Source organism: Rana temporaria, chromosome 13, assembly GCF_905171775.1.
Source record: "Rana temporaria chromosome 13, aRanTem1.1, whole genome shotgun sequence".
NCBI classification, from domain to species: Eukaryota; Metazoa; Chordata; class Amphibia; order Anura; family Ranidae; genus Rana; species Rana temporaria.
Genome location: NC_053501.1, coordinates 29212723 through 29356901, shown reverse-complemented (window position 1 = coordinate 29356901; position 144179 = coordinate 29212723). Strand labels below are relative to the sequence as shown.

At 45.3% G+C, this 144179-nt stretch overlaps 2 protein-coding genes across 2 annotated transcripts in view; both read right to left on the bottom strand.

The window, feature by feature from the left end:
- Nucleotides 1-41988, bottom strand: part of ADSS1 (adenylosuccinate synthase 1) — a 55095-nt gene extending 13107 nt beyond the window's left edge. Inside the window, exons 1-7 of the mRNA XM_040333508.1 lie at nucleotides 41723-41988; nucleotides 14009-14111; nucleotides 11353-11415; nucleotides 10374-10424; nucleotides 9210-9276; nucleotides 6054-6161; nucleotides 4993-5074 (exon numbers count right to left, since the gene is read on the bottom strand). Of these exons, the coding sequence (XP_040189442.1) occupies nucleotides 4993-5074; nucleotides 6054-6161; nucleotides 9210-9276; nucleotides 10374-10424; nucleotides 11353-11415; nucleotides 14009-14111; nucleotides 41723-41896 (648 nt within the window). The 5' untranslated portion in view covers nucleotides 41897-41988. The remainder of the gene's footprint in view (nucleotides 1-4992; nucleotides 5075-6053; nucleotides 6162-9209; nucleotides 9277-10373; nucleotides 10425-11352; nucleotides 11416-14008; nucleotides 14112-41722) is intronic.
- Nucleotides 41989-61124: 19136 nt separating this feature from the next.
- LOC120921112 lies at nucleotides 61125-133286 on the bottom strand. The gene is made up of 11 exons (XM_040333775.1): nucleotides 132836-133286; nucleotides 103938-104466; nucleotides 95959-96055; nucleotides 93211-93312; nucleotides 91543-91643; nucleotides 86834-86938; nucleotides 75161-75278; nucleotides 73941-74042; nucleotides 67510-67641; nucleotides 64634-64758; nucleotides 61125-61675 (listed from the first exon to the last, which is right to left on the bottom strand). The coding sequence occupies exons 2-11, from the start codon at nucleotides 104342-104344 to the stop codon at nucleotides 61486-61488; spliced, it is 1479 nt and encodes a 492-aa protein (XP_040189709.1). The 5' UTR covers nucleotides 104345-104466; nucleotides 132836-133286; the 3' UTR covers nucleotides 61125-61485.
- Between the last annotated feature and the right edge of the window lie 10893 nt (nucleotides 133287-144179).

Below are 144179 nucleotides of genomic sequence, written 5' to 3'. Positions count from 1 at the left end.
CCTTAGATTCCTGCTCGTTTTCTCTAGGGGAATCGGCCATTTGTTTTAAAATATGAGCAGTACTTACCCGTTTACGAGATGCATCCTCTCCGTCGCTTCCGGGTATGGGCTGCGGGAATGGGCGTTCCTTCTTGATTGACAGTCTTCCGACGGTCGCATCCATCGCGTCACGATTTTCCGAAAGAAGCCGAACGTCGGTGCGCAGGCGCAGTATAGAGCCGCACCGACGTTCGGCTTCGAGTGACGCGATGGATGCGACCGTCGGAAGCCTCTCGGAAGACTGTCAATCAAGAAGGAACGCCCGCTCCCGAAGACCCATACCCGGAAGCGAATGCATCTCGAAAACGGTAAGTACTGCTCATATTTTAAAACAAATAGCCGATTCCCCTAGACCAAACGAGCAGGAATCTAAGGGGGAAAAAAAAAAAAAATTGAATAAATGGGTGAACTCCCGCTTTAAGTAGCAGGCTTGTGTCAGGTATTCAGACACAAATATTTTATTACATTTTCAGCCGTTTTAAAGGCAACAATTAAAAAGTAGAACAAAATCTCACGTGCAAAGATCAGTACAAAAATTGTATCAATATTATACAAACATTAAAAAAAATAAGCACATTAAACAAGAAAAAAAATAAAATAAAAAAAGTTATGACACCACAGAGCCAATTGTCCACCAGATATAAATCTGACCTAGAAATGTTAGGTGGAGTGAAAAGTACAAAAGGCAATCATACTGATAAAAATGGAGGATGTTCCAAATAAGAAAAAGAAAGCATTGCCTGTATTGGCAGAAAAGGCGAGATTGCCTTCCTTCCATGGATCCCACATTTTGTCACATTTCATGGCGGTGTTATGGAGGTTACAGGCGAGCCCATCGTTAACCATAAGCCAATTAAAACGTTGACGTATTCAAGTGGTACCATTATCCTGGCTGCTAAAGTAATATACAAAATCAACCATCTACAGTTCTGGACATCAGGGGGCAATTTCTGGGGGCCCACAGTTACCCCCATCTTGCGTGAAGCCACTGCTTCTCTCCAGACTGTTTTCTCCGCCAGGAGCAGCCGGAGAGTCGATCGGATCTTCTTTTGGACAATTGGGCAACAGGTCTCACGACCAGCTTCCCGATTGGCTGTGAGGAGAAACAGCGCTGCAATAGCAAATATTCATTCGCCTTGCCACACAACTGGGTAGGCTCGGCGCGCAGTTCTCTGCGTCCCAAGCCCTCCCTTTTTTGAAGCCTATTAGCCCGTCCGGCTCTAATCAAGTGCTACAAACAGGGCCGATCCGCCCTATAGGCTCACTATGCAAGCCGCTTAGGGCCCCGCATAGCTGCAGAGGGGCCCCCAAATTACTAGAGGCCCTGCCTGGTGAGAAGTCATTTTCGGCCCCTCACCCTGCTTCTCAACTCGCTGGCTGCATGGGAGAAGAGGTAAGAAGTCAGCACCCCCCGCTTCTCACTGTAATGTATGATGTCATTTCCAACAGCAGAACACCCCCTCCCCCCGCTTCTCAACTTTAATGTGACATGTCACTGTCGGCAGCGTCGCCCCCCCCCCCCCCCGCTTCTTTTGCTTAGGGCCCCAGGATCGGCACTGGCTACAAATAAAACTATTGGAATCAATGCGTGCGGCACCCTGCATGTAGATTAGGGGGCCCCGACGCATGGATATGGGGGGGGGCGGAATCCGTTTGCCCTTAAAGGACAGGTTGCCACTGAACGAACGAGGCCAAAGATTCAGATCCAAAAATCTGGTGACAGCAGTCTGCAGGACAAAGTAAAGAGTACTTTGTGGTACATGGTCCCAAGTTGGCCACACAGGTGAGGATTTGTCAGGATTTTATTTCAGTCTGTGTCCGCAATTCACTCTGTCCTGCAGACTGCTGTCACCAGGAAAGAGAACAGCCAAAGTTTTTGGAGTGGTCACCAAAACAGGGATAGAAGGGAAATCTTCCAATGGGGACACTTGCTGGAGTGAAAACAAAGTGGGGATTCCCTCACTTTGGAGACGGTCACTAAATCACATGTGAATTACACAGGAATACGGTGCCGTTGCTGTGCAAGTCACATGCGGGTTATAGTGCAATAGTGTAAACTGGGGATAAAATTTGAATGGTTTCAAAAGGAAACAAAAAAATAATTTAGTTGAACGTTTAGTCATTTTAGCCTAGATTAACTTTAGTAGCAAATACATGTAATAGAGGGTTCAATTTCTTGCCTAGCCAGTATGGCGACAATCTTTGTAGAGGTGAAGGAACATTGAGCAGTACGGATTAGTATACACGACCACTGAAAACAAAGTAAGCCAGATGACAGATCTAATGGAATGCAGTTAAACCTGACCTCCAGGCAAACGGCAAAAAAAATGTGGGAAATATCTTAACGGCCAAAAGGCTTTGTATTTGTATTTAGCCCATCATGTAATTTTCTATAACCAGGTCATTCATTCTTTGTAGACTACCCCCTGCAGCCAAGCTGTACAGCCTGGTAGAGGAGCCAACCCCAATCTATAACTAGACATTCGAGGGCAAGGCAAAAAGGCCTCAAGCACACAGGCCACCCGTGTTTAACAATGCAGCCGATTGGCTTACAGAGCTAGTCCAACATATCCATAATTCTTTCAATTATGGGTACATGACTCAATATCCACTTTAACCACTTAAAGACCTTAGGTGTTTTTCAGATTGGGTGTTTGCAAGACTAAAACAGTTTTTTCTGCTAGAAAATTACTTAAAACCCCCAAACATTATATATATATTATTTTCTAACACCCTAGAGAATAAAATAGTGGTCATTGCAATACTTTGTCACACCGTATTTGCGCAGCGGTCTTACAAGTGCACTTTTTTTGGATTAAAAAAATAAGACAACGGGAGGCCCTTTAAAAAATTTATTTTGTTTTATTTATTTTATTACTTTTTACACTGAAAGAAAAAAACTGATCACTTTTATTCCTATTATAAGGAATGTAAACATCCCTTGTAATAGAAAAAAGCATGACAGGTCCTCTTAAATATGAGATCTGGGGTCAAAAAGACCTCAGATGTCATATTTAGACTAAAATGCAAGAGAAAAAAAAAAATTGAAACTGTCATTTTTTCAAATGACAAAAAAAAAAAAAAATGTTTCTTTAAGACGCTGGGCGGGACTGACGTTTTGACGTCACTTCCGCCCAGCAGAGCTACGGGGACAGGTGAAGGACATTTTTCCTTCACTCGCAACCCCAGTCAACAGCCGAACAGTCCCGATCGCCTCCGCCGCTACCGACAGCAACGGTAAGTGGCGGAGGGCGCGGGAGAGCAGCGGGCCCCTCTCCCGCCACCGATAACGGCGATCTCGCTAGCAAATGCGCCGCGAAGACCGCCGTTATCGTGTACAGGACCGTTGGCACTAAAGATGGATACCCCGGTTGTGGCAGCAGCTGCTGCGGTTACCGAGATATCCATCTTTAAAATGCAGACGTATATGTACATGAGCGGGTCTGGAAGTGGTTAAATCAGTTTTTTTAAATTTGGACAGAACGGTGAAGCGTTACAACTTCAGCTGCGTTCCAGCTGGGGAAGGTTCACCTTCACTATTGGTCAATGATTGGAGTTGTCACCAAAACAGGAATAAAGCGAAAACCTTCCAATCCGGTAATCTGTGCAGACGACAACTTTCTGAGGGGGATTTAAAGCAGAACTAAACTCTTCAACAACCAATTTTTAATCCTTATGCTGCCAGCATTAATAGAACATATTTTCTTTACTCATTTCTTCAGTTGCTTCCTGGCCTAAGCCAAATACGGTCATACATGCCAGGAGTCTTTATGGGCCTTTTGCTTCCCCTTTCATTTGGAGGAGAGGAGAGCATTTTTGAACCAAGCATCTCCCTATCTGCATGACTGAGCCAAAAGCAGATGGATTCCAGGAAGTAAATGCTACCCTTAAAGGATGACCATAGCGAGAAAAGAATGGCTGAATATGCTTTGAACATTAAAAATTAAGCGTTGATCAGGAGATGGATTGGGGACTGTGGAAGAAGGCGAGGATCAGAGGAGACAAGATCACACGGCCTTCATACACAAAGCGGAGGATTAACCCCTTATGTTCCACAGTGAAGATAACCTATCAAGGAATGCTTAGAAATCACTACTTTGTTGAGAACAGATTATCGCTACATCCAAGTGACGAGCAACTTGTCCCCCAGAGGAAGACCACAACCCACTAGGTCGAAAGGTGTTGGGGCTTCTAGCATATGCATCATTGTAATATGTAGTCATTTGTTCACAATGCAAAAAGATTTTTGGAGTTATTGTGATCCAGATAAAATGAGGGTGGGAGATATTTCATAGTCATGTGATCATTGGCATAGTAAAAATCTCCAGAGCAGGACTGAAAAAGCTATATATGCCGATTACAATTCATCCGGTCCCTGCTGAAAATAAGTTTTCTGCTATGTGGGCGACGGAGGTGGAAAGCAGCAAGGCCGCATTCACACCTGGGCGTTTCGAATCGCAGACGCAATTCAGCCGCCAACTTCAAAAACGCCCTATTAAAATTACAAGTCATACAATGCGCATTTCTGATGTCATTCATTTTTTAATACCAACCAAAAATGTAGTGAGGCTCTGCCACGACAAATCGGAGCAAAGCGCATGGCATGAAGCTGGTCATCCAGAAGGACGCAGGTTTGCAGCTCGATTTATTGTAGCAAAACGGCACTGCGTTTAGGTGCCATTAAAAAGAATGGCATCTGAAATGCGCATGGAGTGACTTGTAATTTTAACAGAGCGTTTTTGAAATGAAACCTAATAAAAAAAATAAAAAAGGAAAAAAACTTCACAAGCAGTTTAAAAATATGTGACTAAAGACGAATGAATGACGACTATTGTATATGTGCCGCAATATCTTGTTTTCTACTCACTAACAGGATAGCATAATCTTTTTACTCATTTGTTACAATTAGGATGCGCTGTTCACAACTCATATTCCACTTTCCTATGATATTACCTTGAGCTTTTTCAGCTGGTCTTCTACATCTATCTCTAGATTTGAAAACATTGATTGATGTTGCTGAGCCAGGATCTTAAACCTGAAAAAAACAAAAAACAAAAGATAAAATAAAAATAAAATCATTAATAAACCTGCCCTTACCCAGAGCAATGGGCTAAACAGCAGATCTGTAAGCCCAAACAGATTCAGAATGCCCCCATCTATTCCTCAAGGCTTCTCAGATACAGTTAAAAGGTTAACCATTTAAGAAAATGAAACATAACACATATGAGGTGATTTACCGTATTTATCGGTGTATAACGCGCACTTTTTTCCCCCCCTTAAAAACAGGGGAAAATCGAGGGTGCGCGTTATACGCCGATCCCCTGTCTGAGCGCCGCCGCCGACATACAGAGTGCAGTACACTCGGGTACATTCAGCCACGCTCGCGGTCACGCCCTGCGAGAGGGGCCGAGCCTAGCCGAGTGTACGGCGCTAGGTATATGTTGGCGGCGGCGCTCGGAGACAGTGCAGGTGAAGCGGGGAGGACACCACGAAGGCCGAAAAAAGGACGCCGACCGGACAAGGCCGCCGATGGACGCTGGGCAAGTCACCGAAGAGGGACATTTAAACTGCAAGCGATTTTTTTTGTCCCCCAGGAAATTTCCCTCCTAGAACTGGGTGCGCGCTATACGCAGATGCATGCGCGGGAGTGACATTGCAGCTCTTGCCAATCACAGCGCCGGAGCCGCGATACCTGCGAGTAAGTCCGGGATGACATGTTGGCGGCCGGAGGGGGAGATGTGGACTGCAGCGGGGGCTTTCTTTTAGAGACAAGAACTACATTTGGTATACACACACACACACACACACACACACACACACACACACACACACACACACACACACACACACACACACACACACACACACACACACACACACACACACAATCTATTCAGCCTATTTTTTTTGGTTAATATTCACAAGCATATTTGTAAAACAATGAAACAAACAAAGATTAAAGTTCCAGCAGAAAATGACCACCTACATACACAGTAAAATGTCAAATAACCAACCTAGATGAAAACTCGTCAAAGTTTGAAAGGAGGTCACACACACGAAGACCAGTACGTGCCGCTTTGGAGGAGTATGTTGGTCCAATTCCCTTCTTCGTAGTGCCAATGCTGAGAATAGAAACAAAAAGACAATAAGAACACTATAATACAGTAACAAAGCCACATTTACAGGGAAACTGAATTATTCTTAAAGGGGTGGTTCACCCTAAAAACTACTTTTTTTATTACACTGGCCCCCTACATTACAATACGATTAAGGCTTATTTTTTTGATGCTGTACATACCTTTGTACAGCATATTGACCCGTTGCGAGTCCCGCGGGAGTGGGCGTTCCTCACATGTCTGAGATTGACATTTTGACCGAAAACAAGCTCCCCCCCGTCGCGTAAGCCGTGTCACGGTTGGCGAAAGGAGCCGAACAGCGAGTCGGCGCTATACTGCGCATGGCCGTTCGGCTCCTTTCGCCAATCGTGACACGGCTTACGCGACGGGGGGGAAGCTCGTTTTTGGTCAAAATGTCAATCACAGACATGTGAGGAACGCCCACTCCCATGGGACTCGCAACGGGTGAATATGCTGTACAAAGGTATGTACAGCATCAAAAAAAAAAATAGGTCTCAAAGCAGACTTTTTGCTTTTAACATGTAGTTGACACCGATTCTTACTACATTGGGCTCAAGGTGCAACACCCATTGTCAAAAAGGATTGCAATGGGTCCAGTCTAGACTGCTTTGGCACATTGAATGTATCCATGAAAAAAAATTAAAAGTTTTTAATTTTCTGCTTTGATCTTTCCCTATTGCTCAGCCTCAAGCTCTCTTTCTTGAATCCTGTTAGGATTAATCTAGATATGACAACTCCTAAGGCTGGGGGCTCTTTAAGCATGTTACTTATTTGAGGTTATGTTGGTTAAGATCCATTAGACCCATTCCTTAGTTACTGACCCACAAAGTTGGCAATACATGCCATCTTTTTGTTTATGCATCGTTTCTATGTCCTGTAAAGATTTGTGAAACATTGTTGCATAGGAGATTGGTATTGTGGGCATTTTTTTTTTTCCAAAAGAACACATGCTCAATAAATAGGAGATATAGAGATGGAGAGAGATAGATATAGATATCTATATATTATCTAAACACATATCTAACAAACACTAAACAAAGATTAAAGTGCAAGAGCCCTTTCACACTGGGGCAGTGGTGGTAAAGCACCGCTAATTTTAGCAGCACTTTTCAGCCGCTAGCGGGGCACTTTTAACCCCCAGGAAGGGGTTAAAAGCACCCGTGTTGCGGCACTGCCCATTCATTTCAATGGGCAGGGTGTTTTGGGAGCACTCTATACACTGCCATAAAGATGTTGCTTGCAGTACTTTGCCATCCTGCAAGTACCCCAGTGTGAAAGCACTCAGACTTTCACACAGGGGAGGCTCGAGAGGTGCATTTCAGGTGCCATTTTTAGTAACAAAACAGCCCCAGTGTGAAAGGAGTCTTGCTAAACCCAGCAATATGAAAAGAGTAACACCCCCCCCCCCCCCCACTGGAATGCCTACAGCTTATAAATCGTTTTACATTAAAATACTGCCACTTTATACTTTTCGGCTGATCTGTATACCATGGTCACACATTAAACTGCAGGGTTTGCCTTGCCTGAGTGCAGAGTGTTCAGGTAGGAGGAGATTTCCCACTACAGCCTGTGTCCCAATGCAGTTATGGGAGGCAGATCATCCAATCAAAACATGACATCGCACCCACTGTGTTAATTTTTTTAGTTACTGGGCATGGAAGAAGAGCTGTCATTTAGGATCTGCAGACACACCCACATGTGTGATGTCAGTACCATGTGACCTGCAAAGCTCAACTCAACATGAAATATTCACTCCAGCAATAGAGATCAAACTGAGCGTGTGCGCATGTGCATGTGCGTGTGCGTGTGTGTGTCCCACCGATTGTCCTAAAGTAGTTATACCAAGGATGACAAACCAATGTGTTGCCAAAGCCAGGCCATCATTCCATCAGGACTAAAAAGACAATTTAAATCAAAAAAATATTTATAAAACTTGGATACAAAAAGCTCAAACGCAACATATGGTTAAAAAGTACAGGTACAAATTGAAATAAAAAAAAGTGATCAGATAAGAAACAACCTTAAAGCGGAGCTCCACCCTCCACTCCCGCGAATCGGAACCCCCCCCCCCCCCCGTTGTGTTCAGGGAAACACTCGGCTCCCAGAGCACAGCGGGAGCCAGTCAGCACAGCGCATTGCGACTCGCGCATGCGTCCTAGGGAACCGGGCAGTGAAGCCAGAGCGCTTCACTTCCTGGTTCCCTCACCAAGGATGGCGGAGGGGACAGGTAAGTGTGCCGATATTAAAAGTCAGCAGCTGCAGTATTTGTAGCTGCTGGCTTTTAATATTTTTTTTTCAGCGGACATCCACTTTAAACCAGCTGAACTCTGGATTGAAGCAAAGCAATAAAGAGCTGGAGAAAGGATTGTGCCTAGTGGCTTGGTGAACTTTGTCATCGAGGGAAAGGTTGTTGTCACACCATAAAAATCTTTCAGGTTATCGCAAAATCTTATGTTCACCAAATAGCAGACTCGCCTCCCCATTATTCCGTGACAAAAGAAAATTATATAACAGCTTTTAGTGCACAACTGCCTTGTGTTCTGCACTATAGATATTCAACAACAAACTCCCTCTTTATGTTAACCAAAATCTGGAAACACATAGTGTATCCATTGTACAAAAAAGTGGCACCAACCCAACCTATAACTGGCATTTGCAGCGAGGTACACATTCACCAGCCAGTACACTTTTGCAAATAAAAGCGCAATTCGCAGTGGCCACACCAAGGGACCTCTGTATATACTGAGGTCCTAATTCTATCATTTCCAGAACCTCCATACTAGGAGCACATAATGGAAAGATTATGGGCAGGTATGCCTGGAGGGAGCGAACACCTAAAAAGGCACAGGGAGTCACGTGACCAAAAGCACAAGTGAAGGCATCCAGTGTGTCCCTGCACCCATTTCCCAGCCAGCAAAACAACTAAATTGACCCCAACAGTTGACACTAAAAACAGGTTTTTGTTTAGCAATGTAGCTATGGAGGTTCACTATTGTCTGAGAAAATTCACTAAGAAAGGTTTGCAATAATTACTTTTTGCCATCTTGTGCTTGTCGCTGGACTTCTTGGAGACCGTCAACTGCCTGGTGAAAGTCACACACTGTATGGAGGCGATAAAGGAAGACATCAAGTAAGAGTTCACAATAACACACACACAATAACACACACACAATAACACACACACAATAACACACACACAATAACACACACACAATAACACACACACAATAACACACACACAATAACACACACACAATAACACACACACAATAACACACACACAATAACACACACACAATAACACACACACAATAACACACACACAATAACACACACACAATAACACACACACAATAACACACACACAATAACACACACACAATAACACACACACAATAACACACACACACACCTTTAGGGAAAGTTAAAATGACACAAAACTTTTAGAACCAAATGTTATATTACTCCTGCAGGGCAAAGGGACACCGACTCCCAATGACACTCCTAAACACCCGGTAAGTTATACTCCTCCATCCGTGCTTTGCCACTTCCTCTGTGCACAAGCCCACCCTAGGTTAGGTTCTGCGCCAGAGCTTACCTGGTGGATTAGGTCACCTGACAGTTCTTGGACCTGGCAATTGCCCACTTAGACCGAGCACTGTGGCATGCACCGCCACATCCAGAAGCCTTGCTCTGTAAGAGCAATGGAAGGAGAGCTTCAACGGAGCACAGATGGACAAGTACAGCTTGTTTCAGTGGGGGGGGGGGGGTAGTAGTCCCTAAGGCTGGGTTCACACATGTGCGGTGCAAATTGACAGCTCCGATTTCCCTGCAACGATACCTCTATTGTAGCTGCAGATCAGCTGAACTGGGGGGGGGGGGGGGGGGGGGGGGGGGATGCGTTCCCATTGAAGATTACATGTGTGCAATTCGCACCGCCTAGAAAAGGCACACAATTTTTGTGCAATGCGGAGTACGGATGCAATCACACATATGTGAACCAGACCCATTGAAAATAACATATTTCAATTCGCCTATGTGTGAACCCAGACTTAATAGGCAAAGTGATAATGCTTATTTTATTAAAAAACCTACTATAAAAAAAATAAAATAAAACTCCATCACCTCAATGTATTTTTGCTACAAACACAAATGTTTTAAGGATTGTACTTATTTTTATTATATCTATCTACGTACCTATATGCGCTCGATCAGATATGATTAGCCTCTTCTCCCAATCTTTCAACCCTGTTGAAAATAAAATATACAAGTATTACTTCTGAAACATGCAAAAAGGCCTTTCCGAAGTCTCCTGTAATAGATGAAAGTTGCTCCCGGGCAATTTTTACCAACATTTCTCTTATATGAGAAAGTCTTCCACAGTCATTCCCAATAAATTTACCAGCAGAATCAAATTTTTTTTTCTGCATTGTCACGTTACATAAATCCAGTAAGCCAGGGATCGACAAATCCCGGGCGCCAGGTCGCCATGGCGACTAGAAATAGGGTCCTGGCGACTTGGCTTGGAAGGTGGTTCCATCTGGTGGTGGCTGTTGGTATTACAAGTTAAGCATTACAAGTTAAACAGCAATTCTAATGTTATTTTTCACTATTTTCACTGCCATCTTCTTCCCTCTAATTAGAACCCCCAAACATTATAAATATTTTTTATCCTAACACCCTAGAGAATAAAATGGCGATCATTGCAATACTCTGTCACGCCGTATTTGCGCAGCGGTCCTACAAGCGCACTTTTTGGGGAAAAAATTACACTTTTTTTTATTAAAAATAAGACAACAGTAAAGTTATCCCCATTTTTTTTTTATATTATGAAAGATAATGTTACGCCGAGTAAATTCATACCCAACATGTCACGCTTCAAAATTGCGTTTGAACACCGTTTACATATGCGGGAGCTGATCACGCATGTGTTCACTTCTGCGCGCAAGCTCGTCTGGACGGGGTGCGTTTTCTGGCTCCTAACTTTTTAAGCTGGCTCCTAGATTCCAAGCAAATTTGTCAACCCCTGCAGTAAGCAGAGTACACTGAAAACCCAAAAAGTGAGGAGTCCTGCCCTGCTGAACTACAGAACATGACCCCTCCCCTTTATGTTATGAAGTATAGGGGGAGGATCTAGCTCAACCTAACCACCAGTTATGCATCACATATTACCCACCTTTCTTTTCATTCTTTTCTGCCTCCTCAAACAGGCCTGGTAGATGTATCACTACACCATTACCTGGAAAATAAAAATATGAGTGCTGAATAACAGAAAAACATTTAAATCACCACATGCACTTGAAAAAGCTCATATAATAGAATTAAAGTCTGTCATGCTCCATTAGCATTATGTCCTTTTCTCAAATAAACACTTCAGAAGGAAAACCAAAAATAGCCTTGAAATGCATTAACTTGGGGTAAGTCCATTCATTAATCCCCACAAGGGTTACAGATCACCAAGCTGATGAAAGGGCTCGCAATCTACAGCAGAAAATTAACGGTATTATTGTGCCGCCAGGGAAAAAAATGCTGTGGCTACATTTGTCATGGTAAACAAGAATATATATGGATGGGTCGGGTTGTTTGTATATAGATTTCATCTGGCAGTAGGTAAAGTTTGTGCCATTTGCCATAAAACCCCATTAAGTAAAATGTCCCAAAGGCTCAGGTAGAGGATAATAAAACCTGATGAAGTGCGGCTGTCACGGCTCGCTCTTGTGTACACAGCAATTGTATAAAGCTTAGTTAAACCAATTTATTAATATTGCCTTTTTATAGCCTTCTGTTATTCAGTTCCTTCTCGCTTTTATCGCACGCTTATATTTTATAGACCAACTAGAAGCTTTTCTTAAATGTTTGACAGAGCGTAAAAGCCCGTCACTGATTGGAACAATGGAATGTGAGCATCGTGCCCTGCAGGCAGTAGTTGGTTGTGCTTTGTCGGGAACTTTGAAGCTAGGGAAAAAGAAATAAAAAATTCCACTAGTCAAAAAAAAAAAAAGATGTGGCTCCCAAACAAAATTGAGGTCCTTTTTTCCCCCCACAAATAGAGCTTTCTTTTGGTGGTATTTGATCACCTCTGCGGTTTTTATTTTTTGCGCTATAAACAAAAATAGAGCAACAATTTTGAAAAAAAAAAAAATGCAATATTTTTTACTTTTTGCTATAATAAATATCCCCCATAAACATATATATATAAAAAAAAAAAAGTTGGCAGCAATTATTAAAGGTGGTTCTAAAAGGCAGAGTGTTTCTATACCTTAATGCAGGGGTGTCAAACTGGCGGCCCTCCAGCTGTTCCGAAACTACAAGTCCCATCATGCCTCTGCCTGTGAGAGTCATGCTTGTAACTGTTAGCCTTGCAATGCCTCATGGGACTTGTAGTTTTGCAACAGCTGGAGGGCCGCCAGTTTGACACCCCTGCCTTAATGCATTAAGAAAAAAAAAAAAAAAAAAGTGCAGCTTCTCCAAATACTTGCCTGAGCCTAATCCAGCACTATGCATGTGAGCAGCAGCTCTTCTAGGTCTGTCTATTCATTGGCTCACACAGCAGCAGAAACCAAGGGCTCCAGCTGCTGTTAATCAAAGCCAGTGAGCCAATAAGAAGAGCTGGAGGGGGGGGGGGGGGGGGGTGTCGAGCCACGTACGGTGTTGTGAATTGACAACGTTCATTTACAGGAGTGCGTCAGCTTCAGTGCCCTCAGGGCAAAAGGCTTGCTGTTGGGGCAGGACGGCCAGTGGGGGACCAAAAAAAAAAAGGAGGAGCAGGGCCGCTCTGTGCAAATAACACTGCACAGAGCAAGCATGTATAACATAAAAAAAATATAAAAAAATAGGGTTGTCCCGATACCACTTTTTTAGGACCGAGTACAAGTACCGATAATTTTTCTCATGTACTCGCCGATACTGAATACGATACTTTTTTTTTTAAATGTGTCCCCAAATGCAGCCATGTCCCCCCACATCTATCCAGCCATGTCCCCCCACATATATTGCAGCCATGTCCCCCCACATATATTGCAGCCATGTCCCCCCACATCTATCGCAGCCATGTCCCCCCACATATATTGCAGCCATGTCCCCCCACATATATTGCAGCCATGTCCCCCCACATATATTGCAGCCATGTCCCCCCATACCTAGTAGATGATGATCCCGCTGCCGCGTTAATCTGCGTGCGGGGAACATTACAGGCAACTTTCGTTTGAATAGCTGTCCATTCCTTGCCGCGCCGTGTATTGACACTCCTCCTTGCTCGGGATTGGACGGATCTGCCCAATCCCGAGCAAGGGGGAGTGTCTATACACGGCTGCCTGTAATGTTCCCAGCACGCAGATTAACGCGGCAGCTTTGCGGTATGCGGCGGCAGGGGCAAGTATTCTATTCAGGCATCGGGGGCATTTGCGGGAGTACAAGTGCTCCCGCAAATACTCGGTATTGGTCCCGATACCGATACTGGTATCGGGACAACCCTAATAAAAAACCTTTAGAATTGCATTCATTTTGTTTAATTTAAGGGCTGGCTGTCCCTCATCGATCGATGGGAACTAGTACCACCTAAAACAGCGGATCTGCACACGTGTTAGAAAGTGCATGCATTCAGATGTCTAGCTTTTTCATTCTAACTAGTGCAAGTTTTTCTGAAAGCATCTAGTTGGTACAGGCAGCCTCAACACTTTTCCATTTTCCCAGCAAGTCCACAAACCTCCACTAGGAAGGGTTGGGGCCCCGGGGGAATGTAGCATGCGTTGTTAGGCAAGACAGAACTGAATGTTCAGACAGGCTGAAGCCGAGTCATATGTGAGAACATGGTAGTGTTGTCTGACACTTACCAATGAAAGAGGTAGCTTTGCTATTAATAATGCCACTTGGAAAGAGATGGAAATCATATTCTTTGCCGTCTACCACCACAGTGTGTCCTGCATTGTTTCCTCCCTGAAAGACAAATAAAATGATCGGTTATCAAGAAACACGCTTGAAAAGGTAGATTTTCAGCAAGTAATTACAAAACCACATTGCAACTTGCATGGTTTTCAATGGACACATTCATACCGGTGCGCAAACATGCGCTGCATTCACATCCATAACATAAAATCTAAAGATCTGTATATGTTCTCGGACACAGATCAATACACATTTGCCAGCACACCGTGGATCTTAAATTGCAGTCCAAAGGTTTTATAGCAGAGAGATCACAAAACAAGTAATGCAATGTTTCAGCGCCGCGCAGGACCCCTTTGTCGGGGGGGATTGGGGGCCTGATGAAGGGTCTTTTGTGATCTGATCTCTCTGCAATAAAACCTTTGGACTGCAATTGAAGATCCATGGTGTGCTGGCAAATGTGTATTGATCTGTGATAAATCCAGTGTCCAGCTGGTAAATCGCTACAGCACCCGCTACTAATGAGCCTGTGATCCAGGAGTGGAGGACGACCATCTACATGCGCACGCGCGCACACACACACACACACACACACACACTTTAATGGCACCCCAGTCTTAGTACGTAGGGTTCAATATGAAGTTGGCCCACCCTTTGCAGCTATAAAGCTTCTGGGAAGACTGTCCACAAGGTTTAGGAGTGTGTCTATTGGAATGTTTGACCATTCTTCCAGAAGTGCATTTGTGAGGTCAGACACTGAAGTTGGACAAGAAGGCCCAAACAGGCCAGGGAAGTTTCTCCCCCCAAACTCTCTCACCCATACTATATTGCCAAAAGTATTGAGCCACCTTTCCCAATAGGGAGGGGATTATGGTGTGGGGTGGTTTTCCAGGGGTTGTGCTCAGCCCCTTAATTCCACTGAAGGAAAAGCTTAAGGTAGGGTTTGACAAATTTGCTTGGAATCTAGGAGCCAGCTAAAAAAGTTAGGGGCCCAAAAACGCGCCCAGTCCTGCCGAGCTCGCGCGCAGAAGCCAACGCATACATGAGTAGCGTCCGCATAGGTAAACAGTATTCAAACCACACACACACACACACACACACACAAACACACGTGAGGTATCGCCACGATTGGTAGAGCGAGAGCAATAATTCTAGCCCTAGACCTCTTCCAACTCAAAACATGCAACCTGTAGAATTTTTTAAACATCGCCTATGAAGATTTTAAAGGCTAAAAGTTTGTCGCCATTCCACGAGCGGACGCAATTTTGAAGAGTGACATGTTGGGTATCAATTTACTTGGCGTAACATTTATAAATATAATATAAAACAATAAAAATTGGGCTAACTTTGCTGTAGTCTTTGTTTTAATTTAAAAAAAAAAAAGTGTATTTTCCCCCCAAAAAAAAGTGCGCTTGTAAGACCGCTGCACAAATACGGTGTGACAGAAAGTATTGCAACGACCGCCATTTTATTCTCTAGGGTGTTAGAATAACAGCTGCGAGCGTCCATGATTTAAAAGCCGCGCCTTCTTCTCAGACTGTCCTGTGATAGGCGCAACACAAATTTTCACAGCAGCGCCTCTGTTCTGTTTTCCTCATATCACGGATGCCTTCTCATCCTCGGACGAGAGGACATCCGTGATATGCGGAACACTGAACAGAGGCCCTGCTGGGAAAATTTGTGTTCCGCCTATCACAGGACAGTCTGAGGAGAAGGCTCGGCTTTTAAATCATGGACGCTCGCAGCAGACGGAGACTGTCATCGGCCTGGAAATCAGAATCTGCAAAACGTGAGTGATGGCACAGTGGGGGCAAGTGATGGCACAGTGAGATTTGAAAAAAGCCTGTTTGTCAGCGGTTCTGGCTACCCCTCAGCTTCCAGAGAGACTAGTAGGAAGGGGGTAGTCTTATATGGCGAGTATATCCCAAAACCAACATTTTTCCTGGAAAATTAGGGGGTCGTCTTATATGCCGGCAAATACGGTATATGTTTGGGGGTTCTAATTAGAGGGAAGGAGTTGGCAGTGAAAAAACATTAGAACTGCTGTTTTTTGCTACTTGTAATGTAACCTGTAATGTAACCTGTAATGCCAACAGCCACCACAAGATGGCCACTCCTAGATTCCTTCTGCAGGCCTCAGCTTCCTTCTGTGAAGGCCGCAAAGCCATGGCCTCAATTACCGTCCGGCGCCGGCCGCGGCTTTGCAGCCTTCTGCTGGCCTCAGCTTCCCCAGGCGCCAGGTCAATTTGTCGCAATTGCGACCTGGCACCCAGATTATGAAACGGCTCATAGAAAATAAAAAAAAGTGGGTGCTGAAACGATCACCAGCTGGGCACTGGAACCATCAAACATATTCGCCAGCACACCATGGATCGTAGATAACGTCCAAAAATTTAATGGCAAAGAAGCATCACAGAAAGTGCGATTCAATGTTATTCACTGCCACCTCATCAGTGCCCACCAGCGGAGCGCTCCTGGCTCCGCTCTCTCGCCTGGCCAAAGACAGCGCCATTCGTCCCCCGACGTGCTGCGCGGGATTCCCCCCCCCCCAGCACGCCCCTGCCTCAGATCCCTCACATATTGGCTTTTTTTTACATAATAAAATCGGCCAATTTCTTTAAAAAGGCGATATACATCAGTCGACCTCCAATACAAACAACTGGCCCATCAGCTGTCAAAATACCCGAACAGCAGCTGCATCTGATTGGATGCAGCCACTTTTTGGCTAACAATTTTTTATTTTCATCTAGCTTCTTCCATTTCTCAATTAAGGTATGGTGGGCAGGAGGCAGCCATCAAGTTTGAAGGACTTTACATATGCCCTTGTTTTTAATCGCCAACTACGAAAAGTCTTAGCTTCGCAGTGTATCCTCACAGACAGGTTTACTGGATCATTCTAGTCTAGGTAGTAGATCATTCTTTGAGAAACTTGTCAGCAACCCAATATTGGCCGACGCTTCCTCTTAGCAACACTTGTGTATTGCTAATATGTTTATACCAACCTGATCCTCCACAACACATCCTACTATATTTATATTACTATGATTTTCCTCCCCAAAAGGTTAAGATAGGAAGACCGGGCAACGCCGGGTATTCAGCTAGTCCTACTATATAGTTGCTTTCCACCTTCAGTTTGTCTTTTTACAGTTAAGAGGCCAACTGGTTGCTGCATTTCACCAAGAATTTGTTTTTAATTCTAAAAACAAGGGTGACGCTCCCTGTCAATGCACACCAAAAGGTAAAAAACTAAAGCATTTACAGAAATCATGAACAGTAGCAATACAGTAAAGATTGTAAAGCTACAGTTATAGAAAATGGAGTCACTTCAACGTGAGTTTTTACATGTGGAGAAACATGAACCCGATATGAAATTCTATACATTTCCCTGTTGACTTGCAGGTAGTGCCTTGAGGGAATATCTAGCGTGCCATCGGTTGTAGCCAGGTTATGTTGGCATTGTATAGAAATTCATTAGGTGTGGAAAATGGTTGCAATTAGGGTTGTCCTGATACCGATACCAGTATCGATACCGATACTGAGAATTTGCGGGAGTACTTGTACTCCCGCAAATGCCCCCGATGCCAGATGCGATACTACCCCCCCCCCCCCCTGCATACCGAAACGCCGCCACCTAGTTAATCAGAGTGCGGGGAACATTACAGCTTTCATTTGAATAGCTGTCTGTTCCCCGCCGCGCATAGACACTCCTCCTTGCTCGGGATTGGACGGGTGATCTGTCTATCAAAGTGCAGATCACCCGTCCAATCCCGAGCAAGGGGGAGTGTCTATACGCGGCGGGGAACACACAGCTATTCAAATGAAAGCTGTAATGTTCCCCGCACGCTGATTAACTAGGCGTCGGCCATATCTAGGTATGGGGGGGACATGGCTGCATCTGTGGAGGGACATTTAAAAAAGTATTGGTATTGGCGAGTACTTGAAAAAAAAAGTATCGGTACTTGTACTCGGTCCTAAAAAAAAGTGGCATCAGGACAACCCTAGTTGTAATGTAAGGTCATTTGGGAATAAGTTTGGACAATGGTTGGAGGGAAAAAAGCTATACATTAGTATCATGCCTGGCTTCTGAGTTGGGAGGTTGGCGTGTGTGCGTGTGTGTGCGAAGTGGGTAACAAAAGTACCTGAGGGGGGTGTGGAAGGAAAGGAGGAAGGAGATAGAGGGGGTGGGGCAGGTAGGGGGGCAGGTAGGGGAGATGCCATCTCCAACTTCCCTCCCCAGTTTTAAAGTTGGGTGTGGGGGCTCTGGTTGGGCATCAGGTGTGTCGTAGAGGGTGGTGGTCTTGACAAGGGACAGGGACGTCAGGAAGAGGCTTGGGGTACGGCGGGCGTGGGTTGCAGTGTGTTGTAAGCAAAAAAAAAACACTTAGCTTGACCCTGGTTATCCATTTATGTGGGCAAATTGTGTACGTTTAAGAATGCAGACATCGTCTGGCAGTGCGCCCAGCATGCCCTTTTTTTTTTAAAGAATTTTGTTGGGGCGTCCTGTGCAATGATGATACGTTTCTCCATTTCAGCTACTCTGCCTATTCTAGCAAACCATTCTTTGAGTGTGGGAATCTGTGTTGAACTCCAGTGCAAGGGGAAGCACTGCTTAGCTGCGTTGACCATGTGCATTGCCAGAGATTTGTGGGAGGAGTTATGTGGTAATGGCGAGCGGTGGAGTAGGAATTGGGCTGGGGAAAATTCTAACTTGTAGGAGGTAACCTGGTTTTTGATGCGGCATACCTCTTTCCAAAAAGTTTGTAGGGGGGTGAAAGCCCACCAGATGTGAAGTAGAATGTCCTCGTCATGAAGGCATCTCCAACAAATGTCTGGTGTAGAGGGGTAATCCCCCTACACCACTCCTTTGAAGCGGGGGGTTAACAGTAATGACTAGGTCTCACAGCAAGCAATAGTTTTGGACATCCCTGTCCTTCGGCATGGTACAAAGAGTGCAAGATCGGCAACAGTTTCATGATGCCCAAACTGTTGCTTGGGCCTGCACTATGAGTGTTGGCACAGTTGCTTGTACTTTCCACGTTTGACAATGCAAGAGCACAACTGGGAGATAGTCAACAGCCCCTAAAAGAGCTTGATAGACTTCATAAAGCACTCACCAGGTTGCTCTACCATGTAAAACCTTGGAAATTATTAGGGTTGTCCCGATACCGATACTAGTATCGGTACCGATACCAAGCATTTGCCCGAGTACTTGTACTCAGGAAAATGCTCCCGATGCTCCACCCGATACTTGTACAGTCAGCGGTGATCAGAGCGTGGGGAAGTTACAAGCACCGATCACCGCTGTATAGATTTAAAAGTAATTTCTCCGCTTCTCTCCCCCCCCCCCCCCCCCGGCTTTCAGCTGCTTTAAAATCAGCGTTGATCGGTGCTTGTAACTTTCCCACACACGATCACCGATGACTGTCCCGTGTCCTCTTCCAGCCCCCCTCCGTGTTGCTGCAGTCTCCCTCCCTCCGTGCTGCCATCTCCATCCATGTGTCCCCCTCCATGTTTCCGACTACCCTCCGTGTCCCCCCGTGCTCCTCCTCCACCCACTGGAACGGTCAGGATAGAGAGCGGGAGGTAGGAGCCGATAAATCCGACTCCTTACTGTTCCGAATGTACAGAGTCAGTGATCACCGACTGTCCATTCACATAACTGAAACATCGTGAACTGTGTTTACAATGTTTCAGGTTTATGAATGAAGAGAAGCCACTGTCTTCTCTCCATTCATTTTCAGCGCAGCTGAGGCTGCTGAAAAAGGGACTGGGGAACATGTGTCTCTAGCTAGCCCCTTTCTCTGTCTCAAAGGGGAGATACCAGAGGTCTGTTAAGACCCCTGATATCTTACCAAAGCCCCCCCCAACAGGTCTGATAAAAAATAAAAATTGTAGAAAATAATTAATTAAAAAGAAAAAAAAAAAAAAAAAAACACACTGACACGGTCCACCCCCCCCCCCCCCCCCCCCCTATAAAAAAAAAAAAAAAAAATTGTAAAAAACAAAACTACTGACACGTGCCACTGTCACCGGAGTAAAAAAAAAAAAAGTATGCATTATTGTATGTTTTATGAATGTATATGTGAACTTTATCATTTAAAAAAATGTTTTTGTAAAGTCTGTAAAAGTTTATGTGAAAAAAAAAAAAAAGGGATCGGTATCGGCGAGTACTTGAAAAAAGTATCGGTACTTGTGCTCGGTCTTAAAAAAGAAGTGGTATCGGGACAACCCTAGAAATTATAGTAACATGTTAAAGCTTATACAAGGTTATATTGATTGGGTTTAGACCTACTTTATATAAATGTGTACACACCAAAATCAACCTCAATACTGATAAAGATCAGAACTGGTTACATGGTACGCAACGCTTGGCCAAGTGTTCTCTAGATGGCAGATAAGCGAATGTTGACTACAAACCCCGTGCTTGGAATTAATACGCAGCGGAGACTCGGGCATTATTTGAATAGCTGGTAATGATTTGAAAAGGAGTTCTTAATGAATACACACCATTACCCAGAATGCCAAGCAGTGTAGGAGCCTCCATTCGGGTTCTTGTAACATAAAACCCGACCTTCTACTGGATTTCTAAGGTGCAGCCTGAACAGGAACACGGGCCCTAGCAGTCTGAGCTTTAAATAAACTGTCACACCGAACGTCACATTAGCGGTCTAATTGGTAGGAAGAAAAGGACTGCTGTCTTCTAGCAAAATAAAAATGTATTTCTAATTAACCACTTCATTACTGGGCACTTAAACCCCCTTCCTGTCCAGACCAATTTTCAGCGCCGACACATTTTGAATGACAATTGCGCGGCCATACAACACTGTACCCAAATTATATTTTTATAATTTTTTCTCCACAAAGAGCTTTCTTGTGGTGGTATTTGATCACCTCTGCGGTTTTTATTTTTTACGCTATATACAAAAAAAAACAGAAAATTTTGAAAACAAACAATTTTTTACTTTGTTATAATATCCCAATTAAAAAAAAAAATTCCCTCAGTTTAGGCCGATACATATTCTTCTTCTGCATTTTTTTTTTACAAAAAAATATCGCAATAAGCGTAGATTGATTGGTTTGCGCAAAAGTTATAGCACCTACAAAATATGGGAACGATTTATGGATTTTTTTTTTTTTTTTTTTACTAGTAATGGCGGCGATCTGCAGTTTTTTTTTTGTCAGGCCTGACATATTGCGGCGGACATATCGGACACTTTTGACACTATTTTGGGACCATTCACATTTACACAGCGAACAGTGCTAAAAAACGCATCGATTACTGTATAAATGTGACTGGCAGTGAAGGGGTTAACTCTAGGGGGCGAGGAAGGGGGTTAAATGTGTAAACTAGGAGTTATTCTAACTGTGGGGGGAGGGGACTGACTGGGGGAGGTGACGGATGCTGTGTCCCTATGTACAAGGGACACAGAATCGGTCTCCTTACACACAGAGCTCCACGTCCCTGCTGTAACCGCCGATCGCGGGAGCCTGGCGGACATCGTGCGCCAGGCACGTGCATCGGCTTTTTAGCGATGTGCCGGGCACAGTGTTTCCCCGCTGCGCGCGGGGAATGCAAATAGCAGGACGTCTTTCGTCTATAGCACGGGTCTCAAGTGGGTGAAGAGGCAGCCCCCAATGAAAGCAATAGAAGAAAGACAGCTCCTGCAGCCAATTGCATGTGCTCACATGTAAATCTCACAGATGATTGGCCTGGGACACAAGACAATTCACATGCAGGCCTGATCGATTGCAGGTAATCGCTCCATGAGCCTAAAGCTGGTCAAACATGGATCGAAACTGACAATCCATGTATGAGCAGGCTGACTGTACCCAAGCCGATCGATCAACTTGGGTACAACCAGCCTGTTGGGATTTTTTTTTACAGGCGATTACTACCGGCCGGTATAGCCACTAGCAAGACGACAATTTCTTCCCGTCTCAGGCTGGATTCACACCTATGCAGTTTGAGTGCTTTTTGCAGAGTTGCACTACAGTCCATTTACAATGGTTTCCTATGGAACACGTTTTGTAGTGCAAATCTACAAAAAGAACAAATGCAAAAAGGTGCAAATCCAGCCTTATGCAGTTCATAGATTATTGGATTTTCTGTCCCTTCACTATGGGTAGAAGGAAAGAAAATTGCTCTTTGGAAAACAAATTATTTATGCATTTTCTCTGCAGGAGTCACCCCCCCCCCCCTTATCAACACTGACTGTTATTGAGGGGGGGGGGGGGGATTCCTCCCACAGCGTTCTTGCTTTCTGCCAGTAGGGTCGGCTCCCCACCAGCAGAACACAATAGTACTGTGGAAGGCCTGCCCCCATCACTACTGACTGGGAAACAAGCGAATTTTCTTTTCTTCCTGGGTCGCAGTCTCTGCTCCAATTCATCCTAAAGGTGTTCTAGCCGGTTGAGGTCAGGACTCTGTGCAGGCCACTCAAGTTCCTGCACCCCAAACTTACTCAGCCATGTATTTATGGACCTTGCTTTGTGCACTGGTGAGCAGTCATGTTGGAACAGGAAGGGGCCATCCTCAAACTGGGAGCATGAAGTTGGGAGCATGAAGTTGGGAGCATGAAGTTGGGAGCATGAAGTTGGGAGCATGAAGTTGGGAGCATGAAGTTGGGAGCATGAAGTTGGGAGCATGAAGTTGGGAGCATGAAGTTGTCCAAAATATCTTGGCATGCTGATGCCTTAGGCCCCATACACACGATAGAATCCATCCGCTGAAAAATCCCAGCAAATGGGTTTCAGCGGATAGATCCTATGGTGTGTACACTCCAGCGGATCTGTTTCCGCGGATATATCTCCCCTGGGATGGATTCCAGCAGATCGAATATTCGCTGACATGCAGAACAAATCCATCTGCTGGAATCCATCCCAACGGATGGATCCGCTGGTCTGTATAGACTCACCAGATCCATCCGTCCAAAGGGATCCCCCGCATGCGTCGTAATGATTCGACGCATGCGTGGAATTCCTTATATGACAGCGTTGCGCACGTTGCCGCGTCATAATCGCGGCGACACGTCATCGCCAGAGGATTTTGGCACGGATTTCAATGCGATGGTGAGTACACTCTATCGCAGAGAAATCCGCTGAAATCCTCGAGAGGATTTATCCGCGGAAACGGTCCGCTGGACCGTATTCGCGGATAAATCCTCTCGTGTGTATGGGGCCTTAGAGTTCTCTTCACTGAAACTAAAGGGCCAAGCCCTAAAAAAAAAAAAAACAACCCAACACCAAATGATTTGGACCAGTGCACAAAGCAAGGTCCATAAGGAAATTATGAGAGTTTGGGGTGGAGGAACTTGACTGGCCTGCACAGAGTCCTGACCTCAACCTGATCGAACACAGATGGGATGAATTAGAGCAGAGACTGCTAGCGAGTTCTTCTCATGCAACATCAGTGCCTATCACAAATGCGCTTCTGGAAGAATGGTCAAACATTCCCATAGACACTCCTAAACCTTGTAGACCAGGGATCCTCAAACTATGGCCCTCCAGCTGTTGTAGAACTACACATCCCATGAGGCATTGTAACACACTGACATTCACAGACATGACTAGGCATGATGGGAATTGTAGTTCCTGAACAACTGGAGGGCCGTAGTTTGAAGACCCATGTTGTAGACAGTCTTCCCAGAAGAGGTGAAGGTGTTATAGCTGCAAAGGGTGGGCCAAATCAATATTGAACCCTACGGACTAAGACTGGGGTGTCATTCAAGTTCATGGGCGTGTAAAGGCAGGTGTCCCAATACTTTGAGATGGAGATATACACACAATGAATTTATAAAATATTTGCACAGCAGTTCATCGATGAGAAAATGTAAATTTGCCCCGTGTGAACAGGGAAGCTGCTATAACTTTTGCACAAACCAATCAATATACGCTTATTGCGTTTTTTTTTTTACCAAAAATATGTAGAAGAAGAATACGCATCGGCCTAAACTGAGAAAAAAATAAAAAAAATAATGGATATTATAGCAAAGTAAAAACATATTGCGTTTTATAATTTCATTTGGGTACAGTGTTGCATGACCGCGCAATTGTCAAAGTGCGACAACGCTGAAAGCTGAAAAATGGCCTGGGCAGGAAGGGGGTGGAATAAATAAACGCCTGAAACAAATTTAGAGACAGTTTAAAGGGAAGATGGAGTCATGTCCTATTTTTTCCTAGTGAGCCCGATTAGAGAGAGAGGTACGTGGGTGTAAAGCGGGCACAAGTCCATTTACACCTGCCTGCTCTTCAGGAACGAATGGTCCTTCAGATCACGTTTGCCTGAAAAACTTGATCGGAACACCTAAAGTTGGCTAAGGCACTTACTCTTGATTTAGGCCCGTTACATACTTCCTGAAGCCTGGCCAAAAAAAAAAAAAAATCCCAGAGATGGCATCCTCCCACCCTGCTAAGAAACCCCCAGCCTACTTTAGTCAGAGCTGCCCAGTTTGTTTTACAGGTCTACATGTGCCCACTTACCTGCATAGGCAATTTTTTTTTGGTAAAGGTGAACTTAACCCTTTAAACCAAACGTTCATTTTGGCAAAACGGCTCTGAAAAGCCCATGAAGTCTAGTCCTAACTACTCTTGGATACATGAACCCATGTACAGGATGTCCCAAACTAGACACCGAGGTTCACCTGTGACACGTCACCAGCAAGGTGGAGCCATGTACAGGTATAGCCACTTTATTGTACTCCATATAAGAATCTATAAATGATTCTTGGTGGGGGTTGAAGGAAACGAGATGGAGATCAGCCTAGAGCCGCTGTGAGATACTAACATCTGACAGGCCTTGTGGTACGCACATTCCTCAAGTTCTCAGCACTTTACAGCAGCCTCCCCTCTTGAGTCAGGAATCTGATGACTTTACACCATCCTCACCCATCCAACCTCCTGTCAACAACCTGCTACAGAAGACATGGAATGGGCTCCCTCAAACCTACATTTAAAAAATAAAATAAAAAGTAGATTTTTTGCCTTTACTTGACCGGAAAGAAGCATGTTTAAACCTCCTGTCAGGTTTTTATCTTGGGATAAGGGAGGGTTTACCCTTCTGTTTTGAGGAATAGAGTGAAAATCCTCCAACAGGGACACCTCTTCCTATAACACAGTCTATGATGGATATTTTAACCCTTCCTGCCAACGTGCGGCACCACTGAACTGGGCTTTTGTGCCATGGGGCCCCATACAGTACAGACCAAAAGTTTGGACACCTTCTCATTCAAAGAGTTTTCTTTATTTTCATGACTATGAAAATTGTACATTCACACTGAAGGCATCAAAACTATGAATTAACACATGTGGAATTATACATAACAAAAAAGTGTGAAACAACTGAAAATATATTTCATATTCTAGGTTCTTCCACCTTTTGCAGCAGACACATCTCTAGAACTGTTAAGAGGAGACTGTGTGAATCAGGCCTTCATGGTAGAATATCTGCTAGGAAACCACTGCTAAAGAAAGGCAACAAACAGAAGAGACTTGTTTGGGCTAAAGAACACAAGGAATGGACATTAGACCAGTGGAAATCTGTGCTTTGGTCTGATGAGTCCAAACTTGAGATCTTTGGTTCCAACCCCCGTGTCTTTGTGCGACGCAGAAAAGGTGAACGGATGGACTCTACATGCCTGGTTCCCACCGTGAAGCATGGAGGAGGAGGTGTGATGGTGTGGGGGTGCTTTGCTGGTGACACTGTTGGGGATTTAATCAAAATTGAAGGCATACTGAACCAGCATGGCTACCACAGCATCTTGCAGCAGCATGCTATTCCATCCGGTTTGCGTTTAGTTGGACCATCATTTATTTTTCAACAGAACAATGACCTCAAACACACCTCCAGGCTGTGAAAGGGCTATTTGACCACCCTAGCTACCACAGTGATCAGTCACTAAAGCCGCCCATGTGTGTTTTTCTCTGTAAACAGAGGAAAGATACAAGGCATCTCTTTCCTTGCAAAGAGGGGGGTGGGAATTTTACATACAAGGTTCGATCTAGGTCAGTGTCTGGGTCAAAAGGCAAGGTCACTATACTTCGGGCAGGAATTATTTTTTTAATATTAGTATCAGTGGGGTTTACTACAAGTGCACTTGCTTTAGATCTGAGGGGGGGGTGCATGTCCCCCTCAGCCACACCCTGTGAACTTTGACCACTGGGAACCCGCCTTCTGACATTTGACCTGTTCCAATTCCTGAGTCCTAGCCTTATTCTGGGAAACCCAGGATTAAGCAGAAGTTCCATTTTTGTACAGAACTCTGCTTTAAGTACCATTACCATCTCCGTTTACTAAAAGGCAACGCCTTGTCTCCTTCCTTTGTCTTAGCCCTGATTCACATTGGCGCAGCTTTAAAGCGGGAGTTCACCCATTTGTAAAAAAAAAAAAAATTCTCCCCTTAGCTTCCCGCTCGTTCGGTCTAGGGGAATCGGCTATTTGTATTAAAATATGAGCAGTACTTACCCGTTTTCGAGCTGCATCTTCTTCCGTCGCTTCCGGGTATGGGTCTTCGGGAGCGGGCGTTCCTTCTTGATTGACAGTCTTCCGAGAGGCTTCCGACGGTCGCATCCATCGCGTCACTCGTAGCCAAAAGAAGCCGAACGTCAGTGCGGCTCTATACGGCGCCTGCGCACCGACGTTCGGCTTCTTTCGGAAAATCGTGACGCGATGGATGCGACCGTCGGAAGCCTCTCGGAAGCCTGTCAATCAAGAAGGAACGCCCATTCCCGGAAGCGGCGGAGAGGATGCGTCTCGTAAACGGTAAGTACTGCTCATATTTTAAAATAAATAGCCGATTCCCCTAGTAAAAACGAGCAGGAATCTAAGGGGAAAAAGTGCCCTCTAAGGGTGAACCCCCGCTTTAAAGTCGCACAACTTTAGCGTGACCCCAAAGTCGCAGATCAATGCTATTTGCGGCTTCAATTTCATTGCGGCTTCGTTTACCAGAAGTCTACATAAATTGAAATAAAATTGGCAAAAAGTAGTGCAGGAATTTTCAATGGCGCTGCAATTTGAATGGTTCCATTGCTGACAACGGGGTGCGACACGTAATGCGATTTGGACCTGACAAATTGCAGCGATGTGAAATCCGATACCCTGCCACACAATTCATAACATTATGTAAAAGGCCGTCACTCACTACAGGTCGGCTACAAGTAGTAAATAAGAATTTATGCAATAAGTCATATTTAAAATCGGTCAGACAAAAAAAAAAAAAAAAAAAGAAAAAGATTTTCCTGGAACAAGTCCAGTCTATTTATAACTCATCTTCCTGTTCTAAAAATAGAACACGCGGTACATAAACACAAACCTTCCGACCTTAACCCCCCCCCCCCCAAACCTGACCTGGTATCAGCTTCTTGCAGTCCATGTACAGCAGGGCTGGCGTGCGAGTACAAAAAGCCAAACATGTGCTGACAACAAGCATGCTGATAGGAGAATGCAGAGTGACAGATGAGCTCATTGCGCGGCCTCTCCCCAACTGTGCAGTAACTGGCGGAGGGCAGGTCCAGGATGACCTGGGCTCAGAGGAAGCAAGTTACATGGTGCTGCCCAGACGGAGAACATGTAGGGCAGGGGTTGACAAATTTGCTTGGAATCTAGGAGCCAGCTAAAAAAGTTAGGAGCCAGAAAACGCGCCCCGTCCCGACGAGCTTGCGCGCAGAAGCGAACACATACGTGAGCAGCGCCCGCATATGTAAATGGTGTTCAAACCACACATGTGAGGTATCGCCGCGATTGGTAGAGCGAGAGCAATAATTCTAGCCCTAAACCTCCTCTGTAACTCAAAACATGCAACCTGTAGAGTTTTTTAAACGTTGCCTATGGAGATTTTAAAGGGTAAAAGTTTGACGCCATTCCACGAGCGCACGTAATTTTGAAGCGTGACATGTTGGGTATCAATTTACTCGGCGTAACATTATCTTTCATAATGTTAAAAAAAATGGGGATAACTTTACTGTTGTCTTATTTTTTAATTAAAAAAAGTGTAATTTTTTCCCAAAAAAAGTGCGCTTGCAAGACCGCTGCGCAAATACGGCGTGACAGAAAGTATTGCAACGATCGCCATTTTATTCTCTAGGGTGTTGGGATAAAAAATATATATAATGTTTGGGGGTTCTAATTAGAGGGAAGAAGATGGCAGTGAAAAATTACATTAGAATTGCTGTTTAACTTGTAATGCTTGACTTGCAATACCAACGGCCACCACCAGATGGCGCCAGCTTACACATCTGGTGGTAATAACTTGTAATACCAACGGCTCACCACCAGATGGAGCCAATTCCCAAAAAAAAAAAAAAAAAAAAAAAAAAAAAATTTTTTTTTTTTTTCCCCCCCTTCCAAGCCAAGTCGCCAGGACCCTATTTCTAGTCGCCATGGCGACCTGGCGCCCGGGATTTGTCGAGCCCTGATGTAGGGGCATAAAAAGTACTGTGTGGAGCGCTCTGGACTGAGAGCGAACATTGCAATTAAAGCTTCTTTACCTTTTAAAGTGCTAATCATTTGTATTATGTTACAACTTCAACAAAGACTGAGCTTCCATTGCAATACTGGCTACCAGCTTAATGTGAACGGTCCAACCTGTCACATCTATGCTGCAGAATAATCAGAGCCAAGGCCTCTGACACCCTCCTGCCGTCTTCATGTTCTGCCATTGGTCCACCCAATGTCCGGTGTGATATATTACATACAAAGGACGCAGAGCCTGCAATGACACGAGACGGATCTGCCACCTGTTTGTTCCGCATCGGGGAGATATAAGGAGCCTCGGCCACTCGCTCTTCTTTAATTACAACATCCTGAGGAGTCAGCTCGCTGTATTTTTAGACCACATGGACCTTTCAAGTGGAGTTTAGAAGAGCGTTCTGTGTGCGGGATGAACCTCTCTCAAACACGGGAGGAACTAAAAGACGGGACGCTTTCAGTGCTGGTCACTCAGGGAAAGTCAATGTCAAGGTGACCTTAAAACACAGTAATAAAGAACCAAAAATGTTATATTTTGCACGGATACCACTTTAAGACCGAGTACAAGTACCGATAATTTTTGCAGCATTTCCCCGATACCGATTTCATACTTTTTTTTTAAATGTCATGTGACAGTAGCACTGATGAGGTGTGTACGGTGTCGGTAGTTTATTTTTTTTTACAATTCAAATTTTTTATATTGTTTACAATTTATATACTTTTTTTTTTAAAGTGCTTAATTTTTTTTTGGGAGGGGGGGGCTACGACACGGTCAGTGGTTTTATTTTTTATTATTTTTACAAATTAAAGCGGGGCTTCACCTGAAAAAAATAAATTAAGTCAGCAGCTACAAATACAGCAGCTGCTGACTTTTAAAAAAACTAACACTTACCTGTCCAAGTCGCCCAGTAGCTCGGCTTCCCCCGCCGTCATCCTCTGTAAGGGAATCGGGAAGTGAAGTGCTGCGGCTTCACTGCCTGGTTCCCTACCGTGCATGCGCGAGTTGCGCTCTGCAGTTCCCAATGGTTCCTGTTGTGTTCTGGGAGCTGAGTGTTTCCCAGAACACAACGGGGGGGTTGGGGGGGGGGGGGGGGTGACGCGGAGGGGCCGGACTTCCGCGGGAGTCTATACCCGGAAGTGGTGCAAATACCCGTTTTATACAGGCATTTGCACACCCCTCCCCCCTGAAAGGTGTCAAATGTGACACCGGAGGTGGGGGCTCCGAAAAGAGGAGGTTCACTTTTGGGTGAACCTCTGCTTTAAATATCAAATTTTCCTTCCCCCCATCATCCCTGTTGGGGGGGGGGGGGAATGTGAGATGTCAGGGGTCTAAATAAGGGTTGTCCCGATACCGATACTAGTATTGGTACCGATACCGAGCATTACCCAAAGTACTTGTACTTGGGTAAATGCTCCGATGCTTCACCCAATACCTGGGCAGTCAGGGTGATCAGTGTGGTGGGGGAGTTACAAGCACCGATCACCCTGTATAGATTTAAAAGTCTGACAGCTGGTTCTTTCTCAGCCCCCCACGGCTTTCAGCGGTGATCGGTGCTTCTCTCCCACACACGATCAACACCAACTGCCCCCTATCCTCCTCCAGTCCCCATCTATTCTCCCCCTCCGTCCCTCTCGATCTGTCAGGTTGGAAAGCGGAGGTAGGAGGCAGTAAACCCAGGTCCTTTGTTTTCTGAATGGACAGAGTCAGTGATCACTGACTGTCCATTCACATAACTGAAACATTGTAACCTCCTGTGATTACGATGTCTCAGTTAAAGAATGAAGAGGAGCCGCTGTCTTCTCTCCATTCATTTACAGTGCCACAGAGGCAGCTGAGAAAGGGACTGGGGAATATGTGTCCCTAGTCCCTTTCCCTGTCTCAAAAGGGAAGATGCAAGACCCCTGATAAAAAAAAAAAAAAAAACCCACACCACCACTGACACTGTCCCCACATCCCCAGTCCCTTTCTCTGCCGCCTCATCTGCACTAAAGATGAATGGAGAGGAGACAGAGGATCCTCTCCATTCATAAACTGAAGCATCGTAAATTGTTTACTCTGCTCAGTTATGATTGGCCAGAGGCAGTGATCACTGACTGCATTCAGAATAGGAAGGAGCCGGTAAAAATCCTCCCCTTCCTCCGCTCTTCATCCAGACAGAGAAGGAAACAGGACAGGGGAGCAGAGGACAGTCAGGGATGATCATTGGGGGCTGTTACAAGTACTGATCTCCCTGTGTAGATTTCAATAATGCAATTTTAATACTGCAAATGACACCCCCAGATTGGTTTGCAGATCGTAAGTGCAAACCGTGAAATGGTGCAAGAATCGCAGTGCAGACCAAAAAAATAAAAAGTCCTGTACCATTCTGGTGCAAATGGTATTTAGGCCAGTTTGTATGGCTGAAATCGCATGACAGACATTGCAAGTGATCTGCACAGCAATGTGGTGCGAATCACATGCGATGTCTGTTATCACAGTAGTGTTAACTGGGACTAAACAAGCCAATTGGCGAGAAATCTGAGTGAGGAACCGCAGGCAGTATAGCATTTGAAGGACTCAAAACACACAAGGTTTCCCACATGCTTTGGAAAGTTCTAGCTCCCCACCTACACTGTGCTCCACATTCACATCAAGGCTGATGAAGGAATACAATCCCATCTGAACAATGGAGCAGTATTATCAATGTCCCTTTAAAAAGGTGCGAGATGTGCGGCTTTTTCAGGCGCTTGCACAGGAAACGTTTCATAGACGTACACATCCTGCGGGTTCTCCTGGAAAAAACAAGTCTACAGAGCTTCATAGAAATGAACGCACAACGCCGAGATGTTTCCACTGACGAGCCCTTCCAAGATCTGCCAACCTGTCTAGACACATAAGAAAGACGTCTAAGGAAATCCCGGCTCAGAACAGACCTTATTTATCAAAAGAGGAAAACACCATCTGAGGTCTATGGCAATGGAATTCCCTGTCTGGCACTCAATGATTAATAGATGTAAACCCAAATCAATGAAATCCCATTTTAAAACCAACTCCAGGGGAGAAGAGAAAAAAAAAAAAAAAAAAAAAACACCCCACGCACACCTCAATTTCAGACCATATTGCCGTGTAAAAATAAATGACACCCCCTCCATTTTCTGAATGGAGGTGTGCAATAAGCGAGGTTATAGGATGTTCAGTACTTCAATTCACCCCCTACAATACTGCAAACGTCTAATGTTTGGCAAGCAGTCTTGTAGTTCTGCCAATAGTACACTGATCACAGCAGATTGCTCCTTGTACAACTCCATTCAGAAAACCCCTTGTATTCTTTTCATTGAATGCCAACGCTGTATCCTGGCCTAGGCCAACAAGGCCCAGGGCAGCACGGAAAGAGTCCACGCCGGCTTGCGCTACACTGTTAGTGTAACGCAAGCTGCTTCTAATTTTTGACTGTCCTATCAGCCTGGAACACAAACCTTCCTCAATGTGCTATATGTTTTCTGCTGCACCATTGGCATGGTTATATCTTCTTAGTCCTCTCCACAAAATTATCAGAAATTTGTGCTTAAAGCGGGGGTTCACCCTTAGAGGGCACTTTTCCCCCTTAGATTCCTGCTCGTTATTACTAGGGGAATCGGCTATTTAAAAATAGGTGCAGTACTTACCCGTTTACGAGACGCATCCTCTCCGTCGCTTCCGGGTATGGGCTTCGGGAATGGGCGTTCCTTCTTGATTGACAGGTTTCCGAGAGGCTTCCGACGGTCGCATCCATCGCGTCACGATTTTCCGAAAGAAGCCGAACGTCGGTGCGCAGGCGCAGTATAGAGCCGCACCGACGTTCGGCTTCTTTCGGCTACGAGTGACGCGATGGATGCGACCGTCGGAAGCCTCTCGGAAGACTGTCAATCAAGAAGGAACGCCCGCTCCCGAAGACCATACCCGGAAGCGACGGAAGAAGATGCAGCTCGAAAACGGGTAAGTACTGCACCTATTTTAATACAAATAGCCGATTCCCCTAGACCGAACGAGCAGGAATCTAGGGGAAGAAAAAAAAATTTTTTAGAAATGGGTGAACTCCCGCTTTAAAGTAGAACTATGGGCAACATTTTTCATTTTGGATAGAGTAAGGGAGGGTTATAGCCCCTGTCGGTTTATTTTTTTACCATCCCTGTCCCATTGCAAAGATTTCCCTTCACTTCCTGTCCCATAGCCAAGCAGGAACCGAGAGGAAATCTATGCAAATTAAGGGAATCCATTGCCCCCCCACCAGGCTCTAAGAACTAGTGTCATTACTCAAATTTCAGAAAGGGGTGTGGCCTAGACAGGAAGGGGTAGGTCATATTTAAATTAGGGGGTGCACAAGTTTAGTAAGGCCTAGGGCAGCCCAAAATCTAAATACACGACTGCTGAGTGCAAGGCTTTCAGTAATTGGAGGAACAGAAGGAGATGAATATCATGATCACAAAAAGCACTGAAGTCAGTGAAAAGAATACAATGTAATGAGAGTAATTTTCAACCTTTCTAAACCTGCAGCTTTCACTAAAATGCCTGAAGACCCAACCAACGAAGACCCAACCAACGAAGACCCAACCAACGAAGACCCAACCAACGAAGACCCAACCAACGAAGACCCAACCAACGAAGACCCAACCAACGAAGACCCAACCAACGAAGACCCAACCAACGAAGACCCAACCAACGAAGACCCAACCAACGAAGACCCAACCAACGAAGACCCAACCAACGAAGACCCAACCAACGAAGACCCAACCAACGAAGACCCAACCAACGAAGACCCAACCAACGAAGACCCAACCAACGAAGACCCAACCAACGAAGACCCAACCAACGAAGACCCAACCAACGAAGACCCAACCAACGAAGACCCAACCAACGAAGACCCTACCAACGAAGACCCTACCAACGAAGACCCTACCAACGAAGACCCTACCAACGAAGACCCTACCAACGAAGACCCTACCAACGAAGACCCTACCAACGAAGACCCTACCAACGAAGACCCTACCAACGAAGACCCATCCAATGAAGACCCATATTTAGGTAATTTCTATTATAAAAAGGTGACAACGTCCTGTCCGTGTCTTCCACTTCTGCGTTATTACCATGTATCAGACTTCCAATGAGAAGCAAGTATTTTAAATGCACGTCTGCTGCTGTCACCATCAGGAAACCCATCCTGAGAAACGGCACGCAGCCATTACTGGGAGTTCAAGTAGACAAGAAGCAGCTGCAAAGAGGCTGAAGGAAAACAGAAGTACAGAGATGCAAAAAAAAAAAAAAGGGAAAAAGTATAAATAAGAGAAACAAAATATTTTGGTTGCCAAGGACGAGTCACTCCTCAATAGAGAGGATATATATGTCTAGGCATATGCATACATTACATTTATAGGGAATTTCCTTGCCTTTTGCTTCATAACAAAGGCTGCAGCAGTTGCCAAGAACACCAAAAACAAACCAAACCGAAATGTAAACAATCACAGCAAACCGCAACGATTACAAACCATTTTAGACCCGACGATCATTTATTCTATTGAGACTGAAATAGTCATCTGAACAATGATGGATGATTGGCTTCCAAGGTATAAATAATCTGCAGGCTTCATGTAGATATTTTTATTTTAGAAAACAGTCATCTTCAGTGTTACACTTTTAGATTACTCAATTTTCAGACAATTTTTTTTTTGTTAAAAATATACTGAGGATTCTACCGATGCCAGGCACTGACATTTTCAGGACGCCATGTACAGCATTCTCACCAGCCATGATTTGACAGGTACCCAGCTCCCACTTCATGTTCTAGTCTCCCCGCCACCTAGGCGACTCTTCTCCCCCTACCTCCCCGCAATCTTCTGCGACACATCACAGGTCCCAGAAGATTGCCTGACTAATCGCAGAGCGACTCGCGCAGGTCAAGCCGCAAGCTGTCACACCTGGGCGCTCACACTGACAATGCCGCCACGGAGAGGAGCGAGGCTTTGGGCGGCCACATTGCTGGACTATGGGACAGGCGAGTGCATTTGTTAAAAGTCAGCAGCTACACTTTTTGTAGCGGCCGACCTTTAACCACTTCAATACTGAGCAATTTCACCCCTTCTAGGACAGTTTCCAGCACTGTCGCACTTTGACAATTGCGGGGTCATGCAACACTGTACCCAAACAAATTTTATCATTTTGTTCTCACAAATAAAGCTCTGTTAACCACTTGCTCACCGCCTACAGGCAAAATACGGCGGCAAAGTGGTTGCTTAACTCTGTGAGGACGTCCATGGACATCCTCCCAGAATCGCGCTCCCCTTGGGGCGCACACTGGAGTGTCCGCCGGGTCCAGAGGACCCGGCGCATCACGGATCGCGGTAAATTGCCGCTGATAGCGGCCGTTTACCATGTGATCGCTCCGTCCAATGACGGAGCGATCACATGTAAACAAACCGGCGTCATTTGATGACGCCGGTTCCTACCTCCTCTCTGTACCGATCGGTACAGTGTGAGAGGGGGGAGCGCGGGTGTCAGCAGCGCTGTGGATGGATCTGTGACTATTGCAGTCACAGATCCATCCCTGCAACCCCCGCGCCAATACTCTGCAATACCCCAAAAAAAAATAAAAAAACACACATGCGTTTTAACCACTTCCTGCCCGCCGGCCGTCATATGACGTCCTCGACTTTGTGCAGGGATATCTGAATGATGCCTGCAGCTACAGGCATCATTCAGATATCCTCTTTTTAAGTCGGCGATTCCCTACACCATAGGAACAATCATGTCGGCTGTTCCGCCTCTTGATTGTTCTTACGGGAGGCGAAAGGGGATGTCCCCCCTCCCTTCTTCCTCCGGTGCTTCTCCCATCTCACCGCTACGATCGAAGCCAGGATCGTTTTTGTTTTTTTTCCAGGCTTCCCAGCCTAGAGGTGAGATGTGGGGTGTTATTGACCCCACATCTCACTGTAAAGAGGACCTGTCATGCTATATTCCTATTACAAGGGATGTTTACATTCCTTGTAATAGGAATAAAAGTGATCAAAACATTTTTTGGGGGGGAAAAACATGTCAAACTAAATAAAGTAAAAGGAAATAAAAAAAAAAAAAAAAAATTAAAGCGCCCCTGTTCCCGTGTGCTCGTATACAGAAGCGACCGCACTCGTAAGTCCCGCCCACATATGAAAACGGTGTTCAAACCACACATGTGAGATATCGCTGCGAACGTTAGAGCAAGAGCAATACTTTTGGCCCTCCTGCTGCATTTATCTGAAAAAAATGCTCCACCCCAACATTGTACTAGGAAGGATTATCCCCCCCCTCCCCCCCAAGTGCATTACTTTGAATTCACCACGGACCTTTCTACAAGCAATGACAAATCATGTTAGACATCCAGGGATATCAACCCCCCAACACACATTGCAGCCACCGCTGAGAATCCCGGACATAAACAACAGAACCTGCCGCAGTATCAGAGTGGCAGGTGAGAAATACGACCAACCGCGCCATTGTGGAGACGGGAAACATGAGTCTTAGAGATTTATGGATCAATCTCATGAATTAAATCAATTTTATAGCATGATGAATGCAGAGCTAGGCAGAGGAGAACATTGCTGATGGACACGATAATAACCAAGACCAACGGAGGAACAGCGCTCAGCAACCAAAATGAGTATAAAGCTGGAAACATTAACATACTATACAAAATGAACTAATATAAGGATCTTATATTGTGGGTGTGTGTGACAGGGTATTTGTCATTTAGAAGCCAGCTCCATTGACTTCAACTAGAGAAAACCTCAGACTCCGGAAACATTCTATGATCAGGACTGACATTTGTTTTTTGTAGGGTTGTCCCGATACCACTTTTTTAGGACTGAGTACAAGTACCGATACTTTTTTTCAAGTACTCGCCGATACCGAATACCGATTCTTTTTTTTAAATGTGTCCCCAAATGCAGCCATGTCCCCCCCCCCATATATACAGCCATGTCCCCCTTACCTACATGCTGCCGCATCCCCGCTGCTGCCGCCGCTTGGTTAATACGGGCGGCGAACATTACAGCTTTCATTTGAATAGCTGTAGTATTTCACGCCGCGCTGCGTATAGACACTTCCCCTTGCTCGGGATTGGACAGTTCACCCGAGCAAGGGGGAGTGTCTATACGCGGCACGGCGGGAAACACTACAGCTATTCAAATGAAAGCTGTAATGTTCCTCGCCGTATTAATTAAGTGGCGGCGGCAGCGGGGATGCGGCGTAGTGTTGGCGGGGGACGGGGGGGGGGGGGGGGGGAAGTATTCTATTTAGGTATCGGGGGCATTTGCGGGAGTACAAGTGCTCCTGCAAATACTCAGAATCGGCCCAGATACCGATACTAGTATCGGTATCGGGACAACCCTAGTTTTTAGGACTTGATGCATTCAGCTGCTCTTTGTTCCAAGCCGTTTAAGGAGGCGGACGAGGTGAAGGACACCAAACACCCGTTATCATGAAGAGCCCTAGAAGAGCTTCAGTCCAAAAAAAAATTACCTGAATTCCCCCTCCGCAATAGTTTTCTGCCACTAGAGGTCTTCAGTATTCTGGGTTGAATGGCAGCCAGCTATATCAACCCACTTCCTCTGAGCCCAGGCTGTCATGGCTCCTCCCCCACCCTGTGACTGGACAGGGAAAGGAGAAGCAGCACACTGATGGGCTCACCTCTGCTCTCACCTACTGTCAGCACATGAACCCATTAGGTTTTTGTGCCGCTTCATTCCCATCTCCTAAAGGGGGCTCTGATGGCGTCCCTGACATAAGGGGGGGCAAAATGGAGGGCTCCGATGATGACCCTGATGAATACGCTGTTGTAAAGCAGGAACTCTAAGTGGCGGAAAAAAAACGGATCCAGTTAATACACATTAACCCCTTAACGCCCGCCGCACGACTATTTACATCCGCAGAATGGCACGGACAGGCAGAAGGACGTATATATACGTCCTTGCCTTCTAGCGGGTGGGGGGTCCGATCGGGACCCCCCCCCCGCTACATGCGGCGGTCGGGTTCCCTCGGGGAGCGATCCGGGACGACGGCGCGGCTATTCGTTTATAGCCGCTCCGTCGCGATCGCTCCCCGAGGCTGAAGCACGGGGAGAGCCGTATGTAAACACGGCTTCCCCGTGCTTCACTGTGGCGGCGTATCGATCGAGTGATCCTTTTATTAGGGAGACTCGATCGATGATGTCAGAACTACAGCCACACCCCCCTACAGTTGTAAACACATACTAGATGAACACTAACTCCTACAGTGCCCCTGTGGTTAACTCCCAAACTGCAACTGTCATTTTCACAACAATGCAATTTAAATGCATTTTTTGCTGTGAAAATGCCAATGGTCCCGAAAATGTGTCAAAATTGTCCGAATTGTCCGCCATAATGTCGCAGTCATGAAAAAAAAAAAAAAAAAGCTGATCGCCGCCAATAGTAGTATAAAAAAAAAATAATTAAATAAAAATGCAATAAAACTATCCCCTATTTTGTAAACGCTATAAATTTTGCGCAAACCAATCGATAAACGCTTATTGCGATTTTCTTTTACCAAAAATAGGAAGAAGAATACGAATCGGCCTAAACTGAGGAAACATTTTTTTATATATGTTTTTGGGGGATATTTATTATAGCAAAAAATAGAGCAACAATTTTGAAAAAATGCAATATTTTTGTTTATAGCGCAAAAAATAAAAACCGCAGAGGTGATTAAATACCACCAAAAGAAAGCTCTATTTGTGGGGAAAAAAGGACGCCAATTTTGTTTGGGAGCCACGTCGCACGACCGCGCAATTGTCTGTTAAAGCGACGCAGTGCCGAATCGCAAAACCTGGCCTGGGCATTTAGCTGCAAAATGGTCCGGGGCTTAAGTGGTTAATTATTCATGGATTTATAAAACAGATTTTTCCTCAGCACCTGAATATTTGTGGCCCTTATACTGAGAAGTTTGGGGACAGCAAACACTTTGACTCCTGTGATCCCCTCCTATGGATCACATGATGGCAACGCACAATAACAATACACACATTCCAGGTGCAGCAAGACACGACTTGTTCTCGTCTTAGACGTCATTTTCTTCCTAAAGTAGTCACAGCCCGAGTAAAGAAGCCTGCCCCTGCCGGCGGATGCAGAGTGGGACCCTCGCTCTCTGTGTGGAAGCAGTGGTCTCTCTGCAGAGGTCTGAGACCTCTTGCGGAGTCATAGCTGGATTCAGGTAGGCGGGCACAACCTTGCGGCGGCGTATCGTATTTACGCTACCGTAAGTTAGCAAGGCAAGTACTGTATTCACAAAGTACTTGCCTGCTAAGTTACGGCGGCGTAGCGTAAATGCGGCGGGCGTAAGCGCGCCTAATTCAAATTAGGCCGAGGGGGTGTGTTTTATGTTAATATGGGTTGACCTGACGTGATTGACGTTTTTTTTAGGAAGGGCGCATGCGCCGTCCGTGTACATATCCCAGTGTGCATTGCGGCAAAGTACGCCGCAAGGACCTATTGGTTTCAACGTGGACGTAAATTACGTCCAGCCCTATTCACGAACGACTTACGCAAAATGTTCAAATTTCGACGCGGGAACGACGGCCATACTTAACATTACTAGTCCAGCTTTTTGATGGAATAACTATACGCCTGAAAATGCCTTACGTAAACGGCGTATCTTTACTGCGTCGGCCGGGCGCACTTTTGTGAATCGGCATATCTAGCGATTTACATATTCTACGCCGACCGCAAAGGAAGCGCCACCTAGCGGCCAGCCTAAAAATTACACTTTAAGATACGACGCTCGTATCTTAGCCTAATTTAAGCATATCTGGTTACCAGAATACGCTTAAATTTGCTTCTGCGCAATCAGCAAAGGTGATGTTTCCCGATTGGAGAGCTCCGACTCAGCAGGTGGTGTGTTGGACCTCTACAGAGAGACCACTGCTTCAAAAACAGAGCAAGGGTCCCACTTTGCATCCGCTGGCGGGAAACACGAACCTGCCTCAGATCTGAAAGGCGTTGTGCTTTCCCTCACAAACATCGCAATTTAGAGAAAGGGGGAGGGGGAATAACTGAAGTAAAATAAAGTCATAAAAGCCGTGGTGTGAGGAGAAGAGCCATACAGCCGTACATTGTCTCCGCAGAGGTCCCCTTCAACATAAAGCAGTCCTAAGAGGAATCTGCCATCGCCCAGCACTGACTGTCCTTCTGGAAATGCCGGTTCCCCGGCCGTCACACTGACCCTTCACCTACAACACTGGAAGTCACCAACAGGACCAGCGAGAGGATGAGGACTGGTGACTCCCCCGATCTGCACACTTCTTCCTGGTGCCGGAACAGAAGCCACAGAACACCTCCCCGGGATAGGTCCAGCACTTAATATAGATGGAGATATTCTACACATTGCACAGTATAGGAGCCAACAATGTGAGGTAACCCATAGCAAAACCCATAGCAACCCGACACCACATCAGAGATGAATTCTGATTGGATGAGAGGAGTCCAGCATTACACACCCAACACTGCTTTACTAAGCCAGACTGATAGAGAGGGGCCCCGCTATATACAGCTCAGGGGCCCCCTCTATACACCTCACACACGGGCAATATTCAAACCATACAGGGAGGAAAAAAACACCCAAGGGTCCCTATACATACACACATTATATAGAGAACCAGAACCCACTATATACAGCACACACGGTATATATATATATATATATATATATATATATATCCCAGGGCGTCCCCCTATATACAGAACCCACACTGAGGGCCCCCCCTTTATACAGAACCAGCACTGAGGGGCCCCCCTATATACAGAACCCACACTGAGGGGGGCCCCCCCTTTATACAGAACCCACACTGAGGGGGCCCCCCCCCCTTTATACAGAACCCACACTGAGGGGCCCCCCCTTTATACAGAACCCACACTGAGGGGCCCCCCCTTTATACAGAACCCACACTGAGGGGCCCCCCCTTATATACAGAACCCACACTGAGGGGGCCCCCCCTTATATACAGAACCCACACTGAGGGCCCCCCCTTTATACAGAACCCACACTGAGGGCCCCCCCCTATACACAGAACCCACACTGAGGGCCCCCCCATTATACAGAACCCACACTGAGGGGCCCCCCCCCTTTATACAGAACCCACACTGAGGGCCCCCCCTATACACAGAACCCACACTGAGGGGCCCCCCCCTTTATACAGAACCCACACTGAAGGGGCCCCCCCCTTTATACAGAACCCACACTGAGGGCCCCCCCCTATACACAGAACCCACACTGAGGGCCCCCCCTTTATACACAGAACCCACACTGAGGGCCCCCCCCTATATACAGAACCCACACTGAGGGCCCCCCCTTTATACAGAACCCACACTGAAGGGGCCCCCCCTTTATACAGAACCCACACTGAGGGCCCCCCCCTTTATACAGAACCCACACTGAGGGCCCCCCCCTTTATACAAAACCCACACTGAGGGGCCCCCCCCTTTATACAAAACCCACACTGAGGGCCCCCCCCCCTTTATACAGAACCCACACTGAGGGCCCCCCCCTATACACAGAACCCACACTGAAGGGGCCCCCCCCTTTATACAGAACCCACACTGAAGGGGCCCCCCCTTTATACAGAACCCACACTGAGGGCCCCCTCCCCTTTATACAGAACCCACACTGAGGGCCCCCCCTATACACAGAACCCACACTGAGGGCCCCCCCCCCTTTATACAGAACCCACACTGAAGGGGCCCCCCCTTTATACAGAACCCACACTGAGGGCCCCCCCTATATACAGAACCCGCACTGAAGGGGCCCCCCCTTTATACAGAACCCACACTGAGGGCCCCCCCTATATACAGAACCCACACTGAAGGGGCCCCCCTTTATACAGAACCCACACTGAAGGGGCCCCCCTTTATACAGAGGACCCGTACTGAGGGGCCCCTATGAAGTGTACACAGTGCCGGGTGAGGGGTGTCTCAGCATAGAGGTGGGATGATGGGGGTGACAGGCGGGATGACAGGAGATGACATTGAGGACCTCCCGGGGTGATCGGTGTACGGAGGAGTCTCACTCCGCCTCCTGCAGAGAACACGTGTTTCCCGGTGATGGAGATGGCGGGGATCACACACACCGTCCCGATGAATGGTCCACCCCGGGGATCAGTAGAGGACACCCCGGAGATCAGTAGAGGACACCCCGGGGTAACGGACGTACCTGACACCTGCACACCACATCGGCGTCCGTGGCCAGCAGATCCACCACCTTTCCTTTGCCCTCGTCCCCCCATTGTGCCCCGAGGACCACGATGACCTTATTGCCCACATCGTTCCGGGGTCTCTTCTGTGTGCCGGGGGGGCTGCAGTCGTTGGCGGCCGGTGTGCCGGACATGACCCAAGTTCTCGCTCGCTGACAGGCAGATCAGGGGCCCACAAAGGCGGGAGAAGTGAAGGAAATGAGCCAGGCACTGGAGGGGCGGAGTCACCGCTACGAGGAGGGAGGGGGCTTTGTCATAGGCGAGGGAGGAGAGGCGGAGCCAACGCCGGGAGGGAGGAGAGAAGCTGCCGTAAGGGAAAAGGATGGTGGGAGGAGTTAGAACAGGCCCTGCTCTGCCCATTCAGCAGAGAGGAGGAGCCAACGGAATGTAGCGAGCGCTTTAACATACGGTAGAGAGGGAAGGGGCGGAGTCATATGAGGAGCCGAAGACAGCAGTGGGAGGACTCAGCCCGGAAACCACTTTGGCCTGAGGGGGCGGGGTTATAATTATAGGCGCATAGGGAGATAGCAGTGGGGAGGGGTCATCCTTAAAGCCCATAGAGAGAAAGGGCGGAGATATTCTAATGACTAAGTAGTGGGAGGAGTTAGAACGTATGACAGAGCTGTCATTGAAGAGACAGCTAACGGAAGGGCATTGCGATAGCGTAAGGGGGAGGTCGGCCGACGACGACTCTGCCGTAGAGGGCGTGGTCAACGCTATGAGGGAGGATGAAGGGGCGTGGTTACTAGAGCAGGTACACATCAAAAATACACAAGAGAGCGCCGTCTATACACATCAAAAATATACCATAGTACAGGGGTGGCCAACCAGCGGCCCGGGGGCCACATGTGGCCCACAGAGCCCTCTGATATGGCCCACGATAGTTTATTACTTAAATCACAGTGGTGTAGATTCAGGTAGGGGCGCGCATAGTTACGGCGGGCGCAGTGTATCGTATTTAGGATACGCCAACGCAACTTACAGGAGCAAGTGCAGTATTCACAAAGCACTTGCTCTGTAAGTTGCGGCGGCGTAGTGTAAATGGGGCCGGCGTAGCGTAATTCAAATGTGGAAGGGGGGGCGTGTTTTATGTAAATCTACGATGACCTGATGTGAGTGACGTTTTGTACGGACGGCGCATGTACATATCCCAGTGTGCATTGCTCCCAAGTACGGCGCAACAACGTATTGGTTTCAACGTGAACGTAAATTACGTCCAGCCCTATTCGGGAACGACTTACGCAAACGACGTAAAAAATTCAAAAATCGAAGCGGGAACGACGTCCATACTTAACATTGCGTGCGCCTCATAGAAGCAGGAACAACGTTACGCCGAAAAAGCCTTACGCAAACGACGTAAAAAACTACCGCCGGGCGCACGTACGTTTGTAATTCGGCGTAACTAGGTAATTTGCATACTCTACGCCGAAAACAACGGAAGCGCCCCTAGCGGCCAACGTAAGAATGCACAGAATTATACGCCGCCGCATTCAAGTTACGTTGGCGGAAGAAGCCTATTTTTTCGACGTATCTGCCTTGGAGAATCGGCGTAAATATACGCCAGCGCAGATTTGAAATTACGGCGGCGTATCTGGAGATACGCCGCCGTAAATGCTACGTAAATCTACCCCAGTGTATATATGGGCATATCTGTTCTGCAGTCAGTCCAGTGGCGGCTGGTGCTCAAAATTTTTGGGGGGGCGCAAACGAAAAAAAATAAAATTGCAGCCTCACTGTGCCCATCACATGCAGCCACTGTGCCATCAAACGCAGCCACTGTACCATGCCACCAAATGCAGCCACTGTGCCATCAATTGTCACCACTGTGCTATGCCATCAAACAGCAACTGTGCCATCAATTGTCACCACTGTGCCATGCCATCAAACGCAGCCACTGTGCCATCAATTGTCACCACTGTGCCATGCCATCGAACGCAACCACTGTGCCATCAATTGTCACCACTGTGCCATGCCATCAAACGCAGCCACTGTGCCATCAATTGTCACCACTGTGCAATGCAACACAGCAACTGTGCCATCAATTGTCACCACTGTGCCCCATGATGCCACTGTGCCCATTGTCACCACTGTGCCCCATGATGCCACTGTGCCCATTGTCACCACTGTGCCCCATGATGCCACTGTGCCCATTGTCACTCACCACTGTGCCCCATGATGCCACTGTGCCCATTGTCACCTCTGTGCCCTTTGTCACCACTGTGCCCCATGATGTCACTGTGCCCCTTTCCCTGTAAAAAGCACTTACCTGAGGATTCCATGTGCTCCCTCGATGTCTTCTGCCGCTGTGGTGAAGCTTCAGCCAATCAGGTTCCTGATAACCAGAATCCGGGAACCTGATTGGCTGAAACGGCCGTTTGTCTTATACAATGAGCGCAGATTGCCTGCGCTCAGAGTATAGACAGCTGAGAGCCGGAGAAAAGCCTATTAGAGCCGCTGGCTTTTATAGGCAGTTCCCCTCAGCCAACCAGCTGCCGCTATTCGGGTAACCGGCGTCCCGCATCCGGTTATCTGAATAGACCAGGCAGCTGGCAACCAACCAATAACATACATTCGTGCATTTATGCACGAATGTGTGTTATTTGCGAGAGGGGGTGGCGCTGCAGCGCCCTCTATAGACGGCCGCCAGAACTGCGGCTAAAATGTCAAAATGACATTTTAGCCGAATAAAAGTTCTTAAAGGGCCCTTTTTTTTTTTTTATTTTTTTTTTTGTGACTGTGGGAGGGGGGGCGGCGCCCGTGCGTCCCTATGGATGGGCCGCCACTGGGTTACTGGGCTGCTTTCAAACTGATCCGCAGGTGCAGAGCAGCGCATTGCGGGCGGTTTTAACCGTCAGCGGTAAAAATAGCGGAGTTTTACCACCGACGCTATGGGCGGCTCAGTGTGAAAGGGGTCATCTTACACACTTGCTTATGTGACAGAACATTGAGTTAAATGTGAAAAGGTGTTCTGTCACATAAGCAAGCCTGTAAGGTCAGCAGGTTTGCTGCTGCTTTTAAAACTGAACATCTAAACAGTCAGTCAGATTTACATATACTGGGCCGGATTCAGAAACGAGATACGAAGGCGTATCTCCTGATACGCCGTCGTATCTCTGAGTCCGGCCGTCGTATCTATGGCAGGGAAGAGGTTAACACTAGAGGGCGATCAAGGGGTTCACTGTGTTTCCTGAGTGTGTTCTGTGTGGAGGATGGGCTCACTGGGAAAACACAGAGATCGCTGTTCCTGATCACTAGGAACAGAAGATCTCCATATTGACCTGTCAAAACAGGGATCCGCCTTGTTTACATAGTCCCTGTAACGCGATCGTGGGTGACCGGCGAACATGAAGTCCTTGGGACCCACGCGTGCACGCGTGCACTCCCCCAGCGTGTAGTGGGCGCACGCCCACACCATCACATGCACATGCGCAGACAGGTGAGTAGGTTTGTGCGGCCGAGTTGCCTTTCCACACTATATATGCGGAAGGCTGTTGGCAAGTGGTTAAGGAGGAGCGGGTCCATTCCAGGCATACCTGCCCTAAATCTATTGTTCAGCCCGTTGTCTGCTGAAAACCGGTAACAGGAGGGCAAAATGAACTGCACTCCTGTGATCCATTCCCCTCAGTTAAGGCCGATATGTATTTTTCTACCTATTTTCGGTAAAAAACAAAAATCCCAATAAGCGTTTATAGAGATCTCTGCATGGAACCCCGGGGATCTCCACATGGAACACCGAGATCTTTATATCGAACCCTGGGATTTCTGCAAGGAGCTCCGCATTGAACACAGAGATCTCTGCATGGAACCCCGGGGATCTCCACATGGAACACCAGGGATCTTCATATCAAAACCTGGGATTTCTGCAAGGAGCTCCGCATTGAACACAGAGATCTCCGCATTGGAACACCGGATCTTCATATCGAACCCTGGGATCTCTGCAAGGAGCTCTGTATGGAACCCCAAGGTCTCTGCAAGGAACCCTGGGATTTCCTCATGGAACTCAGATATCTCTGCATGGAACCTCTGAGTTTTTCATATCGAACTCCAGGATCTCTGCAAGGATCTCCGCATGGAACCCCCAAGATCTCTGCAAGGAATGCTGGGATTTCCGCATGGCGTCCCAAGATCTCTGCAAGGAACGCTGGGATTTCTGTATGGAACCCCGAGATCTCTGCAAGGAACGCTGGGATCTCCGCATGGAACCCTGAGATCTCTGCAAGGAACGCTGGGATTTCCGTAAGGAACCCAGAGATCTCTGCAAGAAACTCAGGGATCTCTGCTAGGAACCTCAAGATCTCTGCAAGGAACTCTGGGATCTCCGCATTGAACCCCAAGATCTCCACATGGAACTCCACATAGAACCCCAAGATCTCTGTAAGCAACTCTGGGATCTCTGCATGGAACCCCAAAATCTCTGCAAGGAACTATGGGATCTCCACATGGAACTCCAAGATCTCCACATGGAATTCTGGGATCTCCGCATGGAACCCCAAGATCTTTGCAAGGAACTTTGGGATTTCCGTATGGAACCCCGAGATCTCTGCAAGGAACTTTGGGATTTCCACATGGAATCCCGAGATCTCTGCAAGGAACTCTGGGATCGTCTAGTGGAACCCCGATATCTCTGCAAGAAACTCTGGGATCTCTGTATGGAACCCCAAGATCGCTGCATGGAACCCCAAGATCTCCGCATGGAACTCTGTGATCTCCGCATGGAACTCTGGGATCTCTGCATGGAACCCCAAGATTTCTGCAAGAAACTCTGGGATCTTTGCATGGAACCCCAAGATCTTTGCAAGGAACTCTGGGATCTCCACATGGAACACCAAGATCTCTGCATGGAACTCTGGGATCTCTGCATGGAACCCCGAGATCTCTGCATGGAACCCTGAGATCTCTGCAAGGAACTCTGGGATCTCTGTATGGAACCCCAAGATCTCTGCACGGAACCTTAAGATCTCTGCAAGGAACTCTGGGATCTCTGCATGGAACCCCAAGATCTTTGCAAGGAACTCTGGGATCTCCACATGGAACCCCGAGATTTCTGCATGGAACCCCGAGATCTCTGCAAGGAACTCTGGGATTTCCGTATGGAACCCCAAGATCTCTGCAAGGAACTCTGGGATCTCTGCATTGGAACCCCAAGATGTCTGCATGGAATTCAGGGATCTCTGCATGGAACTCTGGGATCTTCACATGGAACCCCAAGATCTTTGCAAGGAACTCTGGGATCTCCACATGGAACCCCAAGATCTCTGCATGAAACCCCAAGATCTCTGCATGGAGCCCCGAGATCTCTGCAAGGAACTCTGGGATCTCCACATGGAACCCCAAAATCTCTGCAAGGAACTCTGGGATCTCCACATGGAACCCCAAGATCTCCACATAAAATTCTGAGATCTCCGCATGGAATAGGCACTAATTAGGCGCAGAATGGGCGCTCAATAGGTGTGGAATGGGCACTAATTAGACGCAGACCAGGCACTTAGTAGACACACAATGGGCGCTAAGTTGGTGCAGAATGGGTGCTCAAAATTTGTAGATCAGGCGCGGAATAGTCGCGCAATATGCGTAGATCGGGCATGGAATGGAAGCTCAATATGTGCAGATTGGGCATGAAATGGGCACTCAGTATGCGTAGATCAGGCATTGAATGGGAGCTTAATAGGTGTAGATCAGGCTCGGATTTGGCGCTAATTAGGTGCAGAATGGGTGCACAATATGCATAGATCAGGTGTGGAATGAGCGCTCAAAAGGTGTAGATCAGGCACAGGATGGGCTTCAATTAGGCACAGACCGGGAGGTCAATAGATTGGGCGTGGAATGGGTGCTCAATAGGCGAAGGTCAAGTGCAGAATGTGCGCTAATTAGGCACTAATCAGGCACTACATGGGTGCCTCATAAGAGACAGAATAGTCCTGGAGGGGTGTGCATGTGCTGATTGCTATATTTCTGATCTCCGGATTCCAGGGCTGTCATCCTGATCCTGTGTTCATGAAAGGTGAAACGGAACGGGATGACAGACCTTCAGGCTTTTGTCTAAACTATCACTCATCTGAAAAGCGAGCTGTGTTCAGGTCGCTTTTTTATAGGCAGGTAGTGAGGAGGTGATGTGTTGCCTCCCCACCTTCTGTTTTAACCCCATAATTGCTGCACTAATGCACTGCATGCATGGTATTGGTTGCGGGGCGTTTGTGGCCCTTTCCTATTCACTTTAATGGGTCCTGATCAGCGCACTTGCTACCCACAGAATGTGACATGAGAGAGAAGTGTGAACAACTCCATTTGCTACCTTTATGGCTAGGTTCACATCTATGCAGGTTGCGGTTGATGCATTTTTCCTGCGTGTTTTTGACATCATGTCCGCCCGACACTTCAGGTGTGGGCACACTCCCACAGCGTGCAGCAGGAGCAAGAGGATGTGAAAACTGTTGGACACTTAGACCCCATTCACACCTAGGCGTTTTTACGCCTGTAGCGCTACGCCTCTGCCGCCAGAGGGCTGGAAATACATGTCCCTCTATGGAGATGGTTCACATCTCCACGCCGAACGCCGGACGCCTGTCGCCTGCGGCGTGAAAAAAGGTCCCGGACCTTTTTTTCAGGCGTCTTCGAGCGTTCGGCTAGGAGATGGCAATCATCTCCATAGAGGGGGTCATCTTGGGGCACATCTAGGCGGACAATACCCGCGTTTTGTCGCCGCAAATCGCGGTACAAAACGCCGCTATTTTTACCGCGATTTGCGGCGACAAAACGCCGCGATTTCGTCCGTCTAGATGTGAATGCAGCCTTAGGCCCGGATTCACAAAGCACTTACGCCGACGTATCTACAGATACGCCACGTAAGTGTAAATATGCGCCGTCGTATCTATGCGCCGGACTCTGAAAACAAGATACGCCTGAAAATAGGCTTCATCCGACCAACGTAACTTTCCTATGCCGGCGTATCGTGGGCGCATATTTACGCTGGACGTAGGTGGCGCTCCCATTGATTTCCTATTCACATATGCTAATGAGGGAGATACGTCGATTCACGAACGTACTTGCGCCCGGTTAGGTCTGGTTAAGAAGGGGGTTTAAGCGCCCAGTGGTCAAGAGGTTAATGGCTGTGTGTTGAATTATTTTGAGGGGACAGCAAATTTACACTGTTATACAAGCTGTACTCTCACTACTTTACATTGTAGCAAAGTGTCATTTCTTCAGTGTTGTCAAATGAAAAGATAGAATAAAATATTTGAAAAAATGTGAGGGGTGTACTCACTTGAGATACTGGGCTAGATTCATGTACCTGCGCTTCTTCTTACGGCGGTGCAGCGTATCGTATTTACGCTACGCCGCCGTAACCTACAGGAGCAAGTGCAGTATTCACAAAGCACTTGCTCTGTAAGTTGCGGCGGCGTAGCGTAAATGGGGCCGGCGTAAGCCCGCGTAATTCAAATGTGGAAGGGGGGGCGTGTTTTATGCTAATGTGTGATGACTTGACGTGTTTTACGAACGGCGCATGCGCCGTCCGTGTACATAACCCAGTGTGCATTGCTCCCAAGTACGCCGCAACGACGTACTGGTTTCGACGTGAACGTAAGTTACTTCCAGCCCTATTCGCGAACGACTTACGCAAACGACATAAAAATTGTAAATTTCGAAGCGGGAACGACGTCCATACTTAACATTGGCTGCGCCTCCTAATAGCAGGAGCAACCTTACGCCGAAAAAGCCTAACGTAAACGATGTAAATAAATTGCGCCGTCCGCACGTACGTTTGTGAATCGGCGTATCTAGGTAATTTGCATATTCTACGCAGAAAACAACAGAAGCGCCCCTAGCGGCCAACTTAATATTGCACACAATTCTACGCCGCCGCATTCAAGTTACGTCGGAGGAAGCCTATTTTTTTAGCGTATCTGCCTTTGAGAATCGGCGTAACGATACGCCGGCGCAGATTTGAAATTACGGCGGCTTATCTGGACATACGCCGCCGTAAAAGCTACCTGAATCTACCCCACTGTATATAGGTTAGGAGGGAGTGGTGGCCTGGGCATCCCTAAGGCCCCATACACACGATAGAATCCATCCGCTGAAAAATCCCAGCAAATGGGTTTCAGCGGATAGATCCTATGGTGTGTACACTCCAGCGGATCTGTTTCCGCGGATATTTCTCCCCTGGGATGGATTCCAGCAGATCGAATATTTGCTGACATGCCAAACAAATCTATCTGCTGGAATCCATCCCAACGGATGGATCCGCTGGTCTGTATAGACTCACCGGATCCATCCGTCCGAAAGGGATCCCCCGCATGCGTCGTAATGATTTGACGCATGCGTGGAATTCCTTATATGACAGCGTCGCGCACGTCGCCGCGCCATAATCGCGGCGACGGCGCGACACGTCATCGCCAGAGGATTTCGGCGCGGATTTCAATGCGATGGTGAGTACACTCCATCGCATAGAAATCCGCAGAAATCCTCGAGAGGATTTATCCGTGGAAACGGTCCGCTGGACCGTATCCGCGGATAAATCCTCCCGTGTGTATGGGGCCTAAGGAATGGCGTCCTCTGTAGTGAGATCACTCTGTTGCTGGCCGGTAATGCTGCTGTATCGGTAACAAAGGGAGCGACATCTCCCTGCAGAGGAAGTCATTCCGATTTTGCTGAATTGTCAGCAGCAGAGTCATCCATATAACAGCCAAACTGTAGGAAAACAAATATTACCCAATAGTGTAAATATTGACATCACAAACACAGTCTTGTTTAGCAAACATCATAGTAAAGTGTTGTGGGTGACAAAATGCAGATTTCTTAAAAGCATATTTATATTCCTCAGGAAGACATCCCTTGAGGCGAAACGTAAGTAGGGCGGAGCGTAGTGGTGATGTCAGAGGAAGCTGAGTCTTTTTGTTTGTGAGTCCTTCCATTTCCTACAGTAATAAATGGTGTCCATAACACTTACACTACATAGATTTGTTTAACCACTTAAGCCCCGGACCATTTTGCAGCTAAATGTCCAGGCCAGGTTTTGCAATTCGGCACTGCGTCGCTTTAACAGACAATTGCGCGGTCGTGCGACGTGGCACCCAAACAAAATGGCGTCCTTTTTTCCCCACAAATAGAGCTTTCTTTTGGTGGTATTTGATCACCTCTGCGGTTTTTATTTTTTGCGCTATAAACAAAAATAGAGCGACAATTTTGAAATAAATGCAATATTTTTTACTTTTTGCTATAATAAATATCCCCAAAAACATATCTAATTGTTTTTTTTCCTCAATTTAGGCCGATACCTATTCTTCTACCTATTTTTGGTAAAAAAAATCGCAATAATCGTTTATTGGTTGGTTTGCGCAAAATAGGGGATAGTTTAATTGCATTTTTATTAATTTTATTTTTGTTACTACTAATGGCGGCAATCAACATTTTTTTCCGTGACTGCGACATTATGGCGGACACTTCGGACAAGTTTGACACATTTTTGGGACCATTGTCATTTTCACAGCAAAAAATGTATTTAAATTGCATTGTTTATTGTGAAAATGACAGTTGCAGTTTGGGAGTTAACCACAGGGGGCGCTGTAGGAGTTAGGGTTCACCTAGTGTGTGTTTACAACTGTAGGGGGGTGTGGCTGTAGGACTGACGTCATCGATTGAGTCTCCCTATAAAAGGGATCACTCGATCGATGCAGTCGCCACAGTGAAGCACGGGGAAGCTGTGTTTACATACAGCTCTCCCCGTTCTTCAGCTCCGGGGAGCGATCGCGAGGGGGCGGCTAGAAACGAATAGCCGCGCCCTCGTCCCGGATTGCTCCCCGCGGGTTACCGACCTCCGCATGTACCGGGGGGGTCCCGATTGGACCCCTGACCCGCGGAAAGACAGGGACGTACATGTACGCCCATATGCCTGTACGTGCCATTCTGTGGACGTATATGTACATGCGGCGGGCGTTAACCGGTTAATGTTTCCTCCTGAATATTATTGAGCGTTGGAGACCAATATTGATAGTCTGATACATGCAAGATTTGTGCTTAAAGGGGTTGTAAACCACGGTTGGCAAGAAAAAAAAAACCCTGTAATATAATGGCATAATGCATACTAGCACATTATGAAATACTTACCTTAGAACGAAGCCCTCCCACGACCCTGGTTTTTCTTCTGGGTTTACGCATTTCGGCTGTGTGATTGACCGGAGCCACGATGACGTCACTCCCGCGCATGCGTGTGGGGGCCCTCGGTTCCAGCACGAAGCTCTGAATTTGAGGCAAGGTATGCTGGACCTTCAGAGCACATGGGCCAATGATGTCACTAGCTACATCCAGGGTGAATATCTCGTAAACTGATATTATGTATGTAGCTCTGCCCCCTCAGGGGTTGTTTGGTAATGCCTGTTCTCCTGTGCAGTCATGACCCTATAAACACTCCACCACCTCTGACACTCTAGGTTCAGACATGTTGTGTATACCTTTAAAGAGGTTGTAAACCCTCATATTTTTTCACCTTAATGCATCATATGCATTAAGGTGAAAAAACATCTTAAGCCCTGTACACACGATTGGTTTGTCCAATGAAAACAGACCGATGAACTGTTTTTATCGGACAAACTGATCATGTGTGGGCCCCATCGGTTTGTTTTCCATCGGTGAAAAAAAATAGAACATGTTTTAAATTTTTCCTATGGATAAAAAAACGATAGAAAAAAACGATCGTCTGTGTGGAAATCCATCGGTCAAAAATCCACGCATGCTCAAAATCAAGTTGACGCATGCTCGGAAGCATTGAACTTAATTTTTCTCAGCACGTCGTAGTGTGTTATACGTCACCGCGTTTTGGCACGGTCGGATTTTTGACTGATGGTGTGTAGGCAAGAGTAATGAAAGTCAGCTTCATCGGATATCCGACGAAAAAATCCATCGGATTAGATTCCATCAGATATCCGATTGTGTGTACGAGGCTTGACTGTTACCGGCCCCCCAGCCCCCCCCTAACCCCTTGATTGCCCCTAGATGTTAACCCCTTCCCAGCCAGTGTCAGTGTACAGTATTATCACTGTATTGGTGTCACTAGCGACATCAGTGTCAGATTGCAGGCCACCCTATTCTAGTCACACTATAAGGCGCTGAACACCACCATTACAGCATAGCATCTGTAGCTGCGTAAATTCCAGCATACATAGTTTGTAGACGCTATAACCTTTGCACAAACCACATTTTATACATTTATTGGGATTTTTTTTTTTTACTAAAGACATGTAGCAAAATACATTTGGCCTAAATTAGATTTTCTTTGGATATGTTTTATAACAGAAAGTAGAAAATATTGAGATTTTCTTTTCAAAATGTTCTATCTTTTTACAATTATGTAATAAAGAATCTAAAAACATATTAGTGATAAAAAAAACACTAAAAGAAAGCACACTGTCTGTGTCCTCTGCACAGTGTGCACCTAAAGCTTCGTAAAGCTGGCGTTCTCATATTAATTCCCACAGGCAGAGATCTGCTCATATTAATACCACATGCAGGGGATCATTCTGCAAGTACTTTACTTGCGAGTCTGTGTCCTCTGCACAGTGTGCACATAAAGCTACGTCAATAGATTTGCTGGTGTTCTCATATTAATTCCTACAGGCAGGGATCTATATACCGCCTGTATACTGCTGTTCAAAGTCAATAGGGCCAAAGGGGCTGGTAATGACCTGGGGAGGGGGGGGGACCCATGCTATTTTTCTCAATGATTTTCATCCATATTGCAGGGACCAGACATTACATTAAAGCCGCAAGCAGTTTTAAATGACTTTTTTCTTATAGTAATGTAATTTTGTGCAGGGACAGTTCTAAACACGGGAAACACGTGCACTTCACAGGCATACTATAGACACCCAGCAGGTACGATATTTAAAGGAATTTTTCCATTTTTTTTTTTCACTTTAAGCATCATTAAAATCACTGCTCCTGAAAAAACGTTAGTTTTTAAAACTTTTTTTGCATTGATACATGTTCCCTGGGGCAAGACCCGGATCCACAAACCCGTTTTAGGACAATAACTTGCATATTAGCCTTTAAAATTAGCACTTTTGAATTCGAACATTCGCGTCCCATAGACTTCAATGGGGTTCTAAAGTTCGCGCAAACGTTCGGTCCGTTCGAAGGTTCTGGTGCGAACCGAACGGGGAGGGGGGAGTTTGTTCGGCTCATCCCTACTGCACATAGACATGCAATTATGATGATTTTGCTCTTTGAAATGGATAAGTACATTTATACACAATTTTGCTACGTTATGTAAATAAAGTTTTTTTTTAAACTAAAATATGATCTGATCTGGTGACTTTGATATATACAGTTTTAGGTAGAAAGGTTTCTTATTTAGAAGAAAATACCCAAAGTCTTTACACCAGACTCTCCTTATCAGTATGGGTCACTGGGTGATTTTTGTATTGTCAGCTTCTTTATTCTCAGATTCAGTGAACGTTCTTATTTTTGCTTCTTTCTCTTCCTCATTCTGGGAAGAATGTAAAACACGTGCTGTACACCACAGACAGTGCAGAGAACTTGTGCTACACTTGGCTACCACTATTGAATATCAAATGTGACCGTAAAAAGTTTAGGCTGGTACTTTGCCCATTCCGGCCCTTCTGCTGCTTCACCACCTTATTGGGGGAACATATGACTCCTCCGAGCAGCCAATCACCAGGTCTGAGCACTTTCATTTTGGGGTGGGTCGTTAAAGTGTATCTAAACACAACAATTTAAATGTAATATATTGCAGCTTTCACTTCCTTGGATTTGCTGGCTGCATTATTTTTCTTTTTTTTTCAGGCTTGTTTTCCTTTATCTTCACCTGGTTATCCTACCAATAACACACTTCCTGTCCTTAGGGGGCTACATTGACTCCTCCACTGTATCTATGGAGGGGGCCATGGTTGTCACCCAGATTGCCTTCCTGATTTGGAGTACAAATGTATCTTCCTCTATTTATCACCATTACATGGGGGGAGCGAAACAAGTTGTTTACAGAAGACTGATAGGAATGTTTGTCCTTTCTGTTTATTGCACAGGAAGTGACAAGGACATTGCATCTCTAGCAAGATCAGTAAGTATTTTATCTGTAATTGCTGAAAATGTACTTAGCCTTAAAATATATACATAAAAGCCTTATATTAAAAAAAAAAAAAACCTTTACAATCACTTTGATCTTGGCCTGATCTTGGCCTGATCTTTGCAAGAGCTGTTGGCTCTCGCTGCAGTCAATCACAGCCAGTGAGCCAATGAGAAGAGAGGGGGTGGGGCCAAGCTTTGGCTTTGTGTGTGAATGGACACACAGAGCAGCGGCATGGGAGGGAGCCTGCTTAGGTGTCCCCATTATAAGCTGCTTGCTCTGGGGGCACTCGGCAGGAGGGAGGGGACAGGAGCACTAGCGGGGGGATTCAAAAAGAGGAGAATCAGGGCTGCTCTGTGCAATTACACTGTACAGAACAAGGAAAGTATAAAAATAAAAAAAAATTTAATTGCCTTTAATATTACTTTAAACAACACAGTTCTTTGCCCATGAAGAGCAAGTGAATGTCCCCCTCCCATGCAGCATATGCTTACCTTCTGCTTGCATCCATGCTACTGTTCAGCACCTTGGAGAATATAAATACTGTAGAACCTCTAGGTATGATGGAGCATGTGACTCACTTCGGAGGGCCCCAGATGGCAACCCCTTTTTTTTTTTTTTTTGTAAAAAAAAATATATATTGTTTTTCTATATATATATTTTTTTTTAAAGGGCCAATTTTTTTTTTTTTTAGAGGTCCGGAGGTCCCCAGGGCCCCGGATGACAGCCCCCCTTTTTTTTATAAAAAAAAATCTTTTTTTTATATTTTTTTATTATTTTTATTATTATTTTTTTTTTTTTTTTTTTTTTTTTTTTTTTATTTTTATAAATATATATATATATATATATTTATTATTATTATTATTAAAGGGCCCAGAGGTCCCGGATGGCAACCCCCCTTTTTTTTATATTATTGTATTTATTTATTTTTTCTTTTTCTTATATATATATATATATATTTTTTATTTTTTATTTTATTAAAGGGCTCAGAGGTCCCCAGGGCCCCAGATGGCAACCCCCCTTTTAAAAAAAATATATATTTTATATATATTTTTTTTATTTCTTTTTTTCTTTTTATTAAAGGCCCCCCCCGCTTCTCAATTTCAGGCGGCAGCACCCCCCCCCCCCCCCCCAGCTTCTCTGCACCAGGGGGCCCATGCCTGAAGCTGTGTAAGGGGCCCTTAATTCCTGATGGAGGCCCTGCCAGTTCCCATCAGCCCTAAAACATTGTTCAATGTATTTCTTATGTGCGTTTGTGATGCATTCTGGTGTGTTTCTTGCCCTCTTTTTTTCTTTATCTCAATTGAGGACTGTTGTGCATTCCGGTGCATTTTTGATGCATTTTGCCAGTTTCCAGATGCGTTCCATACAGAGAAAAATGTAACATGTTCTACTTTTGTTGATTGCACTGCACTGGTGTGAACTAGGACCATTGGAATTCATGTTAAACACTTTTCATGCATTAATGATGCAGAATTAGGTACTACAGGGAACTGCTCCAAGCCTCGCTCTGAATTGCCTCTAAGCCTCAGTGCAGTACCCAATACCACTACTCCACATTCATATTAAATTCTAAATGAATATTAATTTTAAATAAATAAATGCATTGGCAGACTGGAAACCAAACAGACCAATATTTAGATATATAAAAGTAAAAACAAAAATGAACAAGCAAATCCCGGGCTACCCATGGCATATCACAAGACAAAGATAAGACAAGACAACTGATTCATATTAGTGACAACAAGGACATTTCCAGAACTCCAAGGACCAATCCTGATAAGAAACCAAGAGAGAGAAAAAAGGAAACCAAGAGAGTCTATGTATTATTCTGTCTGTACACTGGGGGGAGCTGTTGTTATCCTTTTGTTAGAGGATTGCATGAAATTAAAAGTATTTAAAGTGATCTTCTCTCTAAAATAATTATATATAGACCAACCTCCTATTCACACCTGAGCTCAGAGCTACAAAACCCTCAACATTAAAGGGTAACCCCAGTTTTGGGGAGAAAAAAGTATAAATAAAAAAAATAATAATATAACATTTACAATTACTACACGAGCCACCTTGTAATTGAATGTTTCTTAAAATGGCTTTTTTATGTTTGTAATTGTCTGGAAAATGAAATGCAATATGGCAACCTGGAGGCGTTCGGTATATACTGTATTTATCGGCGTATAACACGCACAGGCGTATAACACGCACCCTAACTTTAAGGCTGCATTCACACCTGAGCGACAAAATGCCGGACGCTTCTGCCGCTAGAGGGGAGAATTCCCATTGCTGTCTATGGAGATGGTTCACATCTCATAGACGCCGAACGCCTGTCGCCTGAAAAAAAGTCCCGGACCCTTTTTTTCAGGCGACAGTGGCGTTTTCCCATTGACAGCAATGGGAAGACTTTTGAAAGAAAAAAAAAAAAATGAAAGTTTCATAATCGCGGCAAAATACGCCGCTACCGCCGAACGCGCCTGTCGCTCAGGTGTGAATGGACTATAAGAGGGAAGTTTTAGGAAATAAACATTCCAAAGCCCCCTGCGTATAACACGCAGGCACAGTTTACCCTCTATTTTCAGGGTAAAAAAGTGAGTGTTATACGCCAATAAATACAGTATATGGAATACCGAATATATGTGCAGATTTACCTGGGAGCACTTTTTTTAAACAATATTTCATTACATGACCTTTGAACTATGGTCATCAGGTTTAGAAATCCCCAAAAAAAGGCTTTTGGTTAAGGCAGTCCCCTCATTTTAAAAGAGGGACACAGAGCAGCCAAAGTTTTAGTGAAATACAAGCTGTTGTAAGGGAAAGCTGATAAAGCTGTAATCTGTCCATTTTTATTGATTTGAGGTCAGCGTTCACTTTAGCTGCTGTCCTATTCATAGCAAATATTTTTTTTCAAGGGTTTTAAAAGAGCATTCACTCTGCCTAACATACAATCACCCCCAGTGCCAATCCTTGTCTCAAAAAAGCCCCATACTTTAGGGTGACCAGACATCCCCAGTTTCAGGGGACAGTCCCCTGATTGAGGACACTGTCCCCGGACTAAGTCTGTCCCCAGTTTTGTCCCCAGATTGGATTTAATAGGGGGCAGGGGCAATTTCAAAGACAGTCAGTGCAGAATTAAAATAAAAAAAATTGAATTACACACCCCCGCTCCGCCGTGCCTACTAGCATAGGGGGGTTGTATTTTTCCCATTATCTTTTTCCCCCTTTATGATGATCATGTGCTGGTCGGAGCGGAGGGAATATTTCTTCAGTTTTGGGCACATGCCCATTCAGCTCCGCTCGCATGTTATTTTGCCTTGGCTCAAGTCACGGTCAGCCACCTGCCTATCTCCTTGCCTTCCCTGGCGGAGTGAACCTGCTCCGCTCCCCATCCAGTAGTAGCCGGGGCCTGAAGAGTAATGCCACGTACACACGACCATTTTTCAGGTTGTAAAAAATTACGTTTTTTTTTTTATGTCATTAAAAACAATTGTGTGTGCGCTTCAGAGCATTTTTCGGGTTCTGAAAAACGGGCAAAAAAAAATTCGAACATGCTCTATTTTTTCACGTTTTCAACATTGTAGTTTTTCGGGTTGTAAAAAATGGTCGCGTGTGATCTTTAACGACGTGAAAAATTCACGCATGCTCAGAAGCAAGTTATGAGACGGGAGCGCTTGTTCTGGGAGAGTAAGCACATTCATCACGCTGTAACAGACAGAAAAGCGCGAATCGTCTTTTACTAACACAAAATCAGCTAAAGCAGCCCAAAGGGTGGCGCCATCCGAATGGAAGATCCCCTTTATAGTGCCGTCGTACGCGTTGTACGTCACCGCGCTTTGCTTGAACATTTTTTTTTCACGATCGTGTGTAGGCAAGGCCGTTTTAATGATCGGGTTGAAAAAAACTTCGTTTTTTTCTAGAGCCTGAAAACGTTGTTTTTTACAACCTGAAAAATGATCGTGTGTACGCGGCATAAGAATTGAGAGGCTGTGAGGTGGGCGGGGACGGGCAGAGAGTCGCTGATTGTTGCCATTACTAGTAAAAATATGTCTCTGGTTTTAATTTAAAAAATCTGTCCAATGTTGTCCTGGTTGAAGGTTTTCCCTTTGTCAATCATCTCCAGCACTGCTATCTTTTTAGGAGAACCAGTGCAGACCCACCATGAGTTTCTTTGAGGCCTCTTTCACACATGCGGACCGTATGTCAGCTTTTTCATCCATCCGTTTACCCGGCTGTAGTCTGGAGGATCCAGTTCACTTATAACCTTTGCAGAGGTTTGTATCTGCAAAAGCACATCAGACCTTATATTCTGAGGTCCAACGAATCTGGTAAGGGTCCCTTCCCTAATATTCTGTCTGGCACTGGAGAAAGCTACTACGTGGTGGTGGTGTTTCACGGCTTCATCTTTGCCCTCACACAACTATCCCCTACTGTATGGAATTTGGACGTTTCCTTTCTTTACACCAGACTGTTTTTTTTGTACGTTTTAAACATATTGGAACAGCTTTTTGCTTGGGTTCACTTCTTTTGCTTATTTAGCCTCATGGGACATTCACGTTTGTCCTGATTAAGGATACCATATTTATTATTAGTTGCTCACCTGATTTTATTTGAGTTATTTTCATACAGGGTAAATAATGTGTGTGTATGCTTTTAGAGATACTCGCCTTCTGGAGTATGCTCCCCTATTACTCATTGTTTTAAATGTCAATTTCACTATGACCATTCATCTTATTTGTTTACTTAGCGCAACTTTATTGTTTTCCTGATGGAATAACCAGAGAGAGAGAGAGTAGAAGAGCAGCTAGAGTCATGCAGTGTAGTGTAGTAGTGGTCAGTATAGGAATCAGGTTGGTCAGTATAGTGTAGTGGTCAGTGTAGTGTAGTGGTTAGCAGGGCTGGACTGGGACAAAAATTTAGCCCTGGACTTCATCCAGACCGGCCCACTTTAATTCAATAAAATGCTGCCCCCACCGCCCCAAAAAATCACGCCCACCAAAAGGCCCCTACATCCATTATTGTATATCATGAGAGGGTGAGAGAGAGGGGAATGAGAGAGAGGGAGGATTGAGGGAAAGGGGGTGAGAGGGGGGTGAGTGTAGGACCCCTTTTTACACTGAGGCGTTTTTTAGGCGATTTTGGGCTAAAAATAGCGTCTGTAAAGCGACTGAAAAACGCTTCCGCTGCAGTCCCAGTGTGAAAGCCTGAGTGCTTTCACACTGGGGCGCTGCCAGGGCGTTAAAAAAAGTCCTCCAAGCAGCATCTTTGTTTTAAAAAATGGCCCACTGAGCCATTGGCCCACCGGGAAACTCCCTGTAGTCCCTATGGCCAGTCCATCCCTGGTGGTTAGTATAGTGGTCAGTGTAGTGTAGTGGTCAGTATAGTGTAGTGGTCAGTATAGTCTAGTGATCAGTATAGTCTAGTGGTCAGTATAGTCGTCAGTATAGTATAGTGGTCAGGTAGTGTAGCGGACAGTATAGTGGTCAGTGTAGTGGACAGTATAGTGGTCAGTGTAGTGGACAGTATAGTGGTCAGTAAAGTGGTCAGTATAGTGTAGTGGTCAGTATAGTGGTCAGTGTAATATAGTGGTGAGTGTAGTAGTCAGCGTAGTGTTGTGGTCAGTGTAGTGTAGTGGTCAGTATAGTGGTTAGTGTAGTGTAGTGTAATGGTCAGTGTAGGGTAGTGGTTAGTATAGTGGTCAGTATAGTATACAGTAGTAGTTAGTATAGTGCTTAGTATAGTGGTCAGTGTAGTGTAGTGGACAGTATAGTGGTCAGTGTAGTTTAGTGGTCAGTGTAGTATAGTGGTCAGTGTAGTGTTGTGTAGTGTAGTGTAGTGGTCAGTGTAGTGTAGTGGTTAGTATAGTCTAGTGGACAGTATAGTGGTCAGTGTAGTGGACAGAATAGTGGTCAGTAAAGTGGTCAGTATAGTGTAGTGGTCAGTGTAAGAATCAGGCTGGTCAATACTATTGTAGGAAGGGAAATGACTCTGGGAGTGCTAAAAGTCTGCAGGTTAAGGGGGGCGCAAATTACTTGCCTTGGGCGCTGAAAACCCACGCTACTTCCCAAAACACGTACAAAAAAAAAAAAAGGACAAGCACCGTTTTTCCATTGCAGAGCCCCACAGCGCACAACAGTGTATTGGGGTGTGCTGCAATGCATGTGCATTGCAGGACTACGGTGCATTGCAGTAACTTATGTGTTATTGCAATACTGCAAAACAGACAGGTGTGAATGGGCCCTAAAGAATGGATCAGCACTATAAAAAAAAAAAAAAACTCCACAACAGCAACATCAAATTATAAAATATTTTATTAAAAAATATAAAAAAAAATCAGAAACACTTTTAGTAGTATTCTTATCATGACTCAAAATGTCTAAGGCTGGGTTCACACATGAGCCGCATGTGGCTCACAGCAGGGGTCCGGTGCATTCTGGTTCACCGTTTGAGGTCTGATTTCAGCCCAAATTTTGGTCTGAATTTGGAACCGAAATGGACCAAAAGACGCAAAACGGACTGGTTGCGAAGATATGTCAAAATCTCCTGCTATTGCGAATTGAATTTAGGGTACACAATTCGCAATGGTGTGATCCGAGCCATAGAAAGCCATTCAACGGACTATAAAACATATGTACAAATATATTGTGTGTCCTCCTATGCACAGCAGCATTGGCAGCACAGTAAATACTTTAAATGAATACCTTCTGTGTTTACATCCTCAAAAAAATTCAGCCTGTTTTCACAAAAAAGAATCTTCCTGTTTTTTACATAATATAAAAGCTTTATTTTTTCTTCATGTTTGATGCCGCCTTTAATTTTCAAGATGGCCATCAGGTGTTCTTTCCTGTAAAAATGAAACAAGGGAGCATTGAGTGGTTTTGTATTTATTTTCTTTATTATAATCAGTGCTAAAGAATACATGTTCAACACAGTTATTAAGTAAATATGAAATATTGTATATTAATATTATGCAGTCTCATTGTATTTCAGCAGGTGGAGCTCAAGGTTATTTTTTTACATGTTTGATGGAAACTCATTTTTAATTGCATCTAATTTGCACTAGGAGGATTTGGGAATCCTTGGCCTGACCTCTGGCTACACACAACCAACTAACCTTTTAATGATGGGGGTAGATTTCTGTGAATTAAAAGAACGTGTATCATCCAAAGTGTGCATGGGCGGTCGCTGAACTTTTTTCAGAGCGGGGCATCAGTTTAAGGTCACACATACATAAATGGTAAAAAAGAACTACTTACAAACAGTTAAAAATGGTCATCGAGTCACACATCCGTGGCTTAGTATTGCAGACTGAACAGTCACCACAATGGACTCCCTTTGGCTCTAAATAAGAGGGCTTGGCCCTCGAAATGCGTAAGCCTTTGGACGCTACGAGAGCTTCCCACACCATTGGCTGAGTTCTGAGGTTGTCTCATCTGCAACTTTTTATATGCCCATGCTTGTCATGCATTTTTAAGTAGACTACTTTACATTTCAGAATGAAATTGTTACGCTGGTAATGCACTAGGCTCGCTTTTGTTGTTGTTTCTAGTGTCTATAAGGACGTCCACAGTCCTGTGAGGGCAGCAAGACCTTTTGGTGTCACACGCAAACTGTTACATCCTCAACTGAGTGCCGGAGAGTTTATCTGTTTAGCATAGGGGCCCCCCTGGAGGTCCCTGCAGGTTCACAGGGTCCCAGTTTGGCTCTGAGTAGGAAGGAATTCCTTTGAAAAGCATCAGCAAGAAGGGACCCAAATAAGGTCCCCCCCTATGTTGTGATGACTGTTCAGTCTGGATTACTAAACCATGGATGTGTGGCTTGAAAAGCACGTTTAACTCATATGTTTAGAGATGTGCCAAACACCCCCTTCGGTTTGCAGCAGACCTCCCGAACAGGGGAAAGTTTTGAATGCAAAACCCCATTGAAGTGCCCATTTTGAAAGCTTATATGCAAACAGGACCGTTTGAAGGAATTTGGGGGCCCCAAGCAAAATGGGGGCCCCCAAACACCCCCGCACGCAAAGCCTACGTTAGCGCTACACTAATTTTCACACCCATGTTCTTACTCCTCCCCCCCCCCTCCCTAGTCCCTATGTTTTTCTATTCTCACCTCCCCTTCTTCCCTGTCGGCTGTCGCTGTAGCGTGGCCGAGCTCCTCTTTCTCCTGTCAGTCAGGTACCTGTTCTATCATTAAGGGTCCCCAGTTCCCAATCAGATAGTGCCCGGGCTGGGCCGGGTACCGTGCGGTACAGGAGATTCAGTTTCCTGTGTTCCTGGCTGGACTGAAAGAAAGTGAGCACTCAGTGTGCACTTCCTGTCAGTCCGACCAGGAACAGGAAACTGAATCTCATGTACCACGCGCGGTACCCGGCCGGATTGACAGGACTCCAGGAGGAAGGAAGAGGAGCTCGGCCACGCTACAGCCTGGGAAGGGGAAGTTGGAGGCCCCAGGCCAGCTCGGGGCCCCAAGCAATTGTTTGTTTTGCCTGTCCTGTAGCGACGGGCCTGTATGCAAATAATTGGCCATAAAAGGGGTATAGGGATCTGGGTACTGCCTGGGGGGCATGTATCAATGCAATTTTTTTTTAAACGATCATTTTTAAAGTAGCAGTGATTTTAATGATGCTTAAAGTGCAACAATAAAAATTAAAGATTTCTTTAAATATACTGCCTGCGGGGGTCCCCTTAGTCTGCCTATAAAGTGGCACATCTGTACCATGTATATAACCTGCTGCAGCAAATGGACTTGCAGTTGCAACTGCTGGCAACGGGCTATTTAAACAAAATAAAGAGATAAACTTGTGACGTCACCGACAAAGCACGCACCAGTCCGTGACAACTCAAGGGGGGTGGTGCCACCTGGTGACGTTGCCAGGTGGTTCAGCCCTTACCTTTCAAACGGAAGAGATGGCATTCAGCTTTACTAGTGTTTTTTTTTCTGGTGCGGCAGGCGTTGTGAATGACAATGTATTTAGATTGAGGGACACAGTTTCTTTTAATTTTGAGAGTTTTTGGGTGAATGGTTAGGGGTACTATACAGGATCTGGGGGGCCCTTGTTAAAGGGGGCTTCCAGATTCTGATAGCCCCCCCCCCGCCCACAGACCCCCACAACCACAGCCCTGGGGTTGTGGAGAAGAGACCCCTGTCCCCATCAACATGGGGACAAGGTGCTTTGGGAGGGGGGGGGGACAGAGCCCCCACTGCCATGTTTAGGGCATGTGGCCTGGTATGGTTCAGGAGGAAGGGCGCTCATTCACATACTCAGATAAAGGTCTGGTATTGATATTGGGGGACCCCACACCCTTTTTTTTGTATGGGTTCCCCTTAAAATCCATACCAACTGTATTTTTACCAGCAAATGCTTGTTTTTTTATTTTTATTCAGCTGTCAGCGGGAAGCCCATTGACAGCTGATGACTCATTGGTTGTTAAGGACGCCACAGCCGGCTTCCCGACCCCGCTCCTTAACAACCAGCTTTTACTGCACTCTGCTTGGGCAAAGCTTTGCCCAATCAGGATTCAGAATGCACTGTGCAGCCCGCAGTGTATTGCAGGGCATGCCCGTTCGCCCAACACTCTTTGTGAGTAATTCTTTTTTACCCTATATTTTTTTATTTTATTTGTGGGATAGTGCAATAGGCCTGTCTGCCCTCTTATGTTCTGCTCATCACTATGATAAGCTGAGAAGTATAGACATGATCTTGTTTCTATATACTTAAAGTTCGAACAATATTTGACCAGAATGGATAAAAGAAAAATAGAAAACAGATTATATAACACAAAAAGTCTATCCATTAATTTACCTTAGGTCTTTGTGTTCATCGAGAAAGCAGAAAGTTGTTGTTTGCAGTGATTCAAAGTCAGTGGCGGTCAGCATTTGCCTCATGTATTCCAGGGGATCTACACCCAGCTGGTCTTCATCTGAAACCTTTATATGAAAAGCAAATCAATGTGAATTTATTTTTCTTTTATATTCCAGATAGAAAAATATGGTTGCTACCATTGCTGATGTACTTCAGAAAATGCTGGCCGACTGGCTGTTATCGCCATATTCTGCTTTGAATACCTTCTGTGTCACCTGTAAGTGTGCAGTGTAGGAAGTAAAAACAACTTCTAAGTTATTGTCTGCCTACATGTTCTAATTTAAAGTATTGACAGCCAGTCATCTAGCATTTTTGAAAGGTCAGTATTAGTACTCGCCATGTTTCTCTCATGACAGAATTGCTTTAAAAAAGGAACAGGTTTTAATTGCCGGTTGTGTCTCTATTGCAGAGAATTGCCCTCACTTCAGGTCACTGTCAACAGAAGATCGGTAATCTGTATCACCGACCAGTGTCACCTGCCAGTGCCACCTATCAGTACCTACCAGTGCCAGCTACCAGTGTCCACAGTGCCAGCTTCCAGTGCCCCCACATCAATGAAGGAAAAAAATTACCCGTTTTCAAAATTTTATAACAAGCTATGAAACAGTTTATTTTCAACATTTTCAGTCTTTTTTTGGCAAAAAATAAAAAACCCAGCATCGATTAAATACCACCAAAAGAAAGCTCTATTTATGGGGAAAAAAATATAAAAATGTAATTTGGGTACAGTGTTGCATGACCGCGCAATTATCATTCAAAGTGCGACAGTGCTAAAAGCTGAAAATTGGTCTGGGTAGGAAAGGGATTTAAGTGCTTAGTAAGCAAGTGGTTAAGAGAGATCTGCTACAAATGACAGTCTCTCCCCTTGTCTGTCCCTGCATCGTGCTGACCTACTCCTTACTCTCTGTCGCTGCCACTCCGGCATGAATCCCTCCAACTGCCCCCTGTGGTGGGATAATTCCAGGACAACCTTTCCGAGCTCCAGCACAAGGTAAAACCCCACCCCAGTGGGCAGGGCCGGTGCTAGGCAATTTGGAGCCCTAGGCAAGACCAGCTATGTGCGCCCCCCCCAAAAAAAAAGAATGTCCCTCCTTGGTGCCACTGAAATAAAAAGTCCCTTCATTTGTGGTTTCACTGGAAGGATGAACGTCCTGTCTGTGTTATCAAGAGAAAAATTGTCCCTGCGTCCATCATATGTTTTGTGCACCAGTAAATGTAATGGGGTGGGGTGGTAGGAAGCTGGCAGGGGGGATGAAGATTACAGGGGTGGGTGGTAGGAAGATGACAGGAAGGATGGAGATGACAGGGGTGGGTGGTAGGAAGCTGACAGCGGTGGGTGGTAGGAAGCTGACAGGGATGGGTGGAAGGGAGGTGACAGGGTGGATGTAAATGACAGGGGTGGGTGGTAGGAAGCTGACAGGGGTGGGTGGAAGGGAGGTGACAGGGAGGATGGAGATGACAGGGGTGGGTGGTAGGAAGCTGACAGGGGTGGGTGGTAGGGAGATGACAGGGAGGATGGAGATGACAGGGGTGGGTGGTAGGAAGCTGACAGGGGTGGGTGGTAGGGAGATGACAGGGAGGATGGAGATGACAGGGGTGGGTGGTAGGGAGATGACAGGGGTGGGTGGTAGGAAGCTGACAGGGGTGGGTGGTAGGAAGCTGACAGGGGTGGGTGGTAGGAAGATGATAGGTAGGATGGAGATGACAGGGGTGGGTGGTAGGAAGCTGACAGGGGTGGGTGGTAGGAAGCTGACAGGGGTGGGTGGTAGGGAGATGACAGGGAGGATGGAGATGACAGGGGTGGGTGGTAGGGAGATGACAGGGAGGATGGAGATGACAGGGGGGTGATAAAATGTTTGACAGGCCTTGGAGGTAGGGTGGTGGGATGCCAGGAACAGGGGTATGACGAGGAGCATGATGATGACAGGGGACAGTAGGTGGCATCATAGCATAAGGTCTGTGTGTGAGGTCAGCAGGGATGTTCGGGGCACCCTCGATCAGGCAGTGACGTCACAGGATGCTGTCAGTGTCGGGCTGCGGACTGTCATTCACAGTACCTCTCCGATGATTGCTGCTCTGGCAGGTCTTCCACACTACGGCCGTCCATCCAGGAGAGGAGGTCAAGGAGCTGCTCAGCAGCGGCGGCAGTCATTATCCGCGCTCTGCACATGGTAGGAGATCCGCAGAGTGTGGAAGAAGGGGAGGAGCTGGGGGAGGGGGAGCACATGGATCCACCCACTGAATGGATGATCGAGGTTGTGACAAGCTCCCAGCGCCTCCTCTCCCTCCACAGGACTGCGCAGCGGTAAGGACCACTACTGTCACACATTGAGGGAACCAGCGGCCGTGGCTGCGCTCTAGGCGGCAGTGCGCTCTAAGCGGCTGCCTAATTTGCCTAGTGGTAGCGCCGGCCCTGCCAGTGGGGGTCCCTCAAGTGCCACCGACAGCCTCCCTCAGTAATACTTTTCCATCTTCCACCTGACTCCCCTGCTGGCATGGCGCACATCTATTTATATCTCAGTCCTCTGCTACGCCCATCCCTGGGGATGGGCCCATAAATATTCAAGGCAGTCCCTACTTACATTCACCCACTAGTTCAAGAACATTTTCCAATTTTCTAGAAACAGTGGGGAAGGGCACCAGAGAGCTGCCAGAATGAGTCATCTGGCCCTGAACTCTTGTAATCCTGACCAAATTATAGACTCACCAGTTCATACGAGTCAAAATATCGTTTGCCTACTCTCACTACTAGTAGCACACACTAGAGGGTACTACATAATTAATATCTATTGTAGAATCTAATTATACAAACTTACCAACTCAGTGAAGAACTCCTTCAGTTTTACGCTTCCTTGTACAAATGCTTCTACTTTATTTTTGCTTTTGTTTTTGAAGAATGACTGAATGTATAGAACTTTAATTCTGTGCTGAACAACTGTGTTGAATTCCTGTTTGTGTAGAAGCAAAACACTTATTCATGGATCATAGTTATTTTATCTGAATGCTGTTGTCATAATTGCAGTACATTGTTTATTTCATATTCTTCCTTGCTTATATAATGTAAATATATGTAAAGTTTGTCAAGAAGACATTTTGGATAATGAGATAACCACACTAAGGCCCCATACTCACGAGCAAACATGTCTGCTGAAACTGGCCCGCAGGCCAGTTTCAGCAGACATGTTTGCTCGTGTGTGGGCGCGAGCGGGCCGAATTCCAGCAAACATTTGCCCGCCGGGCCTTTTCCCAGCGGGCAAATATTCCTGGACTTGTTTTAAAACAGCCCGCTGGAATTCAGCCCGCTCGGACATGTACGGTCGTCAGTACAGACCTACCGTACATGTCCAGGCGCCCGCCGTCCCTCGCATGCGTCGAATGACTTCGACGCATGCGTGGAAGCATTTTAAAGGCGGGCCGCCCACGTCGCCGCGTCATTGTCGCGGCGACACCGCGTCATCGACGCGGCGACACCGCGGACACGCCCCGCGTATTGTTTACGCGCGGACTTCTGTACGATGGTGTGTACAACCATCGTACAGAAGCCCTCTGGCAGACATGTATGGTGAAAACGGTCCGACGGACCGCTTTCACCATACATGTTTGTCCGTGTGTACCCGGCCTTAGGATGGTGATTTATGAACAAAATGTAATCCCTGGTATTTTCTTAAAAGAAATTATATTGAATCTTTCCAATTGTCACATATTAACGTCTTATGCCTCGTACACACGATCAGGCTTTTGCCCGACCAAACTCACATCGGAGTTTCGACGGAATTCCATCAGAGGAAAAGAGAACATGTTCTCTATGTAAACTTCAATGGAACTCCTCGGAATATCCAATGGAAAAACTCAGATGGGAATACACACGGTCGGAATATCCGATGGAAAGAGTCAGTCGGACTTTTTCCATCGGAAATTCCAATCGTGTGTACGATGCATTAGAAGTACATTGCCAACCATATTGGATATGGGACCAAGCTTCCTCTGGTGGTATACTCAAGAACTGGGCCCATTTATCCTGAATTTAATGGAGGATCTGAGCCCTCCTCTTCTCTCAAGAAATAAAACCTTGATATCCACACTTCTCAGATGACTTATCCAATAAATGCATATAATTCAGATGGAGCTTTGATAAAAATTAATTTAGCAGAACAGAATTAAGGAAACTCTTATGCCGCGTACACACCATCACTTTATGTGATGAAAAAAAATGACGTTTTAAAAAACGTCACTTTAATTGACTGTGTGTGGGGGAAAACGTCGTTTTATGTCTTGTAAAAAACGACCAAAAAAAATTGAAGCATGCTTCAATTTTATGTGTCGTTTTTCAAAAGTGCACTTTTTACTTCACAGAAATTGACCGTGTGTAGCAAAAAACTTCGTTTTCTAAGACGTTTTTTCATCCACGCATGCCCAGAAGCTACTTATGAAGCAAGCTTCAATGGTAAAACGTGGTGGAACGTAACCTCACTTTGCAAGATCATTGTGAGAAAACGATGGTGTGTAGGCAACTTCGTCTTTGAAAATTGAAGTTTCAAAAACGTCATTTTTTACTTCACAGAAAGTGTCGTTTTTGTTCATCACATAAAGTGATGGTGTGTACGCGGCATTAGACTGTGTAAAAAAAAATTGAACTCTGAAATACCATACTTTTGCTTAAGTATGGGAAACGGTAACATGGGACTATCAAGACATAACACATCCTGTAGGTTAACTGTTCCCACTTCTCTCTCTCTCCCAATATGAAAAACTCAGATTTTGCTTCTCAAAGTAAAAAACTGTGAAAAAGTCAATGGCATAATTAGAGTAAAATATCTGTCAACGAATAATCTTCCCACCTCCCTCCATGCCTTATTTTGCATAGGAAGAGTATGCAAAAACCCACAGTGGACCACAGTTGTACTGTATGAGACTCAATATTTGGGTTGGTGTAATACAATGTGTTATTAACTCCAGTAGTGTTTTTTGGTTTTGTGCTGCCATAGGCAAGACTAAAATTGAGTGCCCCCCATCTAAATTAGTCCCACCCCTTCCTTCTCAAGTGGCTATTCAGGGTCTCTGGTGGCTATGTGGGTTCTCTGGTAGCTATGTGGGGTTTCTGGTGGATTTGTGGGGTCTCTGGAGAGGGGGGGCTGAGAGAGAGAGAGAGGTGGGGTGAGAGAGAAAGGGAGGGGTGAGAGAGAAAGAGGGGGATGAGAGAGAAAGAGGGGGATGAGAGAGAAAGAGGGGGTGAGCGAGGGAGGGGGGAAGTGGTGGGGGGAGAGAGAGGGGAGGGGTTGAGGGAGAGAGGGAGTGTGAGATCCCCCTATACTACACCAGGAGACTCTCACATCCCCCCTTTAAAAAAATATATACAAAACTCACCTTCACGCAGCTCCTTTTTACCAGCTGTGTGTAGCAAGGCTGCGGGATATTGATCTGCTCTGCCAATTGAGCTACTTCCGGGATGGGAGGCTGCAGCCACCACCACCCCCTGCTCCTGCTTCACTCCTCTGTTACTGAACGTCAGTCCATGGCCACCCCTGGTGTCACCCCTCTGGCAGGTGTCACCCAGGTGCGCACACCTGTAGCAATGCCACTGCTTCTCTGCAGTCCTCCTAGTGTCCCTTCTGCCTGGGGTCAGTGCTGCCCCCTGAAAAATGCCACCCAAGGCAAATGCCTTGCTTGTCTCCCAGTAGATATGCCCCTGATTAATCCAATCCATCACGTAACTTAACAAACATGCCAAATGATATACAGTAAGTGAAGATTCAGAACAATAACACCTAATGAATACTTGTTTGTAATATTTTTAAAACAATTCTAGGTGTAGTGTCCCATTAGACTACTGTTTAAATTTAGTTTTTGGCCTCCTTGTAATCAGGGAGAGCAGCAATAGTTTGTTAAGGTCTGCTCTGGGCTCTGCTCGTGTGGGCTTGGTTACTTTCCCCTGTATCCCAGGAGACCCTGGGACACAGTGGATGGAAAAATACAGATCGCAGCCTGCATATTAATGCCTCTTCAGCCAATACCAGGTCAGAGATGTGAATGACCAGCAGGGAGCTGAGGGAGGTATAAATAGGCTGGAACCCAGAGCAGGGGTCTCTTGTTTCTAGGGGAGTACGACGCAGCCTTAGCTGTGGCATCTCTAGGAAATCTACCTGCAGGCTGCAGCTGCAAAAATCTATTATGCTACTGTTTAGCTGGGCGACCTCTGTTCTATTCTACTGAAGCTTTTGCAGAAAGTTTCCTAAGGACCCAGGATACGGGCAGTTGGTACACAAACTGACTGATCCTGCAAGCAGGTGCACAGTATACAGGACACATGAAATGAGTGATAATAACTGCGCTGTGTGGGTATGGAGGGATAGGGCAACAACCAAAAAATAAATAAATAAATAAATAAATAAAACTAAACAGTGATCAAATAAGTCCCACCAAATGGGCGGGGTGAACTCTACAAGCAGTGTGCAATCTGAATTCTGAAGGTGGGTGATCTGGAAAAGGTTAACACTATGCAGCAAAATCCTTATAAGGAAATAAAATAAACATGGAAGTACAGTTATCAAAATAAATGTCCAAGATTGGTACTAAAGACCAAAGGTAAGTGATCCCAACACATAATAAAGGATAAAAATCCAGTGAAATCAAGTGCAAATACAAATCTAGCATGCAAAAAGCAAATATTTAAAGGTGCAGTCCTTGATAGCTGTGAGTGATAAGTGATGAGAAACCAGGAAATCCAATGTTTCAGGGAAGAGCAAGCTTCGGTGCGCACACCTCTAGTGGTATGGAATGCTCACCTCAAGGCCATAGCACGGATAGCCTGGATACCACTCAGGGTGTACTCAAAGATCCAGCAGGATGAGGGCTAGATGTAGTCTCCACATTAAATGACCATATTGGAAGAAACAAGAAAAAGATATGGCGTAATACTGGAAGCAAGGGTCTAAAAAACGATCAATCACATGCACATGCACTCACATGGAGGCCGTGAGCAGTGGGCCTATCTCCTACGAACGGCGAGTTCGTGCGCCCCAGTCTGAGATCTTGATTGTATGCTGATCCTCTCTCTTTGGCCTCCACCTAAACATCCACGGATACTGGCACTAAATGCTCAGCAGGACACAGCGACTGCCAACCTTCTGAACTTTCTCTGGCCTCTTTTGGGAGATTTACTTTCTTACCAATACACTCACCTGTTAAGGAGTCCCTGTTTAATACCACGTTGCCTACACTTCAAAGGGGGTATTAGTTTAGCATAAGTGTCCTCTACTGCCAGTTTGAAGCTGGTAGGAGTATCGCTAGGCCATAAACAAAAAAGTCAGTGCTACTACCCATACATCGCATGAAAAGCAGAGCTCCCAGGTGCTCTTTCCACAGTCGCTGGCTGCATAGAATAATAAAGAAAATATGATCCGCACTCTGGTCGTTGCTCTTAAACAATTGACGTATTTATTGACAAGCCACAGTAGACAAACGCAATTGGAAAGTTTGCCGCGTTTCAGCCTATAAGGCCTTAGTCATAACCGGATTCTTTCAGTATCGCTAGGCCATCCCAGTTCATACCCAAATATAGAAAAGAAAAAAAAAACACAAAAGACATTCACAGCCTGTTCTCTGACTCGAGTGATTAAGAGATACCATATGCCTGACTGCTATGTGCCCAATAGAGAATGGAACCTAGGATCAAACAGCCAAACCAGTTACCTTACCTCGCCATATAAATATATTAATCCATCATGTTTTAGCAATAAAGGAATCGCTTGAGGAGGGATATTGCAACCTATCAAAACTCACCATTTTAATCAAGTGACACCTGCCTAGCATAGAAATATGCCTGTCTAACATGGTGAGATCAATTCTGGAAGCAACGTTGCCAACCTCTTTGCCATTATTTTTAATAGCATTTTCACATCCTGATTTAACAAAGCTATACGCCTGAACAAACTGTTTTTTTATAGCATTTTTACCCATATATAAGAATATAAGCACCTGTAGAAGGATATGTTTTTTTTTTTTTTTCAAGAATATAGTTAAAGCGGGGGTTCACCCAAAAAATAATAATTTAATATTACATCTAGCAGAGCCAGCATAGTAAGGGCATTTACTTTCGGCTGTTTTTTTTTTATTTTTTTCTGTACATACCTTTATATTCTGTTTTTGTCCAGGGCTTCCGGGTTCCGATGACTGCGGGACTGGGCATTCCTATGCTTCGGTTCGATGATTGACAGCTTGTGAAACAGGTGACCTGTCGCACAACGCGCGTCACCAGATGTCGGGAAATAGCCGAGCTGCGAGTCGGCACTATACGGCGCCTGCGCAGTCAGCTCTACACGGCGGGCGCAGGCGCCGTATAGTGCCGACTCGCAGCTCGGCTATTTCCGGAAATCTGGTGACGCGCGTTGTGCGACAGGTCACCTGTTTCACAAGCCGTCAATCATCGAACCGAATGATAGGAACGCCCAGTCCTGCAGTCATCGGAACCCTGAGGCAGGGATAGGAACGCCCAGTCCCGGAGTGATCAGAACGCGGAAGCCCTGGACCAAATTAGAATATAAAGGTAAGTACGGAGAAAAAAAAAAACCTGCCGAAAGTAAATGCCTTACTATGCTGGCTCTAATGTTAAAAATTCGTTTTTAGGGTGAACCTCCACTTTAAACAGGGGATAGTTAAATTCTCCAATGATATTTTATAAATTTCAGAGTTTAAGCTGTCTGGGCCAGAGGCTTTATTAGAAGAAGAATATTTTATCGTTTTGGATGTTTCTTTTATCATATTCCTCACATTCAATCAGCCTCTGACCAAGTTGAAAGCTCAGTTTGGTATAAAGACATCACCTTGCGGATTGGGAAAAGAAGCCGTATATAAATTTGTATAGTATCTTTTAAAAATGTCAAAGTTTACTTCTGGGTTTGATTGTATCTGACGATGTTCGCCTTTAAAGCGGGTGGCATGGGCCCCCTGTCTTTTCCCTATCAATATTTATACTTTAACAATAAAAGACCAGTTTTATTTCAAAATCTAAAAAATGTGCTTATTTCCAAGATCTAATATAAAAATACTGAGCAAGCCAATCATCATATAACTGCATTGCTTGAATACTGTTTATTCCATTTGCCTCAGTTGGACATTGAACAATTTATACATGCCTCCATATATCTAGTAATAGCTCGAGAGATAGCATACACTAACATTTTGCCCCAAAGGACTGTCTTTGCGGCCTGCCAGTATAACATGGGTTGTTTTTACTATTTAAAAAGCTCACCTTGTTATTTTCCATGCCTTGTATTCGTAATGCATTCCGAAACTCTTTGAGAACATTTTCATAGTCAAGTGTGTTTTTCTTAAAGTAATTTATGAAGGCGCTCTAAAAACAAAAACTGAACACAGTAAAGGCCAGTTTTAAGCAGCAATTATTAATGACATAACATGAACAACCCCCAATAGAGCCAACCATTGCAAGTTACACATGACCGTCCGGCACTGCCATTGGCGCCAAATAGCCTATATAAGCTGGATTGTGACATGGACAGATGGCTGAGTGATTTTCAGCTAGTCCCTTGTTTACCTGTGTTCTGACTTGCTATATTTAAATTCATGTGCACGACTTGACCTGCCTCTGACCTGTCTTTGGATCCTTGCCTGCCTATTGTGATCTTGGCTTGCTGCCTGGCTGTGAACTGACCCCAGCTTGTATCTCTCTGCTTATTGTTCCTATACCTTGCTGCCCAGTTGTTGATGACCTTTTAGTGTGTGTCCTGGCTTCACTCCTGTTCGCTTCTCAAATGTCACCCTGTACAGGTCTTTGGTCTATGTCTGGTGATCCATGGTCTTTTGACCATAGAGGTTAGTGTAACTAATGTTATTCCACCCTTCTAACCCAAAACTAGATATGTGTTCCTCCTGGATGGGTTCTTTAAAGAGGAAGTAAACCCCCAGGGACAACTTACACCTACAGGTAAGCCTAGATTAAGGCTTACCTGTAGGTGCTTGCAATATCTCCGAGACCTACACGGTCTCGGAGATATTTGCAATTTCCCCGAGTGACAACTTCAATGGCGCATGCGCCGTCTTGAAAGGGCACGCTGTGCCGTTTCAAGCCGGAGTCATGCCGTGAAAGGCCGCTCCCGCACGCATGTGCTGGGGGTGTCGTCATGCGAATCCGGCCAGTCAGAGAGCCGGAGTTCGCTGCCCCGGAAGAAGAGGGGTGAAGATGGATGCTCGCTGCCAGCGTGGAAGACGGTGACATCGCAGGCTTCTCCTGCAGATAAGTGTCACATAATGGGCTACAATGCGATGGATAGTAGCCCATTATGCTTTACCTTTGCAGGAAAAGATAGAGGAAGTAAACCCCATCAGGGTTTACTTCCTCTTTAAAGCTGCACAGTATTACAGGTTGGAATTGGACTGGTCTCCAATTACAGTCACTGCCTTTCCTCCACTTTTATTAAAGAGCCCTTGTCATACTAAATAAGTTGTAAATACCTTTATTCTTGGATTAAGAATTCTCAGGACTATTTCTGTGCCTTTGTTTTCACACTGATCAAGAAGTTTCATTATCTCAGATTCGTGCTGCATGTTGCCTAGTCCCAGAAGGGTATCCCTATGAGGGAAAGAAATAAAACAGCTAGAAGTTATGGCAGGAAAGTTAAAATACAAATGCACGCCACACTTTTCACATATTTGTTTGTAAAAAATGTTGAACCATTTATCATTTTCCTTCTACTTCATAATTATGTGACACTGCGTTGATCTATCATAAAAATTCTCCAATCCCTTTAAGTCTAGCAAGCAGAGTACACTCAGTGTCCATAGGACTTTATTCCACAGCCACTAAGGGTCTTACACATTCTGATTGGACAACCATATCCACCTATTAAAGTCTACCTGACAATCACAGTACCCTTGTCAAGCTCATAGCAGACCAAGATCAACTCTTCCCCAAAGTCAAAAATGACTTGTACCCTCTCTGGTCAACAATGTAGCCTCTGGTACCCCTAGTTTTGGATGCAACTTCTTATTTTTCTCCTCTGTGTTATATATTTAATGAAACAAAATATAAATAAAATAGACGATAATCTATTTTTACATGCTAACTATACATTACTAGGTTTCATTTTAATTTTATTTAAAAAAATAAGTATTTTCTTCAGAATTATACTTACCTAGGTGGATGCAGCATCGGTCCGAGGCATCATCTGTACCCAGCCAGCTCTAACACTGAGAACCCAGAGATCAAACACCACTGATTGCTCAGTTCTCAGGGCTCCCTGAACAGAGAGCTGGTGACTGTCAGTCACCAGCTCTCTGCTCTACCCCTCCGCACTCACTGGAGCGCAGGGCTGTGGAGGGGTGGGAGCGGCTGGCTCAGCCTCTCAAAGGCTCATTGAGAGGCTGAGCCTGGTGAAAGTCTAGGCATGTGGGTGGATCCCGACCATATGGTCGTTATCTTTATCCACCCTGGACTGGCTCTGTGATGTCAGCCGACAGCGAGCTTCAGCCCGCTATCAGCTAAAAAACAGGTCACACCACAGGATTAGTACAGCCAAACAAATTTGGCTGTATTTCATCTTAAGTATAGTGTTTAACCCCTTCCCACCAGCCACAGCATCCCTTTAACTGGGTCTTAACACTGGGGGATGGAGGAAGGACTGCCTGATTATATGATCATTGGGATTGGCTGTTTCATGATCAGGAGTCAGTCCTGCCAGCTCCTATTACTAGAGAATGGGAACTGCCTCCAACAGCTTGGCCATACATGGATGCATATGTACAGCATATGGGCATTAACGAACACCCTCTTTACTGCTTTCCTCATCTTTTTCTCTCCAATTTTGGGTTTCCCCTCATTTTCTTTCTAGATGATATCGTCCCCATGACAAACAGAGGAATTAATTATCTAATAGGGACACAGAGAGATGTTAACTGTTAACCTCACTTTATCTAAAACTAAAAAACAGGGTTTGCCTAGATCTTGATACACTTTACATTTTCAGATACTACAGACATGCAGCCAACAACCCCAGATGAGTCAAGGGTTGGATTGAGTCCAGCTGAGCCATTTACTGGAAATGCTCTGAATACTTGTAAACCTCCAAGCTGTAGTCTCAACAAATAAATGGCAGTGTAAGCCACGATAAAAAAGAAACAATAGAAATGTGCAAACTGTTAGCCCGGATGCACCACCCTGCGCTGGGGAACCAGGTGCAGCCTGTGACACTGACCAATTTATTGATTATTCTAAACTTGGACTTTTCAGAACAGTCTGGTTCTCTGCCCCTGCTGTTTTAGTACAATAAGGTATTGATTGTATTTTTTCAATACAAGTACAAATAATTATTAAACTTAGTAGTAACGTGCTGCCATTTTTCTGAAGACCTAAGAATGACACAACAGACAGACAGCAATCATGTTTCAAGTTACAGAAAACAGTGGTGTACAAAGACAAGTACAGTTGATTGTTTTCCTTCAATGTGTGTGTGTGTGTGTTTGGTGGATTTGCAGAGTGAGATGCAATGAGGGTACAGAGAGAATAGGTGATATGGGTAGTGCTGGTAGTGAGGGACTCAGATGGTGCAGAGGCTATAAGTGGCGGATTTAGATGATGCAGTATATGTAGAGGGTGCAGAGTGTTGGACTGGATACTAGGGCCCAGATTCACGTAGATGGGCGCAAACTTGTGCGGGCGTAACGTATCTCATTTACGTTACGCCGCAAGTTTTTCAGGCAAGTGCCTAAAATATCCCAGCGTGCATGGCTCTAAATGACGTCGCAAGGACATCATTGGTTTTGAGGTGGACGTAAATTACGACTTACGCAAACAACGTAATTTTATAAATTTACGACGCGGGAACGACGGCCATACTTAACATTGACTGCGCCTCATAGACCCAGGGGCAACTTTACGCCGGGAAAAGCCTAACGTAAACGTCGTAACTTTACTGCGGACGTGCGTACGTTCGGGAATTCGCATATCTCGCTAATTTGCATACTCGATGCGGATTTCGACGGAAGCACCACCTAGCGGGCCAAAAAAAAATGCAGTTAAGATCCGATGGCGTAAGAGCCTTACGCCTGTCGGATCTAATGGATATCTATGCGTAACTGATTCTAAGAATCAGTCGCATAGATACGACGGCGCTAAGCAGAGATACGACGGCGTATCTGGAGATGCGCCGTCGTATCTCTTTTGAGAATCTGGGCCAAAGGGTGCAGAGTGTTTTGGTATTGGGGATACAGGGGGTGGGAAATGTTGGGGAAGTGGGGATACAGAGGGTACAGTGTGCTAGGGCTTACTTTATTCCCAGTCTACAAGTAATAAACTGTGAACCAATGCCCACTTTACTGACCACGCTTTTTGTGCATCAGTGGGCGTGCAATGCTTATCACATGTTTCTTCTTGATGCCTCCAAGGCAACCCTTTTATCCATGCATGCATGTCTTGATGTATAATTCTTTTCCCCACAAATAGAGATTTATTTTGGTGGCATTTGATCACCTTTGATGTTTTTATTTTTTGCGCTATAAACAAGAAAAGAGCGACAATTTTCAAAAAAACACAATATATTTAACTTTTTGCTATAATAAATATCCCATTTAAAAAAAAAAATATTCTTCCTCAGTTTAGGCAGATATGTATTCTTCTACATATTTTTGGTAAAAAAAAAAAATCTCAATAAGCGTATATTGATTGGTTTGCACAAAAGTTAAAGCACCTACAAAATAGGGGATAGCTTTATGGCATTTTTATTATTATTTTGGGACCATTCACATTTATACAGCGATCAGTGCTATAAAAATGCACTGATTACTGTGTAAATGTCATTGGCAGGGAAGGGGTTAGAAACGCCTACTCCCGTGGGGAGAAGTAGATTGAAAAGGTGAATTACAAGGTACGTAAAGCATAAAGAAAAAAAAAAATTGCGGACTATACTTGTTACGAATGTAAGGAAGTTGGTTAGATATATATGTTATTAGGGTGAACCTCCGCATTAATGCTGCGTACACACGATAGGTTAGTCAGACCAAACCGATCGTGTGTGGGCCCCATCGGTTATTTATCCATAGGTTAAAAAAATAGGAACTTGTTTTAAAATTATCTGATGGATAAAAAACCTATAGAAAAAAACGATCGTCTGTAGGTACGTCCATCTGTTAAAAATCCACGCATGCTCAGAATCAAGTGGACGCATGCTTGGAAGCATTGAACTTCATTTTTTTCAGCACGTCATTGTGTTTTACGTCACCGCGTTCTGACACGATCGTTTTTTTAACTGATGGTGTGTAGGCACGACTGATCATCAGTCAGCTTCATCGGATAACTATCGAAAAATCCATCAGACCGTTTTCATCAGACTAACCTATCGTGTGTACAGGGCATTAGCCTTAACAATAAAACCTGGAAGCTGATTGGTTTCTATGCAGAGCTGCACCAGATTTTGTGTGCACCACTTTTAGTAAATCTCCCTCTAGAGTGGAAACATATCCACTATTATTATTTTATTATATTGCATGTTTTGAGCAATGCAGCAGAGGAGTGGTAAGTCTATTTTGTAGTAATAGTGAGCATAGACAAAGCTAAAAACAATGCTTTGGGAAATGAAATAAGAAAGCAATGGCCCTGGAAAAGTAGATCTGCCCTATTGGCTAGATGCAAAGGGCCATATTCTGGTACATTGTAGGTGGGCGGCGCGTAAGCCATTTACACTACGCCGCCCCAACCTACAGGAGCAAGTGCTGTATTCCCCAAACACTTGCTCCGTAGTTTGGGGCGGCGTAGTGTAATTGGCCCGGCGTATCCCCGCGTATATCCAAGGGGGCGGCTTGTATTTAAATTAAGCGCGCCCTCTGATTCGAACGAACTGCGCATAAAATAGCCCAGTGCGCATTCTCCAGTTCTCGGCGTAAAACGCCAATGACGCCGACGTGTGCGTCATTGACGTAAAGTCGTATTCGCGGACGACTTAGTAAAACGACGTACCCGACGGGAAAACACGACGTGGACCCGACGCCATACTTAACATGGCCTACGTGGGACTGGCGTAAGGTTACCCCTCATATAGCAGGGGTAACCTTACGCCTACGCAAACGACGTTAGCGACGGTTACGCGACGCGATTTTGTTCGTGAATCGGCGTATCAGGCTCATTTGCATAAACAAATGAGACCTGAACGTAAACGCCACCTAGCGGCCGGCAGAGTAATTACATTTAAGATCCGACAGTGTAAGTGACTTAGACATGTCGGATCTTCAGCGTATCTATGCGAAAATGATTCTAAGAATCACTCGCATAGATACGCGGGCCAAAAAAGAGAGATACGACGGAGTATCCTGAGATACTCCGTCGTAACTATACTCAGAATATGGCCCAAAGTCTCTAATTATAAAAAGTCCATAATATTACAAAAATTCCATAAAGTCTATATGTAGAATGTGTAAAAGAAACATTAGCGGCAGCTCCCCATAGAGTAAAGCAATTCTCTGTAAGTAACAACAGGGACAGATGTGGGCTCCAGACTAAGTGTAGTACCTGTCTGCTATTTATGTAAGTTGCCATTTGGCTTTAGTCTAGCGCCCCCTTCTGTCCACGAAATAAGAAAGCAACAGCTGGCCCGATTAGCCAGACTCCACCTATAACTTCAAATATTGTTTTAGAATCACCTGATTATTCAGGTGGCAGCATGTGATTTTGCATGTGATCCTTTAATGAGATTTATCTTTCCATTGATGAGGAAATACCTGTCTGTGACCGCATCCACGCCTGTGTTTTGTAAGCTGTGTATGTTTATACCAACAGTCTTCCAATTAAAGTTGGGCATTTGCCTGAACTAATGTTTATATAGCATTCCTCTAATTATTGTTTAAGGGAAGTCATCAAAAAAGTTTTATAATAGAATGGTAGACAAAAAAAAGGCCTGAATAATCTTTGGTTTCACCATATAGAACATAGGAAAGGTGTCACTTAAAGTGGGCCCTTCAGCACTAAATTGACTTCCTAGCATCCTCCTTATCTCCCTCCCTCTTTCACAATTTAACACATTTTATACCATGTTAATACTTTTTTTTTCTTTTACAGTGTTGTACTGTCCCACTTCAATCCTTGCCTGGGCGAATGTGATCTTGTGATTGGTTGCCCGCAGCCTATTGGGATTTCCTTCATCATATATCCCAAGAGTCTAGAGTTTGCAATATTTGTCTGCAAAAATGACAGTTGCATCTTCATCTGTGCATGTCTGAACAGGGCCGATCCTGGGCAGGTGCACAGGGTGCAGTGCACCCAGGCGCCACAGAAGTGGGGGTGCTGAAGCGCCAGAGTGCTCCCTTTTCGCCTCCTCCTCCTCTTCTTGTCTGTATCCAGAGGCATTTCTCTCCGCCGGCAACTGACAGGAGCGGATCAGAGGAGGAGAGACTGTGCCGCCGCTGTTTTCTGCCCAAGTCCATCCTCCCTCCCTCCCTCCTCCTGTCAGAGGATGAGAGCGAAGCAGCCGGAGACCATAGCGGCAGTCTCTGACCATCTCCTGTATTATATCTGCAGTCTCCAACCATATCCTGTATTCGATCTGCAGTCTCTGAGCATCTCCTCTAGTATGTCTGCAGTCTCGGAGCATCTTCTGTAGTATGTCTGCAGGATCTGACCATCTCCTGTATTATATCTTCAGTCTCTGACCATCTCCTGTATTATAGCTGCAGGATCTGACTATCTCCTGTACTATGTCTGCAGTCTCTGACCATCTCCTGTAGTATGTCTGCAGTCTCGGAGCATCTTGTGTAGTATGTCTGCAGGATCTGACCATCTCCTGTATTATATCTTCAGTATTATAGCTGCAGGATCTGACCATCTCCTGTACTATGTCTGCAGTCTCTGACCATCTCCTGTAGTATGTCTGCAGTCTCTGACCATGTGGGGGCGCCAGAAATATTTCTGCACACAGGCGTCTGTGACCCTAGGATCGGCCCTGCGTCTGAATTCTAGTGGAAAGCCATCAGGTAGTGATTGAAAAAATCAGGAAGAGACAGCCGATGGCAGATGATCCACAATGGTGGTGTGGGAGAAGAGCAGATCAAGGAAAACTTTGTATGCAAGGAAGGTAATGCTCAACTCCATGGATTAATATGTATTTTCCCCCTTTTCCAGAAGGATGTACCCTTAGGTATAAGTGAACCTGGCTGTATTAAGTTTCTGGGAGCTTTGGCAAACCCAGTATGAATTACATGAGCCACAACATTGAAATCAAGCCCAATAAAGTCTGCGGTAGGCAAAACTAGAATTTTTTTATCGCCATTTTTAAGAATAGGCAAATGATTGTTCAAAAATAGGAATGGGAAGGAAGTTGGCCACTGCTATCAGGGACACGCAAATATATATATATATTGTTCACTGGGGAAAGGGTCTTTTCATGTGGATTAAAACAGTGGTTCTCAGGCCATTCTGTGGACCTCCAGTCAGCTGCAGATCCCCTAATCTCCTATAGTGCCCCGCAGTGTCCCTCAACCTCCCACGGTGCCCCCAGACCCCCAAAGAATTTGTAGCACCTTCCAACCTCCCACAGAGCCACCCAGCACACTGTAGTGCTCCCTAGCCCACTGCAGAGCCTTCAGTCTCCCACTGTGCCAAACTTCAATAGTGATTCCAGCCCACACAATGCCATACAGTCTTCAGCATTGCCCCCACAACACCCCCCAGCCTCCTGGAGTTGCCCCCAACACCCTCAAAAACCTCACCCCCGACAGGGCCACCAATTATGTTGCAATGTTGCTAGCCCCTAAGTGACATTCAGCCTCATCAAAATCCTTCTAGCATTGCAATACATGTTTTGAATTCTCATATTTTTTATTATGTAAGTATAAACTTTTTTTTACTACCGGGCATTGAAAGTTTTGAAATGATATGACCTGAACCCAAATCTCATTCCTACTCGCTTCCTTGCCACTGCATCTGGCAGCCGCGACTGGAGAGAAAAAACCCCATGTAAGATCCACACTGACTTCTTGAAGCTTTCACATGGCTATGGATTCCTCTTCCATCCTTATATCCTTGGGCCAATCCTATTCCTAGAGCACATAGGAGAGGTGGAGTAATTCACCCATGTCTGAAAGTGTCTGGTATTTTACGTCACTCTTGGCATTTAAGATGGAGCAGTGCAGAAGTAATGAAAGCACATGCTGCTGGAGAGTAGGGAGTTACGTGACCATTTTTCTTTGTCCTGCAAGCTAATGCATTCTATCACCCAGAGCCCCCCTTTTACTTACCTGAGCCCAGTCTTTCCAGCGACGCCGATGAGCACACCAGCTCCAGCCGGTGTCTCGGGTCCTGACTGGATAGATCAGTGTTTCTCAACCTTTTTCCAGTCGGGGCACCCTTAAAAAGTATTTTCAGTCTTGAGGCACCCCAGTCCAAGGCTTGGTTCACATTATGGTGTGTCGCAGAACACGCGCAAAATCGCGCTCATTCCTGACACACAGAATAATGCTCTGCTCTTTAGAGGTACCATTAATTCTTAATGGTACACCCACACATTGGAAAATGTGGGGTGCTTTTGCTGCAGTGCAATTAAAAAAAAAAGAAGAAGGTTGGGGACTTGTTTCCCTGCATTTTTGTGGGTACAGAAGCCCATTGAAATGAATGGTCTGCCCTACATGCAGCTGCACAGATGTGAACCAAGGGCTTGTTAACATGTCAAAGGGGCGGTAAAACCACATGGTTGAGACGTTTTTACCACCCCCAACTTCTCTACCTTTAGCTGCAGAGGCAGCAGCTGGGGTGTTCACATGCTGTGGCTGCAACTGGAGGTATACCGAGGGTGAATGGGGGTGCACTGCAACTACCCCGCAACTGTGTGCATTGCACAGTTGCGGTGTAGTGATGCTGCATTTACGGGCTTAAAACAGGTAGTAAAGAGGCAACATAATGCCTCTTTACGGCCTGTCAAATGCCTCTGAAAAGCGATCTGTGCATGGATTGCTTTTCAGAGAAGCAGCAGTCCTTGCTATCAAACAAGCCCTACAAAATCCATTGTCATGGTACAGGAATGGGGGGGGGGGCAGGATTAAAAGTAACATACATACAGACTACAGACACAGGCTTACACATGCATACACATACATACCAGGGTTGCCAACTTTCAGTAAATTTACGAAGTTTGTAAAATCCATACTTTTTTCATCTGTCCTTGAATGTCCATTGCGGACATGTAGGCTGCATGTCTGTAACTGACATTCATGGACAAATGCAAAAAGTATGGATTTTACAAACTCTTTGTAAATTTACTGAAAGTTGGCAAACCTGATACACACACGCACACAGACAGACAGTCACATGTGCACACACACACACACATACAGACAGAGACACACACACACAGACAGAGTCACATGTGCGCGCACACACACACACACACACACACACATAGACACAGTCACATGCGCGCACACACACAGACACAGTCACATGTGCGCACACACACACACACAGTCACATGTGCGCACACACACACAGTCACATGTGCGCACACACACACAGTCACATGTGCGCACACACACACACACACACATACAGACAGACAGACAGACAGACAGACTACATGCATGCACACACACACACACACATATAGACACAGTCACATGCGCACACACACAAATAGAGACAGACAGTCACATGAGCACACACACATACAGACAGACAGACAGTCTACATGCACACACACATACAGACAGACAGTCTACATGCACACACACACACACACACACACATATAGACAGACAGTCACATGTGCACACACACACGCACACACACATACAGACAGTCACATGTGCACACACACACACGCACACACACATACAGACACATGTGCACACACACACACACAGACAGTCACATGTGCACACACACACACACACACACACAGAGACAGTCACATGTGCACACACACACAGACAAATGTATAAAGCCATTTTTAAAAAAAATAATGTAGCTTCTAGCTCAGTACCTTTTCAGATTTCTGTTTAGCCGGGTACTGCACTCTAGGGGGAAGCAGAGAGCACAGCACACTCCTCTGCACTTCACTTTCATTTTTGAAGCCGACAGAGCTTCTCACAGTTCGGCAGGATAGCTCATCTGACAGCCTTCTCTCCACTGACCCCCGCGGCACACCTGAGAACCTCTGACGGCACACCAGTGTGCCGCGGCACACTGGTTGAGAAAGGCTGGGATAGATTGACACCTGCACAGCCATTGGCTCCCGCTGCTGTCAATCAAATTCAATGACGCAGGAGCCGGGTGGGTGGGGGCGAGTCCTGCTGTCTGTGTCAATGGACCCAGTATCAGGACACGGGAGCACACCCGCGCGAGTGCCCCGAGGGAGAGCGGTTCTCCAACAAGGCGCTCGAGAAGAGGAGGAGCCAGGAGCGGCGCTGAGGGACCCCAGAAGAGGAGGATCGAGCCACTCTGTGCAAAACCAACTGCACAGAGGAGGTAGGTATGACATGTTTGTTTGTGTTTTTTTTTTAAAACAAACCTTTACATATCTTTTAAGTATTAAAGTAGAACTACCTGTATATGCAAAACTTTGGGCCAGATTCTCGTAGAATGGCGTATCTTTGCGGCGGCGTAACGTATCCGATTTACGTTACGCCGCCGCAACTTACACGGGCAAGTGCTGTATTCTCAAAGCACTTGCTCCGTAAGTTGCGGCGGCGTATCGTAAATCGGCCGGCGTAAGCCCGCCTAATTCAAATGTGGAAGGGGGGGCGTGTTTTATGTTAAACTACTGTGACCCGACGTGATTGACGGTTTTCACGAACGGCGCATGTGCTGTCCGTGGAAATCTCCCAGTGTGCATTGCTCCTAATACGCCGCAAGGACGTATTGGTTTTGACGTGGACGTAAATTACGTCCAGCCCCATCATTCACGGACGAGTTATGCAAACGACGTAACTTTTTTAATTTTCGACACGGGAACGACGGCCATACTTAACATTGGCTCCGCCTCATATAGCCGAGGCAACTATACGTCGGGAAAAGCCTAACGTAAACGTCGTAACTTTACTGCGTCGGCCACGCGTACGTTCGGGAATTTGCGTATCTAGCTAATTTGCATACTCAACGCGGAATTCGACGGAAGTGCCACCTAGCGGGCAAAAAAAACATGCAGTTTAGATCCGACGGCGTTAGAGACTTACGCCTGTCGGATCTAATGGATATCTATGCGTAACTGATTGTTAGAATCAGGCGCATAGATACAACGGGTTGGATTCGGACTTACGAAGGCGTACATGGCGCTACGCCGCCGTAAGTCCTCTGAGAATCCGGGCCTTTATTTTTATTTTGGATAGAGCAAGAAAGGGATGGAACACCTGATCAGATTTTTTTTTGCCATCTGTGTCCAATTGCAAAGATTTACCTTCACTTTCTGTCCCATAGCCAAACAGGAAGTGAGAGGAAATCCCTGTAAATCAAGGGAAATCAAGAGAACTCCTTGGGGACCCCCAGGTCACCAGAACTAGTGTCCCCATTAAAAAAATGGTAGATAGTATGTGACTACACATTAAAAGTAAGCTGTTTATGAACAGTCACACTGTAACTTTCTTTTAACTGCTGCAAATTGTACACAGGGATGTAGAAGGGTTTGCAGTTCACACCTGAACGCAGCGTATTGTACCGCGATTTGCCGCGACAAATTGTGGCGTTTTGTCCCGCGATTTGCCACGACAAAACGCGGCGTTTTTTAGCCTACAATACGCCGGAGGGGTGATTAACATTGTCGGCTGTGCCGAACGCCAAAAGCCGCCTGAAAAAAGGGTCCGGGACTTGTTTTGGGCTTCAGGCGTTCGGCGTTTCGGCGTTCGGCGTGGAGATGTGAACCATCTCCATAGCCGACAATGTTAAATCACCCCTCCAGCGTATTGCAGGCTGCAATAGCGTGGAGCGTCGGGCGTAAAAACGCCTAGGTGTGAATGCAGCTTTGATCCAATATTTTTTTTTCCTTTCTGTCATACACACCTCAGGATCACAGCCAACTATGTGCCTCCATTTTGCCTTCTAGGCTCCCAGACTGGCCATATGCTGGCTGGTCATTATAGATCAGTAAGCTTAGCACTGTCCACCTCCTGATTTTATTTGCTTACAGATGTAGCTATAAAAATAATAAAATCATGAATTACCTTAAAATGGAACTGTTTTTTAAAATCCTTATGCCCATCTCAACTCCATTTCCTGAAGTCATTCCTTCGGCTTTGTCAACTTTTTGTTTCAAAAAGTCTTCATATCTAGAATACAAAATATAACACGAAACAAACTTGAAAACATATAATTTAATGAATTGAAAATGTCTAATGTAAATCCTGGTGCCTGTGTAGGTTTTGGCTGTGAAAACATACACTGATCAGCCACAACATTATGACCACCCACCATAACCCGTCAAGGCTTGCACTCAAGACCACTGAGGACATGCTGTGGTATATGGCATCAGTAGTGGATTCTTTAAGCCCTGTAAGTTGCAAGGTGGAGACTCTATGGATCAGACTTGTCTTTCCAGCATATCCCACAGATGCTCGATTGTATGACATCTGGAGAATTTGGAGGCCAAGCCTAAACCCCTTATATTCATTTCTGTGTTCCACAAACATTCTTGAATTCATCAGACCAGGCCACCTTCTTCTATTGCTCCATGGTCCAGTTCTAATGCTCAAATACCCACTTGTAGGTGCTTTTGGCTGTGGACACAGGTTGCGGCAGGCAGCCCAGCCGGGAACACTCAGAGGTCCAACAGCGTGTAGAGAGCAGATTTCAGCAGAACTGACATTGTCTGTAAAGAGCGTCAGAATGCTGCCTAGCCATATTGCGCCCAAGCAGGCAGATGTCTAGAGAAGCAGTGAACCTTATGCTTTTCCTCATCAGAAACCTTTCCCCCTGCCACTAGTTCTGTCCCTACCAGACAGGGTACCTGTTCCTACTCTACCAACTCGCAAATGCGTGCCAAACCAGGGGGCAAGGGCCTTAAAAAGGCTTTGCCTGATCCAAGATGGCTGTAGGGGTCACATGGGGCAGCAACGTCCAATGGGATAGCTTCCCCAGTGACCCAGGAAACCATAGAGGAGCCATGTTCCTCCTGCCTTCCTCTGTAGCTGCAGTGCCACTGCAGACAAGCACCACCTGCAGTGGAGAAAGTAGACTGCATCTGCTTACATGCAGACTGATGACATCATCTCCGCCAAGGTAAAGTCACTTAGCCAGAGCTCAAGTGCTGCTTTTAAATGATTAAATGTAAATGTAAATGAGCTTTTTTGGAAAAAAAATTATACTGTTGTTGTGAATTTTGATATATCACTAATTCATACACGACTTCTACAAAGAGCTGTGGAAATTCTGAGTCAAAAATGAATCGTAAAAGGAGAACAAAATGGGACTTGAGGTGAAACCTTCCACTTTATAGTGAAAGCAACTGAAGTTCTAATAAAAACCAACACCTACATACTATCACACTGACCAGGTGTCTGTACTGACTTTCAGTTCATTATTCCACTCGGTCTCAACTGTAGTATTGTCATAACTTAACGTGGAACTCAAGGCAAACAGATAAATACATAAATACCTGATATAACTGAGCTGTTTTACAGGCCAAAGATGTGCATTTATTTCAACTAATCATTAGATTTACACTAAAGCAAACCTTGTGCTGTTTCTCCTACCCCCTCTCTAAGCTCTGCTATGCGGGATCATCAAAAGACTGACATCAGGTCATATTCAGTTATTTACAGTGTTTGCTTTTAAACAAGGTATTTCATGATTTATTAATGAAGATGGAGCTGCAATAAGTTGTGCCTTTTATATCAGCTTTAAATATTTCATTCAACAAAAAAAGCAGATTTACAATTTGGAATTTTTTGCAATAATATACACTTACAATTTTCCAACCAGGAGCTGCCAAAGTTTCCTTTTCCTTTTAACAAGCTGGCGATTGGTTGCTTGGACCGCCTAGCAGCCAATCACCAACTTTTTAATAGGAAAAGTTAACTTTGGCAGCTTCTGCTCACCTGTCCAATGCTGTGCTCCGCTGTAAGTCTCAGTGCATCCTAAGGCCTTGTACAGACAGGCAAACATGTACGATGAAAACGGTCCGCCGGACTGTTTTTTAGCGTACATGTCTGCCCGGAGATTTCTGTATGATGGCTGTACACACCATCATACAGAAATCCGCGCGTACTCGATACGCGGCGACAAGGCCGCGCCGTCGCCGCGACGATGACGCGGCGACGTGCGCGGCCCTGGCAGTTCAATGATTCCACGCATGTGTCAAAGTCATTCGACGCATGCGAGGGATGGCGGCCGCTCGGACATGTATGGTAAGTCTGTACAGACGACCGAACATGTCCGACGGACAGGATTCCAGCGGGCATGTTTCTAAACATGTTTAGAAATATTTGCCCGCTCGAAAAAGGCCTGGCGGGCAAATGTACGCTGGAATCCTGTCCGCTCGGCTGTACAGACGACCGAACATGTCTGCTGAAACTGGTCCGCGGACCAGTTTCAGCAGACATGTTTGGTCGTCTGTACGGGGCCTAAGAGCCGGTTCACACTGGGGAGGCACGACTTCGGGGGCGACTCAGCAAGGCGACCTGAAGACGACTTCAGAGGCGACTTGCAAAATGACTTCTGTATAGAAGTCAATGCAAGTCGCCCCGAGTCGCCCCCGAAGTCGAAGTCGCTCCTATTAGAATGGTTCTATTGACTACAATGGGACGCGACTTGTCAGGCGGCTGAGTCGCCTGACGAGTCGCCCCAGTGTGAACCGGCTCTAAGTCAGTGAAAGAGTCATTTAATGGTTTTAATTTTATTAATGTTGTATTAACCACTTCAGCCCCAAAATAATTTACCCCCTTAATGACCAGTCCATTTTTTGTGATACGGCACTGCGTCGTTTTAACTGACAATTGCATGGTAGTGCGATGTTGTACCCAAACAAAATTGATGTCCTTTTTTACCCACAAAAAGAGTTTTCTTTTGGTGGTATTTGATCACCTCTGTGGTTTTTATTTTTTGCACTATAAACAACAAAAGGCCAACAATTTAAGAAAAAAAATAATATTTTTTTTTTTACTTTCTGCTATAATACATATCCAAAAATATATTAAAAAAAAACTATTTATTTATCAGTTTAGGCCAATATGTATTCTTCTACATATTTTTGGTAAAAAAAAAATGCAATAAGCGTAAATTGATTGGATAGATGATGTGGCGGTGATCTGCGATTTTTAGCAGGACTGCGACATTGCAGAGTACAAATCTGACCCCAAGTGACACTTTTTGGGGACCAGTGACATTATTACTATGATCAGTGTGATAAAAATGCACTGTTTAATGTAAAAATAACACTGGAAGGGAAGGGGTTAATACTAGGGGCGATCAAGGGGTTAAGTGTTATTACCTTGGTGTTCTAACTGTAGGGGGGATGGGCTGCCAAGGACATGACAAATATCGCTGTTCCCGATCACTGGGAACAGAAGATCTCTGACATGTCACTAGGCAGAACGGGCAATCGTCTTGTTTACATAGGCAGTTCCCCGTTCTGCCTGTACACAGTGATCACGGGTCGATGGCAGACATCGAGTCTGTGGGACCTGTGGGCATGCTCCCACGGAGCGTGGCGGGCGCGCACATTCCCGCTATCCTCCTTGCACGGACCGATGCACAGGTACATCAGATCACGCAGGAGTGCCGACCTGGCCCAGTATATCTGCGTGAGCTTGTCGCCAAGTAGTTAATATAGTATTAAAATATTTACTTAACAAGGCAGTAATGATGTGTACAGTGCCTATATTAGCAAATCATATTTTATCCTTATTTATCCTTTTGATGATTGCTTTTAATGGACCACCACTTCCGGATTACAATCCAAACACAGCCATTGATTAGTAGTATTTTTCATCAGAAAGGAGGCTTTACACAGGGCTTGTGTACAACACACACCATGGGGCAGATTCACAGAGAAATGCCCAGGCGCAGCGTATCAGAGATACGATACGCCGCCGTATCTTACCTGGCTCTAAGTCGAATCCAGGAAGATTTTGCGCCGTAAGTTACGGCGGCGTAGTGTATCTCTCGGCGCGTAATTCAAATCGGCGGGTAGGGGGCGTGATTCATTTAAATGAAGCGCGTCCCCGCGTCGATTGAACTGCGCATGCTCCGTATCGAAATTTCCCGCCGTGCTTTGCGCGAAATGACGTCGTAACAACGTAATTTTTTGAACTTCGACGTGACTTACGTCCATCCCTATTCACGGACGACTTACGCAAAAAAAAAATTAAAATTTCGACCCGGGAACGACGGCCATACTTTAACATGGCAAGTCTATCTATACGCCACAAAATAGCAGCTTTAACTATACCCCGGAAAAAGCCGACTAGAGACGACGTAAGAGAATGTGGCGACCGCGCGTACGTTCGTGGATCGTCGGAAAAAGCTCATTTGCATACCCGACGCTGAAAACGACGCGAACTCCACCCAGCGGGCGCCAAAGTATTGCATCTAAGATCTGAAGGCGTACGAAGCCATACGCCTGTCGGATCTTACCCAAATGCCGTTGTATCTTGGTTTGAGGATTCAAACTAAAGATACGACGCGGGAAATTTCAGTAGATACGCCGGCGTACTTGCTCTGTGAATCTGCCCGAAAGTTTCCAGAGCTCTCCAAGGTACGCTGAGTTACACAAACCCCCCACCCAAAGTGACTCCCGTCTTACTTTTTTTTTACAACAGAAATACCTCAACCAGCATAAATTTCCATTCAAGTAAAAATATGTTAATTAAAAAATTTTACGAAAAAGCTTTTGTCACATTCCCTATGAGATATGGAGGTAAGCACTAACAATTACCTGGTCAGAAACTTGAAGAATTCCTCCCAGAATATAGAATTCAGTCTAGACACCAATGTAGCACTTATATCTTTTACCTCTTCGCAGATGCTAGTCATCACCTAGATTTAAAAAAATATATATAAGTTAAAGGAGAACATTACCCTTTGGATGCATTGGGTATAATTGCTTTTCCAACCACTTTTCCACTTTTGTTATTTTACTTTTTTGGACCACTAGAACCCATCTGATGCCACTCTCGCCTAGGCTAAAATGGCATTTCCTGTGTGCTGAAGCCTACTGGGATATGTACGTCACACATGCTTCAAATACCATTCACAGCAGGTGAAGGATAATAGCCCTGGTGCAAGTCTTCAGGGGGAACCCATGGTATGTATGTGAGCCGGTCAGGCTGCTAGGAAGTGTAGTCCTGCCGCTGCTGTGACTGCTGGCTGGGAAGGAGCCTGTTCATGGTCCAGACAATGACAGATAAGAGCAGAAGATCCCAGGTTCCGTACATCAGAACAAGACCTGCTGTGTAGACAAGTGACAGTCTCAGCCTGGACCCTGCCAGGCCATGCCCACAAAACGTTTCGCTACGCCAACTGGAGCTTACTCATGGGGATGCAAGTCTTCAGGGGGCCAGTATGCCTGAACTAGGAAGAGGCACCCAGCAGCCGATGATGTCAGGAGCAAAGATAGTGGCACAGGACAAGGCACATCGCAGCAGTGTAGCAGAAGATCGTAGCAATTCTAAATCTGCTTAGCAGGTGAGTATGTGAATTAAAGACAACCCTGGATACCAGGTAACTGGGAGGGGAAAAAATGGGGGAGTGAAGTTCCTCTTCAAGTGTGAAATATATAAACAAGCCAAGTAAATAGAGGCATTTATATTGTAAAGCTTTAAACTTGAGTACTGGTTGATGGAATGAGGTAACTTCCAGCACATGCCTGGGAGTTACGGAATCATAATCAGTGGCTGACCAATTGCTGAAGACTACATAATCAGAAATAGACAGAAGACCGCAGACGTGGTGATGGAGCATTGAGGGAGAATGAGAACATGTCATTCTAGGAGAGGGGCACGTTGGCATATATAATATGACCCCAAACACATCTCCAAGAAGACAGCTGTCTTGCTAAAGAAGCTGAAGGTAAAGGTGATGGACTGGCCAAGAATGTCTCCAGACTTTATCCCTATTGAGCATCGGTGGGGCATTCTCAAACAGAAGGTGGAGGAGCGCAAGGTCTCTAACATCCACCAGCTCTGTGATGTCATCACGGAGAAGTGGAAGAGGACTCCAATGGCAACCTGTGAAGCTCTAGTGAACTCCACGCCCAAGATGGCTAAGGCAGGGCTGGAAAATAATGGTGCCCACACAAAATATTAACACTTTGGACCCAATTTGGACATTTTCACTTAGAGGTGTACTCACTATTGTTGCCAAAGGTTTAGACATTAATGGCTGTTTGTTGAGTTATTTTGAGGGGACAACAAATTTAAATGGTTATACAAGCTGTACACTCACCACTTTACATTGTAGCAAAGTGTAATTTCTTCAGTGTTGTCACATGAAAAGATAAAATAAAGTATTTACAAAAATGCGAGGGGTGAACTCACTTCTGTGAGATACTGTGTGTATGTATAAAAGATCTTAAAAAATGTATATCTTAAATATATCAAGATACCTTTTGGATGTTACTAAAATAACACTGAACATCAACGCTTGGATAGGAGTTCCATATCCTTTCATTCTGAAGGATTTCCTTTAATTCCTTCTGGATTGCTTCCTGTCATGAAAAATTTGAAAAATGTAATTAAAAATGTTTAATTGTGGCATACATAGGGAGGAGATACTAAAAACAATTGTTGTTTGTAGTCCGGTGTGCAGGGTCGCTGATAGAAATCATGGGGCCTGGTACAGCCTAATTGATGGGGCCACACCCCTGTCCCCGCCCCCTCCCCAGACACCGCCAATGCCATAATGTACTGCAGACAGTGCCACCCATGCCGCCAATGCCCATGGTGGCATTGTCTGCAGCACATTATGGCAATTGGTGGCATGGGTGGCACCGTCTCTGCATGCAGCACATGTGTTATGGGCCATAATGCATGTGCTGCCTGCAGAGAGCTGTGCTTGGATTGGTTGGTGATGGGTGATGGGGTGCTGGCTGGAGGAATATTTAATTTTTTATTCTGCATCAATTCCCACTCTGTTCAGATTACCCGGGCCCCCTCTGCTGGCCGGTCCCGGTACAACAGGGCCAGTTGTACTGGCCTATCAGCGGCCCTGCCGGTGTGTGTCACTGGACTGCTTTATTACCAGTAATAGTTCTGACTTCATTTGCTTACTCAGGTTATTTCCAAGGTGTTGACAATACTCTTTTGTATCACCGTGGGTGTCTACGTTTCAGTTACCTAACTATATAAAGTATCACAGTTTTTTTTAAGCATCGTAATAATATGCAAAGAAGACCAATAATTTATCAACCAATAAAATATCATATATAAGCTGATTAGTGATTAGTTGCGGTGGGTACCCATAGTACTGGAAACCAACTGTTTGGGTATGATGCAGCTTTTTCAAGGTAAATGAGGGTACAAAACAATTTAAAATGTATAAACTTTACAAATACAGCTAATATCAAATTGACCCCATACCATAATTTTTCTTTCAGTAGTTACCATTTGTTTCATTTAAATGATATGTTTCTATATAATATATCTTTCATGAGACATACAGTACATTTCCTGTAAATGTATAAACTTGTAGGCATGTGGAGTTTTATGCTGCCCCAGTCAGGAGGGTAAGTGTTAATTGCGATTCCCAGTTCTTTCTTGTCAGGCTTTCCTGGGTCCAATAATAATCAACAGAATTGCAAATTGTGGGCACTCAGGCGTTTGCCAGTGCAAATGCGCATGTGCGTGTGGCCGCGAATATTGATGCACAATCGCGCACACAATGCATGACGGATCCTGGCGCCCAGTGGCCTACTTAATGTCAGAAATCTGGCCCACAAGTTGCTGAATGATCGCCAGCTCCCCGTGAGTTCCTGTGTTCCTGTTTCTGCCACTATTGGATTTTTATGTTACTTACCAAGCATGCCTTTGACCTGTTGTGTTTCCATTCCTGGCTTTAACCCTCGGCTTGCTCTATTGACTTGTCTCCTCCCTGCTTACCCCTGAACGACCTTGGCTCACTCGCCTGACTCTGCTGCTGCCTGATTTCCAGTGTATGACCCCCGCTTGCTCCTGAATCTGAATCCTGCATTTTGCCCCTGGCTGATATCTTGTGTATGACTACTGGCCTGGCTCCTAAACCTGCTTCTGGCTCTCCCTACTGCCAAGTATCATCTGGTATATCTGAGAGGCTCCTGCCATGCAGTGCATCCTACTCGTCAATGGCTCCATCCAGTGAATCTCCACTGCACTTCAGCCTGTCGCAGCTCACAACCCCTGCTTCTTTGGGCATAGCATTCCCTGTCACCACCTTCAAGGGTGCCCTACACTCAGCTGCTAGGGTAGCTCTCTCAGCACTCCAGCCTCCAACCAAGTAAGTGACACTGTGTTGGGGACTAGTATAGGGAGAGACTGTTGTCTTTCTTTGACTATCACGCCAAATTATTTAAGTAAAGCTTTTGAAACGTTGTCTTTGCCTAGTCTGAATTTACTCAAGGGGCGTAATGCAAGTAACCGGCACACATAGTCTACAGTGCGGGTCAGGTACATATTGGGGTATGAAGATAGCTCTGTAAGAGTTAACACAGTGTGAAGTACAATTTTTTTTTACCAATGATAATTGAGGTTTCTCTAGCAGCCTGTTGTAAGCGTGTACATGTGCCAGGTGGGTAAGCTTCTTGCAGGAGGAGTTGTTATCAACACTCTCTCAATGAGCAGGTCCATCTCTCATAGCAATAGGAGCAGCTCAGCACAGCAGAGGTCCCTAACCTATACACAGGCATAGAAGAAGAAGAGTTAAGTGAAGTGCATGCATGGAGTTGGCGCTAGGTGCATGGCGGAGCTCCATACCGTTACCTGGAGTAAGGTAACAGTGACGCACTGTACAGGTGGAGAGGGCATTGGCTCTGCGTGTCTCACCTAAATACATTAATGACCGCGGCAGTGTATAATTGAATCAGGAGAGTTTACTAGAGTTTAGTCATCTGTTCAAGTAAAGGTAACCCATGTGTAAGGGAGTGAGCCTAACCAAAGTGCCTAGCGCAGCCCAGAAGGACTCACCCCAGGTCAGGCCTCTCGTGTGTCCCTTGTTTGGCCCCCAACTAGTAGGAAAGCATGAAGGATATGACTACCACATTGCGACCCCCTGCCCTCTTACAAACTGCTTTTAATAACCTAGTAAATGGCTGTGCAGGTGACATAACATGTGCCTTAAAATACAAATTATAATACCACCAATTATTACAATTTCAACATACTTGTCCAGTAAACTCTATCCTCTTCCCGTTGTCGAAAAACCACTTCTCAAATAGCATGTGATCAAAGTCCACTGACCCCTGTAGGTGCTTACACAACCTAGAAACAAATTTAAATATCATCCTTTAGTGCACTGATTAATGAAAATTTGTAGTGCATACAGTTCTCCAAAATTTGATCCTTTGAGTATATGGTAAGTACAGGGTGATTGTAGCAGAAATGCACTGAAATTTCAAGGACTATTGTCCACCCCATCCAGCACTGTTCCTTCTCCAAAAGGGTACACCAGCCCACCCCTGCATTACAGTGTTTAGGACTGGTGATAGGTCACTCACACATTCAAATTTAACTAAAGGCAAACTTTTTTTTTCATTTTGGATAGAGGGGAGAGGGATTCGAACACCTGTCTGATTTGTATTGCCACCTGTGCCCCCACTAGATAGATTCACCCTCTCTATCAGTGGTGGCAATTCTTAAATTGTAAACAAACTGAAAAAAAGAAACACATCAATTGCTGCCACTGTGCCCATTAAACACAGCCACTGTGCCCATCAAATGCCACCAGTTTTCCCCCTCAAATGCAGCCTGTTTGCCCCCTCAAATGCAGCCAGTTTGTCACCAAATGCAGCCAGTTTCCCCCCAAATGCAGCCAGTTTCCCCCCAAATGCAGCCAGTTTCCCCCCATATGCAGCCAGTTTGTCCCCAAATGCAGCCAGTTTGTCCCCCCCCCCAAAATACAGCCAATTTCCCCCCAAATGCAACCAGCTCCCTCCCAAATGCAGCCAGTCCCCCCCCCCCAAATACAGCCAGTTCCCCCCCAAATACAGCCAGTTTCCCCTCAAATGCAGCCAGTTTGTCCCCAAATGCAGCCAGTTTGTTCCCAAATACAGCCAGTTTGTCCCCAAATACAGCCAGTTTGTCCCAAAATGCAGCCAGTTTGTCCCCAAATGCATCCAGCCCCCCCCCCCCAAATACAGTCAGTTTCCCCCCAAACGCAGCCAGTTTGTCCCCAAATGCAGCCAGTTTCCCCCAAATACAGCTAGTTTGTCCCCAAATGCCACCAGTTTGTCTCCAAATGCCACCAGTTTGTCCCCAGCCCGAAACTTACCTTCCTAGGGTCAGCGCGGTCCTCCTCCACGCTCACTCTGCTCCCTCGATGTCTTCTCCTGTCCTAGATGTCTCTTCAGCCAATCAGGTGACCGGTAACCAGACCCGGTGCACCTGATTGGCTAAGAGGCGGGTCAGTGTTATAGGGAAGTGATTCCCTAACACAGCATGATTTAAACAGGGTTGTTGCCAGAACAGGGATAAAGGGAAAATCTTCCAATGGGGACGGTGCTATAGGTGACCCTGGTGACAACCAGGGATTCACTTTGCAGGGATTTCCTCTCACATACTGTTTTGGTTGTGAAACAGGGAGTGAAGGGAAATCCCCCCAATGACACAAATGCCAAATACTGCCAGGGGTTTTAAACCTCCCTTACTGTATTCAAAATGCAAAAGAAAACTTTTGCTTGCCTTTAGTTCTACTTTAAATAATGAATTGTGGGAGGATGTTTGGTTTATTCTTGGGATTCAGCATGGAATCACAGTGAAGGAGGATGCTATACAGGTACAAGCAGGTGCCATATGGTGCTTGCTGTACAGTGGTTATATTAATGTTACTAAACGTGATCTGAATGAAAATAAAATATTGGGGGTAGTGAAATTAGCGCTGCTATTGTAAGGTATAATCGGGTGTGTCATTAGTCGTGAACTGTGAGCGCACTCTGCATCCTCCCTCTGAAGATACTACAATGACGGAGGAGAGTAAGGCCTCATACACACAATAGGTTAACCAGAGGACAACGGTCTGATGGACCGTTTTCATCGGTCAAAACCAATCGTGTGTGGGCCCCATAGGTTATTTAACCATTGGTTAAAAAAAGCCAACTTGCTCTAAATTTAACCTATGGATTCCTAACCGATAGGTCAAAACCGATCGTTAGTAGGCACGACCATCGGTTAAAAATCCACGCATGCTCAGAATCAAGTCGACGCATGCTTGGAAGCATTGAACTTCATTTTTTTCAGCACGTCGTTGTGTTTTACGTCACCGCGTTCTGACACAATCGGTTATTTAACCTACGGTGTGTGGGCGCGACGGACCATCAGTCAGCTTCATCGGTTAACCGATGACAACGGTCCTTCAGACCGTTCTCATCGGATGGACTGATCGTGTGTACGAGGCTTCAAGGAGGCAATCGAGGTGATTTCCATTACAGTCGTTGGTACAGTAGAGGCTTGTGACCCCAGGAAGGGGATTGCTATCTGGTGAGTGCAGCTTAAGAGGGGGCACGAGTGTGACACAAAGCCACTGCCCAAATGCGAGCACGTTTTTTTAGCAGCGGATATTATTTCTAAATGTCTAATATGAACTGATGGACTTTTTCATTAATTAAATGCATATGAAGTAAGTAATGCATATTTGTTGTGTATTAAAACATTTTGATTTATGCACTTTAGCACTTTGGCACTTATTTGGATATGAATTCTTGATTTAAAAATGTTATTTAATTTACAGTATGGATATGATACTGTATATTAATTATTGCACGATTGTTACATTATAGCACTAATTTTTCCATCGGAAATTACGATCATGTGTACGTGGCATTAGATTGATTTCATGCGCTTTAGCACATTAGCACTTTACTGATTCTGTTGCTGAATATTTTTAAGTTTTTGGTATATATTGTGACACACCAGATTATACCTTACACTAGTAGCCCTAATCCCACTTACCCCCAATATTTTATTTTCACTCAGATTGCCATCTACCTGCTAGTGGCTGGCTTTAGTGAAGGCAGCAGCTATTAATAGTTAATCCAGTCCATAGCGCAGAACATTATTTCTTTTCTTTAGTATACAAGATCTTCCCAACATAACCTTTGAATCTTGGCAGGCAATTCAGAATCTACTAAATTAAAGGAATTTGAATTGGCAGCGATGAAATAAACTCTAAAAATAAATGGATGGAAAATCCCAGATTGCTAAAACGGTCCTGGAGAAAATCTTGAAGAATACTTTCAGTTTCGGTTAGATTAGCATGCCACAGTTTTCAAACACATTATAGGAAGTTTGGACATTTGACTTTATATTACAATGTCTTCAGCCATCAAGTAAGATTATAAATGTTCTCTGTATATAACATTTTAAAGTGTAAATTTACTATCGTATCTCAGAAAAATCCTTAAAAGTAAAAAAATTTAATTTGTAGCAAGTTTAAAAAACACTTTACATTGACATTCCAAAATCAAGCAGCATACAAAATGAAAATGACAGCCATCTGAGATGTGGAAGTAAGCAAAGTACACTAACATACAGCAGCCAATCAGAATTCCTATTTCATATTTAAAGTTGATCTAAACCAGGGATGCCCAAACTTTTGAAGAGCATGGGTCACTTAAGCGATTTAGTAACCGGTCACGGGCCACAATAAGCGGAGCGGGTGAATGGCAGCCCACTCTCATCTATAGAGCCCACTCTACTCTCAGCACACCAGACTCGCAGATAATAGAAATGCAGGTAACCCACAGGTGCACTTCTGTTCATTTTGAAAACAGCCCAGTAACCACTGCAGAACAGATATGCCCATACAGGGGCGATCCACCCTATGGGCTCACTATGCAAGCCGCTTAGGGTCCCGCAAAGCTGCAGAGGGCCCCCTAAATTACTAGAGGTCCCCCCGCTTCTCACTTTAATGTAAGATGTCATTTCCGACAGCAGAACACCCCTTCCCCCCGCTTCTCAACTTTAATCTTTAATGTGACATGTCGCAAATCCCCCCCCCCCTCCCCGCTTCCATTTTCCATTCAACTTTAATGTGACATATCATTTCGCTATTTTGCTTAGGGCCCCAGGGAGGTCAGGATCGGCACTGTGCCCATATATACACTGCGGGCCACTGGTTGGGCACCCCTGCTCTAAACTGATAAAAGCTTTAATTTGTTTGTCATTGGCTTCTGCAGCAACCAATTAAATTAACTCAATGTCATTTGGTAATTAAAACAGAAGCTCCAGTTTCATTATAAACTGTGTGCACAAAAATACGAGAGGAAGGACAGATACACGTGCGGCTTATTTACATCTGTGGCTGTTATTCCCCGCCACTCTATGAAGCTATGTCAACTAAAAGCCTGCCACTCAATGCCACAACTGCATGCATTAAATAAGGTTGTAGAGAAAATGATTTTTGCGCCATTTAACAAATGCATTTTTTCAGCAGGGAGGAATTGGTGGGCAACGAGGAAGAGGCAGGAGGAGCCTATGGGTCTGAAATAACTTCAGAAGGCTTTTGTGAGTGTTCTTGATGAAATGGCTGCACTTGATCTGAGCTTGTCACTTTCTGAGTCTTCATTTTTGAAGGTTCCACCACTGGCGTCATGACAGCAGCCACAGGATACCCAGTCATTTCCCATTACACCCTTATATCAAGAAGGTTGTGTACATGGACTGGGCTTACATAACAAGGTGTTTGCTTCACCAAAGAGATTTGTTGTACTATACCTCATGGAACAGAATTTCACTAAGACGTGGAGTATGACCTTGGTGGATGCAGCAGCCTCTTATCTCGACAAAAAACTCACGTGTCCAGTAGACAATGTTCCAGTAAATACAATAGAAACAATATATCAAATTGGTGGCTCCTAAACAATCATGTAGATGGCAATGACCAATTAGAACTCAGGTCTTTGTATGACATGCACTTGGCTACCTTACACTTCACCCTTAGTGGCCATTGGCACGAAGGTAGATGCCAAGATGAAGTACAGACCAAAGGGACAGTCACACTACTGTGATGTGGTGACACAAGCATTACATTCAGTGCTATACATCTTGAATGAACACACCTTACAGATGGACTTGTGTTGCGATGTGCTGCCAATAGTGCTAAATAAGTATTTTTTGGTGTGATATTGTGGGTTAGGGAGCAAAATCAAATGAATAAAAAATGCTTTAAATAAAATATCTCTGCGCTACCCAAAACCAGTAATTATAGAAAATAATAACAAATATTTGATTGCAGCCAGCACTGACATGCGTCCCACATCAACGTTTAGGAATAAATTCAAATGAATAAGCTGCCTTAGCACTTCAAAGTCTACTGACTTGGTTATTATGAGGGTCAAGCTGTTAGAATTTTGTTTGAACATTTTTATGGAATTTGCGAAAAATAATTTGGTTAGTATATTCTTTCTTGCCATTACTGAATCAACCAATTTGTTTAAAAGCACTTAAAATGTCATCCAGACCTGCTATTTGAATAAGATACCCGACATAGTAACAGGTTTCCTTACAATATGTATGATTTTTCCCATAGGAAAACCACATACATAGTTAGAATTTCATCTATGGTTGAAAATGAAGATGTACTGACCCCACTAACCATTAGTAAATTGAATAAAAATTCTGAAAAATTACGTTTTCTAACAAAATTCTATTGGTGTATGGCCAGCTTTACTCATAAGGTTTTAAACATTCTCTATGTGAAAAATGGAATACCCTCCTCCTGATATGATAGCAATGGTTCTAACTCAGGCGCTGCGTAAACTGTTGGCGCTATATAAATCCTGTATAATAATAATAATAATAATAATTATGAGTGACTAACAGCTACCAGTTCTGCTTTATGAGTCACCCATCAAGACCTTGTTTGTGGTTAGATAGTAAAAGAACCACACCAAACCAATGAAGCAATCTCTGTGCCTTCCCTACTATCAGAATGTTTATTGTCTTCACATGTGTATGTAGCAGAGCCTAATTGGCTAATAGAGCCGCCTCTCCCACCTGGTCTAAGTGCCAATGGTCAGGGGATGACTGATATTGTGGTAGATCCAAGTTATACATAGAACTTATGCAAGTTCTATGTAAAAATAATTATTCTACATGAATTCAATATTTTTAGGAATACTTAACAAGTGCACTTTTTATATACTGTATATACTTGTATTTCCAATGTCAATTCTGAAACATCCTTTAAAACTACATACACATCAGCATATTTTAGCTTTTATGTATTATTATCCAGTTTGTGGCTTGAGGTATAAAATCACTTAGTAAGGCAAATGTATAAATCATGTATAGCAAAGTACAGCGCTAAGTAACTAAACTGTGATAAACTTAATGGGCTAGATTCACATAGGTCAGCGGATCTTTAGATCTGTGTGATCTATGTGATTTTAAATCCGCTCCCGCAAGTTTGAGAGGCAAGTGGGTAATTCACAAACCACTTACCTCCAAACTTGCGGCGACGGATCGTAAATCCCCGGCGGAATTCAAATTCCGCGGCTAGGGGGAGTGTACTATTTAAATCAGGCGCATTCCCGCGCCGATTTAAATGAGCATGCGCCGTCCGCGAAATTTCCCGGCGTGCATTGCTCCCACTGACGTCACTAGGACGTCAGTGGTTTCGGCGTGAGCGTAACTAGCGACGATCGGGTTTCTGAATCGGCGTACGCAAACGACGTAAAAAAAAGAAAATTGTCGCAGGAACAACGGCTATACTTAACATTGGCTGCGCCTCATAGAAGCAGGGGTGAGTATACGCCGGGAAATCCGCTACGTAAACATCATAACAACACTGCGTCGGGCCCTCGTACGTTCGTGAATTGGCGTATCTCGCTGATTTACATATAATTCAGCGTAAATCAGCGAGAACGCCCCCCGTGGCCATTTTTAAATTGTAGTTAAGATCCGACGGTGTAACACAGTTACACCTGTCGGATCTTAGTCATATCTATGCGTAACTGATTCTATGAATCAGGCGTATAGATACGACGGGCCTAACTCAGAGATACGACGGCGTATCAGGAGATACACCGTCGTATCTCTCTGTGAATCTAGCCCAATGTGTGAACACAAGTGTGAATAAATGACTGAACATGAATCCACATCCACAAGTGAAACACTCAAGGTAGTGGTAATGTAGTCTCCTTACCAGAAGTAGATGACCGTTATTACAGTGGTCTCTCTGAGCACAGGGGTTTAAAGTCTCCCAAAAGACTCAATCCAGATGGTCAATAGGCACAGGGTGATGACTCAATGTCTCAGAGGGTAAGAAACAAAAAGAGGTCCCATAGCGTAATACTGTTTAAAATTAGTTTAATGCTGCTAAAAAGTTGCACTTACATTTAAGCTGTCAAATTCTGGCAATAAAAACAACGTGGAGGGATGCGGGGTCTCCTCAAGATTTCCCCTGTCCGTGGAGCTCCGTAACTGTGTGTCTCCGTGTGAGAAGCGTGATGACGTCGAATCAGCTAGGCCACACCTACGCGTTTCGTCATCGAAAGGACGTCGCCTGGGATAGGCTGCAAACCCCTGTGCTCAGAGAGACCGCTGTAAAAATGGTTATCTACTTCTGGTAAGGAGAGTACATTACCACTACCTTGGGTGTTTCACTGGTGGAAGAAGACTCCTCTTTTCACACATTTGATTTATGTGCACCGATGTGAATCATAGCATATGGACTTTTTTTGCTTCTTCTGTTTTTCATTTCCTACTCACAGATTTGGAATTGTTTTTCATTATTTTTATTTTCTTCATTTTTTAATATTGATCTAATTCATGTTCAGTCATTTATTCACACTTGTGTTCACACATTAAGTTTTAACAGTTTAGTTACTTAGCGCTGTACCTTGCTATACTTTTTATTCTAAAATTTGGTATCTAAATTTTTCTGGTACTGGCAGCTTCCTATCCCATTATCATCGTGGGAAAATCTTTTTTCACATCCACTCATTTACCTTTTAGCGCAGTGTTTTTTCCTGTTTGGAAATCTTTTTTCTATAAATGTATACATTAGCCTGATTCTTTAAAACCATAGGGTAACTATTCTTTCGGTATGACCTGGCTATTTGGTGTTTTCTGAGTTAGACCCAATGGAAGGCAATAAAAAGGCAACAAGATGGCATCTAGTCAGCAGTCTAATTATTTTACTTACTTTCCATGTTCCTCCACGGTCCATTTATACAATAATACTTGTTCTTTATAACCAAGCTTCCTCTCTGCCATAGAAGTAAGGTCATTCAGGAGGCAGACATGCAGACATTTCAAGTAAGTAGAAGCAAGTTCCTTAGGAAATATTTGCACTTTACTGGTAATCTTGGAGATTTTGTGCTTGAGATCTTTCAAATGATCCTCTAGGCTTCCGTGTGCAACTTTTGGAATTGTCTCCTTAATATCTCTTTCAAAAAGGTCCTCCAGTTCTTTTATCCAACCTTGTGGGCCCCAATCAGCATCCTTTTTGCTTTGGGTCTCTTTTGTCCATTTTATACACTGAGGAATGGTCTGAAGCCTGGCGCTCTGACTCTGATCACCGGTAAGGACATTGTCCACTGCCTCCCACATCTTCTGGTATATTGCATTATACAATTCCGTTACATCAATCTGTTGTTCGTCTTCTAATTTGCCGATTAATACACAGGCCTCATAGTACTGAAAATTCCCCAGAAAACCACTAAAGGTTTTGTCTACAAGAAAGCAGACAGTTAATATACCATGCATTTCAAATTGTAACCATTTTTTAATAACATTTCATGTTCATTCCTCAACAATATAATTTTTTTTCTCATTTCATGCTGCAGACCCCTTCCAGACATAGGTTGCCAATTGTTGTGGATAGCCTGTATCCACAGAGGCCCATCGGTGGGTCAATGATGACTTTTGACAAAGAATATTGACACAAGTATCACTGCAGATCATACACAGTGTAATTTACTATATACCGTGTTTCCCCGAAAATAAGCCCGGGTCTTATATTAATTATGCCAACAAAAGACACAGTAGGGCTTATTTTCGGGGTAGGTCTTACCATGTAATGTGCGGTCTTCTCTCCCCCTCTCCCTCCCTGCCTGTCAGGAATCCCCAGTGTAAACTGAGTTAAAATGCTTGCAAAATCCTATAATCCACTCTATTACAGTATTATATAATTTACAATGTGTGCGTTTCTGTAATATAATTGTGCCAAATACATTTGTTATAGCGCCGCTCTGCACTTCCGTTTCCCGCCGGAGCTCTCTTCCCCACAATTATATTACAGAAACACACACACACATTGTACATTATATAATACTGTAATAGTGTGGATTATAGGATTTTACAAGCATTTTTGTAACTAGGGCTTATTTTCGGGGTAGGGCTTATATTGCAGCCCTCCTGGAAAATAATGCTAGGTCTTATTTTCAGGGTAGGTCTTATTTTTGGGGAAAGAGGGTAGAACTCATGAGAGCCGAATTTAAGCTTCCATTGCTGACCTTTGTTTCTAGCTGTTTGGCTAGGATGCTAAAAATTTGGTTGAGCCTGAAATTTTACTGGTTTAGATACAGTAATCATACAATAATACCAGCAACTACCGGGATTTGGTTAGTAGGGTAGCCAGGTGTAGAAATTAAGTGGTGCTCAAGTTCAAAAAGTTTTTTACCTTATGGCATTTTCTGCGTTAAGGTAAAAAAAACTCCACACTATTTGTTCTCCCTTCATCCCTAAACACTTACCTGCCTCCTCTCATGACCCAACACTGTCCCAACTGCAGCCCTGCTCACCCCTCTTCCTATTCTCACAGGAGACACAGGCAGCAAAGGGAGCCATAAGCTGTCAGTCAAACTCCCATGAGGAGTGAGAGGGGGTTGGGCTTACTCGTGCTTTGTGCCTGTTGATGCACATTGCCTACACAGGTGCCCACTAAGAAGATGGCTTGCTATGGGGCACCTACAGGAAGGAGGAGAGGACAGCACCAGTGAGGGATTCCAAAAGAGGAAGTAAGGGACCACTCTGTGCAATACCACTGCACAGAGCAGGTAAGTATATCATCCTGTAGGAGCTGCTGGTAATTGTGGTCTGTCTGTCACCCTGCCCAGCCAGGCACACAATTTTTAAGCATCCAGAGACAAGAAACAGTCACTTGTTCTTGTATTTTTATTTAACTTGGATGGGGATAGGGTAATTATGAGATGCCCAGGTGATTGCAGAACAAACATAGGGACTTGAGACTATATACATCATCAGTATATACACATCCTTTCTTCTCTCCAGCACAACACTTGCTTGCAGACTGTCTCTCCTTAACACCTCAAGCACATCACTTGCTTGCTCTTCCAGGCGCACCTGAAATCGGCAAAAGTAGTGCAGGAACTACTTTTGCTAATCGGTGCGGCACTGCAAAATCGGTGTCGCACCAATTGGGACAGTACCATTGCCTCCAATAGGCTGCGACTTGTCATGCGATTTGATCTCTCAAATCGCATGACAAATGGCTCTAATGTGAACCTAGGCCTACAGTCACTTTAATTGTAGGTTGGCAGTGAATGTCATTCTGTTCTTAGGTCATGTCTCCTAATTTACGCTCTTCTGTTCATTTATCTATGGCTAGTTCAAATCTGTGTTCTACATATCTGTAAATGCACCAAAGTGGATATTATACCACATAAGAAATCTTGAATAATGCATTTACAGAAATGTAAAGGGCCACCTTAAAAAAAACGGAGTTTAACGGAGACGGATGTTAACGGACGTTAGCGGATGCTGATCCGCTAACGTACGCTATCCCATTGGAAAGCATTGCAGTCCGTAAACGGACGTATGAAAAAACGGACGAACGGTCCGCACGTGTGAAAGGACCCTTAGGATTTCAGTCTGATTCCTACAGCTCTGAAACACCTGCTATTTGTTTACATTGAGGGACTGGCAGGCTACCAAAGTTTATTCTCCATTAGAAAGGGGAAAAGGTGTGATTTTAGTGCCTCTGTTTTGAATTTTGAAGGTGAATTTCTGCACAGTTCCTTCAGCTAGGGAGGTGAATATGACATTATTTTAGCTCTTGTGCTACTAAAGCTATTTGCACATTTAAGTAATCTTCATGCTACATTATATATATATTTAGCCTTCGCTGCTCTAGATTTAACCCTGTAAATGCTACACCACTGCACCACAATCCTGGGCATTGGTGTGGTCCCATAGACTTGGGTCATGTTCGTCGGTAGTAATGTCCACCAAATGCAATATTTTTTTAAACTTTTGCTGTGGCTACAATGTGTACAGCCTCATATGTCTGAATATCTGTGTTCAGGTGGGAGCGGTAAAACCAAGGTTCAACTACCTGGTTTTACCACCCCTTGGCTGTATATTTGTATGAACAGAGGGCCAAATCCTCAAAAGGGATACGCAGGCGGAACTGCTGTTCAGCCAGCGTATCCCTGTGCCTATCTTTGGAACTGATCCTCAGAAGCAGTTTTCCAAAGATAGGCAGAAGATCTGACATCTGTAAGACACTTACACTGTCAGATCTTAGGATGCAGTACCGCATCCGCCGCTGGGGGCATTTCGCATTGAAATGCCGCTTTGCGTATGCAAATGAGGACTTACGGAGATCCACAAAGCTTTTCAGCTTTGTTTTTTCTGCGTAAGTTTACGTTTGCATACGTAAAATTAGGGCTGCTTTTACAAAGTGTAAACTAGTTACACCTTGTAAAAACAGACCTTTTTTTCGATCGCCGCGATATTTTTAAAATTTTGAATTTTATTTTTCGGCGCGTAACTTTTTTTTTACCCGACGCAACTTTATTGTCCCGTGGCAATCCACAAAGCCCGACGTAACGTAATTTCGCGCACTGCCCGTCGGGAAAATGATGTCACGAGCATGCGCAGTACGGCCGGCACGGGAGCGCGCCTCATTTAAATTGTCATCGCCCCCTGGAGAAGAGGACCGCCTTGCGCCGGGAGATTTTAAGTTACATGGCCTGAAATTTCTAGGTAAGTGCTTTGTGGATCGGGCACTTAGGTAGAAATTTTAAGGCAGTGTAACTTAAATGGGAAAAGATAAGTTAGGCAGGATATTTGAGGATTTGGCCCAGAGTTTCTAAGCCTTCCCTACTAGATTCAAAAAAGCAAACAAAAGACAAACATTTGGCTTTGATCTAGACTTTGAAAGCTGCAAATGATGTGATTCATACGATATAAAATAATACAATACACAAAACTAGTGATAGCAATTTGACCTTATTGCACTGGTAAATAGTAAGGTGCAAAACAGAAAATTGAGAAAACAGATTATCACACCTATAAGAGGAAGTACTGTGATAGTGATAAAGCATGAGATAAAATAAATAAACATATAACAAAGAAACCAGCCCAAGACCATATTTAACCCCTTTGGTTAAATAAAATTTAAATCTGAACTCCAGGCAGATATTAAAACACATCAGTGAATGCAGTTATGTATTTATTACCCACTCCGGAAAGTTTTAGCCCCTTCATGACCAGAGCATTTTTTTGCACATCAGCACTGCACTACTTTAACTGGTATTTGTGCGGCCATGCAACACTGTACGCAAATTAAAACATATCCTTTTTTTCACACAAATAGAGCTTCTGTTTGGTGTTATTTGATCCCCACTTTGTATTTAAATTTTTATTACATAAACGAAAAAATACCGACAAATTTCGGCATAGCATACTAGCTCATTATGTAATACTCACCTGAGATCGAAGCCCTTGCTGCAGTGCCCGTACACAGCACCGGCCGCCGACATTATGCCGTGTACACACGACCGTTTTTCGGGTTGTAAAAAATGACGTTTTTAACCACTTGGTTACTGGCCCATAGTCAAATGACGTCCTGTTTTTAAAGATGGATATCTCGGTAACGGCAGCAGCTGCTGCCACAACCGAGGTGTCCATCTTTAGTGCCAACGGTCCTGTAAACAATAACGGCGGTCTCCGCGGCGGATTCGCCACAAGATCGCTGTTATCGGTGGCGGGAGAGGGCCCTCCCGCCGCTCTCCCGCGCCCTCCGCCACTTACCCGAGCCGTCGGTAGCGGCGGAGGCGATCGGGTCCGTTCGGCACCTGACTGGGGTTGCGAGTGAGGGAAAAATGTCCCCATAGCTCTGCTGGGCGGAAGTGACGTCAAAACGTCAGTCCCGCCCAGCGTTTTAAAGCAACATTTTTTTTTTTGTCATTTGAAAAAAATGACAGTTTCAAATTTTTTTTTTTTCCTTGCATTTTAGTCTAAATATGAGATCTGAGGTCTTTTTGACCCCAGATCTCATATTTATGAGGACCTGTCATGCTTTTTTCTATTACAAGGGATGTTTACATTCCTTGTAATAGGAATAAAAGTGATAATTTTTTTTTATTTTTATTTCAGTGTAAAAAAATTATAAACTAAATAAAAATAAATAAGAAAACCGAAAAAAAAAAATTTGGGCGCTGTGATTGCCCAAAACCACGATGACGTCATTCCCACGCATGCTCGCGGGAGCCACCGCTAATGGCACAGTCTAACTGAAGCAATGGCATGACGTGCCATTGCTTCAATGCGCATGTGCCGATGACTTTGACACATGCAGATACAGGGGATATCTCCTAAACCGTGCAGGTTTAGGAAATATCCAGGGTAGCTACAGGTAAGCCTTATTATAGGCTTACCTGTAGCAAAAAGTGTTTTGAAGGGGTTTACAACCACTTTAATAAGTCTCTTGAAGTAACTTCAGATGCTGCAGCAGTAACCACATGGTTGTAGTGACACTTCTCAGGGGCATTATTGCTGTGGATTGGTGCATGCTTATGTCATCCACTGAAGAGTGAACCAGCTCTCAATTTGTTTTTGGTGGAAATTCCGACAGAAAAATTCCAATGGAGCCTACACACCATCGGAATTTCCAACCAAAAGCTTGCATCAGACTTTTCTTGTCTGAATTTCCGATCGTGTTCCGATTCAACTGCTGAAAAAAATGGCAGTGTAATATCACTTTAATAATTTTGCTTCTGGTGGGTTCCAGTTTTTGCTGTGTTGCAGAGCTATACCCGCTCTTTATCTGACATATCCAGATGTGTCTTGGTGCCTGTGTCTCCTGCTGTGCACAATGGTTCCCCATCATGGAGAGGTATGTGTAGCGCCCTGCTCCTGTTGGGTAGGCGCTATTTATAAATTTAAGTTATCTGAGCTGTAGTTTAGCTCAGAATGATTATGTCAAATTATTGGTTGCTGTTCCAGGTCAGCTGCATTGCACATTTTCCACTTGACTGTAGGTGTCGCTGTCACCACGGGTCAAGGTTGGAAACGCAATTCGTTGGCTGCATTGAGTATTTTTTCCCAGAAGCAGCTCAGTGAGCGTGGTCCCTGCCGCTGTGCATTCTGGGAGCTGGTACTTAAGGGACAGACACTGGTCTGGCGGAGTTCTTCTGATCCTGACCTGGTGGCCCTCCTGACCTCAGGGATGTGCTAGTAGTGTTTTTCCGGCCTCGGGGCCAGCTGGCCCGAGGCTCCGCTACTGAGAGTAGGCCCAGGAGTTTCTGGGGCCTACTGGTCCAGGGATGGTCCTGTGCTGTGTTCTCTGCAGGAAAAAGCCGAACAATTGGGGATTCAATTAGAGGATGCATCCTGGCCAATCTACCTCACAGTGCTGCCGGCTGGCTGAAAGATCCTGGTACTGTGTAGCTGTGTCTTTGGAACTTTTCCAAAGTGTGTTTGTGGTTACATGGCCCTGTGGCAGAGGTCTGTGCAACGGCACGACCGCACTCATCAAGTCTGTGGCAGAGACTTTTGAACGAGCTTCGCACCGGCTGCTAGGTCAGTGAGAGAGGCCTATCCGGTGGTTGCTGAATCCAGTGTGGAAACGGTTTGTCCTCTGGATCCAAGAACGTACCCGTGATCCGCAAAGCAAGGTACCTGAATCTCCCCTAACCCTCCATCTCTCTGTTTGAGTTTGTTTAACAAAACCTTGGAAGAAAAGAGAGTAAGTGTTGGTGCAGACATTTGTGAATAACTCTTCAAGGAGGACCCCTAAGACGAACATGGTGAACGATGAGGTAATGGCAGACCCCAATTTAAACCAGCAGCTCCTTTGGGGGTAGTGCTACATAAGTATTGTTCCTTTTCTTTTGTAGGTTGCCTGTGTCGTGATCTGCTGTCCCCCACCGTTAGCTGCTAATATCATAGTTTTATGTACAGTATCCTCACATCCTCCTCAACCCGTCCCCCCATAACTATGCTCAGACCTGGCAACAGGCCACATGGGCACCTAGTAGTGCATTGTGGGAGGTGGAGAAAACATGTCCTTATGCCCCAGAACAGGAAGTAGGAAGTTCAATTTTTTCTAATGAATCTCCATCATTAGTTAGTCAGGGTAGGAGCAGAAATCTTGTCTGTTGACTTCTTGTTGTAACGGCATAATGGGTTTCCTTAAAATCAAGAGACTGTTTAAGGCTATTTCCTTGCAAAACTAGACTACCACCACTATTTCAGTTTTTTTAGTTTCAATAGCAGCCACAGGTAAAAATCTGAGTAAACTAAATAGTGACACTGCAACTGTGAGTCATACTGAAAGTTCATATTTCCATAGCCATAAAACATCTGGGGAATAATGCGCTTATTGTTCATCCATATCTGATAAAACAAACTGTAGTTGGTTCTCGCTTCCCGTCCATTTGTCACCACTACAAGTAAGGGGTGTGGTTGTCAGGGACAGGAAAGCATAGACTTTTTGAAAACATTTTATAAATTCTTTCCTTTCTCTAATAAATATACTGGGCCGGATTCAGGTAGAATTGCCCATCATTTACGGAGGCGCAGGGCAATGTTTTTGCCCTGCGCCCCCGCAAATTTGCTCTGCTGCCCTTGATTCACGGAGCAGAAGCTCCGTGAATTGCGCGGGTGCGCCGGCAAAATGCCCGGCGCTAGAGCACGCAATTTAAATGATCCCGTAGGGGGCGGGAATCATTTAAATTAGGCGCCTTCCCGCGCCGATCGTAGCGCGCATGCTCCGTCGGGAAACTTTCCCGACGTGCATTGCGGCAAATGACGTCGCAAGGACGTCATTTGCTTCAAAGTGAACGGGAATGGCGTCCAGCGCCATTCACGATTCACTTACGCAAAGTACGTAAAATTTGAATTTTGCGACGCGGGAACGACGGGTATACGTAACATGGGCTGCCCCTGCTAATAGCAGGGGCAGCCTTGCGCGAAAACCGCCGTACGTAAACGACGTAAATTGCGTACGCAGGGCTCGCGCAACGTTGTGAATCGGTGTTAGTATGCAATTTGCATACTATACACTGAGCACAACGTGAACGCCACCTAGCGTCCACCGCAAGAATGCAGCCTAAGATATGCGGGCATAAGAGCCTTATGCCGCGCAGATCTTAGGCTGCAGTCGGCGTAACGAGGTTCCTGAATCAGGAGCACTCGTTACGCCGGGGCAAGTAAGCAATTGCGCTGTGTAACCTATGGTTACACAGGCGCAATTGCTTCTTGAATCCGGCCCACTGTATTTTTCCCAAGTCACAGACCTGGAACAAGTGTACAGCAAAAGAAAGGCAGAACTCCTGATCCCTATACTCAGGGCTTTTTTTCTCAGAAAATAGGTACAGGAACTCAACCACGACCCCCCATAACCCCCTACCCTCACCCACACACCCTCCAAACTGCATCAAATAGTGGGTGTGGTCCAGGCCCGGACTGGGACAAAAAATAGGCCCGGGCATTCTAAGCTGAGCAGCCCATTTTGTTAAAAACCAAAATTGGGGGGGCAATTTATCAGGGAAATTACTAATGTTAGCGCTTCAATGATCATGGCACCATGGTTGTTATGGTATCAGGATGATTGAAGAGCATTATTTCTATTATTACCTTGTAATATAAAATTAATTGGTTCAACTCACCATAATATCGAATCAGTGGGAGCCCCGAGTGTGCCACTTGCCACGTCACTTGCCACAAGTTGCGGATTGTCACTTGCCACGTCACCTGCCACAAGTTGCTGATTGTTACTTGCCACATCACCTGCCACACATTGCGGATTATCACTTGCCACGTCACCTGCCACAAGTTGCAGATTATCCTTTTCACGTCACCTGCCACACATTGCAGATTGTCCCTTTCACATCACCTGCCACAAGTTGCAGATTGTCCTTTTCACGTCACCTGCCACAAGTTGCAGATTGTCACTTGCCACATCACCTGCCACACGTTGCGGATTGTCACTTGCCACGTCACCTGCCACAAGTTGCAGATTGTTACTTGCCACATCACCTGCCACACGTTGCGGATTGTCACTTGCCACGTCACCTGCCACAAGTTGCGGATTGTTACTTGCCACATCACTTGCCACATGTTGCGGATTGTCACTTGCCACGTCACCTGCCACACGTTGCAGATTGTCACTTGCCACGTCACCTGCCACAAGTTGCGGATTGTTACTTGCCACATCACCTGTCACAAGTTGCGGATTTTTACTTGCCACATCACCTGCCACACATTGCGGATTGTCACTTGCCACATCACCTGCCACAAGTTGCAGATTGTCCCTTTCATGTCACCTGCCAAAAGTTGCGGATTGTCACTTACCACATCACCTGCCACACATTGTGGATTGTCACTTGCCACGTCACCTGCCACAAGTTGCGGATTGTCACTTGCCACATCACCTGCCACACGTTGCGGATTGTCACTTGCCACGTCACCTGCCACAAGTTGCGGATTGTCACTTGCCACATCACCTGCCACAAGTTGCAGATTGTCCCTTTCATGTCACTTGCCACAAGTTGCGGATTGTCACTTACTACATCACCTGCCACACATTGTGGATTGCCACTTGCCACGTCACCTGCCACAAGTTGCGGATTGTCACTTGCCACGTCACCTGCCACATGTTGCGGATTGTCACTTGCCATGTGACCTGCCACTTGTTGCTGATTGTCACTTGCCACGTCACCTGCCACATGTTGCGGATTGTCACTTGCCATGTCACCTGCCACTTGTTGCTGATTGTCACTTGCCACAATTTGCGGAATGTCACTTGCCTGCCACCAGATGCAGATTGTCACTTGCCACCTCACCTGCCACACCTTGCGGATTGTCACTTGCTAAGGTGGTGTTTTGCTTGTCAGAGTCAGGTAGCAGAGAGATTATGTAATCTCCCTGCTGCCTGCACAGTGAGGGCGAAAATTACTGCCGGTATGCAAGGCGGGCACGGGGCGGTGAGAGATGATGTCATCTCTCTGCTCCCCCGGCCGCTGGCTTGTTGATTGGCCAGCCACCCACACACCCACAGAGCCGACCAGCTGACCGCCCACTCTCTGACTCTCACTCACTGCTGAACCGCCCGCTCAGACTCTCTGGTGCCAAATTCCGCAACTAAAACTAATTTCTCTCGGGAGTGGCAATTTCCCTGCGTCCGCCTATTGAACACGGCCAAATTACAGTACCTATAAATCTCCATAGGCAACGCTTTTAAAGTCTTTACAGTTACCAGTTTAGAGTTACACAGGAGGTCTGGTGCTAGAATGATTGCTCTCACTATGTTTGCGGCGATACCTTACATGTGTGGTGCTATTGGCATTTATTTATTTTTCCTTTTGTCATTTTTTCAACTTTTTTTTTTTGATCAACTATATTGCTGTTAAAATGGCATTACAAAGGCATGAACAACATCCCTTGTAATAGCATGGGCCGTGACAGTTCCTCTTTTATGGAGAGATCTGGGGTCTATTAGACATCAAATCTGTCCTCTGGCCTCCAATGGAGCCAATCAGTCTGATCGGTAATGGCCAGGTAACCAAAGAGCCAGAACAGGAAGTGACTAAACCCTCGCTCCTTGTTTCTGACGTCACAAGGTAAGAGGAATAAGATCAGTTCCTCTCACTGTGTGCCTAGAGCTGGATGCCACCAGTTGCATCCTTACTGGGTTGCCCACTCACACAGGAGAGCCTGGTGAAGGCGGCGGTGGGAGGGGGTATATATATGTGTGTATATGTATGTGTGTGTGTATATATAATATATATATATATATATATATATATATATACCCAAAAGGTGTCCCAAAGTCGGACTGCATTGCATTGCCGGTTTGAAATCATGCGAGTTCAGATGAACTCGCACAATTTCAAACCGGCAATGCAGTCTGACTTTGGGGGAAGATTTGTCTATTCAAATTGCCCCCGAAGTCGGCAAAAGTAGTACAGGAACTTCTTTTGGGAATTGGTGCGGCGCTGCAAAGTCGATGACACACTGATTCGGACAGTGCTATTGCCGGCTATAGCCGCTGATTTGGTATGCGATTTGACATGTCAAATCGCATGCCAAATCGGCCCAATGTGAATGCAGGACGCCTTTTGGGTACAAGAACTGTCCTTATCTCACACAATCTCTGACACCATCACTTTGCCCCTTTTACACTAGAGGCGCTTTTCAGCCCTTTTCAGGCGTTTTAGAACTAAAAATAGTGCCTGAAAAGTGCTAGTAGGGTGCTTTTAACCCCCGCTAGCGGCCGCGGAAGGGTTAAAACCGGCCGCAAAGCGCTGCCCCTTTGATTTCAATGGTCAAGGGAACTTTAGGAGCGGTGTCCTGCTAGCAGCATCTTTGAGGCGCTGTAAGGAGTGGCAGTGCACCGCTCCAGTGTGAAAGCCCTCTGGCTTTCACATTGGAGTGAAAGGAACGGCTCTTTCAGGGCGCTTTGCAGGTGCTAGTTTTAGCGGTATAGTGCCTGCAAAGTAACCCAGTGTGAAAGGGGTACAAGAGCATTGCTGGTTGGTTTGGAGAGTTTCGTAACCTGTAACAACCAGATTTCATGATTCTGCACTTAGGCTTCTTTCACACTGGGGTGCTTTGAGGGCGCTAAAGAGCTAAAAATAGCGCCTGCAAAGCGCCCTGAAAAAGCGTCTCCCAGGGCTTTCACACTGTAGCGGTGTGCTGGAAGCACGCTCAAAAAAGTCCTGCCAGCTGCATCTTTTGAGGCGCTGTAGGAGCGGTGTATCCACCGCTCCTAAAGCGCTCCTGCCCATTGGCGGTTTTAACCCTTTTTTGGCTGATAGCGGTGGTTAAAAGTGCCCCGCTAGCGGCCGAATAACGCCACAAAAAGGACAGTAAAGCGCCGCTAATAACAGCGGCGTTTTACCGCCGACAGCGCACCGATCCAGTGTGATAGTAGCAAGTTCTGATTGGCAGCTGTGGAGAAATACCTCCTGCTAGTAAATATATATATAATTTCATTGATATCATGAGACTGGCAGACTTTATCAGCTTCTTCTTGCTAGTGATCCAACTAGCAAGAAGAAGCTGATGAAGTCTGAAAGTCTCATGATATCAATGAAATTAAATATATATTTACTAGCAGGAGGTATTTCTCCACAGCTGCCAATCAGATTTCAGGGTCGTTTAGGCATTTTTATTTAACTGCTTATTAAAAACATTGACAGGCAAGCTATTAAAAAAAAAAAAAAAAAACATTGGCAGGCTGCCATACTGTGTCACTTACCTTTCTAGACGTCGAGCTCCCTTTAAGACACCAGGCCTCCTCCAGCAGATCCTCCCCCTTCACAGTCACATGACCGGCCTGACGTATTGAAGCCCTTCTTGCTCCTTCCTTCTAAGCCTAGAACAGAAGGCTGGCCGGCGGCCGTGGAGGCGGCTGTGGAGCCTGCCGTGGTGAGCGGCGCAGCCATGCCAGCACAGGGAGAAGCCCAGACGCTGCCTCAGAGTGTGGGGGGGGACCCGGCCGGACACCTGCCTAATAGAAATGCGGCCGTCTCCGCGGAAATCGGCCGCGAATTCGGCCGCGATTTTAGCGCAGAGAGGCCGGCCAAGCAGCTGAGCATGGGGACATGTTAACTGTCGGCCTGGCTGCCGAGGCCCACCGGGCATATGCCCGGTGTGCCCTATGGCCAGTCCGGGCCTGGTGTGGTCAAATTTCACTAACAGTTGGAGAGTCTTAAAGGAACATGAAATAACAGGAGAGCATTACGTACAGAGTACAGAGTTCAGGGAGGGTGCACACAGAGTGCAGAGTTCAGGGGTGCGCTACACACAGAGTGCAGAGTTCAGGGGTGCGCTACATACAGAGTGCAGAGTTCAGTCTTCTTCTACAGCTACTTATCTCTGCATCTCCTATCCACATCTCACTTTCAGCCCTCTTCAGCTCTGACCTCTGCATGCAACCCCCCTCCCCCCTTCCACTGCCCCCATCTTCTCCCCACCTCCTTAAAAGCTTCACCATCTTCCACATGTCTTAATTTTGTTGCTTTATTAACCTGAAGCACCTAGTCAGCTCTAGTACCTCCCTGCACACGGTAACTGGCTCCGCCTCTCTTACCTGCTGGGAGATCATACAGTAGGGGTGTTGTCATCTGCACTGCACCCAGGCATCTGCATCTCCATTGTCCCCATCCTGCACTCAGTGGGAGCCACTCAGGAGATGGGGTTGCAATGGGGTTGCAATTTTGGAGAGTGTTGTTAAAAATTGCTGTGGTCTGTAGGGTGTCCCTGCATTTCATTTTGAAAATCGAATAATCTTACCCTAATCACATGATGTGTGCAGCGGGAGGTGGACATTTCTGAAGGACATCCTGTGGAAGGAGATGGATACACAGGAGAGGTCATTACACTTCAAGGGCCAGATTCAGGAAGGGAGCGCGTAACTCTGTGCGGGCATAGCGTATCCTATTTATGCTACACCTCCGCAACTTTGACAGGCAAGTGCATTATTCACAAATTACTTGCTCCGTAAGTTGTGGCGGCGTAGCGTAAATTGGCCGGCGTAAGCCCGCCTAATTTAAATGTGGAAGATGTGGGCGTGTTTTATGCAAAATCATTGTGACCCCACGTAAATGCCGCTTTTTACGAACGGCGCATGCGCCGTCCGTGAAAGTATCCCAGTGCGCATGCTCCAAATTAACCCGCAAAAAGCCAATGCTTTCGACGTGAACATAAATTACGCCAGCCCTATTCGCGAACGACTTACGCAAACAACGTAATCGACGGAAAATTTGACGATGGCCCGACGTCCATACTTAACATTGGCTGCGCCTCATATAGCAGGGGTAACTTTACGCCGGAAAAAGCCTTATGTAAACGGCGTATCTGTACTGCGACGGCCGGGCGTACGTTCGTGAATAGGCGTATCTAGCTGATTTAAATATTCTAGGCGTAAATCTGCATACACGCCCCTAGCGGCCAGCGTAAATATGCAGTTAAGATACGACGGGGTAGGAGACTTACGCCGGTCGTATCTTAGCAACATTTAAGCATATCTCAGTTTGAGCATACGCGGATTCGGACTTACGACGGCGTTTCTACTGATACGCCCGTCGTAAGTCTTTCTGAATCCGGGCCCAAATGTCCAGTTCAATCCTGGAGACCATGAGCACTGGGACCGAGAGTTGGCATTGAATGCCGTAATGTCAACTAAACCCGCTTTAATTGTAAGTGCAATACTTTTGCTCTTTCTCTTTTAGTGAATTGAGTGCTCTACTCCTTCAAAGCTAAGCTGCAAGGTTGGAACTGTTTGAATTTTTGATGACGAACTTGTGTTATTTACATCACTTGATAGATTTTAGGTTTTCCTGCTACTCTCAAGTTTATGTCTAGGTTGTGTTTATAATTGATTTTAATTACATTATGTTTACAGTACATTGTGGTTTTTCAAGCTGTACTTGTTTCAGAGATTCATTACACACTGTTAACATTATTGTCAGCACAGTCCAATGTTAGATCCATCAGATGACTTCTGTTTCAGCTAAAATTTTCAGGAGTGAAAACAAACACAGACAACATATCTCTTTAGTAACAGTTGTAGCGCTACCCCCTGAGGAGCCGCTGATTGTTTTCGGATCGGCGTCTTAAGTTACCTCTATGTGTTGTCTAGGGGGTGAAGGTAGTGAGTAGAGCAATAAGCGAATGTCCAATTCGTAGATAAGGTTTTCTGAATGCTTTATTTTCTTGGCCCAACATGACCAACATCAACTTGAGGTAGACAGGAAAGGTTGATGAAGTAAAGGAACTTTGCGGTATCAGGCTTTGGATAGTAGGAAAGCAATCCTGCTTTCTGCAGTAACACAGTTCGTCGCCACTCCAGCCAGAGTGGGTGAAGTGCCCCCGGACAGACCTCTGCCACAGGCCTGGCAGCCGGAGTGCCACTTTAAGGTTGCTGGGAGAAACAGGCCTCTGCCACAGACCTGGCTCTGATTAGATTAGGATGTCAGATGAAACCTCTGCCACAGCCACAGGCATATCTCTGGACCCAGTAAGTCACTGGGGCCCCTTTGTGGCATCAGTTGCTCCAGGCCAGAAGGGCCCCGAGTCTGGAACTCTGCGTTGCGCGCGACTCCAGGCCAGGTAGGCCATAGTGGTGGGGCCCGCGAAGTGCGCTGTCATGAATATGCATCATGTCTGTCTGCCTACCTGATCTCCATGTGTTCATTAGAGGCAGATCCTGTTCTGGTTTCCCTTCTTATCACTTCCTCTTCCTGTATGGCTCCACCCTAGTCCATCCCAGGAAGCCTATATTAACCTTTGCTCTACAGGTCTGCAGTGCTGTTCAACAGTGTTCCAATGCTCAGTTCCTGTCTGCAGTGTATTGCTAGTTCCTGGTTGCAGAGTGCTACGATCATCTTCCGTGTACCGTTTTGGCTTGTCCCCGACTTCCCTGTCTGCCTGTGCCCCTGACTATTTGCATGTTCCACGGTTATCCTTGTCTGCCTGTTGCCCTGACCTCGGCCTGTCCATCACCACTGTTTGCTGGCTGCTTCCCCCTTCTCCCTGCGGAGTGTGACCTGAGGAATCCCGGGAACGCGACCTGGACCCAGTTGCGGCCAAGACCATCCCTACCACCAAGGGCTCTGGTGAATACAAAACTGGGTCTTAGACTCCGCGCCCTGGGTGATCTTGGGTCACGCTTCCTCCCTGCCAGCAGTAGTCGGCTATAGGGTTCACTTCCCTGCGGTGCATCCCTGACCCCTACAGGGTGCACTTGTCACCTGGCCACAGGTGACCTGACAGTTTGAACAGCCATGAACCCGGCCGACGTGCCGCTTCCTGCAGATGACCCATTACAGGGCGTTGTTCACAGACTCGAGACGCATGAAGCTAATCAGGCTCAGGTGATGCGTTTCCTTCAGGATCTGGCTTCCCGCTTTGATCAGCTTCAGACCTCGTTGGGAGCCCCGAATCTACAACCCCAAGTACAACCAGCGGCAGCGGCTGCGCCCGTCGCACCAGTCGCAGAGTCGCATTCACTGAAGCTACCACCTCCAGTCCGTTTTTCTGGAGACTCCAAGGCCTGCAGGGGGTTTCTTAGCCAGTGCACCATCCATTTTGAACTACAGCCTCAAAACTTCTTGTCTGATCGGGCAAAGGTAGCCTATATTATTTCCCTCCTTTCCGGTGAAGCTTTAGCCTGGGAAGGTCTTAGCCATTACCAATTGGCCTCTTCCTGCTAGCCTCAAGGCCACACAGCGCTTTCTTGGTTTCACAAATTATTATAGGCAGTTCATCAGGAATTATTCTTCCATTGCCGCGCCTATTATCGCTTTGACCAAGAAGGGTGCTAATGCCAAAGACTGGCCTCCCGAAGCTGTCTCTGCGTTTCACGATCTGAAACAGGCCTTCGTCTCTGGACCTCTTTTGAGGAGACCAAACCCTGAGGAGGCATTCTTTATTGAAGTGGACGCTTCTTCTGTGGGAGTGGGAGCGGTGCTTCTTCAACTTTTTGAGAAGAGACGTCAACCATGTGCGTTCTTTTCCAAAAAATTTTCTCAGGCAGAGAGAAATTATGCCATCGGTGACCGGGAACTTCTCGCAATTAAATTGGCGCTAGAAGAGTGGCGTCATCTTTTGGAGGGTTCTCCTCACTCCATAACGATCTTCACCGATCACAAGAATCTACAGTACTTACAGAATGCTAAACGTCTGAATCCCAGACAGGCCAGGTGGAGTCTCTTCTTTTCCCGTTTCAGTTTCACGATTACATACAAACCTGGTTCCTGCAACGGTCGGGCTGATGCGCTTTCTAGATCCTTTGACACCTTGGACGAAGATCTCACTCTTGAACCTGAGCCGATCATTCCAACTTCATGCATTGTTGCCCATTCTACCACCCTGGACTCAAAAATTCCTCCTGGTAAGACCTTTGTCCCCACTGAGCTAAGAGCCAAGATCCTTCGTTGGGGACATGATTCCAAGGTGGCGGGCCATGCTGGTTTCCTCCGGTCCTTCCTACTCATTAGTCGTCACTATTGGTGGCCAAATCTCCGCTCAGAGGTTAAAGACTATGTCAAGGCTTGTCATGTCTGTGCTCAGTTCAAATCCTCTACACAAGCTCCTGCTGGTCTCCTCATGCCCTTGCCCATTCCCAAGGAGCCCTGGGCTCACATTGCCATGGATTTTATCACCGATCTTCCACTGTCTGACGGTAATACGGTCATTTGGGTGGTAGTCGATCGGTTCTCCAAAATGGCACATTTTGTTCCCCTTCCTGGTCTGCCTTCTGCTCCTGCTTTGGTCCCCATTTTTGTTCGAGAGATTTTCCGTCTTCATGGGGTTCCTTCTCATATTGTTTCGGACAGGGGTGTTCAATTCACGTCTCGTTTTTGGAGAGCCTTTTGCAAATCCCTCAATATTGCTTTGGATTTTTCCTCTTCTTACCATCCTCAATCCAATGGGCAGACGGAGAGGGTTAATCAGGAGTTAGAGGTTTTTCTTCGTACCTTAGTCTCCGCTCATCATGACAATTGGTCCTCTCTACTTCCATGGGCGGAATTTTCCCATAACAATCATGTGAATACCAGTTCGCAGAGAACACCCTTTTTCTCAGTTTATGGAAGACATCCTCAACTTCCACTTCCCATGACCTGTTCTCTGGATATCCCAGCTTTGGCTTCAGCTCAAGAGTCATTCAATTCCATCTGGAGCGACGTCCATGATTCCCTCCGGGCAGCTGCCGACAAATTCAAAGGCTTTGCTGATCGCCGCAGGCGTAAACCGCCTTCTCTTCAACCAGGGGACAAAGTCTGGCTCTCCACCAGAAACATCAAGCTCCGAGTTCCTTCTCTGAAGTTTGCTCCAAGATTCATTGGTCCATACACCATAATGGCTAAGCTGAATCCAGTTTGTTTCAAGCTTCAGATTCCCAAAAACCTCAAAATCTCTAACTCCTTCCATGTTTCCCTTCTGAAGCCTTTAGTCCTTAATAGGTTCTCTCGTCCTCTCCCCACCACGGCACCAGTCTCTGAGGAGAATCAGGAATATGAGGTCAGTCAAGTACTGGATTCCCGACTCTGTAGAGGCGCTCTTCAGTACCTTGTTCATTGGAAAGGCTTTGGTCCTGAGGAGAGGTCTTGGGTTCCTGCATCAGAGGTCTTTGCACCTCGTCTATTGAAGAATTTTCATCTGAAGTTTCCCTCTAAACCCGGACCCAGGCAGGGAAGGGGGAGGCCTCGTAAGAGGGAGGGTACTGTCATGAATATGCATCATGTCTGTCTGCCTACCTGATCTCCATGTGTTCATTAGAGGCAGATCCTGTTCTGGTTTCCCTTCTTATCACTTCCTCTTCCTGTATGGCTCCACCCTAGTCCATCCCAGGAAGCCTATATTAACCTTTGCTCTACAGGTCTGCAGTGCTGTTCAACAGTGTTCCAATGCTCAGTTCCTGTCTGCAGTGTATTGCTAGTTCCTGGTTGCAGAGTGCTACGATCATCTTCCGTGTACCGTTTTGGCTTGTCCCCGACTTCCCTGTCTGCCTGTGCCCCTGACTATTTGCATGTTCCACGGTTATCCTTGTCTGCCTGTTGCCCTGACCTCGGCCTGTCCATCACCACTGTTTGCTGGCTGCTTCCCCCTTCTCCCTGCGGAGTGTGACCTGAGGAATCCCGGGAACGCGACCTGGACCCAGTTGCGGCCAAGACCATCCCTACCACCAAGGGCTCTGGTGAATACAAAACTGGGTCTTAGACTCCGCGCCCTGGGTGATCTTGGGTCACGCTTCCTCCCTGCCAGCAGTAGTCGGCTATAGGGTTCACTTCCCTGCGGTGCATCCCTGACCCCTACAGGGTGCACTTGTCACCTGGCCACAGGTGACCTGACATGCGCACACCCTAAAGGTGGGTGCCGCACCTGGAACCAGGAACCTGCGAAGAACCAAGAACAACGGCCTCCGCCACAGAAATACCCCCTCCCATCATGCACAGCGAGGCTCAACTCCTCTCATTGGCTGCTGGGAAGAAGTGGTTCCGCCTGGATCCCCTCTATCGCCATCTGCCCCCCCAGAGATGAGACCATATCTCTGGACACACAGACTGACCCACAGGACAATCCAGAATTTAGCGACAGCCAAATTTAACTAAATTAAGAATGAGAGCAACTTACCTCTCTCATTCTCCCACTAACTTTAGCGTAGTGCTCTTTTTGAAAGCAAAGGGGGCGCTACACAGTCTTTGAGGTTACCAGTGCAATTTTGGTTTCCTATGAGCAAACCTTACTAGAATATGTGTTTAAAGTCCAACTACAGGCAAAAAGAAAATCCTTTCAGTTCTGGATGCATGGGGGGGGGGGGGGGCGGGTGACTACTGTGAGGCTATTGTTGCTGTCCTTGTGATACCATGTCACACACTGACACACAAGGTGTCGCAGGGACAGGACGTGAAGGGGAAACTATATTGTAGGGAGACAGAATGCAATTAAAACCCTTCCCCACTTTGCTAAAAGAGGTGTTTTGCACCCGGGGAGATTTAGTCACCATAATGATGTAATAATTCTTTTTTTTTTTTTTTTTCTTTTAAAGTGTATTTTGTGCGTGTACTCGAGAGAGAGGAGCCGGACTGCAGGAGTTGGGAGTAGGCAGGCCTCCCCCAGAGGCAATCTGCCACCTTTCTCCATGCCCCGGGTGGCAATGGTGGGTGTGTGAGGGGGTCCTCCCACACAGCCCGCCCTATCTGCTCCGCTTTGAAGCCCAACGGGGCAGAGGGACTCCCTATAAGGGAGTGAGAGGATCTAGCCCGCTCAACCAGCCCCGTTAGTCCTTCGCCTCTCTTTTTAGAGACCGCGTGGTCAAAGTGCGTGCATGTTAACCCAATTTCGAGTGCGTGTAAGTGTGGTGGTTTTTGTGGGAGGGGGGTGGGCACACCCACCGGGAGCCGGGCTGAGACCACCAAACTCAATTCACATGTAGCTGAGACCGGGATCCGAACCTCTAGCTGCAGAGGTGAATGGCTTGTCAGCGCAGTGCCAATCGCGTTGAGCCACCGCAGCTCATGATGTAATAATTCTGACTGCAACAGAATGTCTGACAGAACTACTATTCTGACATATTCCATACCACTTACTGGTAGTGTTTTTTGGGCTGCTGTCAATTCCTCAGAGTTTGTCAACATAAATCAGACCTGTCTTCCTAAAACAGAAAATCTCGCCTTTACATTGTGCAGCTGGGTCTCCTTATGAGTCAGTAGCATATAATTGCTTTAGCAAGCTTGGTAGTATTTAGTCACACACCCAGATGTTGGCTCAGGGTTACTTGTTCTTCTTAATCTAGCCCCCCAATCTCTCTCTGAGCATGTTCTGCCTAATGGCTACCTAGTATCATAACAGAACTTGGATGTTTAAGGACATACAGTAATTGCTTTTTTTCTGTTCCTCAAAATGTCCAAACACATTATGATGAACAAATTCGTATTTAGTCTGTAAATTAATACAATTAGTCTCTCTTCTGCCCTTAAAGCCAGCTCATGATGCAGGACACAGATGCATCAACTTTGGTAAGGCTGTTTCCTTTGAGTAATTAAAGTCTTGCCTGTGTCATAAATTAGAATAGGGTAGGGTGTCTCATCAAAGAATAGTAGTATACATTAGACTGTCTCATTGAACTTGGATAGGCTAGGATAGACTGTCTCATCAAATTAGTGTGGACTAGACTAGATTCTTAACAAAGTAGAGTAGACTAGAGTAGACTGTCTCATCAAAGTAGAGTAGACGATCTTATTACAGTAGAATAGGTTTGAGTAGACTAGAGTAGACTGTCTCATTAAAGTAGAGTTGACTAGAGTAGACTGTCTCATCAAAGTAGAATAGGCTAGAGTAGGCTGTCTCAGTAGAGTTGACTAGAGTAGACTGTCTCATCAAAGTAGAATAGGCTAAAGTAAGCTGTCTCAGTAGAGTTGACTAGAGTAGACTGCCTCATGAAAGTAGAATAGGCTAAAGTAGGCTGTCGCAGTAGAGTTGACTAGAGTAGACTGTCTCATCAAAGTAGAATAGGCTAAAGTAGGCTGTCTCAGTAGAGTTGACTAGAGTAAACTGTCTCATCAAAGTAGAGTGGACTAGACTAGACTCTCATCAAAGTAGAGTAGACTAGTGTTGGGATTATAATTGAACAATACCTACTCCATCTTGATCATATAGCATTCATTTTAGAGAATGATAGCGAAAATGTGTTTTGAGGCAAGATTAGTGAGAATAGACTTTCATACTGCTGACAGTGCGTATTGATTCAAGGGATAATGATTCGGGGATTTCCAATGGTGGCGTGACATTTGAAACTGACCACTATTGAGTAAATAAGCAGAATCAACAAACAAGTATCTAGTAGTGTTGAGCAGAATATGCCATATTCGATTTCGCGAAATATCTCGAATATATAGTCGAATATTCGAGATATATTCGCTAAATTCGAATATTCGTGATATTTTATCGAAATGAAATGATTGCGAATTTTCGCTATTGCGAATGCGAAAATAATTGCGAATTTTCGATAACTGCGGTAGGAGCACTCTGATTGGCTCAGAATATTCTTGATATTTTTTCGAAATTTCGCAAAATGCAAATGCGATATTTACTGCGCAATTTCGACAAATGCTGTAGGAGCACTCTGATTGGCTCAGAATATTCGTGATATTTTACAATACAAAATAATTGCGAATATTCGGCAAATGCGGAAGGAGCACTCTGATTGGCTCAGAATATTCTTGATATTTTACAATACAAAATAATTGCGAATATTCGGCAAATGCGGAAGGAGCACTCTGATTGGCTCAGAATATTCTTGATATTTTACAATACAAAATAATTGCGAATATTCGGCAAATGCGGAAGGAGCATTCTGATTGGCTCAGAATATTCGTGATATTTTACAATACAAAATAATTGCGAATATTCGGCAAATGCAGAAGGAGCACTCAGAATATTCTTGATATTTTACAATAGAAAATAAAAAAAGTGTTTTGCATTGGTGGTGATTCTTTACTCTATCCATCTGTCACAGCCGTTTGTCAATCAAACACCTTGAAGATTGAACACGTTCATGCTGCATGCTTTGGACTTTTTTTCACTTCACATATCAAAGACATTTTTATGAAAGATTATTTTTCTATTATTGGGACTATATTTCTTTATATATTTGTTTCACTGTGTATTTCACAAGTTATTTGCGCTTGCTTATTTTATAATTTGCCAGCATGTCTTGTCACTAGACATATTTTTTATTCTTGTAGAGCGACTCCATTTTCTGTCTTGTATTAATTTATGTTGTATAACATTTTTGAGTTGCTGCTGTATTCTCCCCTTTTTTTTAAGGTATGCGCAATTTTTTCCTTCTTACAAAAAAAAATAATATCAAACATACAAATATTCATAACAGAAACATACACAAAGCCCCCCCCTTTTGCATCAGAGACAATCAGAGTTCTCCTACCACAGTTATCGAAAATTCGCAATCATTTTCGCATTCACAATAGCGAAAATTCGCAATAGCGAAAATTCGCAATTTTTTTTTTTCAATTTGGCAACATAAAAGGATCGCCTCAGCTTAGCTACTCGGCCCAGGGTCTCTAATCATACCAGCAATGCTTTTAGACGTCGATAGGATGTGATCTGTTTTAAAAATCAAATTGAAAAAATGCGAATATTCGGAATTGCGAATATTCACCGCGAAATTCGAAATATATCGCGAATACTCGAATATGCCATATTCGAGCCGAATATTCGCAATACGAATATTCGTGAGCAACACTAGTATCTAGGTAGAAGTCACGGTTGATTAATCAATATTTTGAGGAGTAACTTGTTTTTCTGTATGTTAATTGGCCAAATTCCATGGCCCCATGATACGCCTCATACGATGTATTTGATTATAAATGCTGTACCCTTAAGAATACAAATCAGAGTTCTAAGTATAAAACTTGTCTCAGTGGTGTTTGAATTCTCCATGCGCATGTCCAGGGCAGATAACAGCGGTGACTTTGACTGACAGAATCAAACACAGATACTCAGAGAAGCCCACTACAGACCTGCAAGTAACCACTTGAACCCGAAGGACAATCTTTGTCCCTACAACTAGAGTAGACTGTTTCATCAAAGTAGAGTGGACTAGACTAGACTCTCATCAAAGTAGAGTAGACTAGTGTAGACTGTTTCATCAAAGTAGAGTGGACTAGACTAGACTCTCATCAAAGTAGATTAGACTAGTGTAGACTGTTTCATCAAAGTAGAGTGGACTAGACTAGACTCTCATCAAAGTAGAGTAGACTAGTGTAGACTGTTTCATCAAAGTAGAGTGGACTAGACTAGACTCTCATCAAAGTAGAGTAGACTGGAGTAGACTGTGTCATCAAAGTAGAGTAGACTAGAGTAGACTGTTTCATCAAAGTAGAGTAGACTAGAGTAGACTGTTTCATCAAAGTAGAGTGGACTAGACTAGACTCTCATCAAAGTAGAGTAGACTAGAGTAGACTGTTTCATCAAAGTAGAGTAGACTAGAGTAGACTGTTTCATCAAAGTAGAGTGGACTAGACTAGACTCTCATCAAAGTACAGTAGACTAGAGTAGACTGTTTCATCAAAGTAGAGTAGACTAGAGTAGACTGTGTCATCAAAGTAGAGTAGACTAGAGTAGACTGTTTCATCAAAGTAGAGTAGACTAGAGTAGACTGTGTCATCAAAGTAGAGTAGACTATCTCATTAAAGTAGAATAGACTTGAGCAGACTGTATCATCAATAGAGAGTAGGTTAGAGTAGTAATGCCATCAAAGTAGAATAAGCTTGGGTAGGCTGTGTAATCAATAAAGGTTAGGCTAGAATCTCATCAAAGTTGAGTAAATTAGAGTAGACTGTATGAATACATAAATAAAAAACTGCTGCTTGTGGCACTGCAACATGTGTTACGTTGGCCAGAAATGGATAAATGAAAAGTCTTAAGAAAATTTGACCAAAAAATCTCAGAACTTTCAAATGTCATTCAAAAGATTTTGTTTGCTTTTAACATTTGATTTTGGAATGAAGTGACGAACGAAAACCACAAACATTGTTAAAAATGTGTTCCTTTGAGAAATATTTTCCATCCTGCTTGTTCAAATGTTCTCATCACTGTGGTTGAAAATTAACTTCGATTTAACCCACTAATTATTAGAAAAACACACACATTTAAAACATTATTTTCTAAAAATTTTTGTTTGAAATTCTACCCATCTTTGGCCAGCTTTAACCACCTCAATACTGGACACTGTCACCCCCTTCCTTCCCAGACCAATTTTCAGCTTTCAGTGCTCTCATGCTACATTGTACCCAAATTTATTTTTTATAATTTTATTCACACAAATATCACTTTATTTTGTCTTTTGTGGCATTTATTCACCACTGGGTTTTGTTTTTTGTGATATAAGCAATAAAAGAGCAAACATTTTTTTAAAAACAATATTTTCTACTCAATCATACAAGCAAGAAATTACATATCGAGGGGGTGGCACGATTGAGCATCAGAGCATTGCATTTTACAGGAAATTACCGTGCTACAGATTGAAAAAGAAAAGTTTTTTTTATTAACATTCAATTATGACTTGTGTCGCAATTGTATATGCTATATTATTATTTTTTTTATTTACTAATTTTTTTCCCCCGAAAGTGGAGTTACCCTTTAAATTGTATGCAGTGTCTCCATCTACATGATGTTCTAAAAGCATCTAATGTATATCTAATGTATATATTACATTTATTCCAAGCTCCAACTACTCAAAAAATAGGATTTTTTGCAGTTTTGGGGATCATGAAGGAATTTTCTTCCCTGTTGCACCAAACTGACCCAAACTTTATAAAAGTTTTTTGGCTTCCTCTGAATAAACTGCAGGTAGAGGTTCCTTTAACACACGTGCATCCCATAGTATCCCATGTGCATCCCATAGTACACGTGTTTTAACACATGTCTTTTTTTAAGGTGTCAAAAGCACCCAATACATTTTAAATGACAGTGCATCTGAATGTCCCTGCACTATTTTCATAATGGAGTGCACCACAATGTATGGTATGTGTGTTAGGTACTGTAGCACAGGTACATTAACTACTGTACAGGTACGTTAATATATGTTGCTGGTGGCTACTGCAACACATAGGTATAAAGGCAGACTTCTGGGGCCAAATCCTCAAAAGGGATACGCAGGCGGAACTGCTGTTCAGCCTGCGTATCCCTGTGCCTATCTTTGGAACTGATCCTCAGAAGCAGTTTTCCAAAGATAGGCAGAAGATCCGACATCTGTAAGAGACTTACACTGTCGGATCTTAGGATGCAGTACCGCATCCGCCGCTGGGGGCATTTCGTGTCGAAATGCCGCCTAGCGTATGCAAATGAGGACTTACGGAGATCCACAAAGCTTTTCAGCTTTGTGTTTTCTGCGTAAGTTTACGTTTTGCATGCGTAAAATTAGGGATGCTTTTACAAGGTGTAAACTAGTAACACCTTGTAAAAACATACCTTTTTTTCGATCGCCGCTATTTTTTTCAAATTTCAAATTTTATTTTTCGCGCGTAACTTTTTTTTTTCCCGACGCAACTTTATTGTCCCGTCGCAATCCACAAAGCCCGACGTAACGTAATTTCGCGCGCTGCCCGTCGGGAAAAATGACGTCACACGCATGCGCAGAACGTCCGGCGCGGGAGCGCGCCTCATTTAAATTGTCATCGCCCCCTGGATGAGAAGACCGCCTTGCGACGGAGGCACTTAAGTTACACAGCCGAAAATTTCTAGGTAAGTGCTTTGTGGATCGGGCACTTAGGTAGAAATTTTCCGCCAGTGTAACTTAACTGCTAAAAGTTAAGTTAGGCAGGTTTTTTGAGGATTTTCCCCAAGGTTACTAAAGATGCACGCTATTTTAATCTTATTTTTGTCTTTTGGGGATATTTGCATCCTCACAAGGTGGTTTTGTGGATTTGAGTATAGTTAAAACAGTGCTACATCCCAAAATGTATAGCAACATTTGTTAGTGAACCCTTATTAACTTTATAGGCACCAACATACACAAATGTCTTTAAAAAAGTATATATTTTTTTACAAATTTACTAAAACATGATAGTGCGAGTTAAAATTCTCACAATAGCATACTACCCAAACTACAGGATTAATATCAACAACCACCAACAGGGCCCCATTGTATCCATAATCAGTGCGCCAGTGTATTGCGCCCATTAATGTCTGAGCAGGCTTGGTTTAAGTTGATGTAGCAAATTGAAGCTCTACATGTTTTGCGCCATTTCGCTTCTTTAGGAGCTTAGGGTAAGTATTAGTATGTGTTAACGCACTGTAGAGATAGCTTAAAAAACAATCAGAGGAGCAATGGGTGTGAAAACTGTCATCCAGAATATCAGATATTCATTATGGATAGTATTCACTTGCATATTCAATTCTCAGCTGCGGGGTGTCTTATGGGTTAAAGTTGGTAGCATAAAGTACAATATATACAATATATAGTAAGATACACCTAATTCCTGGGGTGTAGGACAAACAGACACTTTATAGAATCCCCCTAGTCGCTAGACCATATAATCAGTAAAGCCGTGTCCCAGCCATAGACCACCTAGATTACAGGCGTCCATGGCAGTATGTCCGATTGTAGCAGTGGTCTCCTTGCCTTACATCCACGCAAGTGGCATGCTGTATGGTATGTGTATTGGGTACGGTAGCACAGGTACATTAAAAAACACTTCCCGACCATCTCCTGTACATATACGGCGGCAGGATGGCTCTCATGCACAAATCGCCTTATATGTATGACAGTTCTTTTAAGAGCCATAGCAGGCACACTGCACGATAGGGGACCCAATGCGGGTGGCTGGCGATCGCAGGAACGGGGATTTGTGTGTGTGTATACACACAAATCCCTGTTCTGACAGGGTAGGAGAAATAGATTGTCTGTTCCTACTAAGTAGGAACAGCTATCTGGCTCCTCCTCTAGTCAGTCACATCCCCTCACAGTTAGAAACACGTCTAGGGAACACACTTAACCCCTTGATCGCCCCCTAGTGTTAACCTCTTCCCTGCCAGTGACATTTATACAGTAATCAGTGGCTATTTTTAGCTCTGCTCGATGTATGAATATCAATAGTCAAAAAAAAGTGTCAAAAGTGTCTGATCTGTCCGCTGTAATGTCACAGTGCTGTCAAAAATCACTAATCGCTGCCATTACGGGAAGAGAGGGTGGGAGAAGACATCGAGGAGCATGGAGGACACCGCTCGCCGCCGTCACCCGCTGCCCCACCGAGACAGGGTAAGTGCCGGGCAGATGGCGGCAGGGAGCACACTGGCAGCATTTGATGGGCCCAGTGGGAGCATTTGATGGCACAGTGGCAGCATTTGATATGGCACAGTGGGAGCATTTGATGGCACAGTGGGAGCATTTGATGGGGCACAGTGGGAGCATTTGATGGGGCACAGTGGCTGCATTTGATGGGCACAGTGGCTGCATTTGATGGGCACAGTGGCTGAATTTGATTGGCCCAGTGGCGGCATTTGATGGCACAGTGGCGGCATTTGATGGCACAGTGACGCCATTTGATGGCACAGTGGCTGCGTTTGATGGGCACAGTGGCGGCAATTAATTGGCACAGTGGCTTTGTTTGATGGGCACAGTGGCTGCGTTTGATGGGCACAGTGGCGGCAATTGATGGGCACAGTGGCTGCATTTGATTGCACAGTGGCTGCGTTTGATGGGCACAGTGGTGGCAATTGATGGGCACAGTGGCTGCATTTGATGACAGAGTGGCTGCGTTTGATGGCACAGTGGCTGCGTTTAATGGGCACCGTGGCTGCGTTTTATAGTCACAGTGGGCAGCGATTGATGGACACAGTGGCTGCGTTTGATGGCACAATGGACGGCAATTGATGGGCACAGTGGTGGCAATTTATGGGCACAGTGACTGCGTTTGATGAAACAGTGGCTGCGTTTGATGGCACAGTGGCTTTGTTTGATGTCACAGTGGCTGCTTTTGATGGCACAGTGAGGCTGCAATTGAAGGGGTTTTTCTTCAGAATTTTCGGTTTGTTTGCACCCCCCAAAAATGTTGAGCACCAGCCGCCACTGCTTCCTGTTGTACCAGTAAAATCCCCTTCATGGTTCCCTTATTGGGACATTTTCTACAATTTAGCTACCTGTAGTAAGACCACATGAGTGGTCCCTGTTGTGAAGTGGTCAACGCACTACACAGTAACTGCTCTGGTCACAAATATGTGTTTAATACATAGTGTATACTATAGCTGAAAAAATAATCATTTAAAAAAATGAATAATAAACGTAGTAGTATTCTATAATTAAAGGGTTAGTCCATTGCCAAAAAGGATATTTTATTTAAAAGCGAGGTGATCCCTTGCTTATTATTTACGTGTCTTGGATACACAAACAGCCAGATCTCCACGCTATAATTTCTCCGAATTTGTTCCCATCCACCTGGAAGCTTTGTGTAACCCTGTCCGCCTTTGTGTGTTTCAGCTCCTAGTTTTTTTTCCCACTATATAAAATGTGTTTTCCGTCCAGCAGGCAGAGTGGAAAACCCTCATAACGCCCATAATGAAAACCCAAGAATGCAACCCACGGATTTTCCCAACAGAATCCCTGAGAGGTAGAATAAAGCTGCCAAATGTTTTAACTCTTTAGCCTCTAGCATACATTGAAATATCAGTTTTGGGTGGACTGACCCTTTAACTTCTAACTACCTTCATGTTAGAGTATTATCTATTACTACCAGTCAGGAAAGTAACATGTGCTACGTATTTACAACAAAAAAATGGTCAATGAATGATAACTTTATCTTGGGATCATTGCTTTCTTACCTGCGTCTTTCCAAAGTTCAGGCTCTGTGTCGGAATTAAATTTCGTTTTTTTTTTTCGATGTGCATAATTTTTGGAGTACGCTGGTAACTTTTTCTGCTACATCTCTCAGTCTTGGATTGTCTATGGCTTCCAATTTTATTCTTTTGGTGTTTTTTTTCTCCTGCTTGTCTGACCCAGACAGAAGGCAAACTTTCTCAGTTGGAGAAACATGTTTGTTTTTAGATTTCTTTGTGCAGTTGGATTTCGTCAATCTTTTCATAACGCTCTTCATACTCGCTGTCTGCCCAGCTGCCTGTGACTATTGAGACTCCAGCAGAGGATGTGGTGGTGGGGATGTCTTTGTAGACTGTGGAGGGGAAATCCAGCCTCTGCTCTCTGCACTTTCATTGGAGTTTTCTTATTGCAGCCTTGAATGAACTGCGTGCTTTTAAAACAGTGACAAACCACGAGGCTATTGCCAGAGGGAGGGACACACCTTCCCATGTAATCATCCATAATTAGGGAATATTTTATTACAGATAAGGAAGTTTACTGAATAAAATGCACGCATTGCAGCACGTTTTTTTTTTATTTTTTAATTTTTTTTCATTTCAAGTTCTCCTTTACCCATTAACTATTACAAATCATCTACTTTGTGGTCGTGCTTTTTCTTTTGATCTTTCTTAGAAAATGCAATTTAACCCCTTCCCGATCGATTTACATCAGCAGAATGGCGCGGGCAGGCAAATGGACGTACCTGTACAACCCTTTGAATTTGCCGCCAAGCGGGGCACGCGCACGCTGCCGCAATGTTCGCCGGCGGCCCGCGATTGTGACACGGAGAGGCAGAACGGGGAGATGTAAACAAGGCATTTCCCTGTTCTGCCTAGCAACATGACAGGGATCTACTGCTCCCATCGGGAGCAGTTATCTCTCTCATGTTGTATTGAGATCATCCCCCTACAGTTAGAACACAACCCTAGGACACACTTAACCCCTTGATCGCCCCCTAGGCCCGGATTCACAAAGCACTTACACCGACGTATCTCGAGATACGCCGCGTAAGTGCAAATATGCGCCGTCGTATCTGTGCGCCGTGCCCACATAACTAGATACGCCTGAAAATAGGCTTCATCCCACCGATATAACTTTCCTACGCCGCCGTATCGTGGGCGCATATTTATGCTGGGCGCATTTGCCGATCCCATTGATTTTCAATGCACATATGCAAATGAGGGAGATACGCCGATTCACGAACGTACTTGCGCCCGGCGCAATATATACGCGGTTTGCGTAAGTCGTACGTCCGGCGTAAAGTTATTCCCCATATATGAGGCGCAACTCATGCTAAGGTATAGACCAGGGAACACAGCCGTCGCATTTTACGTCGTTTACGTAGTACGTGAATAGGGCTAGGCGTAGGTTACGTTCACGTCGTAGGCAGTGATCCGTCGAATCTTAGGCAGTATTTCCGACTAGATTCTGAGCATGCGCACTGGGATGCGCCCACGGGACGGTGCATGCGCCGTTTGTTATTCGTATCTTTTTGGCGCTCGGCCCATCATTTGCATGGGGTCGCGCCTCATTAGCATGGCTCATGCCCACTTCCACCTACGCCGGCTTACGCAGAGGGAACCCAGCGCAGTTTGGGAGGCAAGTGCTTTGTGAATTCGGTGCTTGCCTCTCTGCGCTACGTCGGCATAGCGTATATTAGATACGCTACGCCAGCATAAATATGCGCCAATGTATGTGAATCCGGGCCCTAGTGTTTAACCCCTTCCCTGCCAGTGTCATTTATACAGTAATCAGTGGCTATTTGTAGCTCTGTCGCTGTATAAATGACAATGGTCCCAAAATAGTGTTTAGTGTCTGATGTGTCTGCCATAATGTTGCAGTACCGATAAAAATCGCAGATCGCATCATTACCAGTAAAAAAAAAATATAATAAAAATGCCGTAACTGTATCCCCTATTTTGTAGACGCTATAACTTTTGCGCAAACCAATCAATATACACTTATTGAGATTTTGTTTTACCAAAAATATGTAGAAGAATACATATCGGCCTAAACTGTGGAAAAAAATAGTTTTTTATATATTTTTTGGGGATATTTATTATAGCAAAAATAAAAAAATATTGGGCCAGATTCACAGAAGAGATACGACGGCGTTTCTCTGAAACGCCGTCGTATCTCTCAGAGTATCAATGCGACTGATTCATAGTAGGGTTGTCCCAATACCGATACCAGTATCGGTATCGGGACCGATACCGAGTACTAGCGGGAGTACTCGTACTCCCGCTAATACCGGCGATACTAAAATAGAATACTTCCCCCCCGCCACCGCCGCCGCAACCGCCGCCACTGCCGCGTTAATCACCGCGGCGTGGGGAACATTACAGCCAGCGTTCGTTTGAATAGCTGTTTTCCCTGCCGCGCATAGACACTCCCCCTTGGACGGATCTGTCCAATCGCGAGCAAGGTGGAGTGTCTATGCGCGGCGGGGAAAACAGCTATTCAAACGAACGCTGGCTGTAATGTTCCCCGCGCTGTGATTAACGTGGCAGCGGCGGCATCACAGTAGGTACGGGGGACATGGCTGTATATACAGGGGACATGGCTGTATATACGGGGGACATGGCTGTATATACGGGGGACATGGCTGTATATACGGGGGACATTGCTGGATATACGGGGGACATGGCTGGATATACGGGGGACATGGCTGGATATACGGGGGACATTGCTGGATATAGGGGGGACATGGCTGGATATACGGGGGACATTGCTGGATATGGGGGGGACATGGCTGTATATACGGGGGACATGGCTGGATATGGGGGGGACATGGCTGCATGTGGGGGGACATGGCTGCATGTGGGGGGACATGGCTGCATGTGGGGGACATGGCTGCAATATGTTTGGGGACATGGCTGCGTATATGGGGGACATGGCTGGATATGTGGGGGGACATGGCTGCATATGTTGGGGACATGGCTGCATGTGGGGGGACATGGCTGGATATGTGGGGGACATGGCTGCATATGGGGGGACATGGCTGCGTATATGGGGGACATGGCTGGATATGTTTGGGGACATGGCTGGATATGTTTGGGGACATGGCTGGATATGTTTGGGGACATGGCTGCATATGTTTGGGGACATGGCTGCATATGTTTGGGGACATGGCTGCATATGTGGGGGGACATGGCTGCATATGTGGGGGGACATGGCTGCATATGTGGGGGACATGGCTGCATTTGGGGACACATTTAAAAAAAAGTATCGGTATTCGGCATCGGTGAGTACATAAAAAAAAGTATCGGTACTCGTACTCGGTCCTAAAAAAGTGGTATCGGGACAACCCTAATTGATAGAATCAGTTACGCATAGATAGCACTTAGATCCGACAGGTGTAATTGACTTACACCGTCGGATCTTAGGATGCAGTACCTCGGCCGCCGCTGGGTGGAGTTCGCGTCGTATTCCAGCGTCGGGTATGCAAATTAGCAGTTACGGCGATCCACGAAGGTTTTTCCCGTCGTTACGTCGGCGCAAGTCTTAGTTTCACGTCGCAAAGTTAGGGCTGCTATTAACATGGTGTATAATTACTCCACCATGTTAAAGTATGCCTGTCTTTCCCGCGTCGCTTTTGAATTTTTTTTTCCGGCGTAAGTACGTTACGCAGGTCGCGATTCACAAACACGTCGCAAAGCACGTCGGGAAAATTGCGAACGGAGCATGCGTAGTACGTCCGGCGCGGGAGCGCGCCTAATTTAAATGGTACCCGCCCCATTTGAATTGGGCGGGCTTGCGCCGGACGTGTTTACGATACACCGCCGCAAGTTTACAGGTAAGTGCTTTGTGGATCGGGCACTAACACTGTAAACTTGCGGCGGTGTAACGTAAACAGGTTACGTTACACGCCCGCAATTGTATGTGAATCTGGCCCATTGTTTTCTTTTTTCAAAATTGACGCTCTTTTTTTGTTTATAGTGCAAAAAAACACAAAAAACGCAGAGGTGATTAAATACCACAAAAAAAAAAAGCAATCCAGCTGTGTCTTCACCCAAGCCAATTTTTCAATTGGCTATGGGGTGCTGCAGCCGCCATCTCCACTAAGGGAAACCAGTAGTGAAGCCTTGCAGCTTCGCAGCCAGCTCCCCATTGCGCATACATGAAGCATGCTGGGCTTTGTGATTGGGCCGGCTGTGGGAAAAAGAGGAGGAGGGACAAACTTCCGGCTCAGTTTGCCGTGGCCAGGAGTGGGCGCAGGTACCAGTCAAAACCAGGTACCCGCTCCCCTAAAAGGTTTACATATTGTACATTCACAAGGTGTGGTTTACTACCGCTTTTTTGTTAAAATGTTCTCCTGGGAGCTTTATATGTAGTGATGGGCAGGGCTGGACTGGGACCAAAATGTGGCCCTGGACTTCATCCAGACTGGCCCACTTTGACAGGTCTCTCTAATGGCGGCCGGGCAACTCCCACAACCCCCCCCCCCGCCACCCAAGCCCCCTCTCCCCATTCACTAGCCACTAGCCATTCTACTTTATTAGAGTAGAACGGCTGGTACTGGTACTCTTATAGGCAGTACCAGTGGGGAAGCTAGACATTATTTCACCCGGGGCAAAGAATCAGTTCGGTGCTCCCCCCTTATGGGACAAGATTAGGCAGACGTGAGAAACTGCCAGGCCATAGCTGTTGAGTCAGCTGTCTGTCCCCTTCTCCATGCTCCTCTGTCGTCCCCCCTGCTCCTCTGGTACCCCCTGCTTCTCTGTTCCCCCCAGGCAGAGGCGTATCTAGTGAAAATAGCGCCTATGGCAAGCAGTGAATCTGCGCCCCTGTCGAAACATTTGAAACCCATCTCTCAGATAACAAAAAAAACAGCTAACAAAACTAGTGATATTTATCATCACTTGTGATACCTTGGGTAGTGACATATCCTCTTTATGGAAAAATCTGGGGTTTATTAGACCCCTGATCCCTCCTCTGCCCTCCAAGGTCAGGTAAATGCAGACCCGATACTGGAAGTCATGAAATCTTCATCACTTAAGGCCTCAGTTTTCACAGAGGAGAGGGAGAAACTGATGTTCCTCCTTCTTCTTTGTGCGCTGCCAATCCGTCCAGATGGAATGGGAGAGCCTGGAAGAACAGGGGAGGGCTGTGGCTGAACGCAGTAGGAATAGCGCTGCCATTGTCCATTAGCAAAGGTGCTGAAAAGGAGATCCTGCCTATGCTCGGGAGGAGGGAAGAAGAGACCCTCAGACCCTGGTAAGTGCCTTGCTGCCCAGCCACTAATCAGCGCCCCCTTCATCTGGCGCTCATGGCACTTGCCATGGCTGCCATACCCTAGATACGCCACTGCCCCCAGGTGAGCACTGCAGGGAGGGAGAGGAGGTGAGAGCTGCAGGAAGGGAGAGACAGAGAAGCGGAGGGGGGGGGGGCGGCGGTCCGCTGTCTCTGAAGCAGGCCCACTGAGCCATCGGCCCACCGGGAAACTCCCTGTAGTCCCAATGGCCAGTCCATCCCTGGTGATGGGCTGTAATGTGTAAAGGCAAAGGCAGGTCAGATGGCATGGTAATAAGCATATATCTTAATGATGTATTACTGAATACAGAACTACATTAATTTGTGTCTTTAATATTTGCCTGGATTTCACCTTTAATTACCCATCTTAGAATAGTGGATTTTCCCTTAAAAAAAAAATTAACATTTGGAAGGCAAGTCATACATTACCATCATTTCCTAGTTCACTCATTACATACCATCCCAGTTTGTCATCAGTTAATTCCACACTTGTCTGATGCCAAAATACTGTAAAAGACAGATCATCAATTTAGGCTGGTAGGCAAAACATCTAGGATATTAATAACAGTGTTTAAAGCATAGGACATGCAATAAAAACATTTATTGCATGTTAGTTTCTCTAAGGCCCCGACAGAGGGCAGAGTTTCTCGGCAGAATTCACCGAGAAACTCGGTCAAAACCCGGATTCTGCCGAGAAACTCTGTCGTCTGTACAGTTTTGGCTCGATGGAGCCGCCGAGGAGCTCGACGAGAAAATAGAGAACATGTTCTCTATTTTCTCGTTGTTCTATGGGAGAAGGCGGCCCGCCAAGCTCCTCGGCGGCTTCATCCCAGAACTCGACGAGGAACTCGACGTGCTTGGCACGTCGAGTTCCTCGGCCGTGTGTACGGGGCCTAATGTAGCACTTAGAGAAAGGCTGGGTGAGCGGACTTATAACACTTTTTGACTTTACATCTAGCTTTTTGAATTATGCAGTCATGATCAATTTAGATGCAAAGCAGTCATAGCTCACCTAGTGGAACAATTGGTTTAGCTGTCTAACACTGACCCCTATGTTTTCAACATCTGAAGGGCCATCATTTAACGCTGACACACAGTGCTGGTTACACCACATATCTTCCATTCAGTGGAAATCCAAATCGTGGATTCAATAATCATCACTTTAATTCTCCAATCTTTCAAAACTGTGCTTTTTGGAGTATTTCATGTGACTTTTGGAGTCCTCACACACACAGAAACCCGTATCTTCATGCAACCTGGTAATTTTTTTCAACAATCCCCCCCCTTTTTGTGGGAAGGTGTCATTGAACCCTGCATTTAATGACTACGGGCCAGATTCTCTAAGATTCTGCGTTGGCGTAGTGTAAGCCATTTACACCACGCCACCGCAACTTACTGGAGCAAGTGCCGTATTCTCCAAGCACTTGCTCCGTAATGCTCCGTAATTGCTCTGTATTCAAATTAAGCGCGCCCCCGCGCCGATCGAACTGCGCATGTACCGGGCGGAAAAAGAGCACAGTGCGCATGCTCTAGCTCACGACGGAAAACGTCAATGACGCCGACGTGAGCGTCATTGACGTAAAGTCGTATTTGCGGACGACTTAGTAAAACGACGTAACCAACGGAAAAAGACGACGCTGACCCGACGCCATACTTAACATGGCATACGGCGGACTGGCGTAAGGTTACCCCTCATATAGCAGGGGTAACCTTTTACGCTTACGGAAAGACATAAACGACGACTATGCAACGCAAATTCGTTCGGGAATCGGCGTATCAGGCTCATTTGCATAGTCAAATGAGAACTGAACGTAAACACCACCTAGCGGCCAGCGTCGAATTACATCTAAGATCCGACGGTGTAAGTGACTTACACCTGTCGGATCTTGGCCGTATCTATGCGAAAATGATTCTAGGAATCACTCGCATAGATACCCGGGGCCAAAAACAGAGATATGACCGTGTTTCCTGAGATACACCGTCGTAACTCTTTTGAGAATCTGGCCCTACAACATTATCTGATCTGATTTGTAAGTGCATTACCACTTTTATTAAACACCTTTTATCGCAGTCAACACTATGGGGCTCTTTTGTTTTATCTTTTGAGATGCTTATGAACGCCTGACCCAGTGTGTAAGAATCGGATCCAGCTGCAAGTCTTTTTGGGAGACTTTAAACACCCTGGGCTCTGATTGACCGCTGTGCTTGTGGTCATACCAACGGGTAAGGAGACTACATCCCTATACCACTCGGGTGTTTATTTGGTGGAAGGAAGTGTTTTCTTTGATGTCACATTACCAAAGATAAGAAGACTCTGGATTCACTTGTTTACATTTGGGATTTTCTCTGGACCTTTTTCACTCACTTTTGTTTTACATTAAGACCCGGTTCACACTGGGGCGACTCGTCAGGCGACACAGCTGCCTGACAAGTTGCGTCCCATTGTAGTCAATAGAACCGTTCTAATAGGAGCGACGCAAGTCGCTCCGACTTAGAAAAAGGTTCTTGTAAGACTTCGGGGGCGACTCGGGGCGATTTGCATTGACTTCTATACAGAAGTCATTTTGCAAGTCGCCTTAGAAGTCGTCTTCAGGTCGCCTGGCCGAGTCGCCCCCGAAGTCGTGCCGCCCCAGTGTGAACCGGCTCTAACAGTACACCTATGAACTTGCATTTTATGAATCATTATCATTATTCCCCTTTCTATTTATGTAGTTTTTGCACTCATTCACTTATTCTACATATGCACATGTATCATAATCTCACATTGAGGTTTCATTTGTTATTTATTCATTTTTTTCACTTTGGTGTCACTATCAAGTTTATCATTTATATTGTTTTTGCGCCGTACCTTATTTTTTAACATATCTGTAAATTTGTATCTACAATTTTTGCTACTGGCAGTATTTACGCTTTTTTGTTCCAGTGTTTTTTTTTTTTCCAATTTTTGGAAATCTTTTTTTCTTTAACATTATCTGATAGGCCACTATACAAGATAATGGCCCATATCTGTTTTATGTGTGAATGAGCGATATGAATGCAGCAGCTGCTTTTTATTATAGACAACGTTGTCTGTTTTAATCTTTTCTGCTTAGGTGTTGGTAGTGGAATTTATATATTCAGTTTTTTTGTATCATTATCTACTTAGTAATAAAGATCCTTTTTCAAGCTGCTTAGTCCGTGCTAATTACTTTTAGATTGGGTTTCCCAGCCATCTTTTTGTTTTCTTGTCTGCTCAAATTACCTGGATTACAACCTGATCAGTGAGTCAGCAACAAGAGGATCGCTGTGATTTACTTTGAAACCTGAATCGCAGCTCTTATGTGATAGCGAGTTCTAGGACATTTTTCTTTTTCTTTTTTCTTCTCTTTTTTGTTAGCAACTATAGGAACCGTAGAGGTCCAGTATCAGTGAAAAAGACTGACATGCTTCCCACTCTTACCACAGTTGTGGCCGCAAACAGAGGAGTGTCCCATTCACAAGAAGCCACACCCCCTCAAAAAATATATTGGCTTAAGGAAAAGGCCTCTCAAAGAGTGTAAGGAGCTTTTAAAGACATTTGGAGTATGTTTCGGGTGTTGTGCGTCTTCAGAACATTTTGGTAAGGACTGGAAGAAGGGCTCATGGACTCATGGTATCTTCTCTCAAAGGTAACTTGCAATTACCCCTACCTACACTTGTTGAGTGCAATCAGATACCTGCCAACAGGGAAGAAATCCCTACTCCTGCTGCTGCCTTCCATCACCCTCACCTGAAGGTAACAGCAAATGACATACCGTCGCTTGACAAAGATGCTTAGTTCCTTCTTCTGTTAGGAAGAGACATTCTAAGGGTTCACAAGGTACACAGACAAGTCAGTGGACCCACAGATGCCCCATTTTCCAAGCGCATTTATCTAGGTTGGGCTATCATAAGCAACGTCTGTATAGGCAATATGAAGAGAACTACCAACATTTCGTCATTTAAGACAAATGTTCTGCCAAATGGCTGAAACACTTACCCTGAGCCATGCCCACATCACTAGTGTGTGAAAGAGAAGATAACCAGCCATGAATGGCAGCATGGTATGTCATGTGATACAAGCCCTTTCTCCTGCCATGATGATGACCTGTGATCTGTGATCTGTTTCCATGTTTGACCTGACTCGCCTTTGACTTTTCCTGGCTTCTGCCTGCATGTGACCCCGAAATTGTCCATGATTCTGCCTGCTCCTTTAATTACCACACTACCTGTCTGTTACTGAGCTGGCCTGTTACCGACCTGCCTCTTGCTTTGGAATCTGTTCCAGTATTCCCTGTCTGTGTATGACCCAGCCTGCCTTTACCTGCCTTTGCTCCATATCCCTCAACGCCGATCCATTGCCTCCAATCCCTGCATCCAGGTGTGTGGTGTCTGGATATCAGCTGACCCAGTTTCTAGCCTGCTTACTTTCCGGATCTCTCTTCTCACTGGGATTCCTCCCTGTGACATCAGGACCCTTGGAGCGGCTCCTCTGACAGCTAGCCCACCAGGCACTCATACCACTCTGCACTCCCAAGTCTACTGTTTGCTCTATCAGGGGCCAGGAGTCAGATATGTAAGGGAGGCCTTCATCTGCACTATCGGGCTCATCTGTAAGGTGCGTGAGAACGTGACACCTTGGCTCTACAGTGTTTAATGTAACCAGTGAATATGATATATTGGCTCCTTCAAAGGAAGACAAAGAATTCATCAAAGTATTGGACAATGAGTTCTTTCAAGATGACTCCAATAATTGGGTAGCATACCTACCTTTTCGTCTACCAAGAGAGAGATTGCCCAACAACTTGCAGCAGGCCATCAGTAGACTCTCCTCCTTAAAGCGGAGGTTCACCATAAAACAATTATATACCATTCCATCCAGCATACTGCCAACATGTACAGTATGCTGTTTTTTGTTTTTTTCGCTGTACATACCGTTTAATCGACTCCCGCGGGGAATAGGCGTTCCTATGAGGAGGCGTAGATGATTGACGTGCGGCTAAGGCGCGTCACGCGTTCCGAAAAAATCCAAACTGAGACTCGGCTATATACGGCGCTATACGGCACCTGTGCACAGACTAGGAGCTGACTGCACAGGCGCCGTATATAGCCGAGTCTCAGTTCGGCTTTTTTCGGAACGCGTGACGCGCCTTAGCCGCAAGTCAATCATCTACGCATGTTCATAGGAACGCCTATTCCCCGCGGGAGTCTGAAATCTATTTTCCTCTAGACATAAAGAGTGCCCCCTTGTCCTCAGTGTTGACCGTAAAGTGAATAACTCAACACCAAGTGAATAACTTAACACCACTTGGTAGCAAACCTTCACCTTTACAAGATTATATCAAACAGCCAGGAACCTATAAATGCCTTTTACTCTGAGGACTCTACTGCCACTAGTCTAAAAAAAAACTTGATTTAGGTACAGGTATGCCTCCTGTACTGTGAAGTCTGGGTTTGTTGTGGAACATTAAACAACATTATGGAACATTAAACAAGACACATTCACCTTCCAAGTGTCAACTTGTGATAAACCCTTCACTGATAGAGGAGTCTTGTTGGTGGTGAACATCATCTATGATCCCCTTGGTTTCATTGCTCTAGTTACCATTTAAGGTAAGGTTCTGCTAAGTTATCTACTGAGAACTTAGACTGGGATACTCCTTTACCTAGTGAGAAACAACACAAGTGGGAAAGGTGGAAATATTCCTTAAAGTCACTAGAAAAACTTCAAATCTCACGTTGTTATGTTCCAGCTTCCATTTCAACTGCTGGCCGAAGAGAGGTGAGGAAACCGCCGCTCCAGGTGAGCACCTCCAGGCAATCACTGTCTGCTCAGACACAGAATGGGTGCTGGCAATGCACAGAATATGCGGATAGGAAAGAAGATGGACAGCCGCACTCCAAATAGTCTTAAAAAAGACGTGCTCTTTATTAACGGAAAAATTCACAGCAAACAGTCAGCATACAGCAGGGAAAATGGCTGACGCGTTTCGCATTGATCTCAATGCTTAATCATAGCTTAATCATTTTTTAAGACTATTTGGAGTGCGGCTGTCCATC

What these genes read in the sequence shown, in the direction of transcription:
- LOC120921112 (XM_040333775.1), bottom strand. Translation starts at nt 104,344, where the DNA reads ATGTGGGAGGCAGTGGACAATGTCCTTACCGGTGATCAGAGTCAGAGC. An exon ending in ATTTTAGTAACATCCAAAAG is followed by an intron (nt 91,644 to 93,210) that starts GTATCTTGATAT and finishes TTTTAAATCTAG; the next exon opens with GTGATGACTAGCATCTGCGA. An exon ending in AAGGCATGGAAAATAACAAG is followed by an intron (nt 67,642 to 73,940) that starts GTGAGCTTTTTA and finishes CTACACAAACAG; the next exon opens with GAATTCAACACAGTTGTTCA.